The sequence below is a fragment of the Myxine glutinosa genome, chromosome 6, assembly GCF_964187855.1.
Source record: "Myxine glutinosa chromosome 6, kmMyxGlut1.1, whole genome shotgun sequence".
Lineage (NCBI taxonomy): Eukaryota > Metazoa > Chordata > Myxini > Myxiniformes > Myxinidae > Myxine > Myxine glutinosa.
Window position 1 is genome coordinate 80,371,422 of NC_136266.1, and position 119,836 is coordinate 80,491,257.

Consider the following 119,836-nt stretch of genomic DNA (forward strand, 5'->3'; position numbering starts at 1 on the left):
TATTAAAGTTCTTTGGGAAAAATATCTCATCATTTTTCTTTTAATAGTACCCAAATCTCTTGGCAATATAAATTTCGTAAAACTCCTGAAATAAGACTGTAAAATTCCTTCAATCATGCTAAATTTTGAAACTCCATCGCTTGTAACACCCAATTTATCCCATAGGGCTTGAAAGTTCTTTCCAAAGTTCATGCAGCATTCTGCATTTGAACCCTATGATATCATTCATAATAATCATCATGATTTTATAGTCATGGTCCTATCATAATCATCTATTTAAAACGAACATTTCCTTTATCACCACAGCTATGTGGTATAATCAACAATAGAATAAAACTGTACATAGCAACAGGCTACCTCATGGCCACTTAGTATACCTATTGACAATAAGTCATAACAATATCGAATAATCATTGAACAATTCTAAAATCGCTTCCACTGCTCCAGCCGCAGCATTCGTCATTTTGTCTGCTCGTCCGCATTACCAAAACGAAATAAAGGGAGCTCAACCATTACACAGCGCTTTTAATGGCGCATGCCATAGGACCTCAACGCAATTTCGACTCGGCCAGAAAACGAGCAAATTTTGCAGGATGTTAACTGGAATTAGTCGTGAAAATATATCCAAAATACACAAAAAATACACACCCACAAAAATAAACAACAAACCCAAACAAACCCAAGGTCGACCCTCTTACACAGTAAATTACATCATTTCAGCATCGCATTGATTGCTGAAATATTCCAGGGTTTATACACACCTTAAAAGAGGTATGCGTGGTGTTGCCCCCTCCCACGTTTATTCCAGGGTTTATACACACCTTAAAAGAGGTATGCGTGGTGTTGCCCCCTCCCACTTTTAATTCCTCATTAAATTCCTCATTAAATTACTTATTAAATTACTTATTAAATTACTCATTAAATTACTCATTAAATTACTCATTAAATTACTCATTAAATTACTTATTAAATTACTCATTAAGTTACTCATTAAATTACTCATTAACTTAACTTACATAGTTTCAGCATTGTATTGATTGCTGAAATATTCCAGGGTTTATACACACCTTAAAAGAGGTATGCGTGGTGTTGCCCCCTCCCACGTTTATTCCAGGGTTTATACACACCTTAAAAGAGGTATGCGTGGTGTTGCCCCCTCCCACTTTTAATTGCTCATTACATCGTTTCCATTTAAAAAAAACATCGCTTCTACTGCTCCAGCCGCAGCATTTGTCACTTTGTTTGCTCATCCGCATGACCAAAACGAAATAAAGGGAGCTCAACCATTACACAGCGCTTTTAATGGCGCATGCCATAGAAGCTCAACGCAATTTCGACTCGGCCAGCAAACGAGCAAATTTTGCAGGATGTTAACTGGAATTAGTCGTGAAAAATATATCCAAAATACACAAAAATACACACCCACACAAATAAACAACATTTATTCCGTTCAACAGAACAAACATTTCCTCTATCATGACATGCATGTCTATTATATGACCAAGAGAAAAAGTAAAACTAATTAAAACTGCGGGCAGTGATGATCCGGGGACCATACCGCTCCATCCTGATTGGACGGGTGCGTGCTAGAGTCGTTAACAACGACAGTCCAGATCCGATTGTTCAAAATTTCAACTCAATCGATCGAAAAATGAATGCAGGGATGCATTTTAAAGGTGCAGTGGCACTAACTGAGTTGCCACGAATATGGCCACGAAATTGCCAATATGGCCAATATGACAAAATATTGTCCTTAATCAATTGGCTCATAGCATAACCAATCTGTAAGTATTTCATCCGAAGATGTATCTCTGAGGACTTTTAATTAAATAAGTCATTTATAAATCAACGAGTTAATTTATTAAATGATTAATCAATAAATCAATATTTTCCTTGACAGCCACATCACTTGGTCAGTGTCATGTCCAAATATCAGCTTCCTTACTCAAAAGGTGCCTGAGTTAATGTAATGTAATTACTGTAATAAGATTACTGCAATTACTGTAATGATTACTGTAATTACTGTAATTACCGGAACTGTAATTACTGTAATTACCTCAGGTAATTACTGTAATGTAATTACTGTAATTTAATAAGAAATGTAATTAATTAAATGAGTACTTCATTAATCGCTCATAATTAAATAACTCGTGAATTAATGGTTTGGTCCATTCGCAGAGCCAAAGCGAACGACCACAGAACCCCCCCCCCCCCCCCCCCCTCTATTTACATGAAATGGTTTGGTCCATTCGCAGAGCCAAAGCGAACGGCTTGCGAGTACGGTGACCATACCTTGGGACCCACTTGTCCGATTAATTTCCAACCTTGAAAAGGCACATCCTCGGGTCCCCAGCAATATACCTTACCAGGACTAACCTTACCTTACCTTACCAGACTAAAATTACCAGGACCATTATCAAACATTTATCAAAATATTAGGACCATCATCACACCAATGAATGACTCAATCCTTTAATGACTACATCCAAACCCAGACATTTTGAGTTCCGTAACTTTAATACTTCAAATTTTCCATTCCTTCCCTTCCTGATCTTTCGATGTAGGGATGGGTTCTTTTTAGGATCATGTTGCATCGAGCATTATTTTCCAAAACAGTGTGAACATTAAACCACACCAAAACCTCTGACATCCCACCATTAACACCTATTGTAAGCGTGCCGAATCAGTAAGCATCACCCCTCCTATGAGCCTCGACCAGAGGGTGGTTGTTACTCACAAACACTCGTCGCTAGCTGTTCCATTGTCTGCCGATTCCCACTCTGCTGTTTTTGTCTCATAATCACCAAACAAGAACAGTACACATTTCCTGTAATTATCTATCTATAATTCCACTAATCTCTGTGTGTGTGTGTGTGTGTCTGTGTGTGTGTTTGTTTGTCTGTGACCGCTGTTTCTCGACAACCACGGGTCCGATATACTTGAAACTTGCCAGGTATATTGCTGGGGACCCGAGGATGTGCCTTTTCAAGGTTTGAAATTAATCGGACAAGTAGTTACCGAGCTATGTCCAAAAAACGATTCAACCAATCAGAGAGCAGCGAGCTATCACGTGTGCCGAACGTGGCGAACAGACTCTGCCTCGGACGGCACATTTGAGAGTGTATTCATTTATTTCACGTTGGAAAACTATGTTGCCGTTAAACTATGTTTTAAAACTAATTAAAACTAATTTGCGATTCATCGTAACTGCGATTTGCGACCTTCCGGACAGTGAAGACTGCACTTCCGGCAGCCAATCACAGAACGCGTTATTGCGTAGGCGTGGCCGATGTGAGAGCGAGCCGAGCCGAGCGCGTGCGCCATTACGGTTCGTAATTCGATTTCTTCCGGAGAAAATAATAATTTCTCGATTTCTTATGCGCATTATTTCTCCCAATTCAGTCAGAGCGAAGGGCGGAAGCGAAGAGCGTTGTTTTTTTTGTTTACGGGCGTACGGGCGTACGGGCGGGGTAGAGCGTACGGGTAGCGTTTTTTTTTTTTTTTTGGCAAGGAACGGGCACCCACGTACGGGCATGCCCTAGTCTCTCATAATCAGGATAAATTTGGAACAGCCCTTAAACTAACACCAAGCAGATCAATTTTTATATTTAGGTTGAGGTTTCACACAAACTGGTTAACCAAATAATACAGAATTATTATTACTAGGGCATGCCCGTACTATATCTATATCTAAAATTATATCCCCCCCTCTATTTACATGAAATGGTTTGGGCCATGAAATGTTTTGGTCCATTCGCAACGCCAAAGCGAACGGCGAACGCTTTACATGAAATGGTTTGGTGCATGAAATGTTTTGGTCCATTCGCAACGCCAAAGCGAACGGCGAACGGCTTGCGAGTACAGTGACAATCCCCCCGGGGTTTTTATTAGTTTTAAAACATAGTTTAACGCCAACATAGCGCCAACATAGTTTGCAAACGTGAAATAAATGAATACGCTCTCAAATGTGCCATCCGAGGCAGAGTGTGTCCGCCACGTTCGGCACACGCGATAGTTCGCTGCTCTCTGATTGGTTGAATCGTTTTTTGGACATAGCTCGGTAAGTAATTGTCCGATTAATATGAAACCTTGAAAAGGCACATCCTCGGGTCCCCAGCAATATACCTGGCAAGTTAAAAGTATATCGGACCCGTGGTTGTCGAGAAACAGCGGTCACAGACAAACAAACGTACAAACGTACAGAGATTACTGGAATTATAGATAGATTATTATTATTATTATTTTTCAAAAGCACTTGTTCACCAATTTCCCCAAATTTCAGCTTCCTATCTCAAAGGATGGCTAAGATATCGCCCAGACGAACAAACACACAACTAGAACGACGCTCAGTAGAGAGCATATCTCCGCCTTGGTGAACAGTTTATGTTTTGTATCCCACTGATAGGCCGGATCTGGATTCGGACCTGAACCAAAAATGGAATCGGCGTGTTTTTGTCACTTTTTTTTTTTAATATATGAATAATATTAAAATAATAACATTAATAAGTATATTATGTTAAATATCATGTATATCGCTTTTCACCCGATCTCTTTATGGTGAAGAATCACTTTAAACAATTCTCGTAGCCGGATTCGCACCTGGGTCTTCACCAAAATCCAATCATTTTGTCCGTGTCACCCATGCTATTTATCTGGCAAATTTCGTCAAAAAAAAACAACAGCACTGGTTCCGTGTCACCCATGCTATTTATCTGGCAAATTTCGTCAAAAAAAACAACAGCACTGGTTCCGTGTCACCCATGCTATTTATCTGGCAAATTTCGTCCAAAAAAAACAACAGCACTGGTTCCGTGTCACCCATGCTATTTATCTGGCAAATTTCGTCAAAAAAAAAAAAAAAACACAACAGCACTGGTTTTGTTTCCTGGAAGCAGGGTGCCGGAATGGACATGAGGGACAATGAGGGACAGTGAGGGAGTGTTGGTATGCAATTTTTATCCAATCGCCATCTTTCACAGTAATTCTGGACCGGCATGAGGTGGGATTGTCTGTCATGAATTTATTTGTTGATCGAACGAGTTTTAATTTGTCTAAATCCGACCAGTCGTTCCAAAGATATAAGCCGTTTTGTCGCAATACCATAAATTGGAATGAGGTAAAAATATATATATATATATAAATATAATTCCCTTTCCCGGTTCCCTGTCGCTCGCCGAGCAAGTCGAGTGCTTTGAACAAGTGCAAAAAAAAAAAAAAAAACTACTTTACCGGCCTTACACGTCCTGGAAGCAAATGGTCGCAAGGTGCACGCAGGCTCCGTTTGCTTCCAGGTCACACACAGTAAGGCCTTTAATGACCAGCGCCGACCTTGTGCATTTTATTTAGACAGCGCAAAAATACGTATTTACAGAAATCATTTAGGAAAACACGAATAAATAGAATCATTTAACACGTTTCATCCTTGTATTACCTATGGACAATCGCAAGTCCCACACACCAAATCCTCCATCTTCAGAATTCATCTATCTATAATTCCAGTAATCTCTGTGTGTTTGTTTGTACGTTTGTATGTTTGTACGTTTGTACGTTTGTTTGTTTGTCTGTGATCGCTGTTTCTCGACAACCACGGGTCCGATATACTTTTAACTTGCCAGGTATATTGCTGGGGACCCGAGGATGTGCCTTTTCAAGGTTTCATATTAATCGGACAATTACTTACCGAGCTATGTCCAAAAAACGATTCAACCAATCAGAGAGCAGCGAACTATCGCGTGTGCCGAACGTGGCGGACACACTCTGCCTCGGATGGCACATTTGAGAGCGTATTCATTTATTTCACGTTTGCAAACTATGTTGGCGCTATGTTGGCGTTAAACTATGTTTTAAAACTAATTAAAACCCCGGGGGGATTGTCACTGTACTCGCAAGCCGTTCGCCGTTCGCTTTGGCGTTGCGAATGGACCAAAACATTTCATGCACCAAACCATTTCATGTAAAGCGTTCGCCGTTCGCTTTGGCGTTGCGAATGGACCAAAACATTTCATGCACCAAACCATTTCATGTAAATAGAGGGGGGGATATAATTTTAGATATAGATATAGTACGGGCATGCCCTAGTATTTCATAATGGACAGATCCCCAAGAGGTCATGCTCACCTTGAACCTTGACGACGTCCTCGAAATTCCAGCGGTGCCTCCAGATTGTTGGAGAATTTGTAGCTGAGAGACTCAAGACTCCAATGACCGGACACAGGTTTACAAAAGGTCTGGTTTATTAACTGGTTATTCACTTCATTCCATTTACCAAATAATACCGCATAATTCAATGGACCAGGTTAATTCTTTTCGCATGGTCCTTCTCGTTCGGCTGATGTTCCTCCGCCACTCCCGTTGGTCAGAGCTCCTCGTAGCAAGTCCTTTCGACTCCACGTTTGCTCTCGTTTATATGGACAAACTGGACTTAATCTCCTTTTCGCTGACCGTTAATCCTTTCTCCGCTAATGCCCCGAGGTCATGCGTGCACCGAGTCCTGGCATCAGCTCGCTCCCCTCCTGCTGTGAGTTCCGTTTACCAAACGATAGGGGGGTGCTTCAGCCAGGGGCTGTGACCAGGTGGACAAGAGATTATCATGTTCGGGCACATTCCTAACACTCATTTACGAACTCGTCTTTCACATAGTTTGCAGGTAAAATGTATCTGCTTTGTTACCAGGTTAATTAATAAGTTACCAGTGCCAATTAATAAGTTACACTGAGTTACACTTCCACAGTATCTTTGTCCATATTTAGTGGTGCAAGAATTTGTTTATCACTATTACTTCCTGTCACTATTACTAATGTCCAACCATCGCACAAACTTTGCATGACTCAACATACTGGGGAATGTCAAGGGACCTGCTCTACCAGAAGCGAGCACTGAAGCTCAACGAAGATGAGAGTTGAGGCCCATGTGGCCTGTGTGAAGTTCATACTGTTACGGTTTTTAGAACCTTCACTAGTAAATTTTAGTAAATGCATCCCTTATAAATGTTCCCCTGTAAATATCCCCATCAATTGGTTTGTTAAAGATCGCAACCTAGTTAGTCCATGAACAACACGTAGCGAACCATAGGACCTCTTCGTAGTTATTTCATTATTATGTGTTTCAGTTAAGGACCTGTTCCCAATAGTTGAATCTGCGTTGCATTAATGAAATAAGAGTAGGCTCCAACGTTCCCTTCAAAAGCGGTGCGAGTGGTTTTCTATCTCCCCACAAGACGCCATTGCCCATGTGCTTCATCTCGGAGAAGAAGGGGGAGAAGTCCTCAGAGCTCCAGGAATAAGGCGTGGCCCCGTCAACGCACCATCAGGGGGCGGAGCCGGTGAGCCCTCATGACCAATCAGGGCCGAGGCGAGCTAACCGGTGGGTGCATCCTAAAAGCTGCGGCTTGATACGCAAAAACCCAATATAAGCGCCGCGCGCGGACTACTTGAGGAGGAGTGGTTGAAGAAGGCAGAGAGAGTCGGGTGAGAAGGTGTGGTTGCGAGTCGAGTGAGAAGGAGATAAACGAGAATCGACTTGGGTTGGAGACGGCGCTTGGTGGGGTCTGGCTGTGAGAGACGAAGCTGCGCGGAGCTGCTTCGGAAAGCCCCTACCGCGTGAAACGAATACGTGCCGCTGCCGCCGGGTTTTCGCCTCGAGCCGGAGCGTGGACTGGAGCCAACCTCGATGCTGCGCACCGGCCTGGACCTTCCTACCCTATCACCTGCATGGACCCTTCTCCTTCTTCCAGTCATTCCTGCCTGCCATTCCTTGTCGTGTGAGGCTGTTCGTTTTGTCTGGGATATAATATAAGACTGGTTTAAGGCTTGCCCTGTGTCCTGCTCTTCTTCTTCTGTATATTACTTTCGTTTCCTCTTCTTTGAGTTTTCTGTATATAATTAATAAACCCACTCTTTGTTCTTATTTTCTGGGTTTTCTCTTATTCGATCGTTTGCGTCCTTTCTTTCAATTGAGTACCTGTGGCACGATTTGGCCAACGCTCGGAATCGGGTTAGTCTTTTGTTAATGGCTCGGGCTGCGGATTGCTAAACCGCTCGGCAAATACCATCTTGTCCGTGGTTCGAGCGGTACTTGTCTCCCTGTTTTTCGGAGGGATTGGTAAAGGTATTCGGGGGAACACCTTGACCAATAACCCTGATCAATTCCACCCCGCAAAAGAGCGTTACAAGTACCAGGACCAGAGACGGTCAGCTTAACAGGCCAAGGGGATTAACCCCCTCTTGCTAAGGGGAGTGCCGTCTCTGAGATCCGTAACAATACTTAATGTGGGTTCACATAGTTACTGGAACTACCACTCTTTCACCATGCAGAAGAATACCATCCAGTACAGTTAACCATAGTAGGACATTAGTAATAGTGACAGGAAGGTCTTGTCTTAGACAACCCTTCTATGATGATAGTTTTTTTGGTGTCAACGTCTCGTCCTTCTGAGTCACCATGTGGATTTCATATTGGCAGAAAAGAGACTGTTTAGATTCACCTGATGGCTTCTCCACTCACTTGGGCTGCTCGTTCCAGGGTATCTATGATAGGATAGAATTCTGGTTTCTATCCTATCATAGATACCCTGGTTTGCAGCTATAACAGCAAAGTTCTACTTTGTGCTTGTAAAGGTGGAGCCGGAAGTCGTCTGGGAGCCTGAGACAAGGATTTTCACACAATGGCTACAGAACAGGCTTGTGGTCTGTGATTATATTCACACATCACCAAATTCCAGGCCAAAGTTGACTGCCAGCATGTCTTTCCTATTTGTTTAATGTACTTGCTTTCTGCATGAGTTGGTGTGATGCTGGTGAAAGTAATCGGCCTGCCCTGTCTTGGACAAGTGCAGATCTGAGGCCATATTCTCTCACATCATTTCTAAAAATCAGTTTATTGTGAGGGTCATAAAATGCACGCATGGGAGCTTTGCATGGTACAGATTTTCTTTACCTGTTCAAACACACCGTGTTGCCAATCTCACCGATGTCAATGCGACATCCTTTCTGGTCATATTTGAAGTGTTTCAATCACATCAGTCAGCTGAGGTATTCACTTCACAAGGTAGTTTAACATATCAAAGTATATTTTTGGGAGGACCACCCCGTGATGGCCTCCATTTTTCTGGATGTGACTGCAGACCTTCCTTGGTGACCCAGTGACCCATAAAAGTAATTTCACTCATATAACGGTCTAATTACCCTCGCCAGCGGATGTCTGTCTGTCTGTCTGTTTGTCTGCACAGAATAAATATGATTTTCTCTGCAACCGTTGGTCGATTGACAGGAAATTTTCACCATACGTGCACATCCTCCTGTATAATTTTAATAATTATGACGTCATATGTCACGTGGCATGGGCGCCATCTTGGAAAAACCGAAAAACTTTGCATCTCTATCGCCTAAAGCGCTGCATAGAAAAAATTGAGACATGGCTCATTGTAAAGAACTCTCCATGGGGAATAAAATATGTTAATGATGATATCATAGGTACCTCCATTATGACTGTCGTGAAAATCAAGCTCAGACACGACTTGACCTCTGGGTAGGTTTAATATCATTTAGATCTGTAGTACATCCTGTAAGAATACATGCATGCAACAGGCATTAAAATCAGAGTATTTCATGAGCAATGGTCGATTCAATATAGCAATGGTCCAACAGAGAGGACAGTCAGCGCAGCATTTAGGGGCGTACATACCATTCAAACTACAGGACTATGTCACAGTGAGTTCCGCTGGAGTGTCCGCGCGCCCCGGTTGTCCCGGGTCTTATAGATGCCCCTTCTGTAGCGAGCACACCCTGGGTTCACCTTGGTATAATTTCACTACATTCTCCCCGCCGTTAGAACTATACTGCCGCTCGGCAGGTTGCAAGCAAGCATCAGCAATAAACGAATGGGTCACGTCAATCCACGTCAGTCGGTCCACCCGTAGCGGTCGGGGCGGCGAACTTCCCTGCCAGTTCGTGTTCGGAATCTACCGGGCACGGCGTCCCCAAGCCCGGAGTCCCCCGCGTCGGAATAGCCGCCGGAGGTGGGAGTCGGAGGGGGCGCCCCTGCGCCTTCGGGCACGGGAGTGGGGAACGACGGGAGTAACGGTGGTAGTTCCATAGGGGAAGCTTCGGTAGAGTCCATAGACTCGTAGACGGGTTCGTCGATATCGCTGTCGTCGTCCCCACATGGGGCGAGATGGCGTACGGAGACAGTAGACTCGCGGCCATCCGCCGTTAACACGCGAGCATGCTCGGGATTAGCCTGGAGGACCTGCACCTTGTCAACAAGGGGGTCGTACTTGCTAGCGCGAACCGCTCGTTTGAGATAGGCGGGCCCCGGTTCAGCGAGCCAGCTGGGTAAAGATTGGATACTGCCGGAGCTTCTAGGGTGCTGGAACAGTCGTTAGTGAGGAGTCTGGTTGGTGGCAGTACATAGGAGAGCCCGGATCGAGTTTAGAGCGGCAGGTAGCGACCACGCCCATTTATCGAGGCCTCGGCCGAGGGTCCGAAGGCTTAGCATGACGGCCCTCCATATAATCCCATTAAAGCGTTCGATCTGCCCATTCGCTTGGGGCCGGTACAGGGTGGTGTAGCTCGAAGCGACATTATGCTGGAGCAAGTAGCCCCTCACCTCCTGGGACAGGAACACCGCACCCCGATCGGTATGCACGTAGGCCGGATACCCGAACATAGAAAACAAATTCTGCAGGCACCGAATAACCGTGGCAGCCGACATATCCCCGCACGTGTAAGCAAAGGGGAATCGGGAATACTCATCGACGATAGTGAGCAGATAGCGAGAGTTGCTCGACATTGGCAGCGGCCCTTTGAAGTCCATCGCCAAGCGCTCCCACGGTCTAGTAGCCCTAACGAGTGTCCCCATAGGAGGGTTATAAAAACGCGGTTTGAGTTCCGCACAGATCGCGCAATCACGGCAGATGCGGCGGATGTCCTCAATCGAGTACGGCAGATTGCCCTCGCACACAAAATGCGCGAAGCGCGTTACCCCAGGATGACACATAGTGCCGTGCAAAGTGCGCATCCCCTCCAAAGTTACAACCCCCGCAAAAGTGGCCGGCCTTGATAAGGCGTCAGCGACCAGGTTATCCTTCCCCGGGCGGTATTTGATGGTGTAGCAGAAGTCGGCGAGTTCGATACGCCAACGGGTGATTTTCTCATTCTTAATGCGCTGAGCATGTAAGGTGTCGTACATAAACGCAACACTCTGTTGGTCCGTGACGATTTGGAAACTCCGCCCAAGCAGATACGGCCGCCATCGCCGAATTGATTCGACGATCGCGTACGCTTCCTTTTCGACAGACGAATGCCTCCGCTCGGCGGAGGTGAGAGTCCGCGAGAAGAAAGCCACAGGGCGGCCTCCTTGGGAGAGAGTCGCCGCTATCGCATGATCCGAGGCATCACTCTCCAAAACGAAAGAGGCACTCTCGTCAATCGTCGCGACAGCGGAGCGATGTCGACTTTAAGGCCCTCAAAGGCCGCCAGGGCGGCCGGGCCCATGGGGAAAGTGTCGCAGGCCACGAGGGGGCGGAGCTTCGCGGATAAATTTTGCACCCACTTTGAGTAGTGGGCGAACAGCCCTAGAGCGCGTTTCAGCGAAGCCCGATCGCTAGGCGGAGCCATATCGAGCAAAGGGCGCAGACGCTCCTTATCCGGAGAGACGGAGCCATGGGTCACGGTGTACCCCAAAAGGTCTACCGTGCGTAGAGAGTATCGACACTTAGCTGCATTCATGGTTAGGCGATATTTCCGTGCGACCTCGAGGAAGCGTTTCAGATTAGCGTCGTGATGCTCCTGGTCATACCCACAAACCGTAAGATTGTCCAGATAGACAAAGACATCGGTCAAATTCTCCTTCGCAACGAGGTCATCCATTGCCCTCTGAAAACAAGCGACTCCGTTAGTTACCCCAAAGGGAAGTCTCGTGAACTGGTACAACCGCTGACCCGATTCAAAGGCTGTAAAGACGCGATCAGCCCTAGAGATGAGGACTTGATGATACGCACTACGCAGATCGAGAGTGCTATAAACGGAATACAGGGCCACCTGGCGTACCAGGGCGTCCATCCCCGGTAAGGGGTAGGCATCCAGCTGTGTAAAACGATTAATCGTCTGCGAATAGTCGATTACCATGCGCCGGCGGTGGGCCTCACTCCGCACCACTAAGACTTGGGCCCGCCACGGTGACCTACTGTGTTCTATAATACCATCCTTTAAGAGCAGGGCCGTTTCTTCCGCAATGAATTGCGCGTCCGCGCGAGAGTAGCGCCGCGATTTGACGGCTACAGGGGTACAATCAGTGGTCAGGTTGGGGAACAGTGAGAGTGGCTCCATGTCCATTTGAGCGAGGGCGCACACAGCGAGCGTGTCCGGCCCACCGAAGTCTATTTCCAAACGTCCATGCCGCTTAAGGAAATCAAGTCCTAACAGAACGTCAGCGCATAAAGCAGGTAATACCATGAGATACACGTCCGGGAACGTGCGTCCCTTTATCACAAGTTTCAATCGACACGCCCCTTTTGTGCTCAACCGAAGTCCCTGAGAGGCCATGAAGATCCGGCGGGTTGTCCCGAGAACCGGCCACCCATGTTGATGCACGAGTCGCTGATAGATAAAACTATCCGTGGACCCCGTGTCAATCAAAGCTTGTGCAAAAACGCCCGCGACCGTGAGCGGAATGATGGCCTGCGCAAGGCCGGCAGACCCGGCAGGTATTGTACCGGCCGGGCGAGAAGATCGCGCCTCGCGGGTGGATCCCACGCCGGCTGCAATCCTTCGGGCAGCGTCGGCAGGTTGGGCCTCAGCAGGAGCATTGAAGTCAGTTGGCTCATCAGCAGTTTCATTTGGCAGAGTGGGTGTGTGTAGGTCGTAAGAGCAGCCGCCAGATGGCGCTCGAGTCACGTGAGAAAGATCTCTGCCGTCTGCAGATGCATATGCCAAAGTGGGTGCATGTAATTCGTAAGAGCCGCCGCCAGATGGCGCTCGCGCCATGTGAGAAAGATCTCTGCCGTCTGCAGATTCATATGCCAAAGTGGGTGCATGTAATTCGTAAGAGCCGCCGTCAGATGGGGCTCGAGTCACGTGCTGCGTTTGCCGCACATCGAGAGGAGTTTCCAAAGCAGGAGCATGTCGCTTGTTTGAAGTAGGCGTTCGAACGCCAGTCAAGGTCAGTCGCGCTGTGGCCGGTCGCGTTCACGCCATTTGTTTCGGCGGCCCGGTGTATCTCACCAAGGTCGGGCGTGTAGCCAGAGGCCCGCGAGAAGGAGAGCGGCTCTTCAAAGCCGAGTGAGGCGCCCCGTCCGGCGCTCGATCCGTTGGCTCCGCGATGAGCCCATTCAAGGTCGCGCGGAGACGCGTGCCCCGAGCGGCCTTCCTGCAGACCTTTGCAAAATGGCCCTTGGTGGAGCACAGGTGGCATGTAGCCTCCCGGGCCGGGCATTCAGAGCGAGGGTGCTGCCGATTCCCGCAAAAATAACATTTTGCATACCGGTCAGGCCGTGGCCGGGCAGCGGCGGCAGCAGTGAGGCCGGAAGCGGAGTCAGCTTCAGGAGCTCCCAGAGACTCGGCCGTAGTGGTCGGGTCCTCCTCCGTATCCTCGGCGGTAGCCCTCTCCGGTCGCGCGAGTTGCGAGGTCCCCGCCACGACTCGTGGGTGATCATATGCGGTGGATTGTTCTCGGGCATCTGTGTATACGCGTGCCAGCCGTAGTGCCTCTGTAAATGTCAGATCCGCGACCTCCAGGAGTCGGATCCGCAAGACTCCAGAATTAATTCCGGAGATGATTGAATCTCGGAGCAAGTCGTCCTGCACTTGCTCGTGGGTCCGGACGTCCTGCACGCAGTCTGCCAACAGGTAGCGCAACTCCTGCGCGAAGCGATCGATCGATTCAGATGGTTGTTGTCGCCGCTGAGAGAGTTGATGCCGGCCGTGCACAGCGCTCCGTGTCTTTACGTAGAGGCGCTTCAGCTCAGCTAGAGCCGTAGCGTACGTCCCAAATCGAGAAATGTTCCGGAAAACGGTGTGATAGACCTTCGACTGTAACACGGACAGCTTCATCGCTGCGGTGGGCTCTGTTTCGTGAGCAGCAAAGTAATTCTCCAGCATTTTGAGCCAGTGAGTGAACTCCGATGCTGATCCCTCAGCTTGAGGGTCGGCTCCGAGAATCGGTACCACGATCATCTTGTGGTCAGCCATTCCGGCGATCTAAATGATATTAAATGTCGTGAAAATCAAGCTCAGACACGACTTGACCTCTGGGTAGGTTTAATATCATTTAGATCTGTAGTACATCCTGTAAGAATACATGCATGCAACAGGCATTAAAATCAGAGTATTTCATGAGCAATGGTCGATTCAATATAGCAATGGTCCAACAGAGAGGACAGTCAGCGCAGCATTTAGGGGCGTACATACCATTCAAACTACAGGACTATGTCACAGTGAGTTCCGCTGGAGTGTCCGCGCACCCCGGTTGTCCCGGGTCTTATAGACGCCCCTTCTGTAGCGAGCACACCCTGGGTTCACCTTGGTATAATTTCACTACAATGACATCATAATTAGACAATTACAAAACTTCATTCGTTCAAGATGAAATTTATTGAGCGTCATCTAGGGATAAATTGGTGGAGAAAAAAATAGCGATGACGTCATCGGTCACGTGGTTCGGCCGCCATATTTGTTTTAACACAAAAGCCTTAAAATCCACTAAAAACAAGTCTTGGTGAGGGTCTGCAATCTCTGATTGCTCTTTCTTGTTTTCATTTGTTAAAGGCAATCCCTTTTTCTCTGCAGTGTACAACTAACAATTTAATGCTGCAACCCATGATCCTGTAGAGTTTTTTCCCCCCAGGAATGATATCATTTGCATTGCACACAACATTGTGTGGACCCTCCAGTACCTCTTAAGGTTTTTTCTGGAAGATATCGGATGACATTTAAATTCTGCAAGTCAACCACAGCCATCTATACTCATCTTGAAATAAATCAACATGCTGGACTCACTGTACAGCTGTACATCCTAATAACCAGATGTAAGATCCACTTGAGAGAATGGACTATACTTGTCCAATTCATAAATGGTGTCTTCCAATATCGGAAGTGAATAATGTTCGTTAAGCAGGGCATTTGTAAGCTCTCAAGGGTCAATATGCACTCTCAACTCAGACTTTTGCAGTGTAATAGTGATCTAGTTGACCCACAGAGTTGATTCATCAACCGAGATTATACACAGCTAAGTTTGCAAGTCGGTCCAGCTCAGCTTTGATTTTGGGCAGACAGCAATAACAATACGCTGTCGAGATGGCATGACAATTGGCACTGCTGTCTTATCAACCTTCAGGTGGTGTAGGTCAGGAAATGTGCCCATTTTAATATTGCTACGGTTTTGAGATTTGCACATTGAAGTCATTAAAAGTTAAAGGGTTGCCCCCCATAGTTAGTTCCACGAGCAACATATAGGCCCATTTGTAGTATACTTATGTCTTAGTATGTGTAAGAATAGGCCATTTCCCCTCTTAGTACCTGCGTTGTGTAAAGACAGGAGAGTAGGCCATTCCATTCATTTTGCGTCCACCTTCCAATTCTACCTCTATGGGCGTAATCCATCCCGCGTCCCATTTGGTTGCCCACTAGTCGAGTAACACGAGGTAGGCCTAGAAAGATGGGGGCGGCGTTGAAGTCGGGAGCGGCAGAACGATGACGGTAAGAGCCACCAGCCAATCAGAGCTCGAGCGAGAGGGCGTGGTGAAGCGCGTCTGGTGAGTTCCAGAAGGCTCGCGGGGCGGGTCTATATAAGCCCATACGAAAAGCCCTCGAAAGGACTTGCAGAGAGGGAACTTGATAAAAGGACTTGCATGCCAGGACTTGCAGAGAGGGAGCTTGATAAGAGGACTCGCATGCATACGGCAGTGGCAAAGGACTTGAAGGACTGGCTTGCACGAGGAGAGAGAGAAAGAGAGAGAGAGAGAGAGAGAGAGAGAGAGAGAGAGAGAGAGAGAAGAACGAGAAGAACGAGAAGAACGAGAAGAACGAGAATCACTCGCCATTGTTGAACTTTGACCTCGCATTAGAACGTGCACGCCAGGAGATAGAAGAAGAGGCGTTGAACCGTACAAGTACGCGGGCGCAGCCAGACACGCCGGTAACTCATATAGCGCTTTTCAGCCACGCGAGTAAGCACGGCCATAGCCTCGAGTGAATAGCAGCCAGCCGCGCCAAAGTCCGCTCTCTACCGCTCGCCCAGGGTAACCGTTCCGTTCAGGCGACATGCTACGTCGCTACGCGCTCCTGCCTTCTCCTGCATCCATCTACACGGGACGTGGCGGGGACCGGAGGAAGCTGCACGAGAGCCATCCCTGGACGTGCTCAACATCATCCTGTCATCTGCAATCCCCGTGTGAGTGTGTGTGAGACGGGCCCGTTTATCCAGGAGTATTAAGTAAGACTTATAAGGCTGCTCTGTGTCCCTTTCCTTCTACCATTGTATAGTGTAAATAAATTATATTCTTCCTTCTGATTCGATCGTTCCCGTGATTTCTCCATTGACTAAGCGTGGTACGAATAAAACCGCTTGAATTGGGTTCCACCATCCATAACGGCGCAGATCACATGTACGCAACCGCTCGGCGTATCACTAACACACGTGGTTCATGCGGGGCTAATTTCCTCGCTTCCAGGGCAGCGCTAGTACTTAGGTAACAGCGAATTTGGTCCTGAAACCCTATTTAGCGCTGTCCAGAAGGGACGTAATAGGTCCCGGGTCGCGCCAGGTCAGTCAAAGACAAGAGAACTATTCCCCCCTTGATAAGGGGAGAAGGCCGGCGGCGGATCCGCAACAATTGGTGTCAGGGGTTGGGATAGGACCTGAAGTGCGCTTAACGCACTCCAAATTACGAGCGACCGAAATTTAGTTTTTTTAAATCCAAATTTAATTCGTGCCATGGCTAGCCAAGGCGATTGGATGACGGTGGGGGTAGAAGATGAGGAGATAGAAGAATCGATAACCCAGCACCCAAGGGAAGAGTTGGAGCAAGAGGAGGAAGCAGAAAGGGTAGAAAATGGCGGCGCCTCGCGCATGGTGGCGAGGGCCGAGCCCGTGGCGCCAGGGGGTTCGGACCTGCACTTACTCCTAACTCAATTCATGGCATCCATAAAAAAGGAAGGGGACAAAACAAGAAGGGAAATGAAGGATGAAATTTGGGGACTAAATGATGACATAAAAAAAATAAACGGTAAGATGGATACCCAGAGTGACAAATCCACCCGGGAAATAAACGGGTTGGAAAACAAAATGGGGGGCCAATTGAAGGAAATGGGGGACAAATCCACCCGGGACATAAAAAAGATGGGTGATCAATTGGAAGAGGTGAAAAACGGGCTGGGGAGCAAAATGGACACCCAAAAGAACGAATTGAAAAAAATGAGGGTGGCGTCGAAAAAGGAAATAAAAGAGGCAGGGAAGGACATAAGACGCAAGTTGAGCAAAGAGGTCGCAAAGGGACGCGATTAGGTAACGCGGTGCGAGGAACACGTGGGGAGTGAGCTTGGGCAGAGCACAGCCAAGTTGACCGAGGGGATAGAAATCGCGACTCGGGGTGTAGAGGAGCCAACGGCCGCCGAATTGGACAAGGAAAATGTATGGGCGCCGACGGTCGAGGTGGAAAAGGAGATAATTCAAATTATAGTTGAAATTGGGGCCGAGAAGACGGCAGGGTCAGAAATTAAATCGGAGATTGAGATGGAATGTACTCAAAGTCTGCATCTGCATCGTGATGTCGTGCTGCCTAACCCCAATAAAGGTTTGCAGGTGCTGGCGGAGAAGAGAATCCCGAAGGTGAGCAGGAGCGTGTATGGCGCAAAAACATTTTTGGCGCGCTTGGGATCGCGACGTAACCCGGGCGCTCGTGGAAGGTCTGTGGTGCGGTGTGAAAGCGAATGGCACGCGTGTGCGAACGGCACCGGAGCGCGAGTGTGTAACAGGAGAGTGTGTTACAGAGTGCGAGGAAGAATGCACAACGGAGTGTATGTGGGAGGAGTGTGAAACGGAGTGTGAAACAGAGTGTGCGATGGCCGAGAGTGAGAGAGGATGCACACCAGAGCATGTTGAAGAGAGTGTGCAGAAGTGCACACCAGAGCGTGTGATTGGGTGTGCAACAGGAGAGTGCACACCCGTGGGTAAGTGTGCGCTGATTGGGTGTGTACCGGGAGAGTGCACACCCATGGTTGTTACTGAGGGTGTAACAAGAGAGTGTGCGCGAGGGTGTGCGATGGCCAAGTGTGTAACGGAGTGCGCGAGTAGTATGAGTGTGCCAGGATGTGCGCGAGGGTGTGTGATGATGGAGTGTGCGAACAGCGTGAGTGCGCCTGAGTGGTGTGCACCTGAGTGTGCAAGAGAAGAGTGTGCACAGGAGAGTGCAGTAATGGAGTGTATGGGGGCACCTCGGTGTGCGAGAGAGGAGTGGGTCACATGTGGGTGTGAGAATGCGACTCGGGCATCGATGCAGCCCGGGGCAGCGTTTAGGGCAACGGATAGCCGGCGCGAGCCTTCGGTGCGTGGTGTGCTTGGTGTGCAGCGGGGATCAGCGGGAATCGTTGCCGCGGCGGCGTGCACGATTCGTGCCGGGCCCCGCCCTGTATGGTCGGTGCCGCGCATTGGCGGGAAAGGCGATCGGCACAGTTCAAGGGGGGGGTAGGAGAGGTCGGAGCATCGCCCCCTGGCGGGCGCGGTGCTCCGACCGTGGGCGGCTGGGCCATCGTGCCAGGGACCGAAAGGCTCCGCGCAGGGATGGCGCCTGGAACCTTGGCCCAACCAAATCTCCTCCCCTGAATCGAAAATGCCGGACGGACCCAACCAACAGGAGACCAACCACCCGCATGCATTGCTCGGCATTTCAAAGCCGAGCTGTGACGATGTATTTCCGCACCGAGAGGCTCAAGTGGAGTGGACGAATGGCGATAGTGTTGGCGGATGGTGCCCGGCGTAGAGGAGTGGTAATTTCGCCATTCCTCACTTTGGGGCATATGAGCAGTAGATTATGGGGTGGCAGTGTAAACTAGCCGAGGGCGGGCTAGGATAATAGCTAGGGATTAGAAGGATGACAGTAGGGACAAGATTTAAGTAGGGACATGGTACAGGTAGAGGGGACGTAGAGAGATTAGTTGGATGATAATGACGAGGGAAGTGCTTAGTGTAAGGGAAGACGGGAAAATACGAGTATTAGGGGGGAAAGCAGCTAGTTAGATGATGCTGTGTGTGTGTAGTAGTGTGGAGAAATTGTGGGTGTGGATGAGCTTGAGCAAATGAGGAATTGAATGGGAATCAATGTGTGTGGATGAGCTTGAGCAAATGAGGAATTGAATGAAATTGTGTGTGTGGATGAGCTTGAGCAAATGAGGCATTGATTGGGGATAACCAGTGGTGGTGTATGAGTGGTGTATTGAGGACAAGTGGAATTGTGTTGAGTGAATTGACTTGCATAGGGTCCAAGTGGAGAAAAGGTGTAAGAGCACAAGAGGTGTGCAAGAGAACTTGGTGTGTGTGCGAATATTTGGTGCGGAATGTTTGGTGCGGGATAGAAGGTGTGGAATGCATGGTGCGAAGGAGTGAATGGGGGAAGATGGACCACTTCACGAATACCCGGGGAGGGTAGCTAAAAGTCAGGTAGATGGCTTAGGTAAATTGTTGGATATTGACACCTGTGGTGCAGGTAGTGGCAAAGAAGTGCTTGGATGGGTGCATGAGTCCGTGGAATGGCTGGGCGTGTGGGCTTTGTTGGTGCGTATGGTTATTGGAGCACTCCACCACTGGTAGTCTGTCGGCCAGGTGAGGCCGCAGGTAGGCTCTGGGAGCCAGTCAGAGTAGTGTTCAGTGGGGCCCGAGGATCCTAGGAAAGGACCCGGGTAGCCCAATGCCAGAGAGGGCATCAGAGGGGTAAGAGAGCCAGGAGGGGCCTTCCCCGATTTAGGGTAGTCGCAAGGAGCAAGGTAAGCTCGGGTGGCGACTTCAGTGGCGGAGGTGCGCAGGTAGGTAGACCTGCTAGTGGAGCCACACGACCCAGCCCCGAAATTGTGCAAAGGCACAGTGTGAAAAATTGGGGAGTGAGACCCAAATTTGGAGGGCACCAAAGGGTGGGTCAATGGGAATTGGTTTTTAGAACCACATAGTGTAACGATGGCCAATTGAATTGGCAGGGCAAGACCCCGGGTCATGTAACTGAGTTAATGTTATTAGAGTATAGTTAGGATGAGGAATCTCTTCGCACCATCCACATCCACTCACCAAGGGAGACGAAACTCCACACCAGGTTTTGTGAACTATTTGAGTGAGTAAAGACGCATCTCGACGTGGATGAGACAATGTGTTGATTCCATCTCTTCCTTCTTGGGAGGAATTGGAAGACGAATTTGGTTTAGAGGGGGATATGGGAGACAAGACGTAGTGACGAATTTGTAATTTGTAAATACAGGGAGGGGCAAGGGTAGTGTAAGCTGACATGGGGGGGGGGGGTGGGGGGGGTACGGACGGGTAGGGACGAGCTTGCTCTGCTCGCTCTCCCGCGCCCCTCGCGTTGCATTACCTTGTATTGTGTGTACCTTTGCGCCCTTTCCTTTGCGAACTGTGCTTTGTCTCTCCTCCCCACCCATGGACCCCTTTTGGAGGGGAGTGTGCAGGAACACTGAACTGTGCAGCTGCACATGGCTACGCCTGTGCGGCACCCCTGCTGCATTTTGCTGCACCACAATACACATTATGGACCACACATTCTGTGGCCTTGCCTTTTTGCTGAGCAGTCATTTGCTGCAAACTTACCTTGCACCTGCGGACCACTGGTTTTAAGTGGCGTCGATGTCACGCAGTGGGACCACATGAGATTGACCCTGCTGGCAATAAAAACGGACACGGTTTGTACATTGTATTCTGGTGTGCCAGGAAAGAAGACCTTTAAGTTTTTTTTATTATTGCACACCGAAGATGAAGCAGGAAGCAATAAGATGCAGCCAAGCAGCAAATATGACATTTGAAATGTGAACTTTTTGTGTAATGTGTATTGGTGCATTGCTGTGCTTTTTCTCCCCTCCAATCTTCTTTCCACAAAAAGAACAGGTCCTGGGTTATGGAGATGTAAATAATTAGGTTGTAGTTGTAAATAAGATGCCACCCACCGGCTTTATGTTTAGTTTCAAAACAATTCTGCAATTCGGTTAGCTGTGGGTGTGAGTCGGTTAGAGTTAGTTACACAGCGCAGTAGGTGGGACATATCTAGTGTTGTAAAACTGTCACATACAGGGAGTTAGATTAAATGTTAGAGGGGAACCACATCTAAGTGTCACACATAATTAAAAAACTAGTCCCAAACCTTTCTCAAAACCGGTCGTTCTCACTTGTGTGGGTTTGACTCGGGGACGAGTCTGGCAAGGGAGGGGGGCAGTGCTACGGTTTTGAGATTTGCACATTGAAGTCATTAAAGGTTAAATGGTTGCCCCCCATAGTTAGTTCCACGAGCAACATATAGGCCCATTTGTAGTATAGTTATGTCTTCGTATGTGTAAGAATAGGCCATTTCCCCTCTTAGTACCTGCGTTGTGTAAAGACAGGAGAGTAAGCCATTCCATTAATTTTGCATCCACCCTCCAATTCTACCTCTATGGGCGTAATCCATCCCGCGCCGCATTTGGCTGCCCACTAGTCGAGTAACACGAGGTAGGCCTAGAAAGATGGGGGCGGCGTTGAGGTCGGGAGCGGCAGAGGCGATACCGGTAAGAGCCACCAGCCAATCAGAGCTCGAGCGGAATGGCGTGAGAGCGCGTGGTGAAGCGCGTCTGGTGAGTTCCAGAAGGCTCGCGGGGTGGGTCTATATAAGCCCATACGAAAAGCCCTCGAAAGGACTTGCAGTGAAGGAGCTTGATAAAAGGACTCGCGTGCATACGGCAGTGGCAAAGGACTTGAAGGACTGGCTTGCACGAGTGGCGCGAAAGGATTTGTTTGAGGACTTGCGCAGAGAGAGAGAGAGAGAGAGAGAGAGAGAGAGAGAGAAGAATGTGCATCACTCGCTGTTGTTGAACTTTGACCCGCATTGGAACGTGCGCGCCAGGAGATAGGAGAAGAGGCGTTGAACCGTGCAAGTACGCGGGCGCAGCCAGACGCACCGGTAACGCATATAGTGCTTTTCAGCCACGCGAGTCAATAGCAGCCAGCCGCGCCAAAGTCCGCTCCCTACCGCTCGCCCAGGGTAACCGTTCCATTCAGGCGACACGCTACGCGCTCCTGCCTTCTCCTGCATCCATCTACACGGGATGTGCCGGGGACCGGAGGAAGCTGCACGAGAGCCATCCCTGGACGCGCTGAACATCATCCTGTCCTCTGCAATCCCCGTGTGAGTGTGTGTGAGACGGGCCCGTTTGTCCAGGGGTATTAAGTAAGACTGTATAAGGCTGCTCTGTGTCCTTTTCCTTCTACCATTTGTTACGTGCTCCTCCCCGACCCCCTGGACACGGTGTACCTCCAAGCCCCGAGAGGAGTCACAGCAGAAAAATGTGTTATTCTGTATGTCAAAGATCAATGGAGAAGCCACACCAATTGTTACTCACAAACAAATATTGTATTAAGATCACACAAGAATAACAGTACAACAATAATAGTAATCAAAAGTACAATCAATATATGTCCTATGATGGTACCATCAGTTTCGTAATATATAACTCATTGTGCTCCAAGTGAGCGGAAGGAATAAGATTCCCAATGACTCTAATTCCCGGCTTCAAGCCAAAGTGGATTTGTTCCAGCGATCGTCAGATCAATGTCCAATCGAGACCAGAATCCCGTTGGGTTGGCAGTTACAGTCCCTGCTGCCAAAGCAGTGCAAAGGTGCCCTCCAGGCGACTGGGAAATCCAAAGGCGCCCTCCAGGCGACTGGGAAATCACACCCTCGGGTATGGACTTTCCACAGCTCGCAGTCGGCAAACCTCCGATTTACCTTCAAAATCTGCGGTGCACACACACACACCAGATACGTCTGAATGAGGTGAAAATGGCTGACGTGAAGCAAAGAATAACCTTGCGCGACACGCAAAGGCTGAAAGCGAAGCAAAGAAACCTTGCTCGACGCGCAAAGCGCGCGAGTCAAAATGGCCAACGGCCCGTTCTCGAGACGTAACGGCCCGACAATGATGACGATGATTCTCTTCAGAATCCACCGCAAAACCTGACACGCAGGTTGATCTGTCACAGCAATAACAACTCTGTCGCAGGCATCCCTTTCCCGGGAAACCCAAAGTTCACTCGTGACTCTTGCTCGCCAACGTTCGTTCTAGACCTCAAAGCGACTATGCTTCTTGTCCGACTCCCCTCGCTCCGCCTTATGTTTTTCTATTCTCTTCCTCTTCGTCGTCCGGTTCCCGATCCGGTTTCCTGTTTCTTTTTAACGCTAACTTTTTCACCTTTTGAAAACAGTTCATACACAATAAACCTTTTCAAAACAATAATAGTACATGGAATCAAAAATGTCCACAGTGGATGAAAACCACCACAACGGAAGTGACGAATCCGTATCACATTGTACAGTGTAAATAAATTCTATTCTTCCTTCTGATTCAATCGTTCCCGTGATTTCTCCATTGACTAAGCGTGGTACGAATAAAACCGCTTGAATCGGGTTCCACCATCCATAACGGCGCGGATCACGTGTACGCAACCGCTCAGCGTATCACCAACACATGTGGTTCGTGCGGGGCTTATTTCCTCGCTTCCAGGGCAGCGCTAGTACTTAGGTAACAGCGAATTTGGTCCTAAAACCCTATTTAGCACTGTCCGGAAGGGACGTAATAGGTCCCGGGTCACGCCAGGTCAGTCAAAGACAAGGGGACTAATCCCCCCTTGATAAGGGGAGAAGGCCGGCGGCGGATCCGCAACAATATAAAATGCTTCAGGGTAACTACCTATGAAAGTTACATTTGACACTCTTTCAACATTGAACGTTGTGATTGGCTGTAATGAGGTTCATCTGCTCAGTTGCTTAGTTAACAAATTCAACAGAGTATTTCTTGTTGTTCTTGGGGTGATGGATAGTTTTGTGACAAATTCCCACTGGTGTCATCTCCACATCATTCTGCTTTTTTTTTATTTCTTGGAAGTTGGCTCGAGGTTGTCCACATAGGGAGCAGGAAGTATAGATTGATTGATGTGATGATGAAATAAAGCGACCTGGTAAGACATGTTCCTTCAGATGAATGCAGGGCAATGGCCTGTATAATCGTTTTGCAACTTTTGTTTGAAAAGTTTCCAGTTTTCTGTGACATAAAGTCGATATTTCAAGACGTGGTTGGTGTATGCCATGCAACACAGCTGGGGTAGAGACGACGGCTGTCTGCACATGAGTATAACCCAGCTGGCCCAAGCGCATAAGCACACAGATTCAAAATAATGATGAGCAGCCCAATCACAAGTGGTATACAGTTGAGAATACGGGAGCGCTCTCAGTTGACAAGGTGAAAATATATTTATCCCCACAGCACAGAGCACAAAAGCAGCAAATTGATGGTGTAATGGTTAGAGCATCCACTCAGTCTGGGAGGTCAGCTGTTGCATGTGCTGCTTGATTCTCAGCATGGGCAAACACCCATAAGTCCCTCATAATAGCGCAGGCTTTGATAGGCCTGATGGCCTCCTCCTGCATCGAAGTTCCTTGTAAGGGAGCTCGTATATTAACATGGCCTCGAGTAGAGGTCTTTACATAGGCCGTCACCTCCCGATTCAATTGCAGTATATGCCACGACACCAGCGAAACGTTTCACTGCTGCAATCATGTTACATGTCCATGTTCAGCAAAGACGTCAGAGGTAAAGGGCCACAAGGAACTCAAAGATGAAGAGGACAAATTTAATGACCGACTTGATACAGAGCATAGGAAGAGTCGAGCTTGGCAAGCGAAGCATGATACTAGACTGTGTCGAACGCCTGAGATATATATGCTATATGCAAGGATATGATCCTGGCCTCGTGGTTGAGATTTAGGGCCTCCAACTATTGTTGAGAGAAGAAGTAGAAGCATGTCTCGTGCTGAGACCATGATGGAATCCAACCTGATGGCCAGACATTTGGCTGTTTGGGAAGTAGAAAGACTTGACGTCAGAAGAATAATGGATTCAGTGACTTTACTTATAATCAGAAGTAATCTTCCTGGTCTGTGGTTGAGTGGATCAGTTTTGTACACGGAGGTGATGTTTGCTGATTTCCAAGCAGACAGAATGTGGTGAAAGGAGCAGCAGAGGATGAATCGAGCAGACAGTGGAAGTAAGAAAATCACTTGAGCATGATTTGAGAGAATTGGCAGACACCATGTGGTCCCATCGCCAATGCAAGGTCCAAGTTGGACAGAACTCTTTCTTGGGCAAACAAAGGCAAAATTTGTCTCGGGAAATCTGGAGGCAAACCCAGAGGTAAGAAATCCTACTTAGTCTCGGGCAGTCTTTAGAGATGCCATTTGAGATGAGAGAGGGGATGGAGGGTGAGCGTACACCAGAGATGGGCTTCACAAGATGCCACCATGACTTTGACAAACGAGACTGGTTTTGTCAAAAGGTAATTTGAGAGGTTTTGTCAAAAGGTAATTTGAGAGGTTTTGTCAAAAGGAAAGACGGGCTTGACAAGCTGCCACCATGACCTTGAGGAAGGACATTATAGTTTTATCAAAAAAAAGATGTAGACCACGGTTGAGATGGGAGGATTGTGCGAGGTGGGGGTTTTTTTAATTTTTTCCCCATCATCAAGAGTTTGGACCCTTTTATGACAGAACCCCAAATAGCAGGTCCACGATATCAGTTGTTTTTAGGCAACTTCACTGGATTGTCTATAGCGGACACCAGTTCTCGTAACCTTCCAAATGATGGAATTCAAAGCGGAAAAAATATATATATATATTTTTGTATACAAGATCGAGGCTCGTGAAAGAGTTAACATTAATCACAAAAAAAACAAACGGACACATAAAACACAAAATACGGGGAGCGGTAGACAACATGGGGAGAGAGGAGGAAGCACAAACACAACATTTGAGAGCAGGGACATCGGGAGATCTGTGGGAGGGGGATGAATTAATGGGGGTAGAAAAGATAAAGGTTTTGGATGGGGAAGGATACTGCAAAATTAAGGAAATCTGGAGTGAGAGTCTGAAAAAGCAACGAGTGAAAGATGACGAATAGCAGCCAATGCTGCTCAAGAAACCGGCGTGCTGAATCGGGCCTGCAGACACCGCCACTGGCGTGGGAGGAGGAGCGCAGCCATTATGGAATCCCCAGCATGCAAAGTGCTGCAATGGGGATGAGGAGGAGGCTGGAAGGGTCCTCACAATTGATGGAACGTTGAATCCATCCATTGTTCTATCTGTCCGCTATCGCATATTGAGACTAATCTTGAAACGCAGGACTATAGTGCACTCAACATCAAATTCTTGCTCTAATCCTGAGGATATATCAGAACCCCCCACCCCTCTCCCCTCATTTGATCTCTCCCCTCCTTTTATCTCTCTCCTCCTTTTATCTCTCTCCTCCTTTTATTGCTCCCCTTCTTTTATCTCTCCCCTCCTTTTATTGCTCCCCTCCTTTTATCTCTCTCCTTCTTTTATCTCTCCCCCCCTTTTATCTCTCCCCTCCTTTTATCTCTCTCCTCCATTTATCTCTCTCCTCCATTTATCTCTCCCCTCCTTTTATCTCTCTCCTCCTTTTATCTCTCTCCTCCTTTTATCTCTCTCCTCCTTTTATCTCTCTCCTCCTTTTATTGCTCCCCTTTTTTTTTTATCTCTCCCTTCCTTTTATCTCTCTCCTCCTTTTATCTCCCCACCCATTTTTCTCTCTCCCCTTCTTTTATTGCTCCCCTCCTTTTATCTCTCTCCTCCTTTTATCTCTCCCTTCCTTTTATCTCTCTCCTCCTTTTATCTCCCCACCCCTTTTTCTCTCTCCCCTCCTTTTATTGCTCCCCTCCTTTTATCTCTCTCCTCATTTTATCTCTCCCCTCCTTTTATCTCTCTCCTCCTTTTATCTCCCCACCTCTTTTTCTCTCTCCCCTCCTTTTATCTCTCTCCTCCGTTTATCTCTCTCCCCTCCTTTTATTGCTACCCTCCTTTTAACTCTCTCCTCCTTTTATCTCCCCACCCCTTTTTATCTCGCCCGTCCTTTTATCTCTCCTCTCCTTTTATTGCTCCCCTCGTTTTATCTCTTCTCTCCTTTTATCTCTCCTCTCCTTTTATCTCTCCTCTCCTTTTATCTCTCCTCTTCTTTTATCTCTCCTCTCCTCCTTTTATCTCTCTCCTTTTATCTCTCCCCTCCTTTTATCTCTCCCCTCCTTTTATCTCTCTCCTCCATTTATCTCTCTCCTCCATTTATCTCTCCCCTCCTTTTATCTCTCCCCTCCTTTTATCTCTCTCCTCCATTTATCTCTCCCCTCCTTTTATCTCTCCCCTCATTTTATCTCTCTCCTCCTTTTATCTCTCTCCTCCTTTTATCTCTCTCTCCTCCTTTTATCTCTCTCCTCCTTTTATCTCTCTCCTCCTTTTATCTCTTTCCTCCTTTTATTGCTCCCCTTTTTTTTTTAATCTCTCCCTTCCTTTTATCTCTCTCCTCCTTTTATCTCCCCACCCCTTTTTCTCTCTCCCCTCCTTTTATTGCTCCCCTCCTTTTATCTCTCTCCTCATTTTATCTCTCCCCTCCTTTTATCTCTCTCCTCCTTTTATCTCCCCACCTCTTTTTCTCTCTCCCCTCCTTTTATCTCTCTCCTCCGTTTATCTCTCTCCCCTCCTTTTATTGCTCCCCTCCTTTTATCTCTCCCCTCCTTTTATCTCTCCCCTCCATTTATTGCTCCCCTCCTTTTATCTCTGTCCTCCTTTTATCTCTCCCCTCCTTTTATATCTCCCCCTTTTTTTATTTATTGCTAACCTCCTTTTATCTCTCCCCTCCTTTTATTGCTCCCCTACTTTTATCTCTCTCCTCCTTTTATCTCTCTCCCCTCATTTCATTGCTCCCCTCCTTTTATCTCTCCCCTCCTTTTATCTCCCCTCCTTTTATCTCTCCTCCTTTTATCTCTCCTCTCCTTTTATCTCTCCCCTCCTTTTATCTCTCCCCTCCTTTTCTCTCTCTCCTCCTTTTATCTCTCCTCTCCTTTTATCTCTCCTCTCCTTTTATCTCTCTCCCCTCATTTGATTGCTCCCCTCCTTTTATCTCTCCCCTCCTTTTATCTCTCCCCTCCTTTTATCTCCCCTCCTTTTATCTCTCCTCTCCTTTTATCTCTCCCCTCCTTTTATCTCTCCCCTCCTTTTATCTCTCTCCTCCTTTTATCTCTCCCCTCCTTTTATCTCTCTCCTCCTTTTATCTCTCCCCTCCTTTTATCTCTCCCCTCCTTTTATCTCTCTCCTCTTTTTATCTCTCTCCTCCTTTTATTGCTCCCCTTCTTTTATCTCTCCTCTCCTTTTATTGCTCCCCTCCTTTTATCTCTCCTCTCCTTTTATCTCTCCCCTCCTTTTATCTCTCCCCTCCTTTTATCTCTCTCCTCCTTTTATCTCTCCCCTCCTTTTATCTCTCCCCTCCTTTTATCTCTCCTCTCCTTTTATCTCTCCTCTCCTTTTATCTCTCTCCCCTCATTTGATTGCTCCCCTCCTTTTATCTCTCCCCTCCTTTTATCTCTCCCCTCCTTTTATCTCTCCTCTCCTTTTATCTCTCCCCTCCTTTTATCTCTCCCCTCCTTTTATCTCTCTCCTCCTTTTATCTCTCCCCTCCCTTTATCTCTCCCCTCCTTTTATCTCTCCCCTCCTTTTATCTCCCCTCCTTTTATCTCTCCTCTCCTTTTATCTCTCCCCTCCTTTTATCTCTCCCCTCCTTTTATCTCTCTCCTCCTTTTATCTCTCTCCTCCTTTTATCTCTCCCCTCCTTTTATCTCTCCCCTCCTTTTATCTCTCCCCTCCTTTTATCTCGCCTCTCCTTTTATCTCTCCCCTCCTTTTATCTCTCCCCTCCTTTTATCTCTCTCCTCCTTTTATCTCTCCCCTCCTTTTATCTCTCCCCTCCTTTTATCTCTCCCCTCCTTTTATCTCTCTCCTCCTTTTATCTCTCTCCTCCTTTTATCTCTCCCCTCCTTTTATCTCTCCCCTCCTTTTATCTCTCCCCTCCTTTTATCTCGCCTCTCCTTTTATTGCTCCCCTCGTTTTATCTCTCCTCTCCTTTTATCTCTCCCCTCCTTTTATCTCTCCTCTCCTTTTATTGCTCCCCTCGTTTTATCTCTCCCCTCCTTTTATCTCTCCTCTCCTTTTATTTATCTCTCTGTCTTTTCCTCCATTTTCTCCTCAATCCCACCTTTTCTTTTCCTTCTGTGCCGCCGCCGCCCCCCCCCCCCCCCCCCCGTCGTTCATCTCACATATTTTCGTCCCCCCCCCCCCCCCCACCCCATTTTCTACACTACCATAGTCGATCCCACCCTCTCTCCATCATCTCTTGCCCCGTCCCATGAACCCCGCCCCTCTAATTGTGTTTCCTCTATTTCGCCCTCTCTCTCTCTCCCATATCTCTTCCAACCCATTCTATCATTTCTCTCTCCTTCCCCTCCCCTCCCGTTCCTTAATTATATTTCCCACTCCCACCCTCCTTTCCACACCAGACTGGATGACCTTCTAGTTGTGAGATATGCCCTCAGATCATTGCAAATTGTCCCTCAGAGATGCATCGGGATATTGGACACGTGATGTATATTAAAATAAATTCAGGTGATTGAACGTCTTGATCCTAACAAAGAAAAGATGAATAAACCAAGTGAGAAAGTGCGTTCAGTGCTCCACCATCTTAAGTCATCGACTCATCCCCCAACCTGACCCATGACCTTTGCCAAGAACACCACCCCTTCCTAAACCAATCGGCTCCTACTTGCTTGGTTCCTTTTCCCTTTTCCGGGAAGCTAAGGGATTGCTGGGCCTACATTTACATATTACATTTACAGATTGCTATCTTCGAGTAGGTCTGCGATGGTTTAAAAGCACCAGTACCGATTCTTCTTGGAAGAACACGAATGAAAAGAAGACCTATATTAAAACAATAAAGCTAGAGATATTGAAGATGATATATCAAGTGATGGATGACTTGAGTTGCTCTGTTCACTTTGAAACAAACCCTCATGTCCTTACGTCATGGACCCCGTCTACCTTGAGCCCCTTACATCCGGCACACTTCAACCCGCTTGCCCTTGCATGGAACACCTTGATAGGAGCGGTGTCATGACCTTCCCAGCTCCTACCCCTATCACAGTGACCTACCTAAATCTACAACCATTCTCTACCTTCTTCTGCTTATCTCAGCTTGTAACGCGAAGAACGACACCTTTACACCTGCGGCTTCTCCATTCTGTGAAGATTTACCCAGCCTAGAGAATCGAGTGTCGATGTTCGCCCCACCAACCACTTTTTCGTGCACCCTCTTCCCAAAATTGTGCTTTGCTCGATTGCTTTGCCATTCAAAACACCTGCTTATTGACACAAAATGCTTGGTGCGCTTAAACAATTGTTCATGTAAAATAACAAACTAAATAATTGCTGGTTTATCATTGTTAACAAACGAAGATTTCATTTCCATAACAAACAATTTCCACTTTAAGCATTATCTCGTTTAAGGTTTGAAACGCCGCAAAACACAATGGCTGCTGCTTTCTAAGCTGTGCTCCATTTGATATGAGAAAGTTAAACAACCGTGTTGCTCAAGGCGTTTCGCAAGCACGCAAGCCCATGGAAACTATGTTTAGTGACGTCATTGTGACAATGATTACCGGTACAGCAAGTGGTGCGGAACTTTATCCTGAGATTTATTGCATGGTCGAGTTAAGTTTGCAGCACAAATTAAACCCTATAAACACATGGGTGACGGGGAGGGGGGGGGGCGTGGTGAAGGGGCGGGGTAAATTGATTTAATACGTATGCATGGGGCGGTGGAGCTTAAAATGAATTGAGAAATAAAAATTGACGAATGAAAAAGGAAAACTAGCTGGATAAAAACTTCCACCATATGTGTAGGAAATACATATGGTACCCCTTACAATGTAGCTTTTCCGTTTCTTTTGCATTAATTACATATCATAAACATTGTATATGGCAATAAAATTATTATTTCGGATGCGAAACCTATTCTGAAAAATGCAAACGTGTAATGGTTTAGCAATAAATAAATCCAAGAGAGATGTAAAATATTCGAGCAATACTTAGGTTGTGCAGTTGAAAGATGTTGTGAAAATAAAAATTTAGTCGAAATTGTTTTCAAATTGTGTAAAATAAGTTTTGTTAATGTCAGGAATTGACTTTTTCCTCACTGTCCAGTATTTCTTACACGTATTAAAGACTCCATGGTACCTTGAACGTACCTTTCAACATATTAAGGGGGCGTAGGCCATTGTGGAACATATATAAATATTGTCCTGTCTGTAGCTAGTTAAGACCAGCCTTGGATGAATAGCCGAACATTTTATATCCTGAGGCGGCAGCCGAAAATGGCGGTTATTTTACACGTGCGGGATGAAAGGATGCGAGAGGTTTATCTGAATGATAAAGCACGGGTTAAACCGAAACCACAACGAATAAACAACGACAACAAATTTTAAAAAATGCAACACAAGGAATTTAATGAAAAGACATTTAAAGACGGACACACGGGGGGGGGGGGGGGGGGAGGGGATCCTTTTTTTTAGTGCCAGCACGTAGCAACATAGATTTCCAACGAGTTATTTTGGTGAGTACGGCAGTGCAAGATGACGACGGCCGACGAAAGGTCCAGGAGTCGAAGCGCCCCAAAATGGTGGCGGCACGGTGCGTCGAAAACGCCCAGGCGTGAGGCAGGAGTCAAGACGGCCTCCTTTCGATTCCTCAGCCTGGCAAGCACAACGCGGCCCCAACTCCCACCACGAACCCAGCAGTCACCAAAACATCTTTTGCAATTGTCGCACCAGCTCTCAAAAGAACACCAACACAACAAAAATGGCCAGCATCTTGTCAGAGTCCGAGGACCTCTTCCTGTTCACTCAGGTGAGCCAATCGGGTAATTTCCCTTCCAGTTCGCACCGCCCACATCCTCTGGGCCAATCATGTCCTACAGAGGCGTGGCCTGTATCCTATTAGGTCCTCTAGAGGCTGGGCTTAGTCTGGGAACCTGCTTGCTTGCAGTTGATGGTTGCTGTGGTTGTTTAAAGGAGGTTTTACATGGCCGGCCTTGTCAGCAAAAACGTGAGGGGAAAATTAAAGAGGGGAAGCATGCACTAGGGACAATGATCCTTAATCCCTACCACTAATTAGCACTGCTTCACCCCTCCCCCTCCCCCATGTGAAGAACATTAAAACAACCCTAAGTTACAGTTTCCCTGCTTAAGTGCATCGACATTCCTCCTATGCGTTACACGGTCCATACTATTTCCTATACAGTGCTATCCTTTCTATGGTATTCTGGTGAGACCACAAGAGACCAGCAGGTAGCACTTTGGGTAAGTTAATGCGTACTGATTCATTTCGTTAGAGTTTGTATCGTTTTTTGTTTCATTTCTCATTTCATGCTTTGAAATGAGGATATAAATATATATTCAATATATATTTATATTCTCATTTCAAAGCAAATTAGTCTTGTTGTAGCCAATGCACTTTATTCCAGGTTAGAACGTGATCCCTGGGCCAAGGAATAGAAGGTAGCTCCCCGTGTACGTGGGCCAAGGGAGGGGAGAGGTAGGTAGCTCCCCATGTACGTGGGCCAAGGGAGGGGAGGGTGGGTAGCTCCCCGTGTACGTGGACCAAGGGAGGGAGGGTAGATCCCAGTGTACGTGGACCAAGGTAGGGAGGGTAGCTCCCCGTGTGCGTGGACCAAGGGAGGGGGGTATCTCCCCGTGTACGTGGACCAAGGGAGGGGAGGGTGGGTAGCTCCCCGTGTACGTGGACCAAGGGAGGGGAGGGTGGGTAGCTCCCCGTGTATGTGGACCAAGGGAGGGGAGGGTGGGTAGCTCCCCGTGTACGTAGGCCAAGAGAGGGGAGGGGTAGCTCCCCATGTACGTGGGCCAAGGGAGGGAGGGTAGCTCCCCGTCCGTGTACGTGGGCCAAGGGAGGGTGGGTAGCTCCCCGTGTACGTGGGCCAAGGGAGGGGAGGGAGAGGTAGCTCCCCACGTACGTGGGCCAACGGAGGGGAGGGTGGGTAGCTCCCCGTGTACGTGGGCCAAGGGAGGGTGGGTAGCTCCCCGTGTACATGGACCAAGGGAGGGAGGGTAGTTCCCCATGTACGTGGGACAAGGGAGGGAGGGTAGCTCCCCATGTACGTGGGCCAAGGGAGGGAGGGTAGCGCCCCATGCACATGGACCAAGGGAGGGTAGCTCCCCGTGTACGTGGACCAAGGGAGGGAGGGTAGATCCCCGTGTGCGTGGACCAAGGGAGGGAGGGTAGCTCCCCATGTACATGGATCAAGGGAGGGAGGGGAGTTCCCCGTGCACGTGGGACAAGGGAGGGAGGGTAGCTCCCCGTGTACGTGGGCCAAGGGAGGGAGGGTAGCGCCCCATGCACATGGGCCAAGGGAGGGAGGGTAGCGCCCCGTGTATGTGGGCCAAGGGAGGGAGGGGGTAGCTCGAGTACGTGGGCCAAGGGAGGGAGGGTAGCGCCCCATGCACATGGGCCAAGGGAGGGAGGGTAGCGCCCCGTGTATGTGGGCCAAGGGAGGGAGGGTGGGTATCTCCCCGTGTATGTGGACCAAGGGAGGGGAGGGTGGGTAGCTCCCCGTGTACGTGGACCAAGGGAGGGGAGGGTGGGTAGCTCCCCGTGTATGTGGACCAAGGGAGGGGAGGGTGGGTAGCTCCCCGTGTACGTAGGCCAAGAGAGGGGAGGGGTAGCTCCCCGTGTACGTGGGCCAAGGGAGGGAGGGTAGCTCCCCGTCCGTGTACATGGGCCAAGGGAGGGTGGGTAGCTCCCCGTGTACGTGGACCAAGGGAGGGGAGGGTGGGTAGCTCCCCGTGTACGTGGGCCAAGGGAGGGTGGGTAGCTCTCCGTGTCCGTGGGCCAAGGGAGGGTGGGTAGCTCCCCGTGTACGTGGGCCAAGGGAGGGTCGGTAGCTCCCTGTGTACGTGGGCCAAGGGAGGGTGGGTAGCTCCCCGTGTACGTGGGCCAAGGGAAGGTGGGTAGCTCCCCGTGTACATGGGCCAAGGGAGGAAAGGTAGCTCCGCGTGTACGTGGGCCAAGAGAGGGTGTGTAACTCCCCGTGTACGTGGACCAAGGGAGGGAGGATAGCTCCCCGTGTACGTGGGCCAAGGGAGGGTGGGTAACTCCCCGTGTACGTGGGCCAAGGGAGGGAGGGTAGCTCCCCGTGTACGTGGGCCAAGGGAGGGAGGGTAGCTCCCCGTGTACGTGGACCAAGGGAGGGAGGGTAGCTCCCCGTGTACGTGGGCCAAGGGAGGGTGGGTAGCTCCCCGTGTACGTGGGCCAAGGGAGGGAGGGTAGCTCCCCGTGTACGTGGGCCAAGGGAGGATGTGTAGCTCCCCGTGTACGTGGACCAAGGGAGGGAGGGTAGCTCCCCGTGTACGTGGACCAAGGGAGGGAGGGTAGCTCCCCGTCCGTGTCCGTGGGCCAAGGGAGGGTGGGTAGCTCCCCGTGTACGTGGGCCAAGGGAGGATGTGTAGCTCCCCGTGTACGTGGACCAAGGGAGGGAGGGTAGCTCCCCGTGTACGTGGACCAAGGGAGGGAGGGTAGCTCCCCGTCAGTGTACGTGGGCCAAGGGAGGGTGGGTAGCTCCCCGTGTACGTGCGGATATTCACGCCCGGTCGAAACTTATCGAAAAATCAATGTCGGTATCAGCACCACTTTCCCTCTCGCTGTGACCTTTAACCTCGACCCTTGTTGTGGAGTTCACCTGCACTCCAGTCCCACGACATTCATGTCGTCGTCCTCGGTTTGTTAGGAGGTCGAGGAAGGCAAAATCCCACAGGTGCTGCGGGCGATGCGCGCACGCGTTATCGGTAAACAGCATCCCTTAAGGCTCTTACCTTTGATGACTTGCTCCTTTGGCTCTTCTTACCTTTGATGACTTGGCTCTTTATACCCACTTACTCACCTTTGGCTCTTACTCACCTTTGGCTCTTACCTTTGATGACTGGAATCTGAAAGTTAATTACACCGATAAAAACGACATCCTGATGATAATTTTTAAATATACGGTAACCATCTCTACCACAGCCCACGTGACCTTCACGTGAAATACGGTACTGCGGGTAGGTGTACCTTGTGTGTGCGCATGTTTGTGATTTTGGTCGGTTTCCGGTTTCTCTTTGAAATTTTCTTCCACGTATCGTGCATCTGGACCCACGTGACCCGCCCCACCCTTTAACGGCGAATCGTTAGGTATATCCGACACACTTGATTCTTCTTGGTTATGTCAACTCGGTAATATAAAGCATCTTGATTGATTTATTAAACCAATTATTTTAATAATCGATTGCTATTGATCTGCACATACATTTGTTATCCGCTGATGTTGGGCTCCACACCTGATGATTATTTTAAAACGTTGTTGTTTTTCTCAAATGTTTAAAATACGTTTATGGCTCGTAAATGTGCTTTGTGAACTCGGAACTCCCCTATCTGATCTTGCGATCATTTTATCAATGACTTGGGGACTTGTTGGAATTTTCTCACATCTCCACCCAGCGCACCCTCAAACCCCCCCTCGTACCGCCCTTCCACCTCCCATCTAACCTACCTGTCATCCTCACCTTCCTCCCATCTCTCTCACACTCATCCAGGACTGTCTTGATGTCAGTACCGGTCGGAATAGCTGCGGCCAGCCCTTAGCAGCGACTACTTTATGTCTTTGTCATTCCAACCGCACAGCAGCAGCCACGGCTTGGGACAATGTTACATCAGGGAAGGAAAGGTAACCTATAATAACAAAAATGTGTGATATTGTCTCCATGAAGCTGTTGTCCCATATCAGAGGCAGCATTTTTATCCTTCATCTTGGATCGTCTAAACAATTTAACATTGGATAGATTTGTTTGAGGGGACGTTGTTGTCGAAGAATGATTTGTAATGTTCATTGTTCCTTCGTATAAAATTTCCAAAGAAACCCTGAGCTTATTTTTCACAATGATGAGTTTCCACTCTTGCGTCTGAAAAGGCAAATTTGTGATTGCCATGATATGAGTCGATGTCCCTTTTAAACCTGGTGTTGACTTAACGGTTAAGCCGGCCGTCTTAAGATCTCACGGTCTTGAGTTTGAGCACCTCAAGCCGTTAAATAACACCAGGTGGGTCGACTCGACCTGTCGTTTTTCCGAGGTCAGAAAAATGAGTACCAGGTGACTGCATCAGCAGCACAGCAACGCTCCCAGAAAAATGATGCAACCAGCAGCCACAGGCTTCATTTGAAATAATAATAGTTTCCCTTTTTCTCGATAGTACGGCAGTTTCGGAAACATAACTTACTCCTGGTGGAGAAATCTTATTTATAAGCAAAAATAAAACCGGAGTAGCATCCTCTTTAAATCATACCAAATGACAGTGTTTTCTTTCGAAAGCTGATCCATTTGGATAGACGTTGATTTTCCCCCAAAAAATGTTTTCATTATTATTATTTTCAATATATTATATATATAATCTTTTTGAAAAAAAAACTTTTTTCCACATGAAGGACAATATTTTTATTACCCTCGCCACGAAAGGTGGATGGACGTTATGTTTTCACCCCTGTCTGTCTGTTTGTGAACAGGTTATCTCAAAAAGTTGTGGACGGATTCGGACGAAATTTGGCAGAAGATAATGTATGTGACAAGGACGAAATGACGAGATTTTGGTGAAGAATCGGATTCGGATCCGGCTAGTAGAATTTTAAAGTGATTCTTCTCCATTGGGAGATAGGGCCAAAAATCTTTAAAAGGACGGATTTGCAGGATATCTCAAAAAGTTGTGGACGGATTTGGACGAAACTTGTTGGGCCGGTTGTGTGTGTGACAAGAAAGAATCTATTCGATTTTGGTGAAAAATATTTCTACATTATATAAATTCTGCATTGTGATTTTCTGGTCGACTCTGAGATGCAACGTTTGAACTGTAATTATGGAGGAAAAACTTTTCTATATATATATATATATATATATATATTAAAACAGCACAACATCCTCACATTCTCTCAAAACAATGTTCAAGTTAAAAAGAAAACTAAAGAACCTAATTAATCCCACCATGAGAGGTTGTTTGGCCAGGAAACGTTTTTGGCACAAGTCTTTCATGAACTGGTTGGCCAGGTCTGATGTTCGACTGAAGGTGGCAGGAATTTGCATTTTGTTCAGGTTGCCGGCAATAACTTTTAACGTGCACAGTTCACCAGTACTGACAGACAGGACGCCCAGCTTAACTTCGATCCGAGGGACTTCAAACTCATTAAATCCTCGCCCTGCTTGTGAAGCACCAGGGTGGCGGTTGATAGCTGGGTCGAGATTCGTACCCAGGCTAGACAGCTCAGATGCATGCATACCTCCAGGCTATCCTTCCAGCCCAATTACAGGCCTGGTTATTGTGGTCTATTTGAAGTAATGTTCAGCTGTGACATGGAATTCGATTCATCTGTTTAGCAATATAAAGAAATTGATTTCCAAGGAGTAAGGAATTTTAAAAATTCACTCGAGGGGAGGAAGTGGCTGTGGGAAGGGAAGAAAGAGCAAGCACGTTTCTTTTGTAACATACTCTTATTTTGAACTTTCAAACCATCAGCATAATTATGTGCGTAAACATTGGGAATGTAAAATATTCCATCTTTTTACTCATGGCATCTAGTACACAACAACATGCATTTTAAGGCCATTTTCCCTGCTAGAGCGGGGGTTAGCCTTGCGGTCCCCATGACAATCTTCTCCATTTTGCCCTATTTTCTGCATCTCTCCTTGTTAACCCCCTTGCCCGCATTTCTTCTTCCACCAGCTTTAACCAAGTCTTTCTCGGTCTTCCCCGTCCTCTGCTTCCTTCTACATTCATTTCCATCACTCTTCTCAACCAGTCACTTTCATCCTTCCTCAACACATGACCAAACCATCTCAACCTGTTCCTCTTCACAGCATCAATCACAGGCTCTATTCCCATCAGCTTTCGCAATTCATCATTTGTCTTCCTCTCTCTCAAAGATACTCCGCACATCCGTCGAACCATTCGCATTTCCACCCTTTCCAACCTTTGTTGCTGCTCTACGTTCATTACCCATGTCTCTCTCCCATAAATCATAACACTTCTCACAGATGCAGCATACACCTTTCCCTTCAGCTTCAACGACACTCCCCTCATCATCAGCACACCACTCAGTTCCCGAAACTTCTTCCATGCACATCTCACTCGAGCAACCGTTGCCGAGTCTGATCCACCTTCTCCATTCAGCATGTCTCCGAGGTAGCAAAATGTTTTCACACCTTCCAGCTTCACACCGTCTCCAAGATCCAACTCAACATCTCCTCCATCTGCAGCTCCCTCTGTGCACACCTTACACTTGAATGTAGCTGCCACACTGGGTAATGACCCTCTCAGACCACTACATTTTTGATGAACCCACTCAGCGCACATTGTACATTGAATGGAGTTCACTCCGACACCCTTCCTACACACAGCACAGGGCCACTTCCCAGTTCTTTCCACCTAGTATATTTCCACACATCTAGTATATTGGCCATTATTGTTTCATTCATCCTTGCAAGCTTTTGGGAAATGTTTTACACGTTACCCAGCTCTCCGGAAATGCTTCCGAAACAATCAATCACCCTCCCATTTATTCCTTACCATCACCTTCATCCTCTCCAAGTTTTTCTAATTTGCCTATACATTACATCACTGATAAAATAGAGAAATTGCATGAGCTTTGATCAACACAAAGTTTATGTCTGGTCTGCTCTACTTTCACCCTTGATTTACCTAAAAATAACCCACTCCCCCAACTTGGGGAGTGTTTTTTCCTTCATTGTTGTAAAAAAAGGAAAAAAAAAAAAAAAGAAGCTTCCTATGGATTCTTTTCCAAAATGATGTGCTGGATGTGGTGTGCTGAAGGTTTATACTTGTGGTGGTGAGTGGTGTACCACCAATTTTGTGCATGGTATTTGTCAACCAATGTTTTCAATGACGGCCAAGATCTATGATTTACCCACATATCAACAAGTAATATGGGCAGCAATATGTCCATGGATTCGTTTTTTTTTGTCTCACGATTACACAGCTGTTGCATGCTATTGTTGTTTTGACGTCCCTTCCTCCAGCCACCTAGACTGAAGACTTTTTCCTGGGAGCGAAGGACACCTTGTTGAGAGTGAAATTTTTTGGGGTTCTGCACTCAACAGAAAAAAACATTTTCTTCACCTTCAGTTATTCTCGTAGTCGCAAGTTTCATAACTTGGGCCAAGGTACTTTGTGTTTCATACCCTTCCATGCAATCTTTCAAGATTGTTGCCCGTCATGTCATCACCTAGTGTTTTCTCCCATCCCCACTCATACCCTTAGTCTTGCTGACTCCCCCCTCCACTTTCTGCCATTCACATGTGAGGTCTTTCTCTCCCTATTCACCTTTAATCTTCAATCAGTCTGTCATTTCGCTCATCCGTACCTAGATTTCTATATCCAAGATTTTCACCAATCTGCCGTCATAATCCGAGCTGCTGCTTCTTCTTTTCTTCTTCTTCTTATCGTAGTAGTATTGGTCATAGTAATGGTATTCAAGTACATGTCTGTGCAGGACACCATCAGTGCCAAAGAAACTAGAAATTATGTGACACTGCGACGTAGACAGATTATGCATACAGTCACATGAAAAAGTAAGTACACCCCATGTAAAGTTTTGACTTTTTCAACATATTTCAACATACAGCTATTTGATCTTCATTTCAACAATATTGATAGATAAAGGTGATATAATATAACAAATATCATGAAACATTTACATTTAGTACTCCATTGTATAATTTAAATAAACATCAATGCAAATTTCGCATGTGGAAAAAGTAAGTACACCCCCACATTTATCACTACTTCAAATACCTAAAATTAGAATCAGGTGCACCAGCTCAGGTGCAAATGATTAGAACATCGTTAGAGAGGATCTTGGAGGAACCTGTGTTATTTAAACCTCAGACATTTAGTTTGGTTTGCTCTTTGTTGTTGAAGTGTGCGGCGTCACCATGCCTAGATCAAAAAAGCTCTCTGAGGCCTTCAGAAAGAAAGTTATAGATGCCTAAGAGTCTGGGAAGGGATTTAAAAAGATCTCCAAACAATTTGAAATTAGTCATTCGACTGTCTGGAAGATCATCTACAAGTGGAGGAGATTCCAAACAACTGCCAACTTGTTCAGGCCAGGCCGCCCCAGCAAGTTCAGCCCGAGAGCAGACCGCAAGATGCTGAAATAAGTCTCCAAGAACCCCAGAATGTCATCACGGGATCTACAGGTAGCTCTTGCCACTGTTGATGTCAAAGTGCACGAGTCTACCATTAGAAAGAGGCTGAACAAATTTGATCTACATGGGAGGTGTGTCAGGAGGAAACCTTTGCTGTCCAGAAAGAACATCAGGGCAAGATTTAAGTTTGCCAATGAACACCGAGGCAAAGACCAGCACTTCTGGAACAATGTGCTCTGGACAGATGAGTCAAAGGTAGAGCTATTTGGCCACAGTACCAGAAGACATGTTTGGCGAAAAACAAAGACAGCATTTGACCACAAGAACCTGATACCAACTGTAAAGCATGGTGGTGGAAATATTATGGTTTGGGGCAGCTTTGCTGCATCAGGGCCTGGGCAGCTTACCATCATATAATCCACTATGAATTATTCATTGTACCAGAGGGTGCTTGAGGATAATATGAGGCCATCTGTCAGAAAGCTGAAGCTCAACCGAAGGTGGACCTTGCAACATGACAATGACCCTAAACATACCAATAAATCCACCAAGGAATGGCTGAAAAGAAAGAAATGTCGGGTTCTGGAATGGCCAAGTCAAAGCCCGGATCTACATCCCATTGAGATGGGGGGATTTGAAATGAGCTGTGCATGCAAGAAACCCCTCAAACATCGCACAGCTGAAATAATTCTGCATGGAGGAGTGGGCAAAAATTTCTCCCAGTCGATGTGAGAGACTGGTAGACAGTTATAAGAAATGCCTACTTGAGGTTGTTTGTGCCAAAGGGGTCAATACCACCTATTAGAGCCAAGGGTGTACTTACTTTTTCCACATGCGAAATTTGCATTTATGTTTCTTTAAATTATACAATGGACGACAAAATGTAAATGTTTCATGATATTTGTATTATTATATCACCTTTATCTCTCAATATTGTTGAAATGAGGATCAAATAGCTGTATGTTGAAATATGTTGAAAAAGTCAAAACTTTACATGGGGTGTACTTACTTTTTCACATGACTGTATGTCAACCAGAGTAAGCAGACACATTATGTCTTTGCTTACTCTAGCTTTGACCTAAAACCTCAATTCCATTTTACGTCAAAATCTAATCTGTACATATGTATCATGGTATGTCCATTTAGTTTAGTTCAAATCCCCATTTCAATAACATTTTACCCTGACTCTGACTTTTGAGCTATTGATGCAAAGATCAAATCGGTTCATCTTTGCATCATAATATACACTTGTATCAAGTTTGGTCAAAATCCCATTCCTGGTTCACAAGTTATTCTGGTAAGAGGATTTTACCCAACATAACCTCTGACCTCAAAATACCATCAGTTCATCTTTACATAATGATAGATACTTGTACCAAAATCGCTTTAAATCCCTTCAGCTGTTCTCAAGTATCACATTTTCACCGGACATGACCTCTGACCTTTGATCTCTCGATGCCAAAATCTAATCATTACATTTTTGCATTATAATAAATTATTATAGCAAGTTTGGTCTAAATCCCATGACTGGTTAACAAGTTGGCCCAGAAACAGAAATTTATCATCATTTTTTCGTATACAAGATCGAAGCTCGTGTAAGAGCTAACATTAATCACAAAAAACATAAACGGACACATAAAACATATAATAAAGGGAGCGGGAGACAAGATGGGGAGAGAGAGGGAAGCACAAGTACAACAACAGTAGAGAACAGTGACATTGGGAGATATGTGGGAGGGCAGGGGGTGGAAGAGGTATAAAACAAATGGACACTTGTAGGACTTCCAGGAAAGAAGTCGGTATTTAAAAAAGGTGGATGTGGGGTGAATTAACGGGGGTAGAAAAGATCAAGGTTTTGGATGGGGGAAGATAAGAGATGGTGGTGAACAGTTGTTTTAAAGACTTGGAGGAAGGAGTGTGATTGAAGAGAGTGAGGGAGTTTGTTCCAGAGGCAGGAGAAAAGAGGAATGAAAGAGAAGGTGAGCAAAGAGTATTGATTTTGGCAGTTTCACCAGAAGAGGGTTGCTGGCAGATCTTGTGCGTCCTGCAGGAATATTTGGGGGACAGAGCACAGACAGAGCTGGGGGAGCTAGGCCGGAGAGGAGACGGTAGAAGACAGAAAGACCACCAACCTGCCTGCAGTGAGCAAGTGAAAGGCCCTCAGAATCGGCTTCATCACGGGAGATACCAATGATTCTGAAAGCTTTGGTTTCTACAGCGTGAAGCCGAGCAAGGTGGGAGGCAGGAGCACCAGCCCAGAGGGGAGAGCAGTACTCCATCAAGCAGCGGATAAAAGCTTTGTATGTGGTGAGGAGCTCAGAGGTGCCAAGGAAGAACTTTGCACAACGAAGGATGCCCAGTCGTGCAACTGGCTTTGGAGGCCAGCTTGGAAAAGTGGTTTTGCCAGTAAAGATCATGGCAGATAGTGAGATCCAAAAGCTTGAGCAACAGAACTTCTTGGAGAGGATTGTTGAGAAAGTAGATGGGAGGGTTTTCCAGATGGTTTTTTTCAGAGAGACAAAGTGAGAGTGTGAGATTTGTCAGGATTGAAAAACATGTTCCACTTGTTTGACCAGTTTGTGATTTGTCCAGGTATGCAGAGAGTGAGGAGGCTGCAGACTGCCGATCTGATAGATGAGGTATGGAGCGGCAGAGAGTAGAGTCGTCAGCAAAGAGATAGAGAGGATTTCCCAGGGAGTCAGAGAGATCATTGATGAAGCCCAGAAAAAGCACAGGGCCCAGAACACCGATTTGAGGAACTCCAGGCTGAACAGGAAGGGGAGATGACAGCATTCCATTCAGGGCCACACGTTGATTATGACTGGTGAGGAAGTCCACAAGCCATGAGTGGAGATTTCCATGGATACCAAAGGAGGAGAGTTTGGTGAGCAGAGCTGGGTGCCAGACCATATTGAAGACACTAGATATGTTAAGGAAGACGGCTCTGATTTCCTGTTTGGCATTGAGGACCTCCATCCATTGAGACAGCAGAAGCAGCATGTCCAGAGTAGAATGACCTGGTCTGAATCCAAATTGATGATGAGAGATCAAGCCATTGAAGAAGAGGAAGGATTTGATATCCAAAGCAATGATGGATTCCATGACTTTGCTCATAATTGGAAGCGTGCTGTTTGGTCTGTCGTTACAGTTATCTGTTTTTGCACATATATGTGTGAAGCGGTAATGTTGACTGATTTCCAAACTGATGGCAGATGGCCTTGAGCAAAAGAGAGCGTGAAGAGAGCAGAGAGAGGGTGTGAAAGAGCGGCAGAGCAGGATTTTAGGACTCGTGGCCTGATGCTGTCTGGTCCAGTTGCAGAATCAGAGTCAAGATTTGACAGAAACTTCTCCACCTTATTGGGAGAGAAGGACACAGAGTCCAGGAGGAGCTGTGTACGACTGGGTAAGGTGGGTACAGAGAGAGAGACGGGTTTGGAACACAAGATTTTGAGGCAAACACAGAGTTTAGGCCTTCAGCTTTTTCACCTGCAGTCAGCTGTATAGTCGTTTGAGGTAAGGGAGTGGATGGAGGGGGAACAAACACCAGAAACAGATTTGACCAGGTGCCACCAGGATTTGGAGGAGGGAGATAGGTTTACTTAATGCAACCTCTGACATTTTGACCCCACTATCTAATCAGTTTATCTTTACATCATACATGCCTGTACCAAGTTTGAATTTGTTCTGTTCAGCCATTCTTAAGTTATCAAGTTATCGCTGTAACGAAAACCTATCACGGACAGCCTGACACACAACCCATAAACGTAATGCCTCCGGTGACTTCGTCAGCAGAAGCATAAAAACAGATAAAAGTAACTTTCCTCTTGCAGGAATCCATCTGCAGAAACTTTTTTTAAATCCCCAAATACCAGCGGTGGAGCGGTGGTAGCATCTGCCACACTTTTCTTCATTAAAACGAATTTGAAAATGTTATCTTGTTGGGGGGTGGAGGGGGCAGGAGGGAGGTTAGAAAGATGGCATGCAATATTTTAATATGTAGAATTAGTCCTCCATCCTAATAAATAATTTGAATTCGTTCATAAGCTGTTATTCACGACTATTTGTGTAAACGATATCCTGCAAATGATCAATGTGCTAAAATTGAGAACACTTTTATTCCAGCCATGGATGGGGTAGAAGAGAGAGGAGTGACGTCTGAGAAAACCCACAATGTATTTCAGTTCTACAAAGGCCGCTTGTGGGATTTCTATGAATCTTATGGCGAGATGTTCCAGTTCTTCTGTGACAACACGACTGTCCACGGCACTATACGCCTTGTGGCTTCAAAGCATAACAAGTTAAAGACTGTTTTCTGGGCCTTGCTCTTCATCGGCAGCATCGTCTTGTTTTATGTAACCTGTGGCTCGGTACTCAGAGCGTATTACAGCTACATGATCAAGGTCTCCGTCAGTGTGACCTTCCAACAAAGCACCTTTCCTGCTGTCACCATATGCAACGTTAATTTGTACCGGTAGGTTGACACTTTTTGGGCACGGTAACTTGTAAGGATGGTTTGTGCATCTTGTCAGAATTCTTATCGCTTTATTCCAGATAAAGGACTGATTATTTCCAAGATTTGGCTGTCAATGGCTCACACAACCATGACTGATTGCTAAGTTAAGAAGCCTAGAGAGCAGAATACACGATTTTTGCCAAGCCAAGGACCGTTTTAATGGCAGTTTTTATGAACAACATGTTGATATAGGTGGACTAACCACCATGGGAAGCCAGAGGAGCACTGATATTGGAGTGAACTCTTCCATTGCTTTTCTTCCCACTGCAGTTAGCACACATTTGTCAACCTTCAGTTAATAAAATCATTTTAAGTGAAGTTTTTCTTTGGGATGAACTGAAGGGGATTATTTTACGAGTTATCTTTCAAAGAGCTTCAATGCAGGAGCCCGTTAGACCTATCAAGCCTGTGCAATGGTTGCTAACTTGCGCTTAATTGGCCGTGCGCTACCCTTAAATGCTGAGTGTTGTAGCTTTCCTTTATATTGACAAGTGTACACAATCACTCTCTGTACACATTTACTCCTCTCTCACTACTTGATTGCTGCGATACAGTACTCGAGATTCTTTTCCCATTCCCTCAACGCCAAATGTAGCCACTCGTGTGTTTGAGCTATTCCTTTCGTTCCGGCAGTCAAAGTGAACAAAAACGTCCACTCGAGGAATTGGATCGACTTGCGGAAGAAGTTCTGCACAAGCTGTACAACTACAGTAGTACGATGGACAGTGCAAGCAATGGCAGAAATGGAATTGGTCAAAATGGACAGCTGCTCAACAATGTTAACCTCAAATTGGACAACGATGAGCTTGGGTTCACCGTGGTACGTTTCCAGTTTTCTGTCGCTACTATCGATCCTGATTGTTGTAGTCACTTTCAGGTTTACTGGAGTTTATGCTCAAAAAAAATGATGGAAGTAGAAGTGAACGACAAATATGGGTTTAAAATGCAATAGGGTGAATTGTCCCATCTTCTTGTACAGGCCGTGAACAGTATTAAAGAGTAACACATCAATGATTAGTGATTGTTGAAAATCAGAGACTAATACAGGGTGTTCCAAAAAGATCTGCACAACTTTTGGTTGTTAATATATTTAGAACCACAAATGATACAACAATATCCTTTGGTATATTTGATACAGAAACACAAAGTTATGTGGAAACAATCAATACACTTCAAAGTGAGCTCCCTTTGTCGTGCAAAGGACATTAAAACTGTACACGAGTTCTTCACGCGTTTGGCTCAGCACGTTTGCATCCACCAGTGCGCATGCAACTGTGACCCGAGACCGAAGATCCTGTATGTTTCCCACCTTGGTGTTATATACAACATCTTTGACAAACCCCCATGGAAAAAAATCAAGGGGGGTGAGGGGGTTATGTCTGGTGATCATAGGAGCCTAGCGGTTTGTCTGTCTCAGCCAATCCAGCGACCTTAAATTTATTTCATTCAGGACGGCTCGAATGACTAAGGCCCAATGAGGGGGAGCACCGTCCTGTTGAAAAATTATATCAGAGTGCAGGTCTTCAATCTGTGGGAAGGCATATCCTTCAAACATGTTCATGTAAATTGCTGTTGTCATTGTGTCCTCTGCAAACAAAAATTGACCCTCCAAGCGGTCATGGAGTAGGCCACACCACACATTGACCTTTGGACCATTGCATATGTGGTCAATGACCACGTGTGAGGTTTCAGAGCCCCAGTTCCTCACTTTGTGCCGGTTGACTTCCTTCTATACCTTGTACAGAAATTACACAGAACGAAAAAGAAAGTTGTCCAGGTCTTTTTTGAACATCCTGTACAATGTACATCGTGATTATGTACTTGAATCTGAGTACAATTGTATTTTAATGGGGATTTCTTTTTAGGATTAATTTTGTTGGTGGAAATGGGGGTGGGGAGATGAAAATCCTATAAAAATGAATATGCTAACATTTGTGCAGCAATTGGTAATATCATGCATTTGCCCTTTACTTGAGTGTCTAAGAAGTTTCCTGTCATGTTCCAATCTTGTTTTGAAATGAGATGTACTGCTTAAAACGGCGAAAGGAAAAAACAAAGTTTAAAATGACTGGATGTACTTGGAGCTTTGATTTACGGACAGTGGCATGGCAGTGTGACGTCACAGGCCGATACTGCTTGCTCAACACATATTCTTCTGGCGTGAACACGCTTCGGGAGTGGTACCGTCTCCACTACATGGATCTCATGGCTCAAGCACCCACAACTTCCAGGAAGGCCAATTCCTCCATTTGGGACTTAGTCTTCTCTTGCGAGTTCAACGGTGTGCCCTGCCAGGAAAGGTACACAGTAACAACTTGTCGTGTTGAATCATCTTATGGACTAGGGAATGCATTCAAACTTCCTCCAATCTTGTCATCTCAATTATGTCCCTGTGTGTTTCAGTGAATACGAATATGTTCATCACCCAATATATGAGAACTGTTACACCCTCAATGGCCGATCAATGGATACAAATTGGAAGTCATCAAAACCTGGCAGAAATCACGGTGGGTTTATAGAGAAACACATCGGGAGTACATTTTGTTTCCTTTCATTTGTTGGTTTTCTTCCCTCTCCCCAAAAACAAGTGGAACATATTCCTCGTATGTAGTACTCATGGAGGCAGGGGTCGGTGTCATGCAAACGCATGTGTTTGGTGGTATCATGCCTTGGTGGTATCACTTTTCAGTATTATAAATGTACGAGCAGGTACCCATGGAAATTCCACATAATGTCAAATGTGACTTCAATAATGTTACGCAAAGAACTTTTTCATATCATGTGAATTTAATATCGTTTAGATATGTGCTCCCTGAAATCAACCTCCTTCTGCCCTCGTTAAAATGGAGGAATATTTAACTCTTTTCCCCTCCTTTATCCACATTATTATGGCATTACCAACTTCAACTACTCCAACCTCCTCATAACCTGCTTTCCACTATTTAACTGTTAAAATGCTATTTAACTTCAAACGTTTCTCATATGCCAGGTTTCTTCTTTAATGCTATGCCATGATCAGTTCACCATAATGAAAGCATGTGGAGCTGGAACTCTGCTTTTGCAAACCACAACCTTGTATTATCCTGTAAACAGATACATACGGAATATTACCTGCGGCATTTGATTGAGATGTTCCATAGAGGCAATATTGTCGTGTGGCCGCCTTTGATTAAAATCAGACGGTCACGGAAGCCGATTGCGAAGGCCTTAGCCCTCGAGGCGAAAACTCAATGGCGGACTCCAAAAACAAAAAGCTACACCAAAGTGTAGAGGGAGGAGGGAGGCGGCGCAAGAGCCCTGCAGTCTTACCTATTAAATCAACCACATGGAAACTGTGTTCAGATATATATATTATATACAGAAAATAATTAAAGGGTTTATTAGCAAGGATGGTGTGACAGGAAAAGCACGCACCGGTAATAAATATCCTAATCGGGACGTCCCCACACGACAGATTTTGGATACGAGACGAGGGAATAAATTACGAAAATAACCGTTCGTTATGGTGTGTATGTGGTGTGCGGTCTTATCTGTCCGTCATCTTGTCCCCACGCGGCTCCAAGCTCCGGTGCGGAGAAACCCTCCGTCCGCCTCGCACGCTTCGCTAGGCCCCGATGTGACTCGCTCCGCTGCACACCACGGGGTCCCGCCCGCTCAGCACCAACCCAAGCTCCCGATGCACCGAGCACCGCTCCAAGCACCACGAAGATGGCGAACCAACGACCACCAGGGACCTCCCAAGACCAAGAAGGGAAGCGCAGAGACAAGAGACCACAAGCCAGAGAGAACCAACAGCTCCAGAGACGTGCAGCGCAAGAGCCAAAGAGGGACGTGCAAGAGCAAGAGCCAAAGAGGGACGTGCAAGAGCAAGAGAGGGACGTGCAAGAGGGAAAATGTCGTCCGGCACGCCCTTTTATAACCTGGGCGGTGACGTCAGCCTTGGCGCGCCACCAACCAGTGCCTTCCACTGAACCTTCCAGCGCCTTCCCTCCAATCACATGTTCCCTGTGGCGTGGTCATAGCTCGTGCCACGCGATGTTGCAAGGCCTAGCTGGTGGTGCAGCTGACGGCGGCCACCCGGCGGTGCCCCGATCTGGCTTCCTGCCTGTCTTCTTCCAAAGTCGTTGTAAGGGAAGGGGATTTAATTACTGTTGCACTAAAGGGCCTATCTAAGTGTTTATGTTGGTGTGCATTGCCATAAGGGACAAAGGTTTGATTACCAGGTGTGACACACAAGGCTGTTATCTTTAATCCCTACAACTACCAAGCACACGAACATCCTGGTATGTTTACAGGTATACTCCTTAACCGACAAACCGCCCACACACAGAACTTATTACAGGGCAGATTCCTTATCGCGACAGACGAAGCATGTTACCTATTCAGATCTACCTGACTCTATATATTGCTCTACCCTCCCGACATAACAATATCATGCTGGTGCAACCGTGACGTTCATTCAAAATGACTGTGATCATGGAATGCTAGGTTTCTGTCATTGTTGTGAACATAGTGAGGTTGCGCTGGGGAAGGAAAAAGCTGATTATACAGCATCTTCAGTACTCACGACTTCTCCCACACTGCCACTTTGCCTGGACCCTGCAGGCCTTTCCATGATCATGCACACAGATCAGCATAACCGACTCCCGTTCCTTTCGACTGTGGCTGGTGCACATGTTATCATCCACCAACAAAACTTCTTACCTTACTTGGAGGAAGGTGGTTTAGACATCCGGCCTGGCACAGAGACTACTGTTGTTGTGAACATGGTGAGCATGCACTTGGGGAAGGAAGGGGGTATGGTTAAGGAGGCAAGAGAGGAGGGAATAGATGATGATGCACCATCTTTGGTAACCAAACATATTGGTACCCAAACAGAAAGCAGTATTGTGGAAGTACGGATATTGGAGGAAAAGCTTATCTGGAAAATTATCACCAAGACGTTTAATGAAAGCTTGCTTTGCATTTATGCAATTGCCCTTCAATTCAGAAAGTTTACAAGATAGATGTGCAATAAGAACCACCAAGAACAATGTTTGGGGGGAATGTTCATTTTATTTTGAACAGTTCTGCAGAAATGCTTCTCTGCATATATTTTAGAAACAAGTAAGTCGGCTACCTGAACCTTACGGGAACTGCACTGTTGACGGAAGTGACGTGAACGTGACGAACATCTACAACTCGAGTTACACATTTCAGGCAAGTTATTATTGATGATTTAATATCCCAACAGGAGGCAGTACAGACCGCTTACATACTGGTGCCATAAAATCTGCAGTCAGTTGTTGCTTAAACATTATTAGCAAGTACTGTATTTATCAACTCTGTCGCATTTGCGAATATTTGAATGGTCTTTCTCCACAGGCTTGCGTGCAGTCTCGCTTCCAGCATCTCATGGTAAAAACATGTGGCTGTGCCTATTATTTTTATCCACTGCCAAGCCAAGCCAAATACTGCAGGCAGGATGAGTTCCCAACATGGCGTAAGTGTGAGGTCTTGCTTGGTGTAAGTGTGAGGTCTTTCTTCCAATTTTCAAACCCCTGGTATATACATTTGCAATGGGAAATGTGCTTTTTATATGATGATCATTGTGGGGTGGGGTGGGGTGGGGGGCTAACCATATTGGATTTCACAACGGGCCAAAGTAGTGATGTGATGCCAATGTTGCAGCCTTGTCTAGGCTTGCTGATTTTGACGGTAGTTCATCACTTGATTGATCAAATAGAGTTGGAATAATTCCTCAAAATGCTATTCTACAGGTTAAACATTTTGGTTCATTGCTGTGAAGTTAAAATGCACAAACAAGGGAGTGAATGGGGGTAGGGAGATATGTGAACAAAATGCCAAAAGGAAAGACATCATCAATGTCAAAACCGCTCTCCTAACTTCACAACAGCAGTTAACTAGAATGGCACTCGGTAGAGTGCATACCTCTGCCAGGCTGAACAGTTTGTTTTGTATCCCAATGATAGGCCGGATCTGGACCAAAATTTACTCGGCTTGCTCTTGTCACCTAACCAACTCATCCACCAAGTTTAGTCATAACTCATCTACAACTTTTTACGGCGTAGCCCAAAGGGCAAAGCCATCTAGAACAGTATTTGTCCTTCCGTCTGTATGTATGTATGTCCCCTTAAACGTATATCAATCAGAGCTGAGGATCTGGTCACACGACAGGGTGATGTGATTATTATATTGTCATTATGGTGGTGCGGCGGATGACTCTCCACACACCGCCATTTTGATTTATATGCCATTCATGCCGAACATATCGTTGAACCTGTCATATATCACAATCGCCATGCCCTACTTTACGTTTTTCATTCAGTGTGAAACACAAACAAACATTGTTAAAATGACCATCAAATATCGAAAGCATCGGCGTTATGTCTCTTCCAACAAAACGGTACGTACCCAACCCTTGTGGGGTATAATATAGATTACAGTAGATCTTCCCCTAGTTCTGCAAGTAAAACTTACCTACGGCTGTCTGGATTCCTCCAAATGTATTTGTTTAATGTTATAAACAGCATTAGCAACTGTTTAAAAAGCTAATCATGTGTGTTTGTGGTTTATAATATTTTACAAGCCCGGCTATGCCACTGTTAGACTTTCGCTCTTGTTTAAATATCATGTTATATGTCGCTTTTCACCCGATATCTCAATGGTGAAGAATCACTTTGAAATTAAATAATTATCGTTTCCGAATCCATATTCAGATCTTCACCAAAGTCAAATCGATTCGTCCTTGTCACACACACACACAACCGGTCCACCAAGTTTCGTCCAAATCCATCCATAACTTTTTCAGATATCGTGCTATGTATCGGTTTTTAGCCCGATCTCTCAATGTTGAAGAATCACTTAAAATAAATTACACTAGCCGGATCCAGATCCGAATCCGGATCTTCACCAAAATCTAATCATTTAGTCCGTGTCACATACACTACCTTTCTGCCGAATTTCGTCCGAATCCGTCCACGACTTTGAGATATTTTGCTCACAGACAGACAGACAGACAGGGGTGAAAACATAACTTCCATCCATCTTTGGTGGCAGAGGTAAAAATACTTGTATATTGTCACGTGCAAGGGAGTGCTAGTTTTTGCTCAATTGCCCTGTACATCTGAGGCATGACCCCAGATAGTTGAATGGTGAATGGAAGAATTTAAAACCACGCGCAGGATAAATAAATAAATCACATGTTTTCCCAAGGTGGGCTACCTGTTGTTCTAATAGTTTGATGGCAGGAAGCGAAAATGTCCACATGTCATTTGATAAAGAGTAATAATCACAGGCTGATGATAATGATAAAAACAAATTGGTATGCCATGGGAGAACTAGAATTGATGACTGGGGCACTATTTGCAATTGTTCCCTGCCAAGACAACATCAAACGTGTACTCTTAACTTGCAACTACTGCTGCAAGTCTGGCAACAACAAATAATGGATTGGGAAACATGGGGTTTCAAATGTGTGAACCTTGTTGAGGCAGAATAAAGTAGTGGGGAGAAATTGTGTCCATGCTCGTGGGAGCAGGCTCGTACTGGTGCAGCAAGCTGGTTTGGGGATAAGACGAACATACGTGCAGCAGGAAACTTGTGCGGAAAATTAGCCGGCTCATGGAATCTGGTGAATGGCTGGCTCTCTCCGTCTCTCCCTATTCTTATTCAAATGACTACACTGCAACATATTATTCTTCGAGACATCTCTTTCCATTTCTGCTTTTGATCACCTTTTTTTGAATTATTTTTTTTGTATACAACATCGAAGCCCGTTTAAGAGCTAGCACATCAAATACATATTAGCACATGAAACACAAAAAACATAAACGGACACATAAAACAATAAAGGGAGTGGGAGACAAGACGAGGAGAGAAAGGGAAGCACACAAGCACAACAGTAGAGAAGAACAGGGACATCGGGAGATCTGTTCGAAGGGAGAGGGCTGGGGTGGGGTGGGGGGGGGGGGGGGGAGGAAGGGGTACACGGTACAAAGTACAAAACAAATTGACACTACAAGGAATTTCAGGAATGAAGTCGGGGATTGAAAGATGTGGATTTGGGGTGTATTAACGGGTATAGAAAAGATCAAGGTTTTGGATGGGGGAAGATATGAAATGGTGGTGAACAACTGTTTTAAAGACCTGGAGGGAGGAGTGGGATTGAAGAGTGTGGGAGTTTGTTCCAGAGGTGGGAGAAAAGAGGAATGAAAGAGTGAAGGTGAGCAGAGAGTCTTGATTTTGGCAGTTTCACCAGAAGAGGGTTGTGAGAGCAGTTCTTGTGCATCCAAAACAGAAATATTTGGGGGACACAGCACAAACAGAGCTGGGGGAGCTGGGCCAGAGAGGAGTCGGTAGAAGACAAAAAGACCAGCAACCTGCCTGCAGTGAGAGAGTGAAAGGCCATCACAATCAGCTTCATCGCGAGAGATACCAATGATCCTAAAGCTTTGGTTTCTACAGTGTGAAGCGAGCTACGTGTGAGGAAGGAGCACCAGCCCAGAGTGGACAGCAGTATTCCATTGAGCTACGGATGAAAGCCTTGTATGTGGTGAGGAGCTCAGGTGTGCCAAGGAAGTAATTCACACAACGGAGGATGCCCAGTTGGCGACTGGCTTTGGAGGCCAGCTTGGAAATGTGGTTTTTCCAGGAAAGATCATGGCAGATTGTGAGACCCAAAAGCTTGAGTGACAGAACTTCTTGGAGAGGATTGTTGAGAAAGTAGATGGGAGGGTTTCCCAGATGGTGTTTTCGGAGAGACATAGTGAGAGTGTGAGATTTGTCAGGATTGAAAGACATGTTCCACTTGTTTGACCAGTTTGTGATTTTGTCCAGGTCTGCAGAGAGTGAAGAGGCTGCTGCCTGCCAATCTGAGGGTTGAGATATGGAGCAGCAGAGAGTGGAGTCATCAGCAAAGACATATAGAGGGGATTTTCCAAAGTCGGAAAGATCATTGATGAATACCAAAAAAAGCACAGGGCCCAGAACACTGCCTTGAGGAACTCCAGCCTGAACAGGAAGGGGAGATTAGACAAATCCATTCAGGGCCACACATTGATTGCGACTGGAAAGGAAGTCTGCAAGCCATGCGTGGAGATTTCCATGGATACCATAGGAGGAGTTTGGCGAGCAGAGCGGGGTGCCAGACCATATCGAAGGCAGGAGATGTCAAGGGAGACGGCTCTGATTTCAGGTTTGGCATTGAGGGCCTCCATCCATTCTTGAGACAGCAGAAGCAGCATGTCCAGAGTAGAGTGACCTGGTCTGAATCCAAATTGATGATCCGAGATCAAGTCATTGGAGAATAGGATATCAGAAGCGATGATGGATTCCATGACCTTGCTGATGATTGGGAGCAGGCTGATTGGTCTGAAGTTGCAAGGATCTGTTTTTGCACCTTTTTTATGTAAAGCGGTGATGTTGGCTGATTTCAGAGCAGATGGTTTATTGAATCAATATGAAAAATTGGTTGAGAGAATTAAATTGTTGACATCAGTGATGTAGTATGGCAGGCAGCCCATTTTTTTTTGAAAAGAAAATCTTTTAAAATCTACTCCGAAACAGCTGAACATATAGATGTGAAACTTTACAGGTATGGTCGACTACCCATGTGGAACAGTTTGATAACTATGACATCATCAATGATATTGTTTGATAGCCATATTGGATTTTAGCAAAAAGCTTTAAATATCTTCTTTGAAACCAGCAAACCGATCGACACAAAGCTTTGAATGTCATCAAATAGCTATGGGGATTAAAGTTTGATCACTAAAATTATTGGTCACATGGTGTGGCAGCCCTATTGGATTGAAGGAAAATATTTTTTAAATTATCTGTGAATCCCCTTAGCCGATCAATATCAAACTTCACATATTTGATTGATTATACCATTGGGGCATATAGCATGATAACAGACATTATTAGTCATGTGGTCTGGCAGCCATATTGGATTAAAAAAACAACAAACAAGCGTTAAGCCTCGGTCCCCCGTCGGGGAAGTGATGTGAGTTGACAAAGTGGAAGACGCAGAAAACATGCAATGATATGATATTTCGCTCACAAGGTTCAGACATACATGGAGGCGGCCATCTTGGATTTTGACGTGGCGACCCAATTTTCAATAGCGTTCTTCCTTATGCCTAGTGTTACATATCTATGTGAATTAATATTCAGATCTTTGCTTATCCGGGTGTAGTATATTAAGGGTTGTTGTGATTGGAGGGTCAGGAGCCCTTCTGAACCAGTGGCCGGAAACGGAAGTGACCGGAAACGGAAGAGGAAACGACACGAGGGAAAAAGGACGGGTATTCTTTTTGTTCCTCGCCCCGCTCGGACGAAAGGTGGAGCGACCTTGCGCTGCGTGACAAAGCGGCGTTCCGAAGCCCGTCTGGCGAGAGGAGTCACCGGGGCACACGGTGGAGACGTCAAGTTGACGTGGGGCCGTGCATCGACCCCGCGTCTGGTACCGTTCGCGGCCCCGTTTAAAAAGACGCGTCCGAGTCGCAGGTTGGGGCCTAGCACGCCTGGCAAGGGCGTGGGGCTTGTGGCTTGCTTTACCGCACCCGCTTGGCGTAGCCCCGAGAGGCTGCAGCCGCGGGGCCTGGTACGATACCGGCCCGGTGGAGACGTCCACCCGGGGTTCGTTCAACCGCCCGAGTGCGGCGACGCCGACTATCATCTTGGTCAGGAGGGACCCAGAGACATTGTGCGGGACCGAGACCAATAGGGGTCGTGAGTACTCACCGGGACACACGTATATAAGATGGCCATCTTACTCATAGGGAATTGATTGTCATTGAAATATTGTTGATGGTTGTGTATTGTTGCTTGTACGGTATCATTACCATTGGGAAATATATTCTTGAACATCAGTGTCGCTTGGGGTGGAATTCATAGGGATTGCGTTGCGAAAGCGCATCTATTTAATACTGCTTTCTGGCGAAGGTCCTCTCACGGTCCGGGGGTCACCGAGACCAGGTAGTCACCGAGGGGACCACGTAACAGAATTGGGGGCTCGTCCGGGATTACGATTTGCGGTTTCGCAATTGGGTCTACGTCCGGGATTTAAAATTGTACTAGGGCATGCCCGTACTATATATAAGCTCGGACGTGCCCGTACGTGGGTGCCCGTTCCTTGCCAAAAAAAAAAAAAAAAAAAATTTTGTGTAGGGGTGTGTGTGTGTAAACATCCTAGGGCGTGCCCGTACGTGGGTGCAAAAAAACATGCGTGCAAACAACAACAACAAAAAAAAAACTTTGAAACCACGTGGCAGTAACGACCACAGAACCCCCCCCCCCCCTCTATTTACATGAATGGTTTGGTCCATTCGCAACGACCACAGAACCCCCCCCTCTATTTACATGCAATGGTTTGGTCCATTCGCAACGCCAAAGCGAACGGCGAACGGCTAAATCGCCATAGCTCGGTAAGTACTTGTCCGATTAATTTCAAACCTTGAAAAGGCACATCCTCGGGTCCCCAGCAATATACCTGGCAAGTTTAAAGTATATCGGACCCGTGGTTGTCGAGAAACAGCGGTCACAGACAAACAAACAAACGTACAAACGTACAAACGTACAAACGTACAAACAAACACACAGAGATTACTGGAATTATAGATAGATAAAATAATAAAATAATAATTTTTTATTAATTAAAAATTATTAATTAATTATTAATTGGTAATTTTTTTTTTTGAGAAATTGGGGTAAAGTCTTGGGTGAAGGTTAACAGGTGTTAACGATAGGCACCATGGCGTTTGTGGCACAGAACTTTGGGGTAACCCCGAGTGAGGCACAGTTCCGAGCGTTGCTAAAGTCGGACCTCTTGAAATTGGCCAAACATTTTAACTTGGAGGTCCGAACTAATGTGAGGAAGGCAGAATTGCAGGCCACGGTGATACAATCTATGGTGGGATTAGGAACATGGGACGAGTTAGCCTGGGAGTGGCTACCCGAAGAACCAGAAGACGTTGAGCTCCGGAAACTGGAGTTGCAATTACGGAGCCAGGAACGGATTAAAGAAGAAGAAAGGAAAGCAGAAAAGGAAAGAGCAGAAGAAGAAAGGAAAGCAGAAGAGAGGAGGGAAGAGAAACAAGCAGAGGAAAGGAGAGTGGAACGAGAACTCCAGGAAAGGTTAGAAGACAAAAAAGCAGAGGAAAGGAGAGTGGAACGAGAACTCCAGGAAAGGTTGGAAGAGAAAACAGCACAAGAAAGAACCGAGGAAAGGAGAGTGGAAAGAGAACTCCAGGAAAGAAGAGAAAAGGAACAAGCAGAGGAAAGGAGAGCTGCAAGGGACCTCGAAGCAGAGGAGAGAAAAGCGGAAAGGGAATTAAAGGAACGTGACATGGAGCTTCAGCAAGAAATCAAATTCAAGGAGCTGGAGTTAATGAGAGAACGGGGAGAGGCACCACCCTTGCTGACGGGGTCGACACCTAACCAGAAAACCTGGGATGTGGGCAGACATGTGAGGCTGGTTCCACCGTTCAGTGAAAAAGAAGTCGCAAAATTTTTTCCACACTTTGGAAAAGTGGCTTCCAAGTGGCTCGACAATTAAACTGGCCGGAGGAGGCATGGACCATACTCGTGCAAAGTGTGCTGGTGGGGAAAGCTCAGGAAATTTATGCGGCGCTACCAATGGACCAATGTGCAGATTATGAGGTACTGAAGAAGCACATCCTCAAGGCCTATGAGTTGGTTCCGGAAGCTTACAGGCAAAAATTCAGGAATGCCAGGAAGAGGGAGAGTGAGACCCATGTGGAGTTTGCCAGAGTGAAAGAAAACATGTTTGATCGGTGGTGTGAGTCAAAAGGAGTCGGGAAAGACTTCGAAACATTGCGGGACTTGATCCTGGTGGAGGAATTCCAGCAGTGTGTCCACGAGGACATCAAAGTGTACCTGCAGGAAAAGAAAGTACCAAAGTTGTGGGACGCAGCCACCATGGCAGATGATTATGCCTTAACCCACCGAATAGGGGTCCATGAACCTACCTCCTCGCCTAGATCTCCGCAGGGGAGGTGGGGAACAGCAGGTGCGGAGAACGACAATACATGGCGGCGGCCTCGAGAGGATGAGGGGGACAACGCGGATACCCCACCTGTTCGAAGTCAGAGGGCTGTGGGCCCAAGACCAACTTATTTTTCAGGGGGCCCGAGGCAGACCACGAGTTTTTCCTCCGGGCCTACTTGCGCGTTTTGCAAGAAACCGGGACACTTGATGTCCAGTTGTTACCTCATGAAAAGGGACAACCCAGAGCGGAGTCCGACTATTACCACTCCGAATGCGATGGCTAGCGTAAGAAATCGCCATCAAAAGGGTTACCAACCATTTATTTCAGAGGGGTTTGTGTCACGGGATGGAGCCTCGACTAACCGGAAACCGGTTAGGATATTGAGGGACACAGGGGCACATCAATCTTTAATGCTTGAAGGCATTTTGCCATGGTCCGAGGAGACGGCAACGGGGGATAGTGTTCGTTTACAGGGGATTGGGGGCGGTGTTAGTGCTCCCCTTCATGTCATCCATTTGGAGTCCGATTTGGTGTCAGGACCGGTCACCGTCGGTTTACAAACCACGCTTCCTGTAGAGGGTGTATCTGTGGTTATCGGGAATGATTTGGCCGGGGGTCAAGTTTATGGTAACCTGAGGGTTGGTCAAGAGCCCAGCAGGGAAAATAACACCACACCAGCTCGGGATGGCGACAAAAGTGCCAAGTTATTTGTAGGGGGACTGAACTTCAAAACAGAGGAAGAAGTTCTGACCTCTGTCTTCAACAGATATGGGCCACTGGTGGACGTGCGGTTGGTAAGAGACTGGGAAACGCAACAGTCCAGAGGGTTCGGCTTTGTCACGTTTGCCAGCACCAGAGACGCCAGAGAGGCAGAGAAGAATTGGAATGGCAAGGATTTGGAGGGTCGGACCATAACAGTAGGGAAGGCATTTCGTAGGCGTCGAGAGGTCTACAGGAGAGGACAACTGGGCGGTAGTTTTGGTGGTGGCTGCAATCAATATTATTATGGAGGCTCCCTGAGTTACGGCAGCTCCCGAAGGAAGGATTGGCAAAGTAGTGGCCGAGAAGGAGACCGCTATTCGTGGGACTACAGGGACAAGGGGTCCCACCATAATTATTAGGGAAGTTCTGAGAAGTTGAAGCACGGAATGCGGCGGAGCCGCTGAGCCAAGATTCCTACACGGATTAACCGTGAACGCCGTTCCTAAAGGCGTCCATATAGGGAACTTTCATGCACGGACTAACCGTGAACTCCACGTTCCTCAAGGCGCCCATGTAGAGAACTTTCCTGCACGGACTAACCGTGAACTTCACGTTCCTAAAGGCATCCATGTAGTGAATACTCGGCTTGGCCTCCCGGAAAAAGTGCTATCGAGTTGCGTAACTTTGGATCTTTGATCAACCCCTTAACCTTCATTCACAAGAAGCTGACGGTCAAAGTCAGAGGGTCATGAGAGGGAGTTTGATTTGGCAGGGACAATGTCGTTGCTGGTGTTTAGTCCAGAGGGAGTAATTTGGGGGTTGAGTTATCTGGTTTATTTATCCAAGTTGGCCGGCAACGAAAGTTTTCGCTGGGGTCAAACTTTCTTTCTTGAAGGGGGGGAGTGTTACATATCTATGTGAATTAATATTCAGATCTTTGCTTATCCGGGTGTAGTATATTAAGGGTTGTTGTGATTGGAGGGTCAGGAGCCCTTCTGAACCAGTGGCCGGAAACGGAAGTGACCGGAAACGGAAGAGGAAACGACACGAGGGAAAAAGGACGGGTATTCTTTTTGTTCCTCGCCCCGCTCGGACGAAAGGTGGAGCGACCTTGCGCTGCGTGACAAAGCGGCGTTCCGAAGCCCGTCTGGCGAGAGGAGTCACCGGGGCACACGGTGGAGACGTCAAGTTGACGTGGGGCCGTGCATCGACCCCGCGTCTGGTACCGTTCGCGGCCCCGTTTAAAAAGACGCGTCCGAGTCGCAGGTTGGGGCCTAGCACGCCTGGCAAGGGCGTGGGGCTTGTGGCTTGCTTTACCGCACCCGCTTGGCGTAGCCCCGAGAGGCTGCAGCCGCGGGGCCTGGTACGATACCGGCCCGGTGGAGACGTCCACCCGGGGTTCGTTCAACCGCCCGAGTGCGGCGACGCCGACTATCATCTTGGTCAGGAGGGACCCAGAGACATTGTGCGGGACCGAGACCAATAGGGGTCGTGAGTACTCACCGGGACACACGTATATAAGATGGCCATCTTACTCATAGGGAATTGATTGTCATTGAAATATTGTTGATGGTTGTGTATTGTTGCTTGTACGGTATCATTACCATTGGGAAATATATTCTTGAACATCAGTGTCGCTTGGGGTGGAATTCATAGGGATTGCGTTGCGAAAGCGCATCTATTTAATACTGCTTTCTGGCGAAGGTCTTCTCACGGTCCGGGGGTCACCGAGACCAGGTAGTCACCGAGGGGACCACGTAACACCTAGATACACCCAAACACCAGATTAGAAGTTGGTACTTCGCTTATTTTTCAAGATATTTCGCTCACAAGGTTCAGACATATATATGGTGGCGGCCATCTTGGATTTTGACGAGGCGACCCAATTTACAATCGCGTTCTTCCTTATGGCGATATACACCCACACACCAAATTAGAAGTTGGTGCTTCGCTTATTTTTCAAGATATTCATCTCACAAGGTTCAGACATACATGGCGGCGGCCATCTTGGATTTTGACGTGGCGACCCAATTTTCAATAGCGTTCTTCCTTATGCCTAGATACACCCACACACCAGATTAGAAGTTGGTACTTCGCTTATTTTTCAAGATATTCATCTCACAAGGATCAGACATACATGACGGTGGCCATCTTGGATTTTGACGTGGCGACCCAATTTTCAATAGCGTTCTTCCTTATGCCTAGGTACACCCACACACCAGATTAGAAGTTGGTACTTCGTTTATTTTTCAAGATATTCAGCTCAAGGTTCAGACATACATGGGGGCGGCCATCTTGGATTTTGACGTGGGTTGCACCCACACCAAATTCGAATGCGGTCCTTCGCTTACGTACGCACGCACGGACGGACAAACCATAGTCCCCCTTTCGCTCCGCGGTGCGACGGGGGACAAAAACCTTATTCGATTGATGCAAAACTTTATATATATTGTTGTGGATATGAGGATTGTGTTTTTTTTATTGTGTTTTTATTGTATAGTAAATTGTTGTAAAATATCGCCTTCCTGCCTCCAGTCTGTTGTATAAAGGTCAAAGGGCGTTCCGGTAGTTAATTCCATAAAGCATACATTGAAGGACACTATAATACCCTTGTTCAGTAGCTTATATCCTTATTATGTGTGTTAGGGTAAGGCTGTGTCTCACATTAATTTAAATACTCCATTGCACCAAGTGAAATAAGAGTAGATCCCCTTTCATTTCATTTCAATGGCCAACTGCATTTTGGGCGGTTTTCTTCAACCACCATTGGCCACGAGGCAAGGTTGGGGAAGAAGGGCGGGTCTGGACCTCGTCATCAAGGGCGGAGCCAGAGGGCTGTGCCCACCAATCAGGGCCAAAGGAGCTCACCGATGGGCGTGTCCGGGAGGCCGGCGGCTTGATTTGCCCGCGGCGATATAAAAGAGCGCGCGCGGAAGCCGTGAGAGAGGTCCATGACAAGAGTTGCGGCGAAGAGATCACCGAGAAGAGAGTTGAGTAAGGGATCCCTGAAGAGAGCAGCTTGAGCCACCGCGGCTGCATCAACAGCAGCTTGGGGCCTGGACGGACGTTTTGAGCAGGACCGAAAAGGAACGGCGGCTGCCAAACGCGCCGATCGTGCTGCGGTATCCGTGGACCGGCCTCCCCCCTCCAAGCCATCCACCTCCGCCATTCCTATCATCATTCCCCGTGTGAGTCGTCTTCGTTTGTTCTGTCTTGGGGTATTAATTAAGCCAGTTTAGATAAGCTAGTATTTTCACTGTGTCACCTGCTTTTTCCATGTTCCCTGTATATAACCTTGACTGCTCCTTTTGCTTGTGTGTGTAAATAATAAATCCCATTACTCTTCTGTACGTCTTCTTCTTCCTCTTTACATTCGGTCGCTTTAGAGGTTTCCAAATTGAATATCGGCGGGGTTCGATCCGGCCAACGTTCGGGAATCGGGTTTAGTCGGGGAAAACTGTTCGGCCGCAGTGCCATCCGCTCGGCAAACAACATCCTTATCCGCGGACCGTAACTATATATATATGTGTGTGTGTGTGTGTGTGTGTGTGTGTGTGTGTGTGTGTGTGTGTGTGTGTGTGTGTGTGTGTGTGTGTGTGTGTGTGTGTTCGACTACCCAGTTTGTCGGGTTTGAAGGCCGCAGTCAGGCAGCCACATAAGATTGAAAAAAAACCAAATGCATTTCAAAATAAATAAATAATCTTCAAAACCATTTAACAGACTGATGTGTTACTTCATATGTGTGATCAACTACCCATGCTACACGAAGTTTGATAACTAAAATGTCATAGGTCAGATGGTCCATCAGCTGTAATGAATTAAAGCTAAGACCTTTAAAAAATCTTCTTCTGTCAACAACTGAAATCTATGGTTCCATTGAACCACACTTTAAGTAGATCATGAAGTACCTATGGGGATATAAGTTTGATAACTTAAACCTCGTTGGTTAAGTGGTTTCAGAGAAAATGTTTTTAAACTTTTTCTTTCAATCCAATATGGCTGCTAAACCAGGTGACCTATCATCATAACAAACGTTTTTCCACATGGGTAGTGGATGGTACATTTTAATTTTTGTATCAATCATTGAAGTGATTTCATAGAAAAATATTTTAAAATGTTTTCCCTGAATCCAATATGGCTGCCATTCAGTTGCGACTTTGATGTCATACTTATCAAACTTTATTTCTCATGGCTCAGTTTTGTAAGCGTCCAAGTAGAAATCACTGCACAGTTATACAGGGTCGTTCTTGGGAACCACTAGTCATGAGAAATATAGTTTTATAAAAATGACGTAATACGATGGCATTAGAATGGGTGGTGTGGGAAGACATCGGTGTGGGATGGCATAGTCATTGGAACAGGTGTCATTCGGTGCCTGGCTTAACTGCTTGCAGTCGGACCCCGACATTCACGGCCCCAACATTTGTGTGTTCCATGTATTCGCGGTTGATGAAATGTGACCTGCTTTTACATTCGCGGCCATGTATCTTGCATATTGGCGTTTTTTCACGGGCGCAAAAAATATATTTCCTGCCCACCCACAGACTTATAGTATTTGGTCGATTATCACTTTTCACCTATGAGTAGGGATCTCAGGTTAATACTCTTAGCATTTTCTGTTTAAGGAAATAAGCAGTAGTTCTAGTTCACAACCTTGTGTTGGAATTTCATTTTATTTCAGATTCAAAATAAAAGTTCAATTTTACTTGCGTTCCATGAACCAGCCTCGCTGAGAGGCACAAGATTTACACCATGTATTACACATCAATTGTGTGCAGACGAAAGGTGTCAAAACTAAACAAAATATATATAATTAAATAATCCTCACGGTTCCCGATCAAAAATAAAATAATTGTAAGAAACCAAGCATCCCTCCCTATTCCCCACATAAAATCCCATCTATAATCTTGTACGAGGATTGTGCACAAGTGGTTCAAACTTGAGGTTCTGTAATGGATTTGACGCAACTCGTGCAAATAGCACCAATAAATTACATTTAACAAGAGGATGCAACTTTTCAAAAAAAGTATGAAAAAAAAAAATCAAGCTTTTGATTCATGTGTCAGGAATGATGGAAGATTGGAAATTCTGGTATTTCAATGTTTAAAAAGTTTGCCATATGACAAGTGATTGGAATTTATTTGCTAGAAAATTTTTTTTCCCCTTTGTTTCACATCTTACTATAATTCACCAAATGTCCATCTGTCCGTTCGAAGGTACCGCAAAAACGGCTCAACCGATCGCAACGATATTTTGGGTGGGTATTCCTGGGACCCCTGGGAGTAAAATAGGCTATATTGTTTTTCCAATTTTTCCAAGTTTTCCAATTTTTCAATTCTCCAGTTTTTCCAAACACGATGGAATAATATTTACCGATAGTAACTGATTTTTTTATTTTTTTTTTGGTTTGTTTGTATACAAGATCGAGGCTCGTGAAAGAGCTAACATTAATCACAAAAAAGACAAACCGACACACAAAACACAAAAAACAAGGGGAGCGGCAGACAAGATGGGGAGAAAGGGGGAAGGACACAAACAACATTTGAGAGCAGGGACATCGGGAGGACTTGGGGGGAGGTGGGAGAGGAATAAAACATATGAACACTGCAAGGACTCTGGGGTGAATTACCGGGGGTAGAAAAGATCAAGGTTTTCGATGGGGGTGAACGATGGTGATTTCGATGGTTTTGATGGTTTCAGGGTGAAGATAAGAGATGGTGGTGAACAGCTGTTTTAAAGACCTGGAGGGAGGAGTGGGATTGAAGGGAGTGGGGGAGTTTGTTCCAGAGGCGGGAGAAAAGGGGAATGAAAGAGTGAAGGTGAGCAGAGAGCCTAGACTTTGGCAGTTTAACCATAAGAGGGTTGCAGGCAGATCTTGTGCGACCTGAAGGAATATTGGGGGGACAGAGCACAGAGAGAGCTGGGGGAGCAAGGCCGGAGAGGAGTCGGTAGAAGACAGAAAGACCACCAACCTGCCTGCGGTGAGTGAGTGAAAGGCCCTCGGAGTTTACTACATCGCAGGAGATTCCAATGATTCTGAAAGCTTTGGCCTCAACAGCGTGAAGCCGAGCAAGGTGTGAGGCAGGAGCACCAGCCCAGAGGGGGGAACAGTATTCCATTGAGATGCGGATGAAAGCCTTGTATGTGGTGAGGAGCTCAGGTGTGCCAAGGAAGGACTTCGCACGACGGAGGATGCCCAGTCGGCGACTGGCTTTGGAGGCCAGCTTGGAAATGTGGTTTTCCCAAGAAAGATCATGGCAGATAGTGAGACCCAAAAGCTTGAGTGACAGAACTTCTTGGAGAGGATTGTTGAGAAAGTAGATGGGAGGGTTGTCCAGTCGGTCCTTTCGGAGAGACATTGTAAGAGTGTGACATTTGTCAGAATTGAAAGACATGTTCCACTTGTTTGACCAGTCTGTGATTTTGTCCAGGTCTGCAGAGAGTGAGGAGGCTGCAGACTGCCGATCTGAGGGATGAGGAATGGAGCGGCAGATAGTGGAGTCATCAGCAAAGAGATAGAGAGGATTTTCCAGAGAGTCGGAGAGGTCATTGATGAAGACCAGAAATAGCACAGGGCCCAGAACACTACCTTGGGGAACTCCAGCCAGAACAGGCAGGGAAGATGAGAGAAATCCATTCAGGGCCACACGTTGCCTACGACCAGAGAGGAAATCAGCAAGCCATGAGTGGAGATTTCCCTGAATACCATAGGAGGTGAGTTTGGTGAGCAGAGCTGGGTGCCAGACCGTATCGAAGGCACGTGATATGTCAAGTGAGGCAGCTCTTATTTCCTGTTTGGCATTGAGGACCTCCATCCATTGTTGAGACTGCAGAAGCAACATGTCCAGAGTAGAATGACCTGGTCTGAATCCAAATTGATGATCAGAGATCAAGCCATTGGAGAAGAGGAAGGATTTGATATCTGAAGCAATGATGGATTCCATGACTTTGCTGATAATTGGGAGCAGGCTGATTGGTCTGTAGTTGCACTACAACTGTTCTGTTTCTGTTTTTTTTGCTGTTTTTGTTTTTGCACCTTTTTTGTGTAAAGCGGTAATGTTTGCTGATTTCCAAGATGCTGGCAGATGACCTTGAGCAAAAGAGAGGGTGAAAAGAACAGACAGAGGGTGAGGTAGAGCGGCAGAGCAGGATTTTAGGACCCGAGGGCTGATGCCATCTGGTCCAGTTGCAGAATCAGAGTCGAGGTTTGATAAAAACTTCTCCACCTTGTCAGGAGAGAAGGACACAGAGTCCAGGAGCAGTTGGGTTCGACTGGGAAAGGTGGGAACAGAGAGAGATGGGTTTGGGACACAAGATTTTGAGGCAAACACAGAGTTGAGGCATTCGGCTTTGTCACGTGCGGTGTCAACTGTGTAGCCATTTGAGGTAAGGGAGGGGATGGAGGGGGAACAAACACCAGAAACGGATTTGACCAGACGCCACCAGGATTTGGAGGAAGGAGACAGGTTTGAGAGTTCAATCTTGAGTGTGGAGAGATAGTGCTTCCTGGCACTCCTGAGGGTAGAAACACACTTGTTTCGAGCTTGGTGGAAGGAACTGAGATTGCCTTCAGTTGGATTTGCCTTCCAAGACGCAAAGGCAAGTTGTTTCAGGGCAACTGCCTCACCACAAGATTCAGTGTACCATGGACGGGAGGAAGGGTAAAACAACTGAAGACGAGATGGGATAAATCTGTGCATGAGAGAGAGCAGTTTGCTTTGGAAGAATTTCCAGGAAGAATTGATGTCAGAGGCATTAGAGATGGGAGACCAGTCCAGTTGATTGATGGCTGCTTGCAGACCATGCCAGTCGGCCTGAGTGAAATGCCAGACTCGTCGGCGCTGAGGAGGCTCTCTGAGAATGGCCAGTGAGATGTCCACTTTAACAAGCACATGATCAGAAGAACCGATTGGAGCAGAAGAAGAGCAGCAGACATTTGCAGGGAAGTTAGTCATAACCAAGTCCAGAAGAGAAGAAACTCCATTGACTGAGATCCGGGTCGGGAAATTGACAGATTGTGTCAGTCCCAATGAGTCGCAGAAGTCCTTTGCTGAGGTGCCATGGCTGGTGAGAGATGAACCCACACCCAGCCAGCTGGCATGATGACAGTTGAAGTCGCCACATATGAGGAAGAGAGAGTTTGGATGAGTTGATAGAAGTTGGTCCATATTGTCCGACAGAGAAATGTAAATGGAGTCATCACTGTTTGGAGGACGGTACAGAACACATATGAACAAAAGGTGGGAGCGGAGAGGAAGCCGTAGCCAGAGGTACTCCTGTGGGTGGGGTGGAGAGAGGGCAGTGCAGGGAGAGTGAGGAAGAGAGTTTTTGATAAAGATAGCCACCCCACCACCAGGACGAGGATCAGGTCTATCGTACCGGAGGAGGGAGTAACCAGGAAGAGATATTAAGGAATCAGAGACATCTTGAAGGAGGAAAGTTTCTGTTAAGCAGATCAAGTCTGGATTTTCAGAAGCAACCTGAATGGAGAGATCAATCAGGTTTGAGCGAAGGCCCCGGATGTTTGAGGTCCATACCGTTAGTGAGGAGAGAGGGGGAGCATCGGGTGCAGGACAGGGGAGGGGAGGGGTAGGGTCAGATGAAGGGTGAGAGGGGGATGTAGGAAGAGCAGTTGATAGTGTGTCAGAGATTACAGAAGAGTTACAAGAAAGGGAAGGATGAGGAGTACGAAAGGTTTGATGGTGATGGAATGAGGCACAGTGAGAGTTTGTTTGAGGAGGGGGCAGAGGAAAGTAGAAGGTTGGGGGAGGTGGAGGTATGACATAGGAGGGAGAGGAAGTGGGGAGGAGGCAGCTTTGAGAAAGAGGTGGGAGGAGGGAGAATTTCGGAGGGATGGTTGGGGGGGAGATTTGAAGGGGAGGGGCAAGGGGGGAGTTTAGAAAGTGGATGATTAATGAAAGATGAACATATATAACAAATTGGGTTTGTTGTGATTTTCAAGTTAGCGATTCGTTTAAGAACGATGGAGGAGGGATGGAATGAATGAGAATTTAGAGCATGGAGTGATTTGGAATCATAAGAGATTGAATATTTTTTTGAAATGGAATGAGTTGAAGAGGAAATTGAAAGGAGCCTTTTAAATAAGAAGAAAAACAGCGTGTTGTTATAAACCACTGAATAAAACACTGAAGGGGATAGTTGAAACATATTTAAACAGAACTGTGAAGAACAATCTTATATTCACAAAAATACCAATGGGGAGAGGAAGCCTAGAGCGACGACCACGAGTCACTTGAACAGGGCAAAAGGTGGAAGGCAAGGGGAAAATGGGGGCGGGGCGAGACAGCGCACGTGGGCAGAAGCAAAAGCACACGAGGAGAAAGGGAAATAAAAGTTTTTTTTGATTGTTTTTGGGGGGGGATGTGGGGGTTACAACGTTAGACAAATAGTAGATGTTTGGTGAAGCTTGGTGGGGAAGGGGAAATCAAAAAAGCTAGCAAAACAGCGAAGGAAGGAACAACCTTCGACGGGGGAAGCCTGAGGCTGCAAGGCCTTGCTCGCGAGGTGGCAAACAAAGGATTAATTTATGAAAGATAAACACCGAGAAACTTCCAAGGGGGACACTATAAGTTCACACACCGAACGATAAATACAGTTTCGTCAAAATACAATTGTGAACAGACTTAACTTTGAAAAACGTGGAGACCGTGTGGACCGTCGAAAACCCCTGCCACCGTCTCCAAGATCTCGCGAGATCTCCTCGCGTGATGTGGTGATGTGGTGATGCACGATCTCGCGTGATGTGGCTTTTGTTGAAATTCTACAAATACTGTTTATTCTACGTACCAGGAGAGAGTAGATCGACTCCTGATGAACTCTTCCTATATAAACGTGCGGCTCCGAAGTAACATGGCAGCGTGTGCAAAGCAGCTGAGAAACAGGTGTAGCGGCCGCTTCCATGTTACAGATTCGGCGCGCACTCTTCACACATAAACGTGTGACTGGGAAAGACATGTGGCGGCCGCTTCAGTTTTGCAGAATTCAATCTTTTTTCAAAATGGGTGCCATGTACTGTTTAGATTTTGATGATTTGCATGTGATATGATTCAACGGATGTTTATATGAATCGTTTAAAAAAATTTTTTAAAGCCTTCAATTTCTGATATTTTGCCTTTTCATTTGGGCTTCCCAATTCAAGCCCCGCCCATAGGGCGGGCACCGTTGCTAGTTTGTTCAATAGAACAGTGCTTATCTGTAATATTGTACTTGCAGCTTTCTGTTACTACCAGTTGCATCACCGTTTCGTTTCTGGAGATTTGGGTTTCATCGAGCAATGTCCTGTCTTGTGCCAGTAAGTTTTACTTCACTCACCACACTATTTGTGGCATCTTGCACCACATTATTTTGGGCATCTTACATGACATTATTTGTACAAACAATTTATTCCAGGAGGTGCATTTGGCAAAATGTCTGTTTGAACCTCAGTCCTTTCACATTGCAAATTTGGAAATGTGTCCTTCCCCCCCCCCCTTTCCCATAATGGAGGCACCCCCCCCCCCCTTTTCCCACACATTTCCTCCCTTCCCCTTGAACCTGTGCCGTCTGCCTAATACATATTGACATGTTTGTTTTTGCAGTAGCACACATTATCAGCTGATGGCAGAATATGGAAGGTGGCCAGCACAAACCTCAGAGGTACGTTATATAATGGCACCTCAGGACTTTAATTTTAGTCACACATTTTATATTACAAAAAGTAGAAATGTGTGCACATGCGCATCCATCATGCTGTATTCTAAAGGGTTCCTGCTGTAATACAAAAAAAAAAATGGTACCGTTGAAAAGCTAATTATCGACTTGGAACAAGAGTGTGTGTGTTGTGTGTGATCATTATGATCTCCTTACTTGATTAGGCGAATTAACTATAAATAATCCTGAAAAATTCCCATGTTTCTAAACACGCCATGTTAATGTGTACCGACCGCCATGTTAATGTGTACCGACTGTATAGAGCAGTTTCATAGGTCTTTCAATGGCATAGCATTGTAATTACAAAATAAACAAGAAAGAGCAATCGGAGATTGCAAACCCTCATCAGGATGTATTTTCAGTGGTTTTTAACGCTTTTGTGTTAAAACAAATAGGGCGGCTGAACCACGTGACCGATGGCTTCATCATTATTTTTTTTCTAAACTAATTTATTCCAAGATTATTCTCAAGAAATTTCATCTTGATCGGATTAAGTTTTGAACGTGTCGAATTATGACGTCATAATGGAGGCACCTATCACATCATTAACATATTTTATTCCCCATGGAGAGTTCTTTACAATGAGCCATGTCTCAATTTTTTCTATTCAGCACTTTCGGAGATAGAGGTGCAAAGTTTTTCGGCTTTTCAAAGATGGCGGCCGAACCACGTGATCTATGACGTCATGTCATTAAAAAAATTATACAGGTGGAGTTGCACCCATGGTGAAAATTTCCTGTAAATCGGACCAACGGTTGCAGAGAAAATCATTCATTCTGTGCGGACAAAGACAAACGGACTCAAATGCAATACTCTCTCCTCTGGCAAGGGAGGGCAATAACAAAAACGATGATAACATTGTAACAAAGCAAATAGTAATTTTTACACCAATAATATTAACAACAACAATAGGAGCATCATTTGGCAATAATAATGACAAACCTATAATTCCCCTCAACCCTGGCTAAAGGACATCTGGGCTTGGTGAAAGGCAAGCTAATGCTCAAGTACTACAGCAGGCAGGTATGCTACATAACTACCAATGAAAATTTGGTCCACTGGACCAACGGGCCCACTAGTAATTATAAAAATATCTGTTTTAAAAGGCCATCTTTCCAGGATGTAAAAAGAAGAAACAGGATTTGCAGCTCAATTAAGCGATTCAAAGGTAAAATTTTATTTTATTTATGATTAGCTCCCCTGGAACGACGTTCAGGGTAGCTTATGCGATGGCACATTGTCCGTCCGTCTGTAAACACTTGCAACTTCTTCTCCAAAATCGCTGAAAGGATTTTTACTACTCCGCCGACAAAGTCACCGGAGGCATTATGTTTTTGGGTTGTCCGTCCGTCCTAAACCTCGTTTTTCTCAGCAACCATATGTCCGATTGAGACGAAACTTTCAGGGTAGGAGTGACACCCGTGGAGAATGTTTTAATGGTAATTGTGACGTCATAGGCACGTGGTATTTCAGCCATCATGGATTAAAAGCAAATAATTACCAAAAATATTTCTTGGAAACCGCTGAATGGAAAAATTTGAAACTTGGCACATTGTCAAGTACTCCCAATGGGGAACAAAAAGCATGATGATGACATCATAGGTCAAGTGTTAAACCAGAAAAAAATGTTTTAATCGAATTCCTTATCCTAAAAATCTGAAATTGCATGCATATGATCTATGACCAATTTGTATTGAAATATTACATTTATGACATCACAGGTAAAATGGTTTGGCAGCCATTTTGGATTGAAGGAAAATAGAAAATAATTATATCTCTGAAACCACTCACTCTATTGATGTACAAATATCATCTAACAGCACTGTTGCATATACTGTACTAGTTTGAAAATGATGATGTCATAGGTCACGTGGTTTGGCAGCCATTTGGATAGAAAAACGAACCTTATCCGATCAACACGAAACTTCACAAACATGATCCACTGCCCATACATATGCAGAGTGATGGCATATACCCGTTGTGGGACGATGCGGAGGCATATTGGCGAGTCGCATTGTTCTAGGTTTTTATTTTATTTTCAAGAATCGAGGCTCGTGTCAGAGCTAACACATTGAACATGAAAACATGCACAGACACATAAAAAACATACAATGAAGGGAGCAAGAAGGCAGCACACAAGCACAACAGCAGAGAACAGGGGCGTCGGTAGATCTGTGGAAGGGGGAGGGCTGGGGAGGAGGGAGGGGTACACGGTATAAAGCAAGTGAACACTACTAGGAATTTCACCACGAGGAATTTCAGGAAAGAAGTTGGGGATTGAAAGAGGCGGACTTGGGGTGTTTTAACGGGGGTAGAAAAGATCAAGGTTTCGGATAGGGGAACATAAGAGATGGTGGTGAACAGCTGTTTTAAAGACCTGGAGGGGGGAGAGGGATTGAAGAGGGTGGGCGTTTGTTCCAGAGGTGGGAGAAAAGAGGAATGAAAGAGTGGAGGTGAGCAGAGAGTCTTTATTTTGGCAGTTTCACCAAAAGAGGGTTGCTGGCAGATATTGTGCATCCTGCAGGAATATTTGGAGGTACAGAGCACAGTGTTACGGATTCGTCACTTCTGTTGTTGTGGTTTTCATCCACTGTAAACATTTTTGATTCCATGTACTATTATTGTTTTCAAAAGGTTTATTGTTTATGAACCGTTTTCAAAAGGTGAAAAAGTTAGAGTTAAAAGAAACCGGAAACCGGATTGGGAACCGGACGACGACGAATAGGAAGAAGAGGGAAAGAAGGCGGAGCGAGTGGAGTCGGACAAGAAGCATAGTTGCTTTGCGGTCTGGAGCGAACGTTGGTGAGCAAGAGACACGAGTGAACTTTGGGTTTCCCGGGAAAGGGATTCCTGCGACAGAGTTGTTATCGCTGTGACAGATCAACCTGCGTGTCAGGTTTTGCGATCGATTCTGAAGAGAATCATCGAAGGGCCGTTACGTCTCGAGAACGGGCCGTCGGCCATTTTGACTCGCGCGCTTTGTGCGTCGGGCAAGGTTTCTTTACTTCGCTTCAGCCTTTGCGCATCGCGCAAGTTTTTTCTTTGCTTCACGTCAGCCGTTTTCACCGCATTCAGACGTATCTGGTGTGTGTGTGTGCAACGTGGCTTTTGAAGATTAATTTGCGGTTCGCTGACTGTGAGCCGTGGAACGTCCACACCCGAGGGTGTGATTTCCCAGTCGCCTGGAGGGCGCCTTTGGATTTCCCAGTCGCCTGGAGGGCGCCTTTGCACAGCTTTGGCAGCAGGACTGTAACTGCCAACCCAAAGTGATTCTGGTCTCAATTGGACATTGATCTGACGATCGCTGGAGCGAATCCACTTTGGCTTGAAGCCGGGAATTAGAGACATTGGGAATCTTCTTCTTTCCGCTCACTTGGAGCACAGTGAGTTACATATTACAAAACTGATGGAACCATCATAGGATAAATATTGATTGTACTTTTGATTACTATTATTGTTGTACTGTTATTCTTGTGTGACCATGACAAAAAAGCCCGAAGCACGAAGCCTATTGCCTCAAAAAGAGAACCATGACAATTACAACTACATATGGGCAGGGTACAGCCCGAAGTGGAGATCGGTTTCTGAGGTTTGGGACATGGAATGTAGGGACAATGACAGGGAGATCAGGAGAAGTGGTGGAAGTATTGGTCAGAAGAAGAGTGGACATATGTTGTGTGCAAGAGACGAGATGGAAGGGAAGTGGTGTGAGAATGGTGAAGGGTAGGCAGGGACAGAAATACAAGTTTGTGTGGCAAGGGTGCCTTGAGGGCATGAATGGTGTTGGTGTCCTGTTTTCTGAGGAGTTTGTAGATAGTGTGGAGAGTGTGACTAGAGTGAGTGATAGGTTGATGATGGTGAAAATGATGATTGGAAAGCTCTTGGTGAACGTCATCTTGGGATATGCTCCGCAAGTTGGTCGGAGCGATGAAGAGAAGGACAAGTTCTGGTGTGCGATAGAGAAGCTGATGGAAAACGTGAAAGATGAGGAAGTTGTTGTGGTAGGAGGAGACCTAAATGGACATGTGGGAAGGAGTATGGATGGTTTTGAGGGAGTTCATGGGGGTTACGGATATGGTGTGAGAAATGGAGAAGGTGAAAGGATTTTGGAGTTTGCTGATGGAGCTGATTTGTTGATTTGTAATACTCAGTTCCAGAAAGAGGATAATAAGCTTGTTACATACACGTCAGGTGGGTCGACGACAACCGTTGACTACCTGATGGTGCGTAGGCGAGATAGGGGGCACCTCCGGGACACAAAGGTGATCCCGGGGGAGGAGGCTGTTTCGCAGCACCACTTGGTTGTCTGCGACATAAGGGTGAAAGGTGCGAGGAGAGCTCGGCGGGTGAAGTACCAACCGAGAATGAAGGTGTGGAGGTTGAAAGAGGTGACAGTAAGGCTAGCATCACACCAAAGTAGTTCTATCCCGTTCTACCCCGTTCTAAAAAAAATACTAGAACGGGCTGTGATCACGGTAGAATGCGGTTTGGCATAAAATACGATGCTAGTTCGTTCATAAGCAGTCCTCAATACGTCTATCTCATTCTTAGCCAGTCTGCAGTCCGTTTGTATCCAGTTCAGATCGTGTAACAGTGCCCGTTCACCTCATGCCGACAACGTTTCGAAGAAGTTCGAGCCCATCCGTAGCCGTTCTCAACCCGTTCTTAACCAGTTCAACCTCGTTCTACCTCATTCTACCTCATTCTACATCGTTCACAATACGTCCAAGCCAGTTCTAACTAATTCTTAACCCGACCAACTCGTTCGCACTACGTCCTCATCTCGTCCCTAGTGCGTGTGTACTCACGTCCTGGCCCGTCCTGGCCCGACTGCTATGAATACCGAGCGCGTTGTAGCCAGTCCTCATTCAAGTTCAGGGCTCCGAGCTGTACACATCTACAATACAATCTCCGATCATCATGCCTCCAAAGAAAAGTCGATTCAGAAAGACAGGGCGAGCGAAATCAAGCACAAATAGCCCTGCTGAAGGCCATGCAGATCCCCCTGAAGTTGCTGAGACTATTGAGGCAGTTTGAGGTTATAGGTGTGTGTGTGTGTGTGTGTGTGTGTGTGTGTGTGTGTGTGTGTGTGTGTGTGTGTGTGTGTGTGTGTGTGTGTGTGTGTGTGTGTGTGTGTGTGTGTGTGTGTAATTGGAGAACGGGATGGACGGGATAAAATTTTGAGCAGGCTCAAAGTTCTAGAGCACCCTCCCCGTCCGAGCCCGTCCATGAAGTTCGTAAAAAGACTAAATAGTTGCTACTACGTCCACTACGTTCATACACAGTTGGACCCGTTCGACAACATTTTCACGAACGTATAGAGAACTAGTTTGGTGTGATGGGGGTATAAGGGAGGCGTTAAAAGAGAGGCTGAGTAGGGTAGAAGATGATGTGGTTGAGCTTGAAAGTGGTTGGATGTCAATGAAAGCTAGTCTGTTGGGAGCCGTTGGTGAGGTATGTGGATGGACAAAAGGACCACCGAGGCACTCGGAAACATGGTGGTGGGATGATGAAGTTGGAAAGAGGATTGACGAGAAGAGGAAGAAGTTCAAGGAGTGGCAGAAGGTGAAGGGTACGGGAGCAGAAACAGCAGAGCATGAAAGTTATAAGGCAGCCAAGAAGGCTGCAAAGAAAGAGGTAGCAAAGGCGCAGGAGGCATGTAGGAAAATGTTCGGAGAACGCTTGGATTCGCAAGAGGGTCAGAGAGCAGTATTCAGGATTGCAAAGCAGACAGCGAAAGAGAGGTGTGATGTGATGGGGGTGAGTTGCTTGAAGGATGAAGTGGGACAAACCGTTGTCGACCCAGATGGAATTAAAGGAAGATGGAAAAGATATATGGAAATGCTGTTGAATACAGAGAATGAATGGGATGGCAACAAAGAGAGTAACCCAGTTTTAGGACCGGCATAGAAGATAACTGAGAAGGAAGTTGAGGAAGTGATAAAAGCAATGAAGAGTAGAAAAGCGGGAGGGCCGACCGGAGTTGTGGGAGATATGTTGAAGGCAGCAGGAAGTTGGGGTGTGAAGAGAATGACAGAGATCTGTAATCTGGTGGTGAAAGAAGGCCGCATTCAAGTGGATTGGGAACTGAGTACCCTCGTCCCTCTTTCCAAGGGGAAAGGTGACCCTCTGGAGTGTGGCTCGTACCGAGCGATAAAGTTATTGGAGCATGGAATGAAGGTATTGGAAAGGGTGTTGGAGAGGAGGATAAGGAAGAAAGTGAAGATCGACGAAATGCAGTTTGGATTTATGCCAGGAAGAGGAACGACAGACGCGCTTTTCATTGTGAGGCAGTTGCAGGAGAAGTACATGGAGAAGAGGAAGAAGTTGTTTCTTGGGTTTGTTGATCTGGAGAAAGCATTCGATAGGGTTCCACGCAAAGTATTGACATGGGCATTGAGGAAGTTAGGAGTGGAGGAATGGTTGATCAGAGTAGTGATGGCAATGTACAAAAGAGCACGCACAGCTGTAAGGACGAAGGACGGGAACAGTGGTGAGTTTGAGGTGAAGGTGGGAGTGCATCAGGGGTCGGTACTAAGTCCACTACTATTTGTAGCTGTGATGGAGGTGCTGGCTCAGAACGTAAAGGAGGGTTTACCATGTGAGTTGTTGTATGCAGATGATCTGGTGTTGATTGCGGAAAGTATGGATGGACTGAAGGAAAAGATTAACAAGTGGAAGGAATGTATGGAGACAAAAGGTCTGAAGGTAAATATCGGAAAGACGAAGGTGATGGCAAGTGGTAAAGCATGTGGTGAGGTGGAAAGAACTGGGAAGTGGCCCTGTGCTGTGTGTAGGAAGGGTGTCGGAGTGAACTCCATTCAATGTACAATGTGCGCTGAGTGGGTTCATCAAAAATGTAGTGGTCTGAGAGGGTCATTAACCAGTGTGGCAGCTACATTCAAATGTAAGGTGTGCACAGAGGGAGCTGCAGATGGAGGAAATGTTGAGTGGATCTTGGAGACGGCGTGAAGCTGGAAGGTGTGAAAACATTTTGCTACCTCGGAGACATGCTGAATGGAGAAGGTGGATCAGACTCGGCAACGGTTGCTCGAGTGAGATGTGCATGGAAGAAGTTTCGGGAACTGAGTGGCGTGCTGATGAGGAAGGGGAGTGTCGTTGAAGCTGAAGGGAAAGGTGTATGCTGCATGTGTGAGAAGTGTTATGATTTATAGGAGCGAGACATGGGTAATGAACGTAGAGCAGCAACGAAGGTTGGAAAGGGTGGAAATGCGAATGGTTCGATGGATGTGCGGAGTATCGTTGAGAGAGAGGAAGACAAATGATGAATTGCGAAAGATGGGAATAGAGCCTGTGATTGATGTTGTGAAGAGGAACAGGTTGAGATGGTTTGGTTATGTGTTGAGGAAGGATGAAAGTGACTGGTTGAGAAGAGTGATGGAAATGAATGTAGAAGGAAGTAGAGGACGGGGAAGACCGAGAAAGACTTGGCTAAAGATGGTGGAAGAAGAAATGCCGGCAAGGGGGTTAACAAGGAGAGATGCAGAAAATAGGGCAAAATGGAGAAGATTGTCATGGGGACCGCAAGGCTAATCCCCGCTCTAGCAGGGAAAATGGCCTTTAAAATGCATGTTGTTTTGTTGTTGTGCATGCAAGAAACCCCTCAAACATCGCACAGCTGAAAGAATTCTGCATGGAGGAGTGGGCAAAAATTTCTCCCAGTCGATGTCAGACTGGTAGACAGTTATAAGAAACGCCTACTTGAGGTTGTTTCTGCCAAAGTGCGCAATACCACCTATTAGAGCTAAGGGTGTACTTACTTTTTCCACATGCGAAATTTGCATTTATATTTATTTAAATTATACAATGGACTACAAAATGTAATTGTTTCATGATACAGTGGAACCTTGACTTACGAGTGCCCCAACTTACGAGTTTTTCGAGATACGAGCCGTCGCTCCGGCAGTTTATTGCTTTGAGATGCGAGGCGAGATCCGAGTTACGAGCTTTCGCCACCCGGTCACGTGGTTATCTTGCCGTTCAAGTACGTATCTCTGTCGTATAGCGCTGCGTTTTAGTTTTCGCATTTCGGTTATTTTGAGTTTACGCCGCCAGGTAGGTTCTGGTCTCTGGTCACGTGGTTATCTTGCCGTGCAAGTACAGTACGTATCTGTCGTATAGCGCTGCGTTTTTGTTTTCGCATTTTGGTTATTTCGAGTTTACGCCGCCAGGTAGGTTCTGGTCACGTGGTTATCTTGCCGTTCAAGTACAGTACGTATCTCTGTCGTATAGCGCTGCGTTTTTGTTTTCGCATTTTGGTTATTTCGGAAAATTTCATGTTCATGTCGAACATTTCATGTTCATGTTCATGTTTTCATGTTCATGCCATGCCAGGCCACAACTTGTTCAGAGTGCCGGCGATAGCTCGCCTTCTCTTTGTGGAAAACACGGTGAGATCCTTAACATCCAACAACTAATGGGACGCAAACGGGGCGCCCAGTTTAGCGGTACACACATTGATGAATCACCCTGCCTGTGATTCACCCATGACAGGTTATAGCTGGGTCGGGATTCAAACCCAGGCTGGACAGTTTAGACTTTAGAGTCAAGTGTGCGTACCTCCAGTCCAGGCCATCCTGCCAACTTGTATGCTGCATACAGGTGAAATATAAAGCGCGAGATATTTTTATATATACTGTATATTTTTTAAAAAATTGGTGTGGTTTTTGGCGGGCTGGAACGGATTAATAGCATTTCAATGCATTTCAATGGGGAAATTTGATTTGAGATACGAGCAATTTGAGTTACGAGCTCGGTCACGGAACGAATTAAACTCGTAAGTCAAGGTTCCACTGTATTTGTAATATTATGTCACCTTTATCTATCAATATTGTTGAAATGAAGATCAAATAGCGGTATGTTGAAATATGTTGAAAAAGTCAAAACTTTACATGGGGTGTACTTACTTTTTCACGTGACTATGTGCAAAATCTAATTTGTTCAAAAAACAATAAAGCTGGTATGTACTATGTACCAACCAATTGCAGACATGTTGGGTGCGATGTATTCTTCAGGACAAGCATTGGACAAGCTTGATGTGTGTATACATTTTCGGAAACAATTGGATTAGATGAAAGAATTGTACACATGTGCAATGCAGCCTATTTTACCAGTCCCATTTGGACCATAATTGCACATTACATAAACTTGCAAGTGTTGACATTATTTTATTATTTTTTTTTGTATACAAGATCAAGAATCGTGAAAGAGCTAACACATTGAACATGAAAACGTGCACAGACACATAAACCATGCAATGAAGGGAGCAGAAGACAAGACGGGGAGAGAGGGGGAAGCACACAAGTACAACATTTGAGAGCAGGGACATCGGGAGATCTGTGGGAGGTAGAGGGCTTGGGGCGACGAGGCATGGGAAGGGGGGTGGGGGATGGGAGAGGTAAAAAAAAACAAAAAAAACACATGAACACTGCTAGGACTTCCAGGAAAGAAGTCGGTATTTCAGAAAAGTGGATCTGGGGTGAATTAATGGGTAGAAAGATCGAGGTTTTGGATGGGGGAAGACAAGAGATGGTGGTGAACAGCTGTTTTAAAGACCTGGAGGGATGAGGGGGATTGAAGAGAGTGAGGGAGTTTGTTCCAGAGGCGGGAGAAAAGAGGAATGAAAGAGTGAAGGTGAGCAGAGAGTCTTGATTTTGGCAGTTTCACCAAAGAGGGTTGCAGGCAAATCCTGTGTGACCTGTAGTATTTGGGGGTCAGAGCACAGACAGGGCTGGGGGGGGGGGGGGGGGGTTGGGGTGGAGAGGCTTGGCCAGAGAGGAGTCGGTAGAAGACAAAGACCACCAACCTTCCTGCGGTGAGTGAGTGAAAGGCCCTCACAATCGGCTTCATCGTGGGAGATTCCAATGATTCTGAAAGCTTTGGTTTCAACAGCGTGAAGCCGAGCGAGGTGTGAGGCAGGAGCACCAGCGCAGAGGGGAGAGCAGTATTCCATTGAGTTGCGGATGAAAGCCTTGTATGTGGTGAGGAGCACAGGTGTGCCAAGGAAGGACTTCGCACGACGGAGAATGCCCAGTCGGCGACTGGCTTTGGAGGCCAGCTTGGAAATGTGTTTTCCCAGGAAAGATCATGGCAGATTGTGAGACCCAAGAGATTCAGTGACAGAACTTCTTGGAGAAGATTGTTGAGAAAGTAGATGGGAAGGTTGTCCAGATGGTCTTTTTGAAGAGACAGTGAGAGTGTGGGATTTGTCAGGATTGAAAGACATGTTCCACTTGTTTGACCAGTCTGTAATTTTGACCAGGTCTGCAGAGAGTGAGGAGGGTGCAGGCTGCCGATCTGAGGGATGAGGTATGGAGCGGCAGAGAGTGGAGTCATCAGCAAAGAGAGAGGATTTTCCAGAGAGTCGGAGAGATCATTGATGAAGACCAGAAAAAGTACAGGGCACAGAACACTGCCTTGGGGAACTCCAGCCTGAACAGAAAGGGGAGATGAGAGAAATCCATTCAGGGCCACACATTGACTACGACCAGAGAGGAAGTCTGCAAGCCATGCATGGAGATTTCCATGGATACCATAGGAGGAGAGTTTGGTGAGCAGAGCGGGGTACCAGACCGTATCAAAGGCACGTGATATATCAAGGGAGACAGCTCTAATTTCCTGTTTGACATTGAGGACCTCCATCCATTGTTGAGACAGCAGAAGCAGCATATCCAGATTAGAGTGACCTGGTCTAAATCCAAATTGATGATCAGAGATCAAGCCATTGGAGAAGTGGAAGGATTTGATATCCGAAGCAATGATGGATTACATGACTTTGCTGATGATTGGGAGCAGGCTGATTGGTCTGTAGTTGCAAGGATCTGTTTTTGCTCCTTTTTTGTGTACAGTGGTGATGTTGGCTGACATGACATTGCAGACATTGGACAAATGTGAAATGTACATGATGAATACTGATGATAATTCGAGGTGGATGAATTGTGTATGTACACCTCCTTCTGCAATAGAATAGAAAACCAACATCATGTATGGCATTTTAATTTTTTACAATCCAGAATGTGAAGACAAGGGGGGAGAATCGTCCACGTCCCGTCGTGGTCCACAATCTGAATAACAGTGGCATGGGGAGAGCAAATTGCAGCTATATGTACATATAGATATACATACACCTACATATACACACACAATGGTTTGAGCTTTGAGTGGACGTTCTTACCATTACACAGTCAAGACTGTCACTGTGTAACTTGCTGCTACTTTCTCTGCATGCACACTTCACTTCATTATTGGCAGCATGGCGGAGATTCTGAGGGTGATCTTATTTGTTTATAAACGTCTTAAAAGTGCATTGAATAAAAGGCGTGAGCTGTATATCAAGCGTGTGGTATAAAAAAAAAATTCAGATGGCCCATACACGCACTATCAAATTTCATTTGTCACCGAAAAACTCACTTGCAGAAGTACAGCAAGTTTTATTTATTTTCCATTAGATGTTATAGCACGTTTTGTTACTAACGTTTGCACTGCACTAACACTGACTAACACAGTAACACTGATCAACCAATATGGTGTTGCCTCTAATCACATGACAGCAAGGCCCACTCTAAAGGAGGAATTCTCCCATCCTCATAGATGCCATCATCCTATGGGGATTTGTCTACTGTGCTCCATCCTTTGAAATGCTGAACGTCAAGCAACGGAGCAGCAAAGTACAATTTTAACGTCTTTGGTATGACTGGGCCGTATTTGAATAACCAACCTTCCATATTCGAAGCGGAATCACAAAAATTAATGACACTCAAAAGACCGAGTCTGGTCACCAAGTTTTGTTACTGATTGCAACCATTTTGGTCACCAAATGTAACCATTACACCACCAGTCTGGTCACCGAGTCTTGTTATCGATTGTAACCATTTTGGTCACCAAATGTAACCATTACACCACCAGTCATTTGTTTTAGAGTACACATGCCCCCAAAAAAATCAAAGCTCATATAAACAACCAGCTCATGACTCATGTAAACCTTTTGAGTATTAAAGGCTTACACATAACCAAGGTCTTTGATATTTATGACATGACATGACACTAGACTTGAGACGACTCACTAGAGACTTGGCTCAGGTGACTTGTTCACATCTGTCTTCAACCCTCCCTATCCACTCCAGGATGCATGTTCTTCTAGTAACCGCTTCCTGGTTAGACCTTCAAAATGTAGGCTGTCTGGACACCTCAACTCTTATTCCTTGCTTCTCCTGACTATGAACCCATCTTCCAGAGGCTGTCCTGTCTTCATCTTTCCTTCAGGGCTTTAAGCAATCTGTACACTGCTATTTCGTCATCCTCAATTCTGACCTATGATCTTTATTGCCCACCATTAACCTTTCCTAATCCAACCATCTTACTTGCTAGTTTGTTTCCTCTCCTCTTTTCCTGGTCATTAATTCCCTTGATGTTTGTCCCACTGTCGATCATACTTCCGTTGCCTCATTCCTATGAAGATAATAATAAAATGGCACAAAATCAATCACATTACTGGGCGTTTGGCAATTGAAAATAAACATTTCGTGCTCTTGGAAAGTCTCGTTTACAGTTTTCCATGTACGCATTTGTTCGATATACTGCATTTCGTTTGACAATCATGATTCAATAACTTGCGACAAAAATGCTAACTGGCATGGAGAATTAAATAATCTTTTACAACCGTTGTGGAAATGAAATTTTGTTTTATGCATTATTTTTAATCGTTTAACATTTTCAGCACACGAACGTTATCCTGTTTGTTTCAGAATCTGATACTCCAGCTTCTTAGCACAGAGAGTGCCTATGGAAATACAACAAGCAGGTAAAATAAACTGATTATCAGTTATTGTAAATACTATTTCATAAAGCCATCTGATTTGTATGCAAGAGGATGTTTTGAAGAAATGAAAACGACTTGTCTCGGTTAATTGCGTTAGTGTTTGTAAATATTGATTATTCCACCTATGTTTTATTGTAAATTTAAATGACTACTGTTCATGTTTCAGAGGGGCATTTCTGCAATAACATCTTAGGAATATTGGTGAAGTCTGACAGCTGATAGAGCTACCATGCCACACAGATCCAATTTAAATTTGGCACTTTTCTTCCAGAAATGATCTTGCCAAGTTGGAAGTGTACTTCGGAGAGTTGAATCACAACTCTTATGAAGAAACTCCAGCTGTCACGGTAAGCTGGTACCTTAAATACAATAAAGTGGGGAATTCAAATGAGTGAGTCTAAATATGACATATACAAGAGGAGTTGTGTGTCAGAATGGTACAAGTTAGGAAAATGAGTTTGGGAGGTCAGGTGTGATAGCCAGATAATGAGGTGAGAAGAAACTCGAGTAAGGCAGGGAATGCAACTCATAATTTTGGCCTTGCAGGCCTTAGTCTATACCCTGTTCTCTCTCTGCCCTATGTTTTTGTGCTCACATTGTGCCTGTGATCCAACTTTGTCAGCATGGTGGTTGGCCATTCAAGCACATGGGAATAGGAATTATTAGTATGATAAATTTGGCTCAAAATAATGTTTTGATAAACTTTTCCTCAAGCACAAACATGTCCCTATGAACCAAATATTTCACCAATGGACCACAGCCCCTGAAAATCAATGTTGTAATGGTTGTATAATAATCCTTTTATCAGACAAGTTAGAATGATTAATCAATGTGATACAGCACACAACCGTTGATGAACTCTTCAAAAATCACTACTTAGGGGCGTTGAGAGAAACCACTCCTAGCTAGGCCTGACTATTTTGTTTTTGGAGGGGGGGGGGGGGGGGGGGAGAGGGATGAGATAGAGTTGTTATTGGAAGGAGGTGCAATCCTCCAAAGACATGCCAACCTTTTGACATCTTTTACTACTCGACCGTCTAAATGACGGACGAATGCTATATGAAGCATTTTGCGCATCTGCTGTGTGTGTGTTTGCAGTGACTCGGTTCGGCACGATGAGCACTTTAAACCTGACGATGCTATCATGTGTAATTCAAAGTATTTTAAACACAACTTTCAGCGTTGACTAGTAGACTCGTAACAATTGTTATTGCAGACATAATACATTGTATTTGGCCTGAAACCCTTCAGCTTCCTGGGGTTTCTGTACATGCGCACCAAGCATATCGAGGCGGATCATGTCATTTCAAAAGTGCCGTATTGTCTTTTGACTTCAATGTCCTTGTTCCATTTTACCTTCAAGCTATGTCAGTAAAATACACGTTTTCAGATTGCAATTTCTGTTAGGTCCTCATGCACAAATGTGTGGTGGAGGGAAGATGGCAAAGTAATCAATGGAGGCTGGGTCCAACCTGTACAGTGGGGGAAGAGGGTGGGGATAAGGTGTGGTTGATTCAGGTTCTTAAAGCCACATTCATACTGTTTGTTTGTCCACTTTTGACTCGTTTCACCCAATAATATAACAAACATTTCGATGATGTCTTTCAATCCTGACAAATCTCTGTCTCTCTTTCTCTCTCCAAAATGACGTGACAAACTCTCCCTTCGACTTTCTCAACAATCCTCTTCTTTCTCAACAACAACCTTCACTCCTTCATTCCTCTTTTCTTCCGCCTCTGGAACAAACTCCCTCACTCTCTTCAATCCCACTCCACCCTCCAGGTCTTTAAAACAGCTGTTCACCACCATCTCTTATCTTCCCCCATCCAAAACCTTGATCTTTTCTACCCCCGCTAATTTCACCCCAAATCCACTTTTCTGAAATACCAACTTCTTTCCTGGAAGTCCTTGGTGTCCTTGTGTTTTATACTTCTCCCCCCCCCCCACCCCCCCTTCCCACGCCTCCTCCCCCCAAGCCCTCTCCCTCCCACACATCTCCCGATGTCCCTGCTCTCAAATGTTGCGTTTGTGTGCTTCCCCTTCTCTCCCCATCTTGTCTACCGCTCCCTCTTTTTATATATTTTGTTTGTCGGTTTGATTTGTTTGTGTGATAAATGTTAGCTCTTTCACGAGCCTCGATTCTGTAAACAAACAAACAAACAAACAAAAAACAAAACAAAAAAAAAAACCTCCAGGAAATTCAATCACCCAAACTCCTGGGTCTCACAATCCACCATGATCTTTCTCAGGCAAACCACATTTCTGGATTCTTGTCTCAAATTAGATGAAGTATGTACTGAAAATAGTGGTGGAAGCAAGGGTAGGGAGTGTTGAAATTGTATCTTTGCACATGTAGAAGGCTCTTCCATTTAAAGCAGTGGAAAGCTCTCGTAAAGAAGGAATAACAGATGTTATGCAAGAATCTTTAGTCATCTTTTTCTTCGACTTCACCATTGATGTTAATATATTTTGGCCTTTAATTTGTAATTGCACATTTTCCTTACCAACAGCAGGACCAATTTGTTTTCAAACATTTTAACAATATTTGGAAATACATTGTCATTCGTGGAATTTGACACATCTCGACTTGGTGCAATTAAAAGATTATCAATTAGACTAAGGTTGCAAGACCCTAATTGTCCCTCTTTACTTTTAACTATATAACTTATAGCCCCCTTCACTAATAAAGATTAACAATCACTCCTTTTGCACAAATTGATAATGAACTGCATGGTTTAATATGCACGTTGATTGGGAAATAACACTGAAGCCTTCCACGGATAGGCAAACACAACTATCCAATTGAAATAAGAAAAGCACACTTTCAGCAGATGAGACAATCTTAATTATAAACTACTGTATAATCAGCAGATCAGACTGCCACAAGTTTAGACTCTGAAAATAGCTCGTTCCTGGTTGTGTTCAAACTTTTTAACTGGTTGTGTTCAAACCTTTTAATATTCCTCTTTTCACAGCTGGTTTGGTTCTTGTCCAGCATAGGCAGCCAATTCAGCCTGTGGTTTGGTTCTTCCGTCTTGTCAGCCATCGAGGTGGTTGAGCTTCTGATCGACTGCATCATAATGGCAGCCATCTTGGCTTGGCAGTGCATCCGCAGGCGGCAAGGAAGCCAAACCAAAAGTGTGGCAAATAAAGCAATTGCTGGAAGAACCAACAGTTTCCAAGCCCAAGCGGATGCAATACTGACACAAAGAACTGCAGCAGTAGAACGACCAGTGACAAGACGCTCTTTAATATTGCCTGCACATGGACAAGTTTGCGTTGTTGCGGTAATCAGCTCACCACCCCCCAACTATGCCTTGTGTGAACCTCAGGTGCCACCACACATGGAAATATCTTTGCCAGGCATGGTCCATCACCAGGAAGGCAATACAAACTTGCTTTCGGTCGATCAAACTGAAGCCAGTTTTACATCACCAGTTTGAACAGAACTGCGCATTATTTTTGGTCACAAGCACCACCAAGCAGTAGTCACACAGAGCTGCAGAAATTGTGAAAATGATTTTTCAACTAATGGAGGAATGCTTCCAGTAATGCTATGTAATATATTACAATGAACGTCACAGGTGATAAACAAATGTTACTTTAATTGACCAATAAAGCGTTGTAATTTTAATGGCTTAGCTAACATTCTTGAAATCCACATTTTTGATTGGTTAAGGGATCTTGCAGCTACCATGAAAGAAGCCAATTGGGTGTGGTAAAATGTTATTGCATGATGTTGCAGTGGAATGCTTTAAATTCCTGTCATGCTTTTTAATTGGCTATTAGAAGTGAAAAGCCATAACTTTTCATCCATATTTTCAAAGGGAGCATTGAATTTTGTTTTTATCACTTTGCTCGTTTTCACAATGTAGCTCAGGGAACGCTTGGCTGCTATTCACTTTCATGTACAAACTATGCAACTAGAAGGTGCAATGTTGATGCTTGGCCATGTCTTTTTCCCATTAAGACCACAATTCAAAGGGACTGTCACCCTCACTGTGCAAATAAAAGCACATTCATCTACTCGCCCCTTGGATTTAAAATAATTTTTAAAAAAATGGTCCAAGTGGGAATTCTAGAACACTTTGGGCTACTAGCCAAACCAGAGGCAAGTTCTGCTTTGCTGGACCAAGCTCAAACAAAATAATATGGCTTCTTGACGCTGATGTTGTACTCGTTGAGTGCTGGTATCAAATCCTCCATTGTCAGAGTGCACTTTTTATCCTGGAAGGATAAATGCACTTCAACCACTCTGAGAATTCTACAATGCAGTCGTTTAGTCATAAACAAAGCAACAGTAACATTTTGTTTGGTCTGATGTGCTAATTCCGATGAAAATGGAAAACAACGAAAAACAAGTTCACTGAACATGAAATGTACCAACAATAATATTGTGTGTACATGTACATACGTGTGCGCGTGTATAACATGACATACGTTTGTCTTGCTCTTGTTACGTGAGCTGCTGGGAACTGGGCCTTTCATCCGACAGTGCTGCAAAGCATCATTAGCAATGTCCGAAATGAACTTCTGGGCTGCAAGCGAGATGAGGCGGATGCTGCAAAGAATACGTTGCAATGAATGGTGAGAGCGATGAAAAGCTTTTCAGAGCAAAACCTCAAGGCCTGAAAGATTTCACTCTTTCCCCCCACCCCCATCTGCAACTTTGGAGTTTCCGCAATATTTGTTACAGTATTTTGTTACTTCTTTGATGAGCAATTGGACATCTTAATCCCAATAAAATGGTCAAATCACATTTGGCCTTCCAATCTTGAATTTTCAAGCAGCACCCACTCGTGTGCGTCTACATTAGAGGAGGCTTGTACTTACATCCGAGGATCGGTCGTCTCAAAGCCAGCTCTGTTTAAGTAATACCCCGTCACAGAATCTGGGATCTATATGGGAAGGGGGAGAAGAATGCCAAATTCAAGTTACATGAACGCACATAAAATGTCAAATTATGTCTGATGAATAAAACGTTTCGACAGTGGTTAATAAAATGGGTTGACTTTATGAAGGACACCATGGGGTCTTTAATGTCCGCCAATAATTCAGCTAGATGGGACACCCAGTTTAACGTCCAACCAAGGGACAGCACACACATTGATGAATCACCCTGCCTGTGAAACATAGTCAGGTTCACTATGTTTTTTCGTTCAAAATTTTTGGAGATTAGCAAAACGATACATTTTTGGAATATTCAGAGCATGGGGAATCCAAAAATTAATGTTGGCATTTGCGTAGACACCTTTGCGAAAATGACACTCAGGACAATGATGAAGATCTGTAAAAGCATATTCCTGAATGGTATAGACCTAGTAGATCCTGTGTATAGGACTTATAGTTCAATCTGATACTAACAAGGCTGCTTTCTTGCTTTATAAACCCATACCTATAACTTCAAAGGACTTGCAATATCATGTATCATGTAATACAGTTATATCACAAATATAAAGACAATGGTTTTCAATTACCTTTGTTTGTTGCTTTTCTATAATCCTGAGCACTATTTTGAGGCCTTTATTGGATTTCTTGACCCAGAAAACATAGGATTAGCATATTTAATTAAGTTTATAGGTTGACTAGAAGCCGAGATAGCGCAAAATATGTATTTTATGGCGGCCATTTTGAAAATCCAAAATGGCGGCCATGCAGGTGTCTGTGCAAATGCCAACATTGATTTTCGGATTCTCCATGCTCTGATGATTCCAAAAATGTACAGGTTTGCTTATCTCCAAAAATTTTGAACGAAATTATATTTGTTAACAGAGTGAACCTGACTATCTTCATCACTGTCCTGAGTGTCATTTTTGCAAAGGTGTCTACGCAAATGCCAACATTAATTTTTGGATTCCTCATGCTCTGAATATTCCAAAAATGTATAGTTTTGCTAATCTACCAAAATTTTGAACTAAATTATATTTCTCAACATAGAAACACCAGGATGACAGTTTATAGTTGTCGGGATTCAAACCCAGGCAAGACGGCTTAGAAGTGAGTGTGTGTACCTTTATATCATCCTGCCAGCCCCAATAGGAAATATTTAACCTAACTTATATCAAAAGATTGACAACTGATCAATATCATTACCCGATCCCAACTCCATATTTAAAAAAACCTTTAAATCAAAATTGAGGTGGTGATGCTCTCGGGTCTAACTTTAGAATCCTGCAGTTATATATTTTTTTTTCCTCCAAGATTGAGGCTCACAGAAGAGCGAGGCAACAGAGTGGGAAAGGCAGACACTTGTCTGTCAGAGAAGAAACCTGGAACCAGAATTCCAAAAGAAGGGTTTATTAATGACCAATTAAACTACCCAGCTCAGAGAGAACAGAGTTCAAGTGTAAGACTTCAGGGAAGATGAGAGACAAATGGCCTTTTACGTTTACAACATCAAAGTTAGTGAGCACCGTGCGCCATCAGGATTCAATGCATTGCATAATCAAATTGCATTGTTTGACTCGGCTAAAAAGCTTACCTCATCAAAACAATGCGTCCAAACTCAACTATGATCAATGCTTGCACAAATGTGTTACACAGGCTTCAGCAGTTGTTAAAATTTACATTCTGGTGCACAAACAACGATTGTAGGTGCTGTAAAATCTCCCTGTGGTAGAGAGAATAACCAATGTGACGTGGAACTTACAGTTGGGGTGTAATCCTCAAGGTTCTCCAACAAAGCGTCCATTGTGAGATAGGGATCACCAGGGACTTTTCCATTAGGAAGAGCACCACCTCGTGCACCCAAAGCTCCAAACACCACCCCTACAAAAACATTAGGATGTGACATGAAGCAGCATCAAAAGATGACGATCAAGACAAACGAATGGGACAGAACAGCTAGGGAGAGTGTGGGAGAGGGGGGAACTCAGAACGGTAGAGTGGGGGACGGGGGTGGTGCAAAGGGGAACTGAGAAGGGGGCAGGAGAACCACCAGAGTTGGGGGGGGAGGGGAGGCAAGAGGCGGGGTGGCATGAGGGTTTAATTAAAATGATGGGTTGAAGTGATGCCGGTTTGGGTTTATATAAATTAACAAGGTACTCATGCTATGCACGGGTGGGAAGCCGAAAGCAAACAAACAATGCGGAAATGGTGAATGCTAAACCATGGAACCAATAAATTCCACATTCCTGTGGCACCTTCAGTCGAACTTCAGGCATTGACAGCAGGTCTGTGAAGGACTTGGGCAAAAAATGTACCCCGTCTGAATGGTTGCATCCCCAGTCAATGGCAAAACTGCAAATGGGGAATCCACGAATGTCACGTTTAGAAAGTAGAAACCCTCACGTCATTTAGACTCGATATCTCCATTTTCATTCCAAACATCATTCCCATCATAAATTGATCCGATAACAAAATACGATGTTAAATCACGATTGTATTGAAATATTATCAAACCAGCCCAGGTGATGCCAGTTTGGGTTTATATAAAATGGTGAGTTGAGGTGATGCCGGTTTGGGTTTATGTAAACTGGTGAGTGGAGGCAACGCCGGTTTGGGTTTATATAAAATGGCGAGTTGAGGTGATGCCGGTTTGGGTTTATATAAAATGGTGAGTTGAGGTGATGCCGGTTTGGGTTTATATAAAATGGTGAGTTGAGGCAATGCCGGTTTGGGTTTATATAAAATAACGAGTTGAGGTGATGCCGGTTTGTGTTTATATAAAATGGTGAGTTGAGGTGATGCCGGTTTGGGTTTATATAAAATGGCGAGTTGAGGTGATGCCGGTTTGGGTTTATATAAAATGGTGAGTTGAGGCAATGCCGGTTTGGGTTTATATAAAATAGCGAGTTGAGGTGATGCCGGTTTGGGTTTATATAAAATAGCGAGTTGAGGTGATGCCGGTTTGGGTTTATATAAAATGGCGAGTTGAGGTGATGCCGGTTTGGGTTTATGTAAACTGGAGAGTGGAGGCAATGCCGGTTTGGGTTTATATAAAATAGCGAGTTGAGGTGATGCCGGTTTGTGTTTATATCAAATGGTGAGTTGAGGCAATGCCGGTTTGGGTTTATATAAAATGGTGCGTTGAGGTGATGCCGGTTTGGGTTTATGTAAACTGGTGAGTTGAGGTGATGCCGGTTTGGGTTTATATAAAATGGCGAGTTGAGGTGATGCCGGTTTGGGTTTATATAAAATAGCGAGTTGAGGTGATGCCGGTTTGTGTTTATATAAAATGGTGAGTTGAGGCAATGCCGGTTTGGGTTTATATAAAATGGTGCATTGAGGTGATGCCGGTTTGGGTTTATGTAAACTGGTGATTTGAGGTGATGCCGGTTTGGGTTTATATAAAATGGCGAGTTGAGGTGATGCCGGTTTGGGTTTATGTAAACTGGTGAGTGGAAGCAATGCCGGTTTGGGTTAATATAAAATCGCGAGTTGAGGTGATGCCGGTTTGGGTTTATATAAAATGGCGAGTTGAGGTGATGCCGGTTTGGGTTTATATAAAATAGCGAGTTGAGGTGATGCCGGTTTGTGTTTATATAAAATGGCGAGTTGAGGTGATGCCGGTTTGGGTTTATGTAAACTGGAGAGTGGAGGCAATGCCGGTTTGGGTTTATATAAAATAGCGAGTTGAGGTGATGCCGGTTTGGGTTTATATAAAATAGCGAGTTGAGGTGATGCCGGTTTGTGTTTATATAAAATGGTGAGTTGAGGCAATGCCGGTTTGGGTTTATATAAAATGGTGCATTGAGGTGATGCCGGTTTGGGTTTATGTAAACTGGTGATTTGAGGTGATGCCGGTTTGGGTTTATATAAAATGGCGAGTTGAGGTGATGCCGGTTTGGGTTTATGTAAACTGGTGAGTGGAAGCAATGCCGGTTTGGGTTTATATAAAATAGCGAGTTGAGGTGATGCCGGCTTGGGTTTATATAAAATGGCGAGTTGAGGTGATGCCGGTTTGGGTTTATATAAAATAGCGAGTTGAGGTGATGCCGGTTTGTGTTTATATAAAATGGCGAGTTGAGGTGATGCCGGTTTGGGTTTATGTAAACTGGAGGGTGGAGGCAATGCCGGTTTGGGTTTATATAAAATAGCGAGTTGAGGTGATGCCGGTTTGTGTTTATATAAAATGGTGAGTTGAGGCAATGCCGGTTCGGGTTTATTTAAAATGGTGCGTTGAGATGATGCCGGTTTGGGTTTATGTAAACTGGTGAGTTGAGGTGATGCCGGTTTGGGTTTATATAAAATGGCGAGTTGAGGTGATGCCGGTTTGGGTTTATGTAAACTGGTGAGTGGAAGCAATGCCGGTTTGGGTTTATATAAAATAGCGAGTTGAGGTGATGCCGGTTTGGGTTTATGTAAACTGGTGAGTGGAAGCAATGCCGGTTTGGGTTTATATAAAATAGCGAGTTGAGGTGATGCCGGTTTGGGTTTATGTAAACTGGTGAGTGGAGGCAATGCCGGTTTGGGTTTATATAAAATAGCGAGTTGAGGTGATGCCGGTTTGGGTTTATGTAAACTGGTGAGTTGAGGCAATGCTGGTTTGGGTTTATATAAAATGGTGCGTTGAGGCGATGCCGGTTTGCGTTTATATAAAATGGTGAGTTGAGGCGATGCCGGTTTGTGTTTATATAAAATGGTGAGTTGAGGCAATGCCGGTTTGGGTTTATATAAAATGGTGCGTTGAGGTGATGCCGGTTTGGGTTTATGTAAACTGGTGAGTTGAGGTGATGCCGGTTTGGGTTTATATAAAATGGCGAGTTGAGGTGATGCCGGTTTGGGTTTATGTAAACTGGTGAGTGGAAGCAATGCCGGTTTGGGTTTATATAAAATAGCGAGCTGAGGTGATGGTGGTTTGGGTTTATGTAAACTGGTGAGTGGAAGCAATGCCGGTTTGTGTTTATATAAAATAGCGAGTTGAGGTGATGCCGGTTTGGGTTTATGTAAACTGGTGAGTTGAGGCAATGAATGCTGGTTTGGGTTTATATAAAATGGTGCGTTGAGGCAATGCCGGTTTGCGTTTATATAAAATGGTGAGTTGAGGCGATGCCAGTTTGGGTTTTATGTAAAATACGATTGACACGGACTTTGCCCCCAAACCAGAAGTGATCAGATGATGGTTCGCTGGTTTGATATCTCAATACAATCATGATTTACCGTTATATTTTGATATATTAATACTACAGTATTAATTTGTGATTGGAACGACGCTGTTTGGAATGAAAATAGAGATATTGATTTTAAAGCAAAATGAGGAAATGAAATGAGGGTTTCCATCCGTGACATTCGCAAATTCCCCATTTGCAGTTTCACCATTGACTGGATATAGCAACATTCAGACTGGGTACGTTTTTTTTGTACAAGTCCTTCACGAACCTGCTGTCAATGCCTGACGTTGGAATGAAGGCAGCACAGGAATGTGGAATTTATTGGTTCATCGTTTGCCATTTGCCATTTTTTTTACCCAAGCCATTCACGAACCGGCTGTCCATGCCTGAAGTCAAAAAAAATTATACTTACATTATTTGCAAACTGCTAACTGGTATTCCCACCCAGGTCATACTCTCCTCGTCAACTAAAGTATCAAACAAGCCTGGCTACGCTGTTGTTAGACGATCGGTCTTGTTTTTATTAATATACTCAACATTAAAAGTAACTTATCAACTCTTTATAAGGACACTCATTGAAATCCTCCACGCAAAAATGAAAAATATTTGAACACAGAGACAGCTATCTTTACTAAACACGTGTTAATAAAGAAGAGGTTGCCTCGATCACAAAAAAACAAAAAGCATGAACATCACAAGGGGTGGTGCAACAAAAGTCACAGCATTGCAACACAAAGGCACACACCTGAATACAGTCAAAACAAAATGACACAGGAATGGACACAACACTCCTAACAGTCAAGGACAGAATGACAGCAGTCCTCAATATCGTGTGGGTCCTCCCTGGGCTGTGATGCAGGCTGTACACCTCCGACGCATGCTCTGTACCAGGCGTCTGATGCGGTCCTGGGGAAGTCTGTCCCACTCCTCCTGCAAGCCTTGAATGAGCATTTGCCGATTGACAGCCGTTGATCTCCTCGATGCAAGACGTCGACCAAGCTCATCCCATAAATGCTCAATGGGATCGAGGTCAGGGGAATAAGGCATCCAAGGCATCACTTCAACACCCTGTTTCTGGAGGAAGTTGGTGGTCAGGCGAGCAGCATGGGGCGAGCGTTGTCCTGCTGGAAAACTGCGATGTCAGAATGAGCCTGGAGAAATGGCAGCAGATGAGGTCTCAAAACTTCATTGACATAACGCTGATTAGTGAGATAGCCTTCGATGACGACCAGAGGTATCCTGAAACGGGTGGAAATACCGGCCCATACCATCACACTGGGTCCTCCCCAATGATTGATCTGGCGAATACAGCATGATGCATACCTTTCCTCACCTCTGCACCATACCCGTTGACACCCATCAGCAGCATGGAGGCAAAACCTGAACTCATCGCTGAACACGACTACACTCCACTGTTGCTGTGTCCAGCGGCGATGCTGCAGACACCATCTTAGTCTGTTCCGCCGATGCACTGCCTTCAACACTGGACCCTGCAAGGACGTCTTGCCCCGACTTCTCAAGCGCCTCCGCACAGTAGAGATACTGATGCAGTTGTTGTGGCGACCTTTTGTCACTGCAGCTGTTTGCGTCGCAGGGCGGAAACAATCACGAGGATGCTGCAGCACAATCCAGCGGTCTTTATTTGGGGTGGTTATCCGTGGTCTTCCTCTTCGTGGACCATCATTCACAGTTCCAGTTTTACCGTAACGCCTGGCCAGGTTGGAAATTGCAGGCTGTGAGCAACCAAGACGTTGGGCAATTGTTCACTGACTTACACCAGCCTCAAGCATCCCAATTGCCCTTAAATGTTGTTAAGATGTCAGGCGTGGCATCTGAATTCTCTTGTTGTTTTCCCTGTAAGAAGCCTCTAGAGCAGTGGTTCTTAACCTTTTTAAAGGCGCGGAACCCTAACGAAACCCACCGAACACTCACGGAACCACTCAAATTTGACAAAAGAATTAAGAAGAATTGCATCTTGATGCGTTTTCTGTTCTTCTTTTCGGGAGGCGATCTGGGAAATGCGTGGTTTTGTTTTGGCAAGGGCCACCCTCAAATCATTTTCGCATGCAAGCCTGCTCCTTTTCTTTGTTTTAATGTTCACCAGTTTCGAAAATGCATGCTCGCAGAGATACGTTGTAACGAACGGCGTGAGGATCTCAAAGGCAATTTTAGCGATGTAAGGATACCCTTCCATTTGGCGGCACCAAAACGTTGAGAGTGTTGATGTGCCGAAGCGTTGTTGTTGAGTCTGGCTCTGCTGAAGTTCGATGAGGTCGTCGAGGTATTGGTCGTTGACATCTGCCGTTGCAACTTCGAAAGTAAACGGCGGCTGCACCCATGCTGGGTATTGCTCTTGGTCGGGGAAGTAGCGGTCAAATGACTTTCCCAGCTCATCCAAGTGCGTGGCAATCGCTTGCTTCAGCTACCCCAGTACAGCAGTGCCTCCAACTTCAGACTCATCTTCAATCCCGCTCACTCACTCGTCCAGTAGCGAAAAGTTTGCGAAGTTGTCGTTCTCTGTTCGCCGCCTCCACAACGGTAACTTCTTTCGGAAAGCGCTCAGCTTTTCTTCAGATTCGATGACATTCACTCCACCGCCCTGCATCTGGCAATTGAGATGATCGAGTGCGTCGAAGATGTCAGCCAACTACGCCAAAGCGAGGATGAACTCTGACTCTTGGAAGTGCATTGCATGGCAATGCTGGTGTTCTCGCAAAAACAGGGCTAATTCTACACGCAAGGCAAAAACACGGCTCACAACCTTCCCTCGTGATAACCATCGAGCGTTAGAGTGGAAGAGTAGGACTTCGAATTCAGAGCCGATTTCATTGCACAGCTCTTTGAAGAAGTGATGATTCAGAGCACGGCTTCGCACGTAATTCACAGTTTCAATGACGATTTTCAGAACATTGGACAGTTTTGGAGGCAGGGTTTTTTATGCCAGCGCGTGTCTGTGCAGGACGCAGTGCATGACGATGATGTGTGGTGCATCGGCCTTCACCAGCGCTCCAAAACCGGAGTTGCATCCCAGCATGGCTGGAGCTCCGTCCGAGCAAACTGCAGACACCATGTTCCACGAGAGGCCGTTGCTTCTGAAGAAGTCGTCCAGCTGCCTTCGTCGTTGTTGTGAGAGGCTTGCAGAACAGAAAGTCTTCCTCGATCTCGTCTCCTTTGATATAACGCACAATAAGATGAGCTGGCTCAAATTCGAAACGTCGGTGGTCTCGTTGAGTTGAAGGCTGAATTTCGTCGGGCTCGCGAATAAATCTGCAACTACCTGGGCGAGGATGTCGTCGCTCATGTCGTCGATTCTGCATCTGATGGTGTCATTTGAGAGTGGAACGAGAGACGACTTGTTTTCAGCAGCTTTTCCCAGCATGATGTTGGCCATCTTCAACGCGGCCGGTTTGATGATTGTCTCGCCAACGGTGTGTGGTTTGCCCTGCTTTGCGATCAGGTACGCAACTTCATACGACGCGGTGAGGATTGCGTCTTTGTACTGCCCCTCGCCGTGCAGTTTTTTTGAAGTGTTCCCGTAGTTTTGCTGGTGCTAGGCTGGAGTTGCTCAACTTGACATTGCAAAGCATGCATTGAGGATGCTGACTTCCGTCCTGTTCCGTCAAACACGTGAACCCGTACCGCACGTAATCCTCCGACCACTTCCTTTTTTTGCTCGACATACTGCAAAAAAAAAAGAAGTAACAAGCTGATCTTAATTAAGTTCGGGCAAATAATTATATGACAAAAATTTAAAAACGAACATGCTTAAATATAATTAGTACCCCTCTGAAAACTGAGAAATTTTAACGAAGAAAACATAACTTATAGTTACGATGACAGGATTTATTATCGACTCAACTCTATGTCACCTCAAATCCCATTATAATATTACATAGAAAACTGTGAATTGTTAGTTTTGAATTGCGACCAAAGGAGTTTTATCACCTCCACCTAATTTTCTGAGTAATTCAATCATATTTTATAATCACCATCCACTTTTGACTTTAATATAACTATGAACCCACCCTGCATATCCACAAACATTTCCAACTTACTTTTCATTTAATCAGTAACTCCAAAGTAAGGTGCGACCAATGACGCACGGCACACGGCAAGCTAATCGAGGCTATTCACTGGAATTTCCGAACACCTGCAAAGTCCAAAATCCAGTAGGTAAGTAAGCAAGTAAGCACCATCAACAGAATAATTAGCAAGTTGCTCATTGATTCAACTTACTACAGTCAGTGTGAAACAACTTATCTTAAACACAGACCAGAGAAACCATGAATGGGATGGGAATACAATTACAAATAACATTTCCATTCGTTCGTAACATACATAGCAAAATAATAATATTAATAATAAGCGTAATTACACATAGATTCAAAATCGATACAAAACTAAAAACAAAACAAAAAACAAATTGCAATGTGTTTCGGAGGACCTCCGCCGAACCCCTGAGATTGGCTCACTGAACCCCTGGGGTTTCGGTCGAACCCAGGTTAAGAACCACGGCTCTAGAGTGACTATAGACAGTGTTACGTGCTCCTCCCCAAACCGCGGTCACGGTGTACCTCCGAGCCCCGAGAGGAGTCACGGCAGAAAGATGTGTTATTCTGTGTGTCAAAGATCAATGGTGAAACCACACCAATTGTTACCAACAGACAAGTATTGTATTAAGGTCACACAAGAATAACAGTACAATAGCAATATTAATCAATTGTACAACCAATATATCATTCCTATGATGGTACCATCAGTTTCGTACAATGTAACTCACTGTGCTCCAAGTGAGCGAAAAGAACATTCCCAATGTCTCTGTCCCAGCTTCAAACCAAAGTCTATCCACGCTCCAGTGATCGTCAGAACGATGTTGTTTCGAGACCAGAATCCCGTTCGGTTGACAGTCACACTGCCAAAGATGGGCAAAGGTACCCTCAAGAGGCGACTGGGAAATCACACCTTCGGGTATGGATGTTCAACGGCTCCCCACACGGCGAACCGCAAATTCCCACTCGAAATCCACGTTACACATGCAAACCAGTCTAACGGCTGGATGCGTTGGGGTTGGAGCGAGGTGAAAAACTTGGAGCGATGTGAAATCAGGCGCGAGGCAAAATGGCCAACGGCCCGTTCTCGAGATGTAACGACACGCCAATGATTCTCTTCGGAATCGACCGCAAAACCTGTCACGCAGGTTTAACTGTCACAGCGATAACAACTCTGTTGCAGGAATCCCATTCCCAGGAAACCCCAAAGTTCACTCGTGACCCCCGTTCGCCAGAGTTTGCTCAAAACCTCAACGCAGCTCGGCTCCTTCTCCGACCTCACTCACTCCGCCTCCTTTTCCTTTTTTTCTTCCTCTTCTTCCTCGTCCGGTTTCCAATCCGGTTTCTTTTTAAAACATCAATTTTGTTTACCTTTTGAAAACAGTAATCTCCAATTCACTTAAACGATAACAATAATAGTACATGCAACCAAAAATGTTTACAGTGGATGAGAACCACAACAACGGAAGTGACGAATCCGTAACAACAGCAGTAAATGAATGTCTAATCACAAGAACTAAAGGATTTAATTATGAGGGTCATTATTTAAAGGGAAAGATCCCTATACAGAACCACTCAAGCATGCCATTGTCGATCTCCCAGGGGATTGAAGTGAAGTTCCCGTTACATAATCAGTCATTACAATTAAAGAAACGTTTTTGTAAAGCTGCGCATTTCAAAAAATGAAAGTGATAAGTTTATTTTGATGTTCAGTTTACATTGTCTAGGCTTGTGGAAGAGCTAGTACACTGAACCGATCAGGAGTAACAGACAAAAACAGGATGAAAAACATGCCTGCACGGAGAAGGAAATTCTGAGCAAAAGCTGGAAAATTGGGAGGGATTTGGGTGGGGTGAGGGAGGGGGATAGTGAGGGTATAAAAGATCTTTGTTTTGGATTGGGGACAATCTGAGATGGTGGTGAACAGCTGCCATGACAACTTGGAGGTAAGATTGAGATCGAAGATGATGCAGAAGTTTATTCCACAAGTGGGGAAATGAAGAACGAATGAGCGGAGGTGATCAGTGATCCTGGATTTAGGTAAGTTCAGGAGAAAAGGGTCGATTTGATGTTGAACCGTCTGAGTCCTGCATCAAGGTTACGTGATCCATCAGAGCACTAGTCACGTGATGTCACAGCAGGGCAAGGTTCCCATCCGAGCATTAGTCACGTGATCCCAGGTTCGATTTCAAAAGTTACACACATAAGCATCTAGCCTTACGTAATTAGTGCATAATCATGAAATTTCATACGTCTGCACGCCAAAGCTGCTTTTCCTCAGTGTAAACATTCTTCAATAGATAAAGGGCGGGCGTAACTCTTAAATATTCGATTGATCGCAAGCTGGTGCTAACGCCCCTGGCATAACTAGGCCTCGGTTCAGCAACACGGCGATTTCACACAATAATCGATAATGTTCGGTTCATTTGACAAGCTGAATACGAAGAGACCACTCACCTTCATCACTCGCCGCCGGTTTTGCGTCAACAAGGTCGTTATTCATGTTCACTACTTATGGCCCCTCACGTCACAGCGAAAAACACAAACAAATCGAATCCCTGCTTATGTTTAAAAACGATCTCTTCTATATATATTTTAAACAATTGTTGCTGTTTTCATAACTATTATTTATATGCGTCACGTCACTCAACCACAAATAGCGATTTTAACTTTGCCTGCGTTTCGGTAATTTTTTTTTGCGAAGGTGAAAGGGAGAAAGCACAAGCTCAATTACAACATACACCCTTACGTCTGTATCCCTTGGGACGAACGACGGCCACGGCGCATTGCATTTCATCGTACTTCCGCGCACGAATCACATGACTGTATAGTGTACATGCAGTACCCTCGGATGGACATTTAGCAGGCGTCCTGTCTGCCGGAATTAGTTGGCGAGTGTTAAAGATCGCACAGTGTCCTTTGCGAAGAGTAGGCGAGCTATCACTGGCATCATTGGTAATATGTATGCTTCAGATGCGATGCAGCTCACCTTTACCTGTTTGACACGGAAGTGGAGTTGGCGCTTCCGGGGAGGTGTACGAGGGGAGCTTGGTGTGTGCAGCACGGCTGCAATAAACGTGTTGATTCGTTTGCAATCCTTGTCCTTCATCAACTCAAATAAGAAAGGTGTGCAGAGTAGACAACTCTTGTATGGTGCTGTTCTCTATTGCGTTCTCATCTTGTGTAATACTGCGCATTGTTATTTGCATATTCTGTATCTATTATCTTATTCTAATATCTACCATCGCTTTCTTTGTCTTGCAGATTGATTGTTCATCGTTGTTGCTAATAAACCTGCATTCAATTGATACATTCTTGTTTATGAACAATCAACTCATCTGAAGATGCCTGCTGCAGTCTGCCCCTTCCCGAGCTGTGTCTACGTTACTGACAGCACTGACAATGCCGTTGCTGCTATCCAGCTCTCCATCCACGCCATGACCCACACGTCCATTGCACCAGCCAAACCGGACAAAGTCAGCCGTCCTCGTATCCAAACCGGCGGTACCAGCGAAGATTGGCAATATTTCACCAGAAGATGGGATGGTTACAAGGCAGCGACCCAGATAATCGGCAATGATGTTCGCGTTCAACTCCTTGAATGTTGTGATGATAACCTACGACGTGACCTCCACCGCAGCAACCCACGCATTGAAATCAAGGACGAGGCAGCTATACTACAAGCCATTCGGTCCCTTGCTGTCCGAGAGGAGAATACCATGGTGTCCCGCGTAAACCTCCACAACATGCGACAGGACCGAGAAGAACCAATTCGTACCTACGCAGCCCGTCTGGCTGGTCAAGCTGAGATCTGCAAGTTTTCTTTTGTATGCTCATGCAATCCCCCTACTGATGTCAACTACACCAAGGACATGGTTCGCGATGTCCTATGTCGGGGACTCGCCGATCAAGATATACAACAGGACATTCTCGGCGATCAAAATCAGAACATGAGCTTGGAGGAAGTTCTCACTTTCGTAGAGGCCAAGGAAGCAGGGAAACGTTCCCAGAATGCCTTGCTCGATAGTGAAGGCGCTCATGGCGCAAGCCAATACAAAAACTGGAAGAACAAAAGAGCCCTGATCACTACCGACAAGCAGGCGGCCATTTGTAGTTATTGCGGCAAAACTGGTCATGGCAAACAGCCGAACATCGACCAAAGGCGTCAATTCTGCAATGCCTACGGGAAAACATGCAGTAAATGCGCCACTCGCGGCCATTTTGCACATGTCTGCCGGGGAGGCACGAAAAAGGCGGACAACAAACCTACGGACAAATCAATGGATGCTCATGATGTGGAAGAAAGCAGCCAGGTCCACGATCTCCTCTGCTCTGTCACGGAACGAGAAACGGCCATTTGGAAGCCGCAAATTAAAAGGGCCATGGCCACCTTGTCAACTCCACTACACCTCGACCACCATATATTTGACCACCTCTCTGGCTGGACCAAGAAGAAGTCTCAACCACAGCCGTACATAAAAGTCATAGCACGGATCGATAAGGAATCTTATGACCATTTCGGCCAGCCACTGTCATCCCGACCAAAATCGGCCAGGCTCCAGGCCATGGCCGACACTGGCTGTCAAAGCTGCCTCACAGGACTTAATATTTTCCACAAACTCGGGCTGCGTAATGAAGACCTGTTACCTGTCAACCTGAAGATGAATGCTGTTAACAGTGGAAGGGTCCGGATTATCGGCGCCATGCTCCTACACCTGTCTGGTCGCACAACCAATGGCGACATTATTGAAACCCGACAAATCTGCTACATCTCACCTGACACACGGAACATGTATCTCAGTCGTGAAGCATGCGTCGATCTAGGCCTCGTGTCTAGTAGCTTCCCAACCATTGGCGAATCCAACACAGTTGGTGCTGCAGTGGCAGCAGTTATCGATGCAAATTGTAACTGCCCGGTAAGATCGCTTCCCCCTACACTGCCTACATCTATCCCATTTCCGGCCACTGACGAGAACCGAGAGAGGCTGGAGAAATGGCTACTGGAGTACTACAAAAGCAGCACATTCAATGTCTGCGAACACCAGCCACTACCCCACATGGAAGGTCCGCCTCTCACACTGATGGTTGACCCCGAGGCAACACCAAAAGCGGTGCACACCCCAGTGCCTGTCCCCTTACACTGGCAGGCAGAAGTCAAGGCTGGTATCGATCGCGACATCAGGTTAGGGGTTCTGGAACCGGTGCCAATTGGTGAACCAGTGACATGGTGCAGCAGAATGGTCGTCTGTCCAAAGAAGGATGGGACCCCACGGAGGACAGTTGATCTGCAACCACTGAATGCGCACTGCACACGTGAGACCCACCACACCCAGTCACCCTTCCATCAAGCAATGGCGGTGCCACATAACACCAAAAAGACGGTAACAGACGCCTGGAATGGCTATCACAGCGTTCCAATCAGAGAATGTGACCGCCATCTGACAACGTTCATCACACCATGGGGCCGATACCGTTACTGCACCACTCCCCAAGGTTACATCGCTTCAGGTGATGGATACTCCAGACGATTTGACGAAATCGTATCGGACTTCAAAAACAAGTCCAAATGCATTGATGATACCATCATGTGGAGCGACACATTGGAAGAGAGCTTTTTTCAGACATGCAACTGGCTCGACCTGTGCGGCCGTAATGGGATTACGCAAAATCCGACGAAATTCCATTTTGGTCAGGACACGGTCGAATTCGCTGGATTCGAGATCACCATGGACAGTGTACGACCATGCCAAAGGTATCTCCAAGCGATACAGGACTTCCCCACACCAAAAACAATTACTGACATTCGCTCCTGGTTTGGGCTAGTCAATCAGGTAACATACTGCTTCAGCATGACCGAGAGGATGCGACCTTTTCGGGACCTCCTAAAACCATGCACCCCCTTCTACTGGGATGCAACACTACAATCCCTATTCGAAGAATCAAAACGACTCATCATATCTGAAGTCGCAAATGGGGTCCGGATCTTTGACAAGGAACGGACAACATGTCTCGCAACTGACTGGTCGAAGGATGGGATTGGCTTCTGGCTCCTCCAAAAACACTGCAGATGCCCTGGTGAAACCCCACAGTGCTGCCCCGATGGCTGGAAAATCACCCTTGCTGGAGGCCGCTTCACCCATGCAGCGGAGTCGCGCTATGCTCCGATAGAGGGTGAAGCTCTAGCAGTGGCGGACAGCCTGGAAAAAGTAAAGTATTTTGTGTTGGGATGCAAGAACCTGATTATTGCCGTCGATCACAAGCCCTTAATCAAGCTTCTTGGTGACAGACGATTAGAGGACATCCATAACACGCGGCTTGCCAACTTGAAAGAAAGGACCCTAGCATATCGTTTCCGAATTATCCACATCCCGGGAAAACGACACTGCGTACCAGATGCGATTTCACGACATCCGTCGGGTGCCAGACCATCGGAACGACTGCCACTGGTGGATGACATTTCCTCCATTATGGATGTGGCCACATCGACTACACTAAGACAGCACACCTTGACTGGGCTGTGGACCACAGATGACGACTCTGGCATGGAAATGGCTATTTCTATGGCAGCCATCAAGACACTCGATTCTGTGCGGTCCGTCACTTGGGACGATGTTCGGGACGAAACAGCAAGTGACACTCAGATGCTGCAGTTACTCAATTCTATTGAGCAGGGTCTACCTGCCAGTCGGGACGATTTCCCTGTGTCCATTTTGGAATACTTTCCCTTCCGTGAACACCTCTACACTATTGATGGCATAGTGGTCTACAAGGGGAGGATTATCATCCCACCGAAGCTACGGAAGCTTGTCCTTGAGAATCTTCATGCTGCTCACCAAGGAGTCACGGCTATGACCACCCGGGCCAGCAGCTCGATCTTTTGGCCTGGAATCACTCCCCAGATTCATGAGATGCGCAATCGCTGCTCACACTGCAATCGGATGGCCCCATCGCACCCAAGTGCTCCACCTACAGCCTCAGCTGAACCTGCCTACCCTTTCCAGTACGTTTGTTCAGATTACTTTCATCACAAGGGTCGGAGTTATTTGGTCACCGTTGATCGTTACTCTAATTGGCCAATCATTCAGCTAACTACTGGCGGGGCACAAGGCCTAGTGAAATGTCTGCGGTCGAACTTCGCCACTTATGGTATCCCCGACGAATTGGCATCTGACTGTGGGCCAGAATTCACGGCACATGACACCCAAGACTTCTTGCGTCGGTGGGGCGTTAACCATCGGTTGTCAGCCACTGCCTTCCCACACAGCAACTGTCGTGCCGAGATCGCAGTCAAAACATCGAAAAGAATGATCACCGATAACACTGGTTCCAATGGTGAACTAGACACTGATCAGTTCCAACGTGCAATACTCCAGTACCGGAATGCACCGGATCAGGACACTAGGTTGTCTCCAGCCATGATCATCTTCAAGAGGCCAGTCAAGGACTTCATACCCATCATCCCAGGCAGATACTTGCCATCGGACACCTGGCGGGAAACACGCAACAATCGTGAGGAAGCTTTGCGCATTCGGCATGCCAGGGAGATCGAAAGACTCTCTGAACACACGACAAAACTACCTCCACTGGCCGTCGGGGACCATGTCCGGATCCAGAACCAGACCGGCCTGGAACCACGAAAATGGGAACGGACCGGAACCGTGATTGAGGTAAAACAATTCGATCAATACGTTGTCAAGGTGGATGGCTCCGGAAGAATCACTCTCCGGAATCGTAAGTTCCTGCGACGTTTTACGCCTTTCAGCATGACAACTCCCACTACGACTGGCAAAAGTGGCATGCTGCCAACCGTTATGCCAAGTGTTATGCCAATCGTACCGAAATACTTAATGTCTGGTACCCAACCCATCGCCGCTCCAAGAGTCTGTCTCAATCCTGTTACCACTCCCCAGAAGGGTGAACCCCAACATGTCATTGCGCCGGGCTTACCATCACAGACACTCCGCTCGACCACCGCGATGACACCACCCGCGAGAGTCGCTAACCAACCACATGTGCAGACCACCGCCACACCTCCACGGTCACTGCCTATTTCTGCCCCCTTGACGGTTCGGGTGATGATGGACCAGCTGGAGGGGACTCCGGCGTCGGACAGGGCGATAGTGAACCACCCACCGGAGACTCCCACAATGGACCAGGAAATTACGAACTGCCCTCAGAGGACTCCGACGATTGATCGGGTGGTGACGGGCCGCCCGAAGCGAATTATCAAACCACCAGCCCGATTCAATTCAGAAGAATATCAATTATAAACTCATGTGATCCTTTTTCTCGGTCTCCAGTTTCGTTTTATTCTGTGTCACAATTGAACGTTTTTGGGAAAGGGAGATAGACAACTCTTGTATGGTGCTGTTCTCTATTGCGTTCTCATCTTGTGTAATACTGCGCATTGTTATTTGCATATTCTGTATCTATTATCTTATTCTAATATCTACCATCGCTTTCTTTGTCTTGCAGATTGATTGTTCATCGTTGTTGCTAATAAACCTGCATTCAATTGATACATTCTTGTTTACAGAGCACGATACTTCAAAAATCCGCACCCAATTTTAACGATCTTAATCATTAAGATTAAAATTAACCATCTTAATCAATGCTCAGGTCAATCAGATAAATAAATAAAAATTTCAGATGAAAATTGATGATTTTTTAGAAGTTTCACCTTGAGTTGACCTTTGACCTTTTGACCCCAAAAGTGCGTCCCACAATTCAGTGACTCAATATGCAAATGCTATTCAATTTTCAAATACATCAGATAAAAATGACAGTTTAAATTTTTTTACCTCGCGGTGACCTTTGACCTCAAAATCAATAGACTTCTCTCATTGGTTGTTATCTATCTCCATATGCAGGTTTCAGAAAGTGGCACGGAGCCCTCCCAGGTTTCAAAGTGTCCACCTCCGTGTGTGTGTGTGTGTGTGTGTGTGTGTGTGTGTGTGTGTGTGTGTGTGTGTGTGTGTGTGTGTGTGTGTGTGTGTGTGTGTGTGTGTGTGTGTGTGTGTCGGTGGTTGTTATCTCCATTTGCGGGTTTCAGGAGGTAGAACGGAGCCCTCCCAGGACCCAAAGTATCCACCTCCTCTTCAGTAAGGGATCCCGGTTCATGGATCAATCTGTTCCACTTTTTCAGAGTTTTGTTCCAAGGAATCTTTTCAGGATCGTCACCGAACCCCGGATTGTCTCCATTTGTAGTTCATTTGTGGTATTATTCCCGGGGATGGTTTTTTAAATCTCAGTGAGGTTCTTCTTCATCATTCATATTGCCCCAATTATCCCTTGTACAATATTGATGCTCTTCAGCTTCCAAGATGTCTTGACCTCATTTTTGAGATCCTGGTATTTGGTCACTTTATTACCTCCGCCACCGAAGCTGGTTGGAGGATATGTTTTCAACCATGTCTGTCTGTTTGTCTGTGAATAAGATATCTCAAAAGGTTGTGGACGGATTCCGACGAAATTTGGCAGAGAGGTAGTGTATGGGACAAGGGCGAAATGATTACATTTTGGTGAAGATCCGGATTCTGATTCGGCTAGTATAATTTTTTAAGTGATTATTCACCATTGGGAGATACAGGAGAATGATATATAGCAGGATATCTCAAAAAGTTATGGACGAGCTATAACTAAACTTGGTGGATAAGTTGGTTAGGTGACAAGCACAAGCTGATTAAGTTTTGGTTCAGGTCCAAATCCAGATCCGGCCTATAACTGGGATGGATACATACCGTAAACTGTTCAGCCTGGTGGAGGTATGTGCTCGATCGAGTGCCGTTCTAGTTGATTTCTGCGTTGTTTAGGCCAATCTTATGGAAAAATGAACCAAGGCCAATCTACCATTGCTGGGTACTGATATCTCAATCAGCAATGCTGTCTTTTCCTTTTTCTTCCTGAGTACAATGTCCGGACGCAATGCTTTGTTTTCTATGTTTATGCTCCATGGAATCATCAGGTCGTACGTGAGCATGACATCCTCATTTTCAATGATTGCTCTTGGTTCGTGCTTCTATGAGCTTTCTGGAACTGAGATGTTTAAATTTTTGCAGCTTTGCCAATGAATCACTTTGCGTACTTTATTGTGCTGTTGTGTGTAAAGTTGTTCTGATAATAGTTTTTGCATTATGAGAGCAGGTGACTATATAGTACTTTCTGTTTCTGTCTTGCAGAATCTACTCTTGTCCATCAGGCTCAGTCCCGTGTCCTTTATCTTTGGCATTTAGTATGATTCGTTCGCCATGCCAGTTGACCTGACCTCTTCTTAGCCATTCCAATGAGCCTTCTTTGTCTATCCTCACTCTGTTGAATTCTGTTTTGTATTTTCCTGCTCTTTTGTCATTCTCCCAGTTGTTGGTGTTGTGTGTGTGTGTGTGTGTGTATGTGTGTGTATCTAATATGTAAAATAAAATAAAAATCAAATAAATACTACCCCCACCACCACCTTTATGGCTAATGTGCTAAATACTTTATGGCTAAATACTAACCCCACCCAATTATAAACTAGTGCTTCACCCTATGACAAATACTCCTGTGTCTCAGTTGTGACTACCTCTTCAGCTTGGTAAACGTTCATGACGATCAGTTTGGAATTGTGACCTGTAGGCGAGTGACAAACAAACAAACAAACAAATAAACCAGAAATATGTCGTACATTGCACAATACTTGTGAAATCCCTGAAATAGGTTGTTGACCTTTTGGCCGATACTGACATCAAAAATAATGGTGGTTGAATTAAGTGACCGGATATGCACATCTTGTTTAATTTCAAGTCAATCGGATGGAAATTGACGACTTTATAAACATCACCTAAGTTGTTGACTTTTCGGAAAACTTGACGTCAAAAATAATTGATGGTTGAATTCAGTTACCTGATATGCAAATCCTCTTCAAATTTCAAATCAATCGGATGAAAATTGAGGATTTTAGAAATTTAACCTTCAGTTGTTAACCCATGGCCTATGTTAACCCTTTGGCCTATGTTGAGCTTAAAAATAATTGGTGGTTGAATTCAGTGATGTGATATGTAAATCGTCTTCAAATTTCAAGTCAATTGGATGAAAATTGAAGCTTTTAGAATTTGACGAAGTTGTTTACCTTTGGCCTATGTTGACGTTTTGACCTCAACAACAATTGGCTTCTTCCTAATGACCAACTCTACCATTTGGTGAAATTTCGTAAAGATCGGTTTCAAATTGTGACCTGTAGGCGATTGCGACAAACAGACAGAATAACGCACAAGAAGAACCATACAGGCCTGCTTTTAAAAATATTCGATTTTGCAAGCAATAAGGAGGCGTCAGGCGGTAGCCTCACAGGTATGACGAAAATCTAGAGAACCTTGACCTTTGAACATGGTCATTTTGATGATATCCTTCCCACCACTGGCTTGGGAACAATTTCTATCAATGATATAGATTTATCTTCAACTTTTGAATTTTCTTTGCCGACCACCACGTCTTGCCACACCAAATATTAAGCGCGATAGAGCCTAAAAGGTGTTTTAGGCAAAATAAGTCACTGTCACTTCACCTTTCACTTATCAATTCACATTGACAGCCTCACTTTTTTCCTTCGGAGTTCTCTGGTAAAGTTTGACGAAGATAGCTGAAAGCGTTCGCGAGTTATCACGCTCACAAACAAACATACTGTTACGAATTTGGTAGAGCAATATGTAGAGCAAAGTAGATCTGAGTAGGTAACATGCTTCGACTGTCGCGATAGGGAACACTTCATGTAATAAGTCATGTGTAGGCGTTTGTCGGGTTAAGATGTATGATTGTGAATCTACCAGGAGATTCGTGTGTTAGTGTAGGGAATAATGAGTAGAGCCCTTGTATGTCTCACCTGGTAGTCAAACCTTTGTCCATTATGGCACTGCAGACCACATAAACACTAGTTAGGACCTTTAGTACAACACTAAATGATGCCCTTCCCCAGGAGGAAATCAGGCTAGAACACCACCACAATTGGCCGCCACCATTTACACCTCCGAGAGGCCTACCCACCTCGCATAGCATGTGCTATAACACAAGGACCACGGAGTAGGGGACGAGAGTTGGAGTGACGCAGTGGGCGTGACTTGAGCGAGCTGGTGAGTCGGTGGAGGCTGTGATTGGCAGAGCAGTGCGCCAATGCTGACGTCATCGGCGAGAGATATTAACGAGGGCCAGACGCCATTTCGAGAGATGAGATCAGAGCCCCGACCTGAGTTGAGCAGGAGTGAGGGAGTTGAGTGACATTCCTGGCGCAGTCCAGAGCAGCTGGGTTCACAGAATTGGCAGTTGAGCCATAGGGAGTTGCTGAACGCGTTTGCCGAACGCCATTGGGCAGTCGAGTCGATATGAGGAGTTCTCTTCAGCAGCCCGGTCGATTCGTTCAGAGATCCCGACCTGAGTTGGGCTGAGGTGTAGCCCGAGTGGAGCGGTGCTGGTGCTTTTGGAGCTTGGTGCACGGACCTCGTTGGCGGCGAGAGGATTGGAGCTTGGAGCGGGACCTCGAGGTGTGCGGTTGGGCCGGGCGGGGCGGTGCTGGACAGCAGCAGAAGACGACGACAAGACAAGCTAAGCCGAGCTCCGCGTGTACATTTTACAAGACGTGTTTCTTTCTTTAATTCATCTCCCTCGTCTCGTGTTTGATATCTGTTGTGTGCGGGATCCCGATTTAGCTACCTTATTTTATTACCGGCGCGTGTTTTTCCTGTCCTTGCCCTTTTCCTGAATAAACCCTTGCATTATTTTCTGTACATACTTGAACGCAGTTTACCACCTGATTGAATTGATAGTAAAGGCTGCGGGGACTTGCGCTGCTTCCCTCCATTCCACGCGCTTAGGGGTTTTAGATTTTGGAATCCGCCATTGAGCTTCCGCCTCGGAGTTAAAGCCTCGTGATCGGCATCCGCGATCGCCTGATATAAATTTTGGCGGTTGCGCGACAATACAAATGAAAAATTGGTCAGAGGCAGAGGACTTGCCGGAATGTACTTTTATTTTATCGGCCATTAGGGATCATTAAAAGTAAATAATAACCTCTGCCAAAGTTCAAACGACATGGGTTTAATCTCCACATGAGAAAATTTCACATAGCTATTTGGGCGGTGTATAAGCTAACAGATCGCTGTCTCCATCGATTTTGCCGAGGCCATAACACATATTGGCTCAAAATCCTTTTAACTGTTGACTTGGTAGTTTTTACAATGAAGGAAACACGTATCGGGAGTACATACGACATAGCGATTGTGAATGTGACAGCTCTGAGGCGTCATTCGCTTCGCATCGCAGTGACAGCAAGCACCAACATGGTGGTTGGAAGATTATTATTGAAATTCTAAAGACACTGTTTAGATTTTGATGATTTGCATGTGATGTGATTTAACGGATGTTTATATAAATCGTTTAAAATAAAAAAAGCCTTCAATTTCTGATATTTTGCCTTTTCATTTGGGCCTCCCAATTGAAGCCCCGCCTGAAGGGCGGGTACCGTTGCTAGTTAGCAAAAAACGATTTTCACGTTTTGGGTGACCTTGAGCTTGACCTTGGGCCGAGAGAGTTAAAAATTTGGCACAGTCTATTCCAGGGCAAGGCAAATATGTGTGTAAAGTATTGCGATGCTATGTGCAACGATGTAGACGTAGTACTGCGCACAAACAGACAGACGAACAGACAGACAGATGAACTAGAAATCAGTCAGAGACCCAGGACTTGCCTGAATGTACTTTGACAGTCATTAGTAAAAAAAACAATTTTTGACCTTGAGTTTGACCTTTCAAGGTCACTCAAGGTCCAAGGTCATGGTGCCAAATGAAATGTCGTATGTGACTTCCTATATGTCAGTAACAGTAAGTGTATGCATATCTCTTGTACTTTTAGAGTTATGGTGGTTTGAAATATATTTTAAATGAAATCTCGACCCCCCTGATTTCACGTTTTGGGTGACATTGAGCTTGACCTTGGGCCTAGAGAGTTAAAAATTGGGCACAGTCTTTGTCCAGGGCAAGGAAAATATGTGTGTAAAGTATGGCGATGCTGTGTGCAACGATGTAGACGCAGTACTGCGCACAGTCAGACAAACAGACAGATGAAAAATGGGTCAGAGACCGAGGACTTGCCGGAATGTACTTTTTATCGGCCATTTTGGACAAATATGGCGGCCAAACCACGTGACTGATGAGGTCATCATTATTTGTTTTCTAAACCAATTTATTCCGAGATTATGCTCAGGAAATTTCATCTTGATCGGATGAAGTTTTGTACTTGTCAAATTATGACATCATAATGGAGGCACCTATGACATCATCATTAACATATTTTATTTCCCATGGAGAGTTCTTTACAATGAGCCATGTCTCAATTTTTTCTATTCAGCACTGAGATATAGAGGTGCAAAGTTTTTCGGTTTTTCCAAGATGGCGGCCAAACCACGTGACGGATGACGTCATCTTTTTTTTTCTCTACCAGTTTATGCCGACATGGCGCTCAAGAAATTGCATCTTCATTGGATAAAGTTTTGTGCTTGTCGAATTATGACATCATAATGGAGGCCTTGGGCCTAGAGAGTTAAAAATCGGGCACAAAATTCAAAACCTGCGTTCATTGAGGGTTTTATGGGAGGGTGGGGGATGGCAGAGTTTTAACCCCCCCCCCCCCCCCCCCATCAGACTGCCAGGTGGTGAAGCATGATTCATTACTCCACAGAACACGTTTCCACTGCTCCAGAGTCCAATGGTGGCGAGCTTTACAGCACTCCAGCCGGTGCTTGGCATTGTGCATGGGGATCTTAGGCTTGTGTGTAGCTGCTCGACCATGGAAACCCATTTCATGAAGCTCCGGATGAACAGTCGTGCTGACGTTGCTTCCAGAGGTAGTTTGGAACTCGGCCGTGAGTGTTGCAACCGAGGACAGACGATTTTTCATGCGCTACGCACTTCAGCGATCCCGTTCTGCGGGCTTGTGTGGCCTACCATTTCGTGGCTGAGCTGTTGTTGCTCCTAGACGTTTCCACTTCACAATAACAGCATTTACAGTTGACCGGGGCAGCTGTAGCAGGGCAGAAATTTGACGAACTGACTTGTTGGAAAGGTGGCATTCCATGACGGTGCGTTGAAAGTCACTGAGCTCTTCAGTACGGCCCATTCTACTGACAATGTTTGTCTCTGGAGATTGCATGGCTGTGTGCTTGATTATATATACCTGTCAGCAATGGGTGTGGCTGAAACAGCCGAATCTACTCATTAGAAGTGGTGTCCGTATACTTTTAGCCCTGTAGTGTCGGTATTAAATGCGAATACATGAGTGGTGGGCATGCGAGTACATGATTCACTCTCAGCACACGAAAAATTTGTCCAACCAAAATGTCTAATCACTGCATGACACTCCAATGACCCCACATGACCATGGGTGCTCTTGACCATGGTGTCATTGCCTGCACCAGCTGGAGTCGTTGTGATTGTTATGGCCACCACCAACCCATTTCACCTCCTCACATCGAGCAACTTCCCAGTCCCTAACCCAGTGCAGATGTCCATTACAAATATATAAATGGCAATCATTTGCTGACAAGGCATCAACACCGAACCGAAATAAATCGCACAACTCCAACTTCAAACTTCATGGTATTCATGGAATTCACATAGCCCATGCAGTCAACTCAGTGTGAGCCAACTCTTGTTTTTAAAGTTTTTCTTTGGTCCAATGTGGCAGCTGGACCACGTGAACAATGACATCATAAATTTACGTTCTCCAATATTGCTGCATAGATCACACAATAAATTTCAAACTGATCAGACCAAGTGTTCTCTGTCGAATTATGACATCATAAGGCACCAATGACATTGTTAACAGCACTTATTGCCCCCATGCGGAGTTTTTTACAATGAGCCACGGTTCACTTTCTTTCCATGGAGCAATTTCGAAGATATAGAGGTGCAAAGTTATTTGGTTTTTCCAAAATGGCATTGGGGTTGTTCGTTCAGTGATCTATGGTCATATTTATCATTACAATTTCTACAGGGAGGTGTGCTCCTATGGTGAAAATTTAGTGTCTCCCAGACAGTTGCAGGAAAAAAGAAATTCATACTGATCGGATCAAGCGTTATACTTGTCGAATTATGACGTCATAATGAAGGCACGATGACATCATGTCTTATTCTCCATGGGGAGTACTTGACAATGAGCCATGTTTCAATGTTTTCCAATGAGCGGTTTCAGAGATGTCGAGGTAACATTTTTCCAAGATGGCGTCCGTATCACGTGACCTATGACATCATAATTATGGGAAAAAAATTATACAGGTGGAGGCTCTCTGGTAAAATTTAGTGTTAATCGGACCAACGGTTGCCAAGAAAATGAATTTTAAAAATGCAGACACATATGTTTGTACACCACACGTATGCACGCATCCGATTGCTTAACCCTGCTTATCGCTTCGCAAGCGCAGGGTAATTAATTTGTGCCCAATTCCAACCTCAGTTCCACACTCCAAAATGGGTGCAATCAGTCCAGTTGCCAGAAACAACCTGTTCTCTCAGTGAAGTGATCCTATTCAATCAGTCTTCACTTTTGTTCAAAAGCGCTGAGTTTAAAATTCTACAATGTCCCAGTGTCCATTATGACCTCAACAGTCACATCTTGCGAGTTGCGGGCAACTCTCAAATTCCTAAGTCTACTAGGGTTATACTAAATAACTATTACCGAAGGAGGAGCTGCAACAGTGTTTTTTCCCCCAGCTTCAGACTCTGCAATGGACTCTATTCATCCTCAGCGTGGAGTAAAATGAGTACTTGCACTGCCTCTTTTTTCCCCACTTTCATGACAATAGCCAGCAAATGGTCTCCCAACTCCTCTCTTCAAGTCATATGTCATGGCCTTCATTATTTCTGAAGTGTCGGTTTCTGTTCTGACTGATGTAGTCTTACCGTACTCTGTTATAAAGCATCTGTGCTACTGAAGCAGTTTCTTGGCAAGGGTTATACTAGGGAGGGAGGGTTGCCATTTCCTTCTCAGCAAATAGAGCAGGAATTTGGCGACCATCTTGGGTCAGATTACAAAACAAAATATTCTGCATATGTATACTCTGTGTTGTCTTTGTGCCAAGTTTGAACAAAATCGGTCCATGTACGTCAAGAAATGGTTGTGGACAGATGAATGGACAAGACCCAATCCATAAGCCCCCGTTTCAAACCAAGTCCAACGGGGGCAAAAATTCCTTTTCTGCAACAGCCCCATCTCAGATCATCAATTTGGATAGACTTGCTACCTTGGACACACTGCTTCTGCTCAACAATGGATGGAAGCCCTCAATATCAATCATGAGATCAGGGCTGTCTCTCGACATATCGAGCTTCCGATAGTCTGGCATCCCACCTTGCTCCACAAACTGTCTCCTTATGGAATCAAAGGTCAAATCCACTCTGGGATTACTGACTTTCTCCACTAATAGCCAACATGTGGTGCTCAACAGAACCTTTTCTTCTCTCCCCGTCAAGGCTGGAGTACCCCAAAGCAATTTGCTAGGCCCCATCCTGTTCCTAATCTTCATCAATGATCTCACCGACACTGTGGAGGCATTTGCAAAAATATAGATTTTCCACTCACTGCCATGTCATCACTGATCCGTCCGACAGACAGCAGCCTCTTCCCTCTCAAACCTTGACAAATCACAATCTATCTAGTCAAACACTTGGAATATGTCTTTCAATCTTGAGAAGTCCCACGCACACTCTCCGAAAGGACCGTACGGCAAACCTTCCCATCTACGTTCTCAACAACCATCTCGAAGAGGTACAGTCACTCAAACTCTTGGGTCTCACTCTCAGCCACGATCTCTCGTGGACAAGCCACATTTTAAGGTTGTCCTCCAAAGCCAGGCGCCAACTGAGCATCCTCCATCGAATAAAGTCCTTCCTTGGCACAACTGAGCTCCGATCCACCTACAAAGCTTTCATCCACAGCTTGGAGTACTGCTCTCCCGACGCCCCTCCACTGCTGGCCTGGCTCCTGCCTCACCTTGCTCAGCCTCTGCCTCACGTTTCCACATGTGGAAACTAAGGCTTAAAATCATTGGAATCTTTCACGATGAAGCCGAATGTATAGACCCATCACTTCCCCATCATCAACAGGTCAGTGATCTGTCTTATTCTGCCTCATTTCTGGCCTTGTACACAATGCCCTCTCCATACGATGTTCCCTCCCCCTTCCCCCACCCCTTCATGTATCTGCAGGTCCAGCAAATCCCTCCTGGCGAAACTACCAAAATCCAGAAGCACCACGTTCCACATTAAATCTCATTCTTCCTTCTAGGTCTTCAAGACAGCTGTTCACCACCATCTAAAGTTCACCACCCCCATCCAAAACAATGATCTTTTGTGCACTTGTTAAACAACCACCCACCCCTCCAAAAACTTTGCTTACATATCCATCTTGTTCATCCCTTTTTTGCTCCCCGACAACTCATTACCTCCATCCCCTGGTTGTCTGTCTGTCGACCTTTTCCCTCTGCGCTGCTGTTTGTCTGCTATATTGTGTCCTTATCTGTTGTGTCCTAGCTCGAGACCTAGTGTTAAAAAAGTACCCGTCTAAACGGGCCCTTCAGCTAATTATAATTAAACTTGGCGAGCTTCGGCTGAATTCTGGCCGTCGTGGTTGCTCGATTTATTGATTGAGGAAATTCCCATTGAGGGATTAATTGGCTGAGGTCTCAACACAGCCGATAAAGACCACCTCACACACCACACTTGCTCGGCCGAATTAGAATCGAAGTGTGGCACCTAATTGCCATAATGCTGGCCCAATTCAGGAATTTCAATCCATACAATATCGCACAATTTGGACGCATGATCTGATGGGGAATTCCCCAAAATGATCATGTTGCAATCACATTGAGACTCATTAGGTGACCATTTTCCAACTACTGCATTGTAGTTCGTACTGCTAAAGTGATAAACCTTCCACGTGCCAAGAAAACGTTAACGATTTGTGTTCTAGTGTTCCAGTACAGACAGACAGACAGACAGACAGAGAGAGAGAGAGAGAGAGAGAGAGAGAGAGATAGAGAGAGAGAGAGAGAGAGAGAGAGAGAGAGAGAGAGAGAGAGAGAGAGAGAGAGAGAGAGAGAGAGAGAGAGAGAGAGAGAATGTTTTAAGGAATGTATAAAATCTTTTTTGGCAGTTTACTGCCGTTGATGCACTGTCTTCTACACCTTTGTTCAACACATTAAATTAGTTACTTGTGTCCTTTGTCGATAAAAAACTACGTTTTTTGTAACGATTTTCAATTTTGTTTGACTGCCAGATAGGCTTAAAAATTACTCGACCCATGCATGATCGGAATGAGATTGTGTACATTTTGCCAATTTCAGAGCCAAAGTACTGTTAAAGGGTAGATTTTCCGCTTTTATCCGACCTCTGGAACAAACTCCCTCACTCTCTTCAATCCCACTACTCCCTCCAAGTCTTTGAAACAGCTGTTCACCACCATCTCTTATTTTCCCCCCATCCAAAACCTTGATCTTTTCTACCCCCGCTAACTTCACCCCAGATCCACTTTTTTGAAATACCAACTTCTTTCCTGGAAGTCCTTGCAGTGTCCTTGTGTTTTATACTTCTCCCACGCCCCTCCCTTCCCATGCCTCCTCCCCACAAGCCTTCTCCCTCCCACAGATCTCCCGATGTTCCTGCTCTCAAATGTTGTGGTTGTGTGCTGCCCCATCTCGCCGCATCTTGTCTACCGCTACCCTTATTATATACTTGTGTCTGTTTGATTTTTTGTGTGATAAATGTTAGCTCTTTCACGAGCCTCGATCCTGTATACAAAAAAAAAAAAAAAAAAAAAAAAAAAAAAAATTGTATTCCGATGTGCTACAGTATTCCAATTACATAATTCAATTTAAGTGAAGTACTGTAGTTCCTCGATCATAGAATGACATCTGTAGACAGCCAGACAAAGTGAATAAATTCCTTAGCCCTGCTTTTCGCTTCACGTGCATGGGGAAATTACCCCATGGAAGCCAGGGGATTTTGTCGCGAGGAACTATGCAGTTCACATTTCACAAAATCAACAAGTTTTAAATCGTCAAAGACCAGCAATCTCAGAGGTAGTACGAGCATTTCAAATGGTGATACTCAGGTGCCAGATCATTGTTACATTTAAACATTAAACCTCGAGGATTGTTCTCAATTTGCACGGTTCCAATAGCGACCAGTGCCAAACTCGAGGCTGGTTCAATCAATTTTGGGAGAGGGTGCAACGTTGCATTCCCAGAAAATGGTGCACCGTATTCTGTTCAAGCATGTTTAATACCGAGAAAGTAAATACTTAAGCACATGTAAATATACCAGGCCTTTATCTTGAGGAACATGTGAAGGGGGACAATTCTCATTTGTTCATAGGACATCACATCGAATAGATAACAGTATATGAAACGAACTTAAGACGATCACAAGACTTACCGATGGGTGCAAAGCTGTCCGAGCCAATTCCACTCCTATTTTGAGAGCCCTCACAGGAGCTGAGATCACAGAATCTGCATCCTGGCCACAGCCAAACCAACCAAGAGGGCAAGCAAGCACCGTTCTAAATATTTGGAGAAGAGGAAATCTCATTTCACCAGAGCGTGCAAAAAGATGAGTCGGAATACAAGCCTGACGCTGGTTTCATCTCTGGCCATACCCGGGTTTACGTTAACCTTTTGGCTAGCAACCTAAGTGCAGCTGTTGCAACAAGCTTGCCGTGTTTGGGAGGACGGTTGAGGCACATTGCATCGCTGCTCGTTATGTGGTGTTGGTGTTGCTGTCCAAATCCACACTGACATGCTTCTTGTACACAAGTTGCAGCATCACAGCATGTTTATACGCCGATATTAAATTTCCATAGAAGAGTCAGATGAGCAGAAAATTGAGACGGCACCAAAGCACAACTCAGATAATGCTGTTATGGCACATGATGATTGTGCAAAAAAAACCAAAAGAAAAACCCTAAAAACGCCACATTTCACCCCATCAACAATGTACTCGTCAGTTCAGGATTTATGCAACTTTTATTTATTCAACATTAAGTTGCATAAATTTAAACAAATTTATTGATGATTTACGCAACATCAAATCAGAACATTACGTTTTCAAAGATCACACCAGACCTCAAGGACGATGAACCTGACATTATATTTTATTCAGTTTTATCTCCCTGTCCTTATTGAAAACAATGCAAATAAACCAAATGGTGAGCTTCAACACACCAGAGCTACAAACTCCATGCTTTACGTTAACGATAATCTACAATGGCTTCAAGGCCTTCCACGCCGAAGTTAAGAATTTGGCTTCGAAAAAAATAAAAACAAGCTGGAAAGACACTTCGACGTCACGACGTCGACCAATATGCCTCCGCCCCCATTATATCAATATACATACATGTACCAAGTGTGATTTAAATCCATTCAGCTGTTCTAAAGTTATCACATTTTTAGCTGACATGACCTCTTGACCCCAAAATTTCATCGGTTCATGTTTACTTCATTATAGTGCATTCAGAAAGTATTCAGACCCCTTCACGTTTTTCACATTTTGTTATGTTGCAGCCTTATGCTGAAATCGTTTAAATTCATTTTTTCCCTCATCAATCTGCACTCAACACCCCATAATGACAAAGAGAAAACCGGATTTTAGAAAGTTTTGCAAATTTATTAAAAAGAAAAAACTGAAATATCACATTGACATAAGTATTCAGACCCTTAACTCAGTACTTAGTTGAAGCACCTTTGGCAGCGATTACAGCCTCGAGTCTTCTTGGGTATGACGCAACAAGCTTTGCACACCTGGATTTGAGGATTTTCTGCCATTCTTCTCTGCAGATCCTCTCAAGCTCTGTCAGGTTAGATGGGGACCGTCGGTGGACAGCCATTTTCAGGTCTCTCCAGAGATGTTTGATTGGGATCAAGTCAGGGCGCTGGCTGGGCCACTCAAGGACCTTCACAGAGTTGTCCCTAAGTCACTCCTGCATTGTCTTGGCTGTGTGCTTCGGGTCATTGTCCTTTTGGAAGGTGAACCTTCGGCCCAGTCTGAGGTCCTGAGCGCTCTGTTTCAGGTTTTCATTAAGGATATCTGTGTACTTTGCTCCGTTCATTGTTCCCTCAACCCTGATCAGTCCCCCAATCCCTGTTGCGGAAAAACACCCCCGCAGCATGATGCTGCCACCACAATGCTTCACCGTTGGGATGGTATTGGGCAGGTGATGAGCAGTGCCTGGTTTCCTCCAGACATGACGCTTAGAATTGAGGCCAAACAGTTCAATCTTTTTTTCATCAGACCACAGAATCTTGTTTCTCAGTCTGAGTCCTTTAGGTGCTTTTTTGCAAACTCCAAGCGGGCTTTCATGTGTCTTTCACTGAGGAGAGGCTTCCGTCTGGCCACACTGCCATAAAGACCAGATCGGTGGTGTTGCAGTGATGGTTGTCCTTCTGGAAGTTTCTCCCATCTCCACAGAGGATCTCTGGCGCTCAGTGACCATCGGGGTCTTGGTCACCTCTTACCAAGACCCTTCTCCCCCGATTGCTGTTTGGCCGGGCGGCCAGCTCCAGGAAGTCCTGGTTGTTCCAAACTTCTTCCATTTAAGAATTATGGAGGCCACTGTGCTCTTGGGAACCTTCAATGCAGCAGAAATTTTTTTGTAGGCTTCCGCAGATCTGTCCCTCGACACAATCCTGTCTGAGCTCTGCAGGCAGTTCCTTCAACCTCATGGATTGGTTTTTGCTCTGATATGCATCGTCAGCTGAGACCTTATATAGACAGGTGTGTGCCTTTCCAAATCATGTCCAATCAATTGCATTTACCACAGGTGGACTCCAATAAAGGTGAAGAAACATCTCAAAGATGATCAAGAGAAATGGGAGGCACCTGAGCTAAATTTCAAGTGTCATAGCAAAGGGTCTGAATACTTACGTCAGTGATATTTAAGTTTTTTTCTTTTTAATAAATTTGCAAAACTTTCTAAAATCCTGTGTTCTCTGTCATTATGGGGTATTGAGTGTAGATTGATGAGGGAAAAAATGAATTTGAACGAGTTCAGCATAAGGCTGCAATATAAAATGTGAAAAAAGTGAAGGGGTCTGAATACTTTCTGAATGCACTGCACATACCTGAACAAAGTATTAATTTAAATCCCTTCAGCTGGACATTTTTACCTGGCGTGACCTTTGATCCCATGACCCCAAAATCTAATCAGTTAATCTTTACATCATTGCACATATAATGTACCAAGTTTGAATTAGATCCCTTTAGCTGTTCTCAAGTTAGACCTTGTACAGACCGACCCTTGACCACAAAATCAAATTTGTTCATCTTTGCATCACAAAACATACTTGTACCAAACTTGGTCAGAATCCCATCACTGGTTCACAAGTTATTGCGGAAACAGGATGTTTACCTAACATGACCTCCAACCCCAAAATCTAATCAGTTAATCTTTACCTCCACCACCGAACGTGAATGGTGGTTGTTTTCACCCGTTTGTGAACAAGTTATCTCAATAAGTCGTGGACAGATTGACGAAATTTGGCACACATGCATGTACCAGGCAGATGTAGTGTATGTGA

The 119,836-nt window shown here is 45.6% G+C and overlaps 3 protein-coding genes across 5 annotated transcripts; 2 read left to right on the top strand and 1 right to left on the bottom strand.

Annotated features, from left to right (window-relative positions):
• The first annotated feature begins 35,762 nt into the window (after nucleotides 1–35,762).
• Nucleotides 35,763–85,591, top strand: LOC137429090 (epithelial sodium channel subunit alpha). Its single transcript, XM_068119108.2, has 14 exons — nucleotides 35,763–35,890; nucleotides 39,246–39,389; nucleotides 44,496–44,844; nucleotides 45,520–45,706; nucleotides 46,909–47,186; nucleotides 47,290–47,393; nucleotides 49,492–49,655; nucleotides 49,987–50,085; nucleotides 50,251–50,368; nucleotides 68,834–68,912; nucleotides 69,199–69,256; nucleotides 82,075–82,130; nucleotides 82,420–82,495; nucleotides 85,124–85,591. Exons 3-14 carry the CDS (start codon nucleotides 44,498–44,500, stop codon nucleotides 85,589–85,591), a joined length of 2,034 nt encoding a protein of 677 aa, XP_067975209.2. The 5' UTR covers nucleotides 35,763–35,890; nucleotides 39,246–39,389; nucleotides 44,496–44,497.
• Nucleotides 84,864–117,036, bottom strand: TAF10 (TATA-box binding protein associated factor 10). 3 transcript variants are annotated; one of them, XM_078780032.1, is made up of 6 exons: nucleotides 116,700–117,036; nucleotides 96,256–96,350; nucleotides 88,798–88,916; nucleotides 86,982–87,046; nucleotides 86,589–86,709; nucleotides 84,864–86,375 (listed from the first exon to the last, which is right to left on the bottom strand). In XM_078780032.1, the coding sequence occupies exons 2-6, from the start codon at nucleotides 96,260–96,262 to the stop codon at nucleotides 86,286–86,288; spliced, it is 402 nt and encodes a 133-aa protein (XP_078636158.1). In that variant the 5' UTR covers nucleotides 96,263–96,350; nucleotides 116,700–117,036; the 3' UTR covers nucleotides 84,864–86,285. The 3 variants fall into 3 exon arrangements, with proteins under 3 accessions (XP_078636158.1, XP_067976532.1, XP_067976531.1); XM_068120431.2 differs by lacking the exon at nucleotides 116,700–117,036 and adding an exon at nucleotides 98,707–98,825; XM_068120430.2 differs by lacking the exons at nucleotides 96,256–96,350; nucleotides 116,700–117,036 and adding an exon at nucleotides 98,707–99,002.
• LOC144892622 (uncharacterized) lies at nucleotides 99,249–104,770 on the top strand. Its single transcript, XM_078780030.1, has 2 exons — nucleotides 99,249–99,375; nucleotides 99,514–104,770. Exon 2 carries the CDS (start codon nucleotides 99,594–99,596, stop codon nucleotides 104,517–104,519), a length of 4,926 nt encoding a protein of 1,641 aa, XP_078636156.1. The 5' UTR covers nucleotides 99,249–99,375; nucleotides 99,514–99,593; the 3' UTR covers nucleotides 104,520–104,770.
• Nucleotides 117,037–119,836: the final 2,800 nt, after the last annotated feature.

Coding starts and splice junctions, on each gene's coding strand:
- TAF10 (XM_068120430.2), bottom strand. CDS start 98,752: ATGAATAACGACCTTGTTGACGCAAAACCGGCGGCGAGTGATGAAG. Junction 86,710..86,981: donor GAGACGACCGATCCTCGGAT/GTAAGTACAAGC, acceptor TATTCTTTGCAG/CATCCGCCTCATCTCGCTTG. Junction 86,376..86,588: donor GTAACAAGAGCAAGACAAAC/GTATGTCATGTT, acceptor TTATCCTTCCAG/GATAAAAAGTGCACTCTGAC.
- LOC144892622 (XM_078780030.1), top strand. CDS start 99,594: ATGCCTGCTGCAGTCTGCCCCTTCCCGAGCTGTGTCTACGTTACTGAC.
- LOC137429090 (XM_068119108.2), top strand. CDS start 44,498: ATGGATGGGGTAGAAGAGAGAGGAGTGACGTCTGAGAAAACCCACAAT. Junction 45,707..46,908: donor ATGAGCTTGGGTTCACCGTG/GTACGTTTCCAG, acceptor TTTTGAAATGAG/ATGTACTGCTTAAAACGGCG. Junction 49,656..49,986: donor CTACTGTTGTTGTGAACATG/GTGAGCATGCAC, acceptor CATATATTTTAG/AAACAAGTAAGTCGGCTACC.